Source organism: Tasmannia lanceolata, unplaced genomic scaffold, assembly GCF_043159265.1.
Source record: "Tasmannia lanceolata isolate RefF3 unplaced genomic scaffold, GAP_Taslan_0.1 ptg000007l, whole genome shotgun sequence".
NCBI lineage: Eukaryota > Viridiplantae > Streptophyta > Magnoliopsida > Canellales > Winteraceae > Tasmannia > Tasmannia lanceolata.
In genome coordinates, this window is record NW_027518684.1 from 7,645,535 (window position 1) to 7,788,714 (window position 143,180).

Genomic DNA, 143,180 nt, shown 5'->3' on the forward strand with positions numbered 1-143,180 from the left:
GTGCGCCTAAAAAAGTGCCAATAAAGCGCCGCTATGCGCCCTATAGCCCATTGCCCACGCCGCGCGCACGCGTGTGCGAACGGTGCGTTGCACCGTCCCGCGGGTCCAACCCAATGTGCAATCAACAAGTATTAGAAAAGATAGTGCTTTATAAGCCCTTCTCTTTCTTTTCTCTCATCTGGTACGGGACTATCTTTTCAACTACACTTCTACATCCTTTTGTAAAAGCAAATATTTCCAAGAAAACATTTTCCTTTTCCCAAACGCTTTTGATAAAACATTTTCCAAAACACTAAAACATGTAAAATACATGATTTTGAAAATGCAAAATCACTAACATAATTGGTGTATGTTGACTCTGATTCTCCGAGCCTTCTATTTCAAGATATCAAAAGTTCGTACCAAGTGATCTCAGTGAGGCTAGTTCAAGAGGTAAATGCTTTGGCTCTTTTCTTTTGTATTAATCTCTAGAAATTTATCTAAGCTTCTCAAGCTCCACTATGATTAAAATATCAGGAAGCCTCTAGACTTCTCACACTCCACTATGATTGAAATATCAGGAATCCTCAAGAAGCACTCTGATATGGATCGTGGTATTGAAGGGGATAGGTTGCCAAAGAAATCCGAAGAACAAATGAACTTGGAGTAAATTTCTTTGTGCTCATTTCCCTTCATGCTTTTACTTTCTACCTATATCTATGGCTCCCCATGTTTGTTAATTCTATGTTACAATGGAATTTTATAGAGAGGTAGATACCAGTACTCCAACATTGACAAACATAGAATTGCCTGCGGAGCTAAGGTGCTCTCTTTGCAACACAATCTTCAAAGAGGCTGTGATGATACCATGCTGCCAGCATAGCTTTTGCGACAAGTGTAAGCTCATTCACGAATATTCCCAAAGTTCCAAATATGATGAATTGTCCCTATCAACTTGCCCGTAGCTTTATTCATTGGCTTGTAAGACCTGTTAAGAATCCCAGATAAATCACAATAAGATAAAAATTATATCATCTCCCCAAGGGCTGTTTTTTGTCATTGGGAAGTGTTGGTAACTTTCTAGTTTCTACAAACATAAGCGGACTTCATTTTACGTACCTGCATTTATTAATTTTTACCTTAAACGTGCCATTTGGCTGCAGGTATACGTTTGGTATTGGTTGAGAAGGAAAGGTGTCCAAAGTGTTCTTCTACCAAATGTAGATTAGATGATTTGCTTCCAAACGTATCCCTCAGGCAGGCAATTGAACATTTTCTCGAGTCTCAAGTAATAATCAGTGGTTCAGACAATACTCTTCCCAAATATGCTCCAGGTGAGATAAATCAATAATTCTTGAAGTAAAACATACCAACCAAAGATCTAAGAATGGCCCGTGTACATTATTTTAACATTTTAAAATTCAGATGATGAGTCAGGGGTCCAAGTGAAAGAGGTATCATGCGCCATATCTATCCTCCAACGAGAGCCGCTATTACCCCATTCACCATCTGCAACAGGGAAAGAATCAAATCAAGTTATGGCAGAATCTGCATGTGAATCACGGACCACAAACAACGGAGCAGCTCTTGGAACTGGTTCACGTATCATTCGTCTAAATGTGGACAAATCTGTGAAATCAGCTTCTTCGCCGCACAATATAAAACAGATAAAAAATGGTGATGAAGCCTTAGAATCTATGACTGATTTTCGAGGAGATAGCCAGCCCTTCAAACTTTCTCATGCTCAACCCCAAAAGGATGAGGGTAGGATCGATTGACTAATTTGGATCTATATCCATTTGTTTTTTGTTTTTTTTTTTTGTTTTTTTGAAATTTTTTCCATTTGTTATTTGTTACTTGCATTTTATGTGATTAGTTGATGCATGTTGCTAATTTTGGCACCATTTTCATATGCCCTAAGTTGCTAGCATTTTATTTTATGGTTTCTTAAATTTGGTTGACTGCCTCATGAATTCAATGCGTTTCGGTAGATTATTATAGAATTTATTGAAACTTTGGCAGTAATAATTTGGATAAAAAAAATAATAGAAATGCACATGTTGTTGAAGTATCATCAACTAGCATAGTGTTCCATTAATATTTACTACTGCATGTTAATTCTAAAATGCTCGATGAAGCATGCCAGGTGTCTGATTATATGTATTCGACCACCTCGGTCTTATTTATAAGTAATAAATATTTTCACCATTTCAAAAAATAAAAAGTTGCCTATGTGTCATGTAACTGTAATTTTCTGAGCACCTTTGATGTCATCAGAATTTAGGTTGTCCTGGTAGCTTAACTATGGCTCTCAAAATAGTCCTGCAAGTTTTGTTGGTTAAGCAAAAGACAGGTTGCTGTATCTGTATAATTCATTTTGCTCTACTATATTTGGTAGTTCTTTCCAGCTTCTCTAACATATTGATAAGTGGCTCCTTGCCTTATTGTTTTCATTCACACCTCAACTATCTAATGTCACTTATCTAATCTAGCAAGCAAAAACAAGAAGGGCCTGTGGATTAATACTTCAGGTAAAGTCTTAACATGCCAAATTTTGTATTGTTTAGTATGTAAAATAACCGAGTTTCTCATTCTTTAGATATAACATTTGCTCATCTAATTTGAAAATTGCCGTTATGGATTTTCTAGATGGAAGCGGGAGCTTTATGCACAGGAGCAGAAGCAAAAAGGTAGCCCTTTTGGTCACAAAACATCTGCTTTTTTTTCTTCTGAAAATATTTAATCACCTCATTTTATTGGATGTAGAGTTTACTCAGCAAAAAAGTAGCCCGTTTGGGTTGCTAGAGCAGTTTCTTGCCTTTCTTTTTTTTGCTGCAGCTTTGGCTTTTTGTTTTAGTCTCTTAGTCTTTGGGCCTCCACCCTCCTATGGGAGTTGTTTATTTATCTTATTGTTTATGCTCTTATGATTTAAAAAATGCAATGGTGTTTTATTACTTCTGAATCTATAAAATGATCTTACACACGTTCAGCGTTTCTGAATATGTACAGCAGGTTCTGAATATGTAAAATGGTGTTTTATTACTTCTGAATATGTACAGCAGGTTCTGTATGTGTCACAGATATTCAGCGTGTATTTTGAAAAAAAAAATTCACACATTTACCAGCGGTTATAACCACTGGTATATATCTCCTATACACGCGTGAGAACATCGCCTATACCCGCGGTTATGACCGCTGGTATATATCTCAAGTTCACTAAATCACACCGATATACCAGCAGTTATACCCGCTGGTACTTATTACTGATATATACCAGCGGTTAAAACCGCTGGTATATATCTGTGGTTCCCTAACGACACTGAGCTCTACCACTGGTCCTAACCGCCGCTAATTATGACACTACAGCAGCGGTGTTAATAGCCACGGTCATAACCGCGGGTATATATCGATATATACCAGCGGTTATAACCGCTGCTAAAGTTTACAGATACACTAGCGGTTGTAATAGCTACGGTTATAACCGCGGGTATATATCGATATATACCCGCGGTTATAACCGCTGCTAAAGTTGACAGATACACTAGCGGTCGTAATAGCTACGGTTTTTACCGTTGGTAAAGGATGCACCGACGGGACATACACCAGCGGAAAGGAAACCGCGGCTAAATTGTATAACAACGGTGTTACCTAATATTAGCAGCGGTTGTGACCGCCGGTAAATATTGGTTTTGTTATAGTGAAGGTTTTCCGATTACCTATCTAAAGAGCCTAAAATTACGCTATTTGGACTTGATTTGGCTAAGTTAGAGGCAGTTTTAGGATATGGTAAGTGTCTAATACAGGATTACTATTTTAGGATTATTTTAGAGATATTTCTTCATTTTATTTACGTTGCTTTAGTTAGAAGATTGAGAATAATAGTTAGGTAAGAATTTAGGGTTGCTATTCTTAGATTTTGGCCTTTTTTATATAATGTAATAGCATGAGGAAATAAGGGAGATTTGAATAAAGTTTATTTTTGGGACATCTCTTGTGAAGAGAGCATTGGCTTGTTCACGTGGGTGAAGGAGCTTCGCTCCTTTCACGTTTTATATTGGAGTTTTTCTCCAAACTGTGGCATGGGTTTTCAAGCCCCCACGAGATTATTTTAGTCGCTTGTTGTGTTGATCTTTCATCTTGTGTTGCCGCTCTCATGCTCCCTGCGTCAAGGTAAGAGATGGCCGCCTCTCTTGAAGCCTCCCATAGTCTACTCCGCCGTCACCTATCCTCCAGCAAAGTTCCAGAGATATCATGAACATGTTAGTGATTGCTAACTCTTCATCAAAAACCATTCTTCTTATCTTATGAAGTACTAAATTCAGCACCATGATTTCCATGTAAAGACTCCTCTTCCTCCCCCCTGGACAAGAGGATAATTCCTGGGGCATAAACTCCTGACCCTCCCTCTTTAGTAACTTGGATACAGCCAAACCAAGTATCCCAAAGAAATTTTAACAGAGACTAGTAATAATTACATTTATTCGAGCCATCCCATCCAGGGAAACCTGCGATGGGAGTTAAAGGCAGGAACATCAAAAGAGGTAACATTTCCTTGACCTTTCACTTATGACCACGGAAGATTAATCGTGGGATGGGCCAATCCTACCCGATTTAGCAAAAGATCTTAGGATCTTAAGTAACCTATTCGTCCTTGATCCAGAGATCGAAGCCAGTGCATTCACCATGTGATTCATCTTTTTATTGTGATGGGACTGAGGCCACTTTGCCGCCGACTTTAAACCATTATAAACTCTAGCAGGCCTTTTATAGCCAAACATTTTCTTGGATCTTGGGTGCAGGTCAGTTGACTATGTAGACGTGCTCAACCAGGCTACTTGTCGCTTATGAGCAGAAATTCTGGGTTTAGGAGCTACCAGACAAAGCAACGACTTTTCGGGGCAGACGAAAAGGTCTTTCTCATGAACCCCACCCTGCAGATCTGGACATTTGAAATTTGAAATCCCAGTGTTCAACGGCTCGAAAGACAGGCAACCCCCAATCACCCGAGACTGTTGTTCCTCCTACAGATAACGATCTGACCCAGGGAAGATTGAATCAGGGACCGCTTTCGAAAGCTCGATCCCCACAGTGTAGATCTGATCTGAGACTTTAAGCTTAATACAGGAGGGAAGAAAATGCCAACGGGGGGCTATAATTTTAGTAGCCAAAACAAAACTCATACAGTTCTGATGGCTACCTTCCATTTTAATTTCTACAACTCTACCATAGAGAGCCCCTAGCGCCTCCACCGTTGAAACAGCCCAGATGTGCAGTGGGATTCCATGGAAGTGAACCCAAGAGGCCTCCTCTCCGTGGATGTAATCCTGTTTCCATGGTGAGAGGCAGAGCAAATGATTGCCCAGGGATACAGATCCCATAGCAAGAATATGTAGGGCTTGAGACTCAGATTCAAACATAAAAAGAACCTCAGTTGGCAACGAAATAGAAGGGCAATTTAAAGAGGGGATATCCCTAGACATTTGCGCCCAAGTCCAGAGATCCTGCAACGATTCGTTACGGTTCTTTTTTTCCCTAACAAGCAAGCCCTTAGGGAACCCATACGATTCTCCACTTCCTTGCCTGAAATAGATAAAGATTGAAACCCTAAGTTGTTGTTGCAAGATATTTTACCCGAGTCGGGCCAAAGATCGTTCTCATCATTAATGTAAACCTCCGAATGGAAACTGGACCTAGGAAGCCACTTCAGGGAGGATTTACACTGACGACACCAACGACATTCCTTCTGCCAACTGAAGTTAAGGTATTGACAGGGAGGGCAGAGCCAGTTTTGGTGTCTAAAATCCGAGACTTGTCCGGCAATCCCCCTGGAACTCCGCTCCCCAGGGGAACTAATCCCCACATTCCGGGATGTACTTAGTGAAGGGCACCGAGTCGATCTAAATAACGGGCATCTTCTGCATCTTTGCCTCCATTCAAAGTTGTTGTAATGGCAATGGAAACACTGCCAGTCTCCCAGAAATCTTCCGTTAGATCTGCTACTCCTCTCTCGTCTTCTCACTTTTGTGTTCAATGCTCATGTTTTTTTTTTTTTTTTTGCTCTCTTCTTCAACAAGAGAAGGGGAACCTATATTCCAAGGCTATAATCTATCACCTTTTTCAAGAACCACAGGCTACTGATTTTTGCAAATCATCTATCTTAAAAATAATTTAAGATCGGTGAGTTTTTTGCATTTTTTTTGTGTGTGGAAAATGCTATTAAAATAATAGCATGCATAGCAGGTGTTCTACACTGAGGCAATGAACGATCTTAACTCGCCGAATGTAGTTTTTGTTTGTGGCATGTTTTACTTTCTTTCAATGTTTTTATATCTTCCTTTTCAATTCTAGGTCATTTATCTAATTAATAAATAATATAGTCTGATCCCTTGCCTTTTTGGCCATCCATCTTGTGATCCATTGGTGTTATTAGGGGCGGAGACACAGGTAATGTTTTATTAGGGGCGGATACCATAGTGAAAATCGCAAAGAACGGTTCTAATTAAGAAGAAAAACAGGATAATTAAACGGATTGTATTCTAACAAAAAAATTGATCCCGTGGAATGGGTTTCCACAAAATTGCCTAGCGAATCCCTTGTAGTATATACAGGCTACTGATATTTGCACTGCTCTATTTCGATGATGATACAAACTCCCCTTGTCTTTTAGTATTTAACCAGCTCTAAAAAAGCTATTAAAATTACCAAAATGATATCATGCATCAAGATGAAAAAATCCTAGATAGTAAATTCTCCCGAAGACAAAAAAAAATCTGAACACAATTATAATACTTAGTTTGACTTTAATTGACTAACTAGAAATTCCTAAAAAAAAGAATGAACTCAAAAGCCTCAAAACATGTTTTAACCCTTTGCGCGGTTATGTCTTGAATGCCTTTTTTTTTGGAATGACAATAAATATATATCATAGCAAAAAAAAAGGAAGCCGAGATGGACCACCCATATATACAAAAAGAAGCAAGAAAGAAACAGGAATGAAGAAAAAACAAAATACAGAGAAGACCCCTCCTCAGGGAGGAAGGTGGTCGAACCACATAATAGAACCACCGGAATTGCCTAGCGAATCCCATGGAATGGGTTTCCATAAAATTGCCTAGCGAATCCCTTGTATTATATACAGGCTCCTGATATTTGCACTGCTCTATTTCGATGTTGATACAAACTCTCCTTGTCTTTTAGTATTTAAACAGCTCTAAAAAAGCTATTAAAATTACCAAAAAATATCATGCATCAAGATGAAAAAATCCTAGATAGTAAATTCTCCCGAAGACAAAAAAAATCTGAACACAATTATAATACTTAGAGCTGGTTAAATACTAAAAGCCGATAGCGGACCTCGCAGTTAGGTCCTCAATCTCATAAAAATGGAAAGAAATCTCCACGGATGAGCCACCCCACCTTTCAGCCAACAAATCACATTTAACGAATCTCCCTCAACAATTGTAGATCCATCAACCTTCTATCAATATTCAAAAGGTCAAAATGTGCCGCCCTCACTTCCGCTTCTGAAGAATCAGACACACCAATAGATCCGTAGTATGCCCACACAACATCCCCCTTATCATTGTGACAAACCCCTCCCACTCCTGCTGGACCCGGATTGCCGGAACTCGCACCATCAAAGTTAACCTTATACATGTTTTGAGCAGGGGGCTCCCATCTTTGCAAAATATGATATCTCCCTTCAACACTAAAGCACACCTCCCTCCATCCTTCCCAAAGACCAAAAGCCGATACAAACCGGAAGGAGGGGAGGCATCTCACCCAAGATATAACCAAGGTGATGGTCTTCAAGTAAATCCAATGAGGATTCATGGCTTTCCCCTCAAAGACTCTAGAGTTTCTCTCCTTCCATAGAGACCACCACGTGGCTAGTAAACAAAAATTCCACAAGGTTTTTCCTTTTTCCTTCCAAGGAACCCCTCCCCAATGGTGCAATAATGACGGAATAGATTTTGGAAAAACCCAACAAATCCCAAATCTCATGAAGATGAATCGCCATATGATCCTAGTGAACGAACAATGTATAAACAAATGATCCACAGATCCCCATCTTGCAGACATGTTTGACCAGCATGAAAAAAATATTCGCTAAAAGATTTTCTGGGCCAGGTGAGGAGTTGGGAGACTTTAGAGGGTGGGAGTGAGGAGGTCATGAAAAGCTCCTAAAAATTAGGAAAATAAGTAATCAATTCTAAGGCCATGTCTGGTAGGATTTTTTTCCCAATAGATTTGAGGGGCACGATTGAGATTAGGGGGAGAAGTAGCAAAAAATGAGGAAAAATTCAGATCCAATTTTGTGTAGAGTATTTTGTTTTCTGATTTTTAGCCAACTTAGAGGCACTATTTTCCTTATTTTTAGCCACTTCTCAACCTGGAGACACTATATTTAGCCACTTCACCTGCCATACCTCTCTCGAGACACTAGTTTATCATGAAAAACAATTCATGGTAGCCAAACGTGCCCTTAATAGGTAATGTTTCACTAGTTTTTAAGAATTCTTGACGCTGCCTACTTGTGCCAACTCAATTCTCTTCCTCTCCCTCCTTTGCCACTCTCTCACAATCGGGCCAACAAATGTTCCGTGACATAATTTTTCATGGTTTGCCAAACATGGCCTAAATGAATGTGTTTTTTACAATTTGTTAACATATTTTATGATTTGTGAATTACTTAAGTCAACTAATTCAAGTGAGAATGGTGATAATGTGCTATGAGCAGAGCTCCTCATAGTCATGTAAATAACGCTGAAGGATACAGCTCATTCCTTTATTAAGTGGTATTTACTGCTTCCCTGTGGGGGAAGGACACTCTTTTAAATCTTTTGCACGTTAAGGAACCTTTCTCTCCCCTAGACAGAATCAGTGAGTTCCTTTTTCATTTGGCTGCTCATTCTTTTCCTTCAATGTCTGTAATGCATGGTCGAGAATAAGTCTCAGTGTTCTTCAACCATTCTCAGCAATAACCTGTTCTGCCGGCCGTTTCTTGAAATATTCACTTTAAAACAGTAGAAATCAACGAATAGGAATTGATTCAAGAACACTTCCCATGTTTCTTTTGATGTAAGGGTCGTAAAATGGGTGCAAGACAAATTTTATGCCCGATTCTATGTGGCAAAAATGGGCGTAAAATTTGTTATGTGCCCATTTTATCTAGACCCGATTCTCAATAATCTTGGATTAGCATGCAATAAGCTCTAATGAGTTAACACAGAACACTCAAGGAGATAGATAATAATAAAATTTGAAAAAGATATAATCTGTCCTAAGTTCCTAACTACCAAATCAAATCTGGTTTACTAAACTACAAGCTAATCAATCAAATGATGATCTCATTTTATTCTCTTACAATAACCATATCACACCAACTAACGAATGGTCGATCTTCAATGATCCATGGATTTTCTCGCATACATTTTATTTAAGCATATAATGTAACATTAGAACGTTGGAATCAGGCAGGAGACACATTCTTTTGCCTGAGCCTGCGTTCGTTGGATAGAAGCTTTGCGAAACGAATCAAGGCGTTTCCGTTGGTTCCATCTCCAATCGGTCCTCCTGCTTCTTCGAAAAGGCCTGTCTCCAAGTTCACTCTAGACACTGGTTTCTGCAGAAGATTTTTGCCCACCTCCACCAAATTTAATAGATTCTCTTTCGTGGATATATCGACCGATGATGCATTGCCAACCAATGTGTCATCCTGGTATTCACGCAAAGATCTATTTAGTAAGTAAGCATGCATTAATTAGAAAATAAATAGCATCATTAGAGCAAAAGACAGCCTTCTATACCCAAATGATAGAAAGGGGATTTGCTAGGCAATTTCGTGGAAGCCATTTTGCACCGAGTTTTGCATGGGAGAACCCCCTCCTCAGATCAATTAAATGAATAAGAAAAAATATGCTAGAAGTGAGCCTGCGTGGCTTTTCTCTCCTGCAAAAGTCAGCTGCAAAATGTATTTTCTCTACTCTAGATTGCCGAAAAAATCCCTTCAAAAAGACTTTGAAAATAAAGCTTTGAAGCCTACATGTATAGTTGCATTATAGTATGCATATATAGAACTTTTTTGGGATTTGCTAAGCAATTTCGATGGAAAGCCATTTTGCGGCCAACTTTTTCACAAGAGATGAGCCACATTAGATTAAATTTAATGACTATGAAAAAAAATCGGCTGAAAGTCAGAGAGAGAGAGAGAGAGAGAGAGAGAGAGAGAGAGAGAGAGAGAGACCTGGATTCTAAGATAGTTGCACTCGGAGTGGAGAGCTTGGAAGAGAACAGAGTTATGAATGTCAACCATGTCTGCGCTTGCCTGTGAGAAAGAGTCAATCAAAGGAGTAGCCCCACTGTTATAAAGCCATCCCAAAACTCCCCATTTGGCCGCCATATTTGCACTATACTTCTCTTCCTGCTTTGCTGACCCCGTCCCCAAAGATATCACTAGCAACTTCCCATAATCCGTAGCCTTTATGTCTAAGAAATCTTGGTTTTCCATTAATATTTCTTTGGTTACTTCCGATATTGCCGTTAATGCCTACATAAACAGAAAAATATACATAAATTTCCATTGCAATGACTTAAAATGGGCGTAAAATTGTACGTCGAAAGAAAGAAAGCCATGATAACATAGCAAACATGATTTTAAGTACAGGATTATTTGCGGCGACTCCTCCATCAATTAGATTGAAATCCTTCACATTTCCTTTGGCATCATGGGTTTGGAAGTAGTGAGCTGGAAGATATGTTGGGGCCGCCGATGTACCGATGCATACGTCGGAGAGGTACGGGTCATTAGACACTTCATTTTTTGCCTGAAATTTAAATAACAAGCTAACATTAGAGTTGAACATATGTGGCATTGAGACAAAAAAAAAAAAAAATTCAACTGTGGGATAGCCAATAGAGAGAGTCTGTTATTGGTGAGGAAATAGGCCCCATGTGGTAGGGGTGCGCATTAATCGGTTAAAACCGAATTAACCGACCGAACCGAATTCGGTCGGTCAATTCGGTTTGGTTTCAGAGTGGTTCGGTTCAGTTTCAGTTATCAAAAATCCAAATTTCGGTTTTCGGTTTTCGGTTTCGGTTACCGGAGGAAAAAAATTCTGTTTAACCTAAAACCGAAATTAATGAGTTGCTTAACTTGATATCCACTAACCCCATTTTCACTTGGGACAGCCCCTGTTTATGATACAGTACATATCATTCAATGCAAGGAGGTTGTCCCTTGTAAAAATAACGATCCTAATTTTTAGTCTTTCAAAAATCAAAACCTAATTTCGATTTTCCCTTTTATCATCGTAGTGCAAAAGAGTCAAAAGACCAAACCCAAAAGCAGCTAGGGTTTTTTCTCCTCTCTGACTCTCCTCTCTACCGCCGGACGGCCTCATCTTCGACTCCGCCGGACCGCCGTCTCCACCAGTTCATCCATATGACAACCATCGGCAAGAAAAAGAAGAAGAAGAAGAGGAAAAAGAAGAAGTGTGGATCAACATCCCTCGACTCTCCCTGTCGCCTCTCTGTCTCTCTCTCATAGGTTAGTAGTGTTCATCTATTTTTCATCTGTTTAGGGTTTCATCTATTTTCATCTATTTGTGAAGCTATTTTTTTCGTTTTATGGTTTATAGGTTTAGGGGTTTAGGGTTTAGGGGCATGCATCTCATCTATTTTGGTTTAGGTTTTCAATCTATTATGGTTTTCATCTATTAGAGGTTAAGGCTTTCATATATTTTCTTTGAAACCTCTGACAAATGTTAATAACCATGCTTTAGGGTTTTATGTTTTTTTTTTTCATCTAGTTTTTTGCTTTTAATCGGTTACTCGGTTAAAACCGAAAACCGAAATCGGTTTTCGGTTTCAGTCCTGTTCGGTTCTCACAAATTCGGTTTCGGTTTCGGTTCCAAAATCCGAGTAACCGAAATATGTTCGGTTCCACCTTCTCGGTTATTTCGGTTCGGTTTTAACCGAATAACCACCCCTACCATGTGGGACACCGAAATGACTATTGGTTCTAGTGAATGACACCCAAAAGGTGGGCAAACAAGACCTTATATATCCTAAATACCAAAATCATAGAATTTTCAGACCCTTCCTATGGGGGCATAGGAATATACACGGGAGAGAATTTGAGATACAAATATAAGGTATATTCAAAGTATTGGAATTCAAAATCAGACACTGAAATATGAAGGTTGGAATGTATATTTGTACCTTGTAGGTGGAGAAGATGACTGGCTGAAGATACTTAATATCAAAAGCTGGAACTACAATATTTGCTAAGGTTTGGTGCAACTTAGTCTCCCCTAGAATCTCTCTAACCAAAGAGTGCAAGTACTTGCCGTCATATTTAGGTCCAGAGAGTGCACCCAACAAGTTTCTAGCTGAACTCAAGAAGCTGCACCCAAGATTTTCAATCAGAATCCTTATAAAACTAGGTAGAAATAAATACATGCAAATACGTGAATTAAAGGGAGGGAGTATTGATAAACGCACCCCTTCTGAGGAAATATCTTGGGGCAGTGTTCTAAGTAGAAGTTATTAATGTCTTTAGCTGCATAGAGCGGGCGGTTGTTTTTGTCCGGGGCAGTAAGCATGGCAGTCACCAAGCCGCCAGTGCTTGTTCCGGCAATCACGTCAAAGTAGTCGGCGAGCCGAACGTCCGGTCCATCAAGTTCCTATAAAAATAACAAATCATGCCATTTAATGAAACTTTAAATCACTTGAATCTAGATGTGGGAAAATGTATTATATTACCTTTATAGATACTTAAGTTTATCTACTTAGAACCAAAGATGAAACAGAACAAATCATCATCTTTGATCGTCGATCATCGAAAAAAAAAGAATAAGAGAAATATAGATTGCTAGTTACTTGTAATTTGGATTCGAGGAAAGCAAGGATGGTTCCAGGGATTATGCCTCTCACACCACCTCCGTCTATGCTAAGCACTGTCACCATCTCCCCGACAGCGGGTGGGGGATTCTCTATGGCCGGTGGGAGATTCGCTAAGCTGCCCATTCTCTCTCTCTCTCTCTCTCTCTCTCTCTCTCTCTCTCTCGACAAGCAAAACCTCTTAGAACTCTTTCTCTCTCTTACCACAAGAAAAAACTCTTACAACTCTCTCTCTCTCTCTCTCTCTCTCTCTCTCTCTCTCTCTCTCAAGATTGGTCTGTGTAAAATGGTGCATCAACCTACTCTTTATATAGAGAAGTATCTCAGCTAAAAATAAAATAGAACTTGTCATGTTGACCAATAAATCCATAATCTCATTTTTTCTTTTTTCTTTTGGTAGTACAAAGTGGGGATTTGCCCAAAAATGGGATAAGTTAAATGAATGGTCCATCGTGCTAGTTGCACTTCTTTTGATAATTTTTGGCTTAATGTTGTTGAGTCATTTTTTCTATGAACGCGTGTCAACGAGTGACATAGTCAATTTTATGTGTCAAAGGGACAAAACTTGGACACTCGAATGAGAACTCAGCCAAGGTAAACTAGAATCGACCCGGACGTGACTCGGGGCGGACGTTCCTCAACAGTATTTAAAATAGAAATATACAATAATTCACATTCAAAGAGCAAAGGCTCTATGAAAGCCACGTTTTCCAAGCGGAAGAAGAAAAGTCAGGCCAGAAAAAACAGGAGGAGAGTTTTTTAAAAGTGTAGTGTAAAACATGAATATAGATATTTCACATTTAAACTGCAAAGGCCCCATGAAAGCCACGTTTTCCAGGATAATTGCATGCATCCCACGTGTTCTACTTTTATTTAGTCCAATCCCTTGACTTTTTGGGCATCCATCTTGTGTCCTAGACAACTCTAAACAACATAGACATGGGTCATGTTTTATTAAGGGCAAGTTTTGTCCAACATAGTATTTAACCAGCTCTAAAGAAGCTATTAAAATTATCAAAAAGTTATCATGCATCAAGATGAAAAAATCCTAGATAATAAATTCTCCCGAAGACAAAAAACATCTGAACACAATTATAATACTTAGTTTGACTTTAATTGACTAACTAGAAATTCGTAAAAAAAAGAATGAAATCAAAAGCCTCAAAACATGTTTTAACCCCTTGTGCGTTTATATCTTGAATGCCTTTTTTTTGGAATGGCAATAAATATATATCATAGCAAAAAAATGGAGGCTGAGATGGGCCACCCATATATACAAAAAGAAGCAAGAAAGAAACAGGAATGAAGAAAAAACAAAATACAGAGAAAACCCCTCCTCATGGAGGAAGGTGGTTGAACCACATAATAGAACCACCGGAAACACAACGCCTAGCTAGCGCATCCGCCTTATCATTTGCCGATCTTCTAACATGCTAAAAGCTGGTAGTGGACCCCGCAGTTAGGTCCTCAATCTCATCAAAAATGGAAAGAAATCTCCACGGAGGAGCCACCCCACCTTTCAGCCAACGAATCTGTGGACACCCCATTTTGACCGAGCCCTAATTAACATTATTAAGCAAAAACCCTATCAAATCATGGAATTGGAACTCCAAATTGCACCCTAAGCTAGGTTAGGGTCCCACCCGAGTCCCTGCAAAATTTCGTCGAGATCCGAGCACGTTTTTCCAGTGAACAAACCTTGAGCGGCATCGCGGTGTAAATATATAAGGAGGGTGAATTATCCTGGAGCGGTGCAGAGCAAATTTGGAATAAGACGCGACTCGTTTGTGCGCCTATCACAATTTGCGTAATCATGCGCTCATAAATTTTGTGGTGAGCCTATTAAAAATGGTAGTGCTAATATCGGTCAGTGCCCCTCTTTATATAAAAGCAGAAAATAAAATAAAAATAAGAGGAGGAGCTCATTTTCTCATTTTTACAGAAAGAGAGAGAGAGAGAGCGAGAGAGAGAGAGAGAGAGGGAGAGAGAGATTTCTGATCTTCTTCTCCAAGGTGTTTGACCGGAGCTCCGGCCATGTTCCGATCATCTTCCTAGATCATTTACGCTGGAGTTTCTTCAATCCTATCACCTTAAATCTGTGTAAGTTTTTCTAGAAATAGCATTTTTCATTTTTCCCCTTTCATACCTTCTTCTCCGTTCGGATTTGGCTCAGATCTGGCCAAATTCATTACAAATCCGGTGACATTTGCCGGAATCTGGCCATTTTCCAGCTTATACTTTCATCCACCATCGTCTTCAACCTTCCTTAGCCACCATCTTAATTTCACAGCCATCCTATTCTTCTTTATTTCCTTCAAACCCTTGAACTCTCAAACCTTCAAATCCTTATCCATTAGAACCCTAGATCTGTCCCTCTGATAGCATCAAATTTCAGATCTAAATGCCCTTGAGTATCAATTTGTTTGTGATGGGCTAAATTTGCTATTCTCGGTCTAGATTGGAGCATTTCTTCATCGTTCAAACCAGCTCAACTCTGTTAAAATTGAACTTATTTTCTATTGGAGTTGAACATGACCTCTTCCAGATTCCAATAATTTCATTAGCATCTGATCATTTCAGCTGGTTTTAATTTTTGCTATATGCATATCTGGTTGTTCTACACTCAAATCTGCTTGTTGCCTAGATAGATTTGGTTTTAATTTGAGAATTTCTTCTGGATCTTATGATGTGTGACACCAAGCCCTAGATCATTACCTTCTCAAGCAAAGAGATCAGGAGTGTTCATCGGTTCTAAGAAAAGGTGAAGAAAAGGAGTCATTACATTTTCTTCTTCAGCTAGATTGATCAAATCTTCGGCTTCTTCATCGTCTGTAAGTCCAATTAATTTTTCATTTTTTTTTCTTTCTTTTCCTCTATTAAATAAATGTAGATCTAGTTTGTTCATAATAGGATTTGTTTTCTGTTACTTCCTGGGGATTTATGAATCTTCGAATTTGATCGTATTTGAGTAGATCTAGCTATGTCTCTGTAAGATCTTATCATTTCCTTTCGGGATTTATTTAATTTTTATTAAAAAAATTCCATGATTTAAACCTTTTCTGTTATCTCTATTTATTAAATCGTACAGATCTAATATAGCATTCAACGCATCATCAGATTACCTGGTGATCTACATTTAGCTTTCAAGGTGTACGAGACCGTGTGTAAGTACGTGTGTATATATCTGTGAGCCTGTGCTTATGTATGTATGTGTATGTAATGGTAATGTCCATGCCGAGTTCATTTGGTATGTGTTTATCCATAATATGTGTTGTTCTCATGTTTGCTCACATTTTTAATAAAGTTAATACGTGTGTCATATATTCATGATCTCATAGTCTGTTAAGAATGTAGTGGATGTCAGTTGTTTGTAGTCTAAATGTAGATTTTCAATTGGAAAGCTAATCCTTAGCAAGTCCAAGAATGGCATGTTTCTTTTAGCTGGTCTTTCTTATGTTATTTCAGTGATCTGTGGGTTTGTTCCTTAGAGTTTTTCCCTTGGAGACTAACACCCTTAATTGTCATTTATAATAATACTTTTGTGATTCCCCTTCATTTTTCTTGATTAATAGCCTGATGCAACTCTGTAAAAAACTAAATATGTGGTTATCAATTTAACTTTGTTGCAGCTATTACACAACCTGTTTGTATTTCTTTTTCAGAATGACTTCTGAGAAACTCTTGTGGAATGTGATAATGTATGAATGGTTCATAGAATATTAAAATGTGAGTGTTGGACCCATTCATTTCCTTATGAAATTTGTGAGAACTGTTAAGTCTTCTTGATAGCCTTGTGAATATCAAAGGTAATCATATGGAAATCATGTTTAGCTATCTTAAAATAAGAGCATAGAGGTATTGCAATTCATTTAAATAGAGAAGGCTTAATATTCTGTTTTGAAAAGGTTAATTAAGTTTGAACACTAATTTTAAATGAGAAATTCCCATAAAGGAAAGATGGAATATTTGCGTGAAAGTAGCATGAGTAGAGTGACAATCTCCTTCCCTATTCAGTTCATACATTTCAGCAGATATTGGCCTGCAATGTTTTGGCATATCCAGACAGTTCAGGAAAGTACTTCTTCTTGATTTTATATTGAATGATGAACTTATTGTTTTAGATTTCCGGAATCAAATCTGTGTGATTTTCTTTGATCACTACAAAAGTTTTACTAGTTTATGATGCATTTCGAAGGAAGGTTTTGCTTGAATGTGAACTTCTGAGATGTGAATGAGCACATATGAGCTTTGTGTGGAATTCTTGACCAATAATTCATTTCTTTTGCTCAAATGGCTAAGGGGTGGGAGTTTATGCTTTGGTTATTTCAAAATAAATTGCAAGGGCCGATTGTAGGGTCAGTGCTTCATAGGAGAAAATAAGGAGAAGTGGTTGGGATATTTCTGTTGTGGATGAATTTTGGTTTGAACTACAACCTTGCATAAATATATAATCCCCACCTCGTATGAATAAATAATTTTGTCATATGATTCATGATATGGACAATGGTTTGTTCGGGGATTCTTTGTGGTGTTGTCTTTGGTGCATAATGTGTGAGAATGCCTGAAAGGTTGATGATATATTACAATTGAATTGAAGTGTGGACATGATTTTTTTGTGCTGTAATTTTTCCTATATATTCTTCCTGCTTAAAGAAACAGGGCAGCAGTGATACTCTATGAGCATGTAAAATGCTTGTTTAGGTCTCAATTTTTGTTTATGATCTGTTGTTCCTCAAACTGATTCCAGTCACAAAGAATTTTAAGAATATTGAGTTGAATTTGAGGCATAAAATTTCAGTTTCTTATTGGTGATAGATGGTGTGCCATATTACAGCATGTATTGTAACCTGTTAAATTTTGTAATGCTTATTCAAGTGTTGAAATGTTAAGGGTTCTTAGAGTCCATTTTTTTAGCTTAAAGTCAATAGAAAATCTCAATTTCTGAGTTCACCTGTGTTTAATGGTTATGGTCGTATACATAATTTCTCTTATAATATGAATTACTATTTTCTTTCATCAAGATTTGTTGACATGTTGTGCATCAGATGTGTTTATTATATCATAATTATTAATGGGATTGCATTCATTGTCCTATTACCCTTTCATTTAATCCGTGGAATATAATGGCGATGAAGGCGTTAGCCCAAGCCCATTTTCTTAGGGGACTTGCTCAGTCCAAGTAGTGCTCCCCTCTTTATTTAGTAGACTAACACAGTCTTTTTAGATATCTTTTAGATAGAAGAGCCCTTCATTTAGGAGACCATTGTGGTCTCATAATGAGTTACACTAAGAGACATACATTGTCTCGGTAGCCCTATTTTGGTAGGATCATTAGAGAGTCTTTGACTGATTTATCGCTTTGGTAGTGTTATTAGAGAGTCCTTGACTCATTTACTTTCATTTCTAATAGTGCTATTAGAGTCTCTGACTCATTTGCCCCCTTCTTTAGTAGCATTAGTTAGGAGTTTCTCCTTGAAGCTGTTGTCACTCTTCTTTATTAGAAACTAGCATAGTCTCATTAGAGCTTTACCTCCTGAGATTCTATTAATTCCTTGTCTTTGGCATTAGTTTACCAGGTTTAGGGGTTTCCCCTGTTAGCCCTAGGGTTTGGCCCAGGGTGTTGTTTTGTGTATTCCCTTAGATTTTTTACCAAAAGGGTGAAAATACTTTAAAATCCAAAAACACTTAAAACATTTTAAAAATCCAAAACATCTGAAATTCGAAATCCAAAAATATTGAAAAAGCTTTAAAATCCAAAAACATTAGAATATTTGAAAACTCAAAAACATCATAAATTTAAAACATCAAAAACATTTGAAAACATCAAAAACCTTAAAAAAGTGTAATGTGTTATGTTTTGGAGTAGTTTAGGAAAGTTCGTTTCGAACTACGTTGGCTTAATCCTCTTTCACGAGGTACGTAGTGCAGCTTCAGATCTTCATCCCAAGTCTAACCAGACTTTTGTAAATAGTATCGAAAATCTTCTTTTTGAATAAAACTTTAAAACCTTGTTTTCAAGAAGCTCTTCCTCTAGAGTTAGGGATTTGTCCTAGATAGAGAGTTTTAGAGTTAAGGGTTTGTCCTTGGTGTTTGTTTGTTTGTTATGTGCTTGTTTTAGAGTTAGGGGTTTGTCCTAGAGTTATAGGAACGCCTCCATCCGGTCAGTTGGCGATTCACATCGCCGACTGATGACTAGAATAGGATGGGTTAGTCCGCCCTTTGTTTTTCGTAGGAAACACAACCTAGTTACACATAGGTTGTAGGAACCACCTGCATTAGCTTAGGGCTAACCTGCATTTAGTTAGGGCATATAGGGTGTCCTAAAATTCACAATCCATTAGAATTTAAATAATCACATAAGAAGCTTTAATAACTAGTTCGGTCTTTTAGATCGAGTCTAGGATAGAGGTCTAGATGTCTTAGGCATCATAGTTTAGAATAGGTGCGAAGAACTAAGTGACTCTGATTCTTGGGGAGGCAGGGATACGTAAGCTTCTTTGGATGAACATCAGACCATCCGAAGACTCGGGTTAAATCGTTTAGAGTCCTAGGATTTGTTGTTTTGTCATGTTGTGTATTTTGTTGTGTTTTCTTACTTTCCTGTGCAGACCTTATACCTTTAGCTGTAGCATGCATGTGTTTGTTCACCAGAACTTAAACACTCATTGGGCATGACACTCATAACCTAGCTATGCTTAGGTGACACTTCTTTCATTTATTTTGTGTATGCTTATTATTCCATCCCCAAGTCATGCATGATTAGGTAGACATTTTTTTTGGGATATTTGTTCCAATTTCACATGATTTTCGCCCAAAACTCTTCAAGGTTAATAATAAATGGCATAAGGGACCAAGTGCTTGCACTCGGACGAATTTGGGGTGCTCTTCGGACCTTCTCCATTCGTAATCAGGCATGGGCCCATATATATTTCCGGTTATCCATTACACAGAGGATTTATTTTTTGGGTTCCATGGCCTATCCATGGATGGCGACTCTGAGTTTATTTCAAGTACGTTTTGGTTTGAGGATTTATCTTTGGATCAAGAGGTATCTCATTCTTTTTATATCGTCACTCGTGCTATGCTATGAGGGTGGCATCCGTTTCGAGAGTTCCTTGGTAGAGATCTCCTCCACGCGTGGATGATCCAGAGGCCGCTGGGGGCTTGTCCCCCACCTCTCTCTCGGATCGGGGTCCACAGAATCACATTTAATGAATCTCCCTCAACAATTGTCAGATCCATTAACCTTCTATCAATATCCAAAATGCCAAAATGTGCCGCCCGACACACCAATAGATCCATAGTATGCCCACACAACATCCCCCTTATCATTGTGACAAACCCCTCCCACTCCTGGATTGCCGGAACTACCACCATCGAAATTAACCTCATACATGTTTTGAGCAGGGGCTCCCATCTTTGCAAAATAAGATCTCTCCCCTCAACACTAAAGCACACCTCCCTCCATCCTTCCCAAAGATCAAAAGCCGATACAAACCGGAAAGAGGGGAGGCATCTCACCCAAGATATAACCAAGGCGATGATCTTCAAGTCAATCCAATGAGGATTCATGGCTTTCCCCTCAAAGACTCTAGAGTTCCTCTCCTTCCATATAGACCACCACATGGCTAGTAAACAAAAATTCCACAAGGTTTTTCCTTTTTCCTTCCAAGGAACCCCTCCCCAAAGGTGCAATAGCGACGGAATAGATTTAGAAAAAACCCAACAAATCCCAAATCTCATGAAGATGAATCGTCATATGATCCTAGTGAACGAACAATGCATAAACAAATGATCCACATATCCCCATCTTGCAGACATAGTGGGCAATGATAATAAGCCACATACCACGGTTTCTCAGAAAATTAATGGTTTGTATTATATCACGACAAACCGCCCAACCAAAGATACAAACTCTAGGTGGGCAATGAAATTTTCATACCTTTGTCGAACATGAAGGGTTAGAAATTTGCATAATACTTTCATAGAAAGATTTAACCGAGAAAGTCCCAGAAAGTTCCTCAGTCCAAAGTCTTTTATCCTCCCCATTCATTTTAATATAACATCCCTCAAGAAGGGCCCGCAGGCTAGAGACCAATTCCACCTCCCACTCAAAAAATGATCTTCTAAACCCCGGGTTCCACACAAGAACACCCTCATTCAACTCAAAGCAATCGCTAACAAAGGCCTCGCTATTTGAAGCCATATTACACATCCCCACACCACACATCCTGCTAGAATGATATTCTATCACCTCTATACACTCTAAATCTAACCTTTGACTTGAAAAGAAAAGACATTTTTAGAATGTCTCTCCAAACCGACAACCCTTTTTTTGCAAACAAGTCCAAGGATTCCCATCTCCCCATATCGCATCCATACTTACTATTGATGACCTTGACCCACCAACAATCATGCTCCTCCCCAAATCTCCATAACCATTTACCCAAGAGCGCATGATTAAAATCTCTAACTCTCCTTAAACCCAAACCACCCAATTTAATGGGGACACAAACCTCCTCCCATTTGACCAAAGCAATACCTCTCTTATCCTCATTCCCACCCCACAAAAATCTCCTCTGGATCTATTCAATCCTAAGGGAGACACTCACAGGGCATTTAAATAAAGACATGAAGTATATAGGTATATTGGACAATACCGCCTTAACCAGCACAAGCCTACCACCACGAGAAACAAGATTCATTTTTCGTGAACCCAATCTTCTCTTAATCCTCTCAACTATAGGATCCCACAGATCTTTATTCGGTCTACGAACCCCTAACGGAAGGCCCAGATACAAGGAAGGCAACGAGTCCAACTGACCTCCCAGAATCACAGCAATTTCCTGAGCCCTCTCCTTAGGAATATTCAAAGCAAAAATTTTACACTTGTGGAAATTAGATTTTTGGCCCGAAATGAGCTCATAGCATCTCAAATGGCTTTAAAGTTTCTCACTTGCCCAGTCTCCTGCTCACAAAATAATAATGTATCATCAGCAAATTGCAAGTGGGAAACCTCCACCTCCTCCAAGCCGATCCTGAACCCTCTAAAAAGATCAAGGCCACTTCCCATCGCCAGTAACCTACTAAGGATTTCCGCCACAATGACAAACAAGAAAGGGGATAAAGGATCCCCTTGTCTAAGCTCTCTAGACGACTTGAAGAAACCCTTTGGAGATCCATTAATGAGAATAGAAAACCAAGCAAATGACACACAACTCTTCATCCACGAACGCCATAGACATCCGAAACCCATACGCTCAAGAGAGTAATCCAGACATCTCCAATCCACTCTATCATAAGCTGTCTCCATGTCCAACTTACACAGTATGCCTTTCTTACAAAGTTTGCAATACGAGTCAATAGCCTCATTTGCAATCAAGGAGCAATCCAAGATTTGTCTTTTTTCTATGAAAGTACATTGATAATCCGATATGATTGATGGAAGTACCCTCTTTAAGTGTTCCGCTAAAACTTTAGCCAAAACCTTATAAAGGCATCCCACAAGACTGATAGGCCTAAACTCCGCTATCATACTAGCACCTTCCACCATAAGAATTAGAGCTATGAAAGTAGCCCCCGTACCTCTATCCAACTCCATACCGTGATGGAACTCATGAAAAAACACCACAAGGTCGCCCTTGACATATTCCCAACAAGATTGGAAAAATGCCAAACAAAAGCCATCAGGCCCGGGAGCCTTATCTCTACCCAAAGAAAAAGCAGCCCTCTCAATCTCTTCGATCTCGAACGGATCCTCCAATTCCCTACTCTGGTCACATTCTAAATGGTTAAAATCCACACCCTTCAGAATAGGCTTCGATATACCATCTGATGTATATATGGCATTATAAAAGCTCAATATAGCACTCAAAATATCTTCCTTTCCGAAAACGACCTCCCCATCCACCATCAATGAGACAATCCTATTACCCCTTCTAGCACTTGCAATAGCATGAAAGTAAGCAGTATTTTTATCACCTTCCTTCAGCCACTTGACCCTCGACTTTTGCCTCCAGAATATCTCTTCATGTAGAAGAATACTTTTATGTTCTTCCCGAAAAAGCCCCAGCTCCTCCCTAGAAACCATGTTCCCCAATCCCTCTTCCTCTAAAGCGCCTAGATCTACAATCCTACTTTCCAACCAATTCTTTCTGCAAGAGTCAGACACTCTTTTCTCCTTAATCCATTCCTTCAACATCTTCTTAACAAATCTCAATTTTCTCCCTATTCTTACGTCTGCAGGCCCCTCAAAATTTTCAGAGGCCCACCATGTTCCCAACCTTTCTTCCATGTTCGGGTCCTGGAGCCATGCTATCTCAAATCGAAAAGGCGGGGTGCCATAAGATTCTAACCTCGGATCCATAAGAATAGGACAGTGATCCGAAACCGAATGAACCAAGGTTCTTTGTATCACCTCAGGAGCCAAGCTCATCCACAAGGAAGCGGTCAATCCTACTATGACTCTCCCCTCTATTCCACGTGAACCAAGCCCCAGATAATGGAAGGTCGATTAACTCATGCCTAGAAATGAAATCAGCGAACAAGACCATATTTCTATTGGACCTCGTGCAAGCCACCCTTTCACACACAAATATAATTTCATTAAAGTCTCCACCTAGACACCAAGGATGGGACCATCGCACCCTAATCCTATCTAACTCCCCCCATAACAACCTTTTTCTCCACCCTTAGAGAAGGCTCATAGACCCCAGAGAAAACAACCCTCACGGCGTCTTCCACCCTTTCCAGAACGACAGACAAGGAGAAACTACGCTTCCATTCCTCGACCACCTTCCAATAAGACTCCTCCCAAGCAACCAAAATCCCCCCAGAAAGGCCTCTTGATCCCACAAAAGAAAAGCTCCACTAACCTCTGAGACCAATACTCCGAACAGTAACCTTATCTATAACCTCTAATTTGGTTTCTTGTAGACGTACAAGACTCGGTTTACATCTTTTAACCATTTCCTTCACTTGAGCTCTCTTCTCCAAAGAGCCCAATCCATTTACATTCCATGATAACGTCTTCATAAGGAACCAATTTTCACGTACTTTCTCCCCTTTCTCCCTAACTTGACACTACTCAATGGAGAACCCTTCTTACCTCCCTCACTCTTCTTATCCCCATAGTTAGCCCCCGATTTCAATCTAGCCAACTCTCAGAATGACTTCTTCGAAGATTCACTCCTGTGAGACTCGTTAATCTCTCCCCCAACCATATCCCTTAATTCAATCGACCGTATCATACCACGAAACTCCGGTAATGGTCCGAGGTATCTTAGCCCCAACTTTTTATCTTGAATGCTTAGGAACTCTCCACCAACTCGTTCTATATACAGCAGTGGAGATGATTTTGAAGATATGACAGGGAGATGAATGTTGAGAAATATTGTAAAAGGATGAGCCCCATCTCAAACATCCTTCAATTAGGAGGATACCAAATGTTTGGTTAAAGCACTTAAGAACAAATGGGAGATATTAAAAACAGTATTTTAGTATGGGTTTTGCTAACGACTGCCCTTAGGGCACCAGTTAGGGTGCATTGGGAAAGAAATTTTACACATGTTTTATAAAGAAATCTCAAAATGGGTGTAAAAGTGTGAAAGTATGTGTAAAATGATTGGAAAAGTTCTTTTCCAATGCACCTTAACCGGTGCCCTTAGGGCACTCGTGAGTAAAACCCTTTTACTATTTGTCTTTCTTTTTTTTTTTCATAAGAACCTGACAAGATTTATGTGATTTTCCATTTACATTCACAAAGAAAATGAGAAGAATTTCATGCCCTTAGGGCACTCCTTAAGATGTGCATTGGAAACTTAATTTTGCAATAATTTTAGGGTTATGATCCCCTGGGATGATAGGCCCAACTTTTAACATGATTTGACGTCAAAAAATGTTAAAATCTGCCCACAATTCACGTTAACAGTGGGGTGTATCATTCAATAGGGGGCGAAAAAAACATCCCCTTAATTTTACACATGTTTTGAGACTTTTGCACATATTTTGATAAAAAAAAAGTCTCAAAAAACATGTGTATACCTCTCATTTCTTTTGTAGGCCACCTCCTTGCAAGCCACGTTTTCCAAGAAAAGAAGTAATTAGGCTAGAGCAACAGGCATTAGCTGCCTCTATTTGCTTTCATTTGAAATGATCAAAATGCCCCTATTTAACAAATTTCCAATGAATGACATGGCATTCTTTTGAAAATTGACCCTTCAAATAGGGATACTTTAGTTATTTTCTATAATATAGCTAGCTACCAAACCAGTCAGTCTTGCTTCGCGTTGCTTCTCTTCTATTAGACACATTGAGAGAATGAACCGGTCCTCTTGTTAATGCTGACAAAAAGGAATGGAGACCTCTCCCAAGCAGAGGAAAACTATTTACCATGTTTGGCCAGCATGAAAAAAAATATTCCCTAGAACATTTGTTGGGCCCGGTGAGGATGGGAGTGAAAAGCTCCTAAAAATTAGGAAAATAAGTAATCAATTCTAAGGCCATGTCTGGAGACACTAGTTTATCATGAAAAGCAATTCATGGTAGCCAAACGTGCCCTTAATAGGTAATGTTTCACTAGTTTTTAAGAATTCTTGACGCTGCCTACTTGTGCCAACTCAATTCTCTTCCTCTCCCTCCTTTGCCACTCTCACACAATCGGGCCAACAAATGTTCCGTGAAATAATTTTTCATGGTTTGCCAAACATGGCCTAAATGAATGTATTTTTGTCGAAAGGGAACTGTGTGTTTTTTACAATTTGTTAACATATTTTATGATTTGTGAATTACTTAAGTCAACTAATTCAAGTGAGAATGGTGATAATGTGCTTTTAGCAGAGCTCCTCATAGTCATGTAAATAACGATGAAGGATACAGCTCATTCCTTTATTAAGTGGTATTTACTGCTTCCCTGTGGGGGAAGGACACTCTTTTAAATCTTTTGCACGTTAAGGAACCTTTCTCTCCCCTAGACAGAATCAGTGAGTTCCTTTTTCATTTGGCTTCTCCTTCTTTTCCTTCAATGTCTGTAATGCATGGTCGAGAATAACTCAGTCTTCTTCAACCATTCTCAGCAATAACGTGTTCTGCCGGCAGTAAAATGGGTAAAATGGGTGCAAGACAAATTTTATGCCCGATTCTATGTGGCAAAAATGGGCGTAAAAATTGTTATGTGCCCATTTTATCTAGACCCGACACGAAGCTAAGGGAAATAAGTTTCTTCCCAAAATTCTTATAATCATTAACAAATCACACAAGACATGTGGCACAAGTATAGTGCTAAAAATCTGAGAATTGACTATAATTGTTAAGAAAATAATTGCTCAACAATCTTGGATTACCATGCAATTATCTCTTATGAGTTAATACAGAACAGAACACTCAAGGAGATAGATAAAAATAATAATATTTGAAAAAGATAACCTTGAACCTAACTACCAAACGAAAGCTGGTTTTATAAACTACAAGCTAATCAATCAAATGATGATCTGATTTTATTCTCTTACAATAATCATATCGCACCTACTAATGAATGGTCAATCTTCAATGATCCATGGATTTTCTCTCATACATTTTATTTAAGCATATAATGTAATCTTTAGAACGTTGGAATCAGGCAGGAGACACATTCTTTTGCCTGAGCCTGCGTTCTTTGGATAGAAGCTTTGCGAAATGAATCAAGGCCTTTTCGTTGGTTCCATTTCCAATCAGTCCTCCTGCTTCTTCGAAAAGGCCTGTCTCCAAGTTCACTCTAGACACTGGTTTCTTCAGAAGATTTTTGCCCACCTCCACCAAATTTAATAGGTTCTCTGTCGTGGATATATCGACCGATGATGCATTGCCAACCAATGTGTCATCCTGTTATTCGAGCAAAGATTCATTTACTAATTAAGTATGAATTAATTAGAAAATAAATAGCACCATTCGAGCTAAAGACAACGTTATATACCCAAATGATAGAACTTATGTCAGCAAAAATTTGCATTTTTTTTTCATGTTATACGTTTAATTTATTTCTTCTTGAAAACATACTATTGGCTTTTCTTCGATAAAGGCAATTTCGCCAAAAGCAATTCCGCAGCACCTCTTTTTAAGAAGAGAAGTGCTACTTCATTTGAATTAAACTTCTAAGACAAATTCAGCAAAAGAGGGGCCTCAAAATGGCTTAGACATTGCCATAAAGGTTTATAAAACTCAGAACTTTGAAACTTTGATTATTCAGAAAGGGGATTTGCTACGCAATTTCGTGGAAGCCATTTTGCACCTGACTTTTGCATGGGAGAACCCCCTCCTCAGATCAATTAAATGAATAAGACAAAGCTAGAAAGTGAGCCTGCGTGGCTTTTCTCTCCTGCAATAGTCCGAGCAAATCCCTTCAAAAAGACTTTGAAAATAAAGCTTTGAAGCCTACTTTGAAAATATGCATATATAAAACTTTTTTCGGATTTGCTAAGCAATTTCGATGGAAAGCCATTTCGCGGCCAACTTTTTCCCAAGAGAAGAGCCACATTAGATAAATTTAATGACTGTGGAAAAAAATTGGCTGAAAAGTCAGACACAAAACAAGAGAGAGAGAGAGAGAGAGAGAGAGAGAGAGAGAGAGAGAGAGAGAGAGAGAGAGAGAGAGAGAGAGAGAGAGAGAGAGAGAGACCTGGATTCTAAGATAGTTGCACTCGGAGTGGAGAGCTTGGATGAGAACAGAGATATGAATGTCAACCATGTCTCCGCTTGCCTGTGAGAAAGAGTCAATCAAAGGAGTAGCCCCAATGTTATAAAGCCATCCAAAAAATCCCCATTTGGCCGCCATATTTGCACTATACTTCTCTTCCTGCTTTGCTGACCCCGTCCCCAAAGATAACACTAGGAACTTCCCATAATCCGTAGCCTTTATGTCTAAGAAATCTTGGTTATTCATTAATATTTCTTTGCTTACTTCCGATATTGCCGTTAATGCCTACATAAACAGAAAAATATACATAAATTTCCATATTGTCTTTATTGCAATGACTTAAAATTGTACATCGAAAGAAAGAAAGCCATGATAACATAGCAAACATGATTTTAAGTACAGGATTATTTGCGGCGACTCCTCCATCAATTAGATTGAAATCCTTCACATTTCCTTTGGCATCATGGGTTTGGAAGAAGTAAGCTGGAAGATATGTTGGGGCCGCCGATGTACCGATGCATACGTCGGAGAGGTACAAGTCATTAGACACTTCATTTTTTGCCTGAAATTTATATAACAAGCTAACATTAGAGTTGAACATATGTGGCATTGAGACAAAAAAAAGAAAGAAATCAACTGTGGGATACCCAATAGAGAGAGTCTGTTATTGGTGAGGAAATAGGCCCCATGTGGGACACCGAAATGACTATTGGTTCTAGTGAATGACACCCAAAAGGTGGGCAAACAAGACCTTATATATCCTAAATACCAAAATCGTAGAATTTTCAGAGCCTTCCTATGGGGACATAGGAATAGACACGGGAGAGAATTTGAGATTCAAAATCAAACACTGAAATATGAAGGTTGGAATGTATATTAGTACCTTGTAGGTGGAGAAGATGACTGGCTGAAGATACTTAATATCAAAAGCTGGAACTACAATATTTGCTAAGGTTTGGTGCAACTTAGTCTCCCCTAGAATCTCTCTAACCAAAGAGTGCAAGTACTTGCAGTCATATTTAGGTCCAAAGACTGCACCCAACAAGTTTCTAGCTGAACTCAAGAAGCTGCACCCAAGATTTTCAATCAGAATCCTTATAAAACTAGGTAGAAATAAATACATGCAAATACGTGAATTAAAGGGAGGGAGTATTGATAAACGCACCCCTTCTGAGGAAATATCTTGGGGCAGTGTTCTAAGTAGAAGTTATTAATGTCTTTAGCTGCATAGAGCGGGCGGTTGTTTTTGTCCGGGGCGGTAAGCATGGCGGTCACCAAGCCGCCAGTGCTTGTTCCGGCAATCACGTCAAAGTAGTCGGCGAGCCGAACGCCCGGTCCATCAAGTTCCTATAAAAATAACAAATCATGCCATTTAATGAAACTTTAAATCACTTAGAACCAAAGATGAAACAGAACAAGCCTTTATAAAATACACGAATGAGACCGAACAAATCATCATCTTTGATCGTCGATCATTGAAAAAAAAAGAATAAGAGAAATATAGATTGCTAGTTACTTGTAATTTGGATTCGAGGAAAGCAAGGATGGTTCCAGGGATTATGCCTCTCACACCACCTCCGTCTATGCTAAGCACAGTCACCATCTCCCCGACAGCGGGTGGGGGATTCTCTACGGCCGGTGGGAGATTCGCTAAGCTGCCCATTCTCTCTCTCTCTCTCTCTCTCTAGATTGGTCTGTGTAAAATGGTGCATCAACCTACTCTTTATATAGAGAAGTATCTCAGCTAAAAATAAAATAGAACTTGTCATGATGACCTATAAATCCATAATCTCATTTTTTTTTCTTTTTTCTTTTGGTCCAAAAATGGGATAAGTTAAATGAATTGTACATCGTGCGAGTTCACTTCTTTTGATAATTTATGGCTAAATGTTGCTGAGTCAATTTTCTATTTTAATGTGTCAAAGGAGTTATGAAGGACTTGGAGGCAAAACTTGGACACTCGAATGAGAACTCAGCATCGACCCGGACGTGACTAGGGGCGTACGTAGGGCTGCAACTCGAGCCGGGTTTTACCCGACCCGCATCGACCCGACCCGAAAATAGCCTGGGTTGGGTTCAGGTTTCATGGGTTTCGGGTTGAGCCGGGTTGAGCATTCAAAAGCCCGCATGAATCTCGGGTCAAGCCGGGTTTGAAGGGGCGCGACCCGACCCGAGTTACATAAGTTATAGTATGTAGGGGTGGACATGGTTCGGTTCGGTTCGGTTTTGGGCTAAACCCAGAACCGAACCATGAATAATCGGTTCCCTGAAATTGGAACCAGAACCGAACCATATATGTGTGGAACCGAACCGAACCAGAACCATATATAATCGGTTCAGTTCGGTTCGGTTGGGAAGGACCATAAGAGATGGTTTGCATTGACTATGGATCCGTACAGGTAGAGGCTGTAGGGGCCATTTAAAATGATAGGTGATATCGATTGAAGATAAATGGTTCCCATTCCTTGTACCAATGAAAACAATCTGATCGGTTGATCCAAACACCTTAACTGGATGATTGTAGGCCCTTGATCAATCATGCCTTGCTTAAGGCTCCACCAACAAAATCTAGAACATTGATTTTCGTATACAAGGGGTGCTTACTTGGCATGAGAACAAGATCATGTGGGCACGATGTTCTACAAGATCAACGGTCTTGATTGCACATAAATGTATGGGACTTAAAAATTGATCGTTACCGTTGATCTCTTTTATAGGCGAATCCTAGGCGGACCCAATCGATTTCAATTAACGCTAAATGTCAAGTGGGCCACCCTTCACTAACCATCCAAGACGTACATTACTATTGGAGGGAGCAAGGTGACCCACCCTGCATTGGAATTGGTCCCATGTATTACACCAATCCACCAATGGGAGGAAACAAGACATAAAAAGAGACCCCTCTTTCTCAGAAGTTCCACCACCTTTTGTTTGTCTTTTCCTGAAAATCACTATTTTTCTCAGAAAAAGAGTAGCCCAGTGCCATGAACGTGTATTCATTTCTAGGGAAAAAAAGGAAAAACAAAAAGGGTTGGAAATATCATTTCCCTAGGAAGAACCGCCCTATTCAACTTTCCTGGTTAATCATTGTTGGATGATCCTTTATCCTTAAGCTGTTATCAGTATCTTGATAAAAAATAATGCTCTTTTATATGGTGTTTACGCTACATGCAAGAACACCTTAAAGAAAATACAGTGAGGCCCACACCAATTCGGTTCTCGGTTCCGGGATCCCAAACCCGGAACCGAACCGAATTTTCACCGGTTCCCGGATTTTTGAACCGGAACCGAACCATATAGAAATGGAACCGAACCAAACCGAACCAAATGTGCCGGTTCGGTTCGGTTCCTCGGTTCGAACCGGAACCATGTCCACCCCTAGTAGTATGTGCATTTTTTTCTATTATTAGTTAAAAGTTAAAAGTGAAAACCCACGCACCCACTGTTATTGTATGTGAGTGTAATTTCTGCTTCTATGAGTTGAGTTGATTCAAGTGTTTGATTCAGCATTGTTTGATTGTAATTACAACATTGTTTGATTACAGCATTGTTTGATTCGATCAAGTGTAATGTGAGTGTAATTACATCATTGTTTGATTCAAGTGTAATGTGAGTGTAATTTCTGCTTCTATTGCGGTTCCCAAAAAGCTTCTTCAATATGAATGGAGTGGAATCTAACTATTTAAACAAATACATTTTTCTTAAAAGTGGATGGCAAGTGGAATTTTATATATGGACTACTTGCTCATATATTTTATAATTTGTTAATTATGTATAGGGCTGGTCTTATCTCAATGGTTGAAGCTTAGTTTCTCAACCTTGAAGTCGCCCAGTTTACCTATAAAAAATATTGTTAATTATGTAAATCATGTATCTTAAAAACAATTTAAGATCGGTGAGCATTTTCGCATTATTTTTTGTGTGGAAAATGCTATTAAAATAATAGCATGCATCACACACGTTCTACTTTTATAATACTTAGGTTGACTTTAATTGACTAACTAGAAATTCATAAAAGGGTTTTGCTAACAAGTGCCCTAAGGGCACCGGTTAAGGTGCATTGGGAAAGAAATTTTACACATGTTTTATAAAGAAATCTCAAAACAGGTGTAAAAGTGTGAAAGTATGTGTAAAATGATTGGAAAATTTCTTTTCCAATGCACCTTAACCGGTGCCCTTAGGGCACTCGTTAGCAAAACCCTTTTACTATTTGTGTTTCTCACAAAGAAAATGAGAAGAATTTCATGCCCTTAAGGCACTCGTTAAGATGTATTGGAAACTTAATTTTGCAATAATTTTAGAGTGATGATGGTTGGGATGATAGGCCCCACTTTTAATGTGTTTTGACGTCAAAAAGTGTGGGAGTGAGGAGGTCATGAAAAGCTCCTAAAAATTAGGAAAATAAGAAATCAATTCCTAAGGCCATGTCCGGTAGGATTTTTCCCCCCCATAGATTTGAGGGGCACGATTGAGATTAGAGGGAGAAGTAGCAAAAAATGAGGAAAAATTCAGATCCAATTTTGTGTAGAGTTTTTTGTTTTCTGATTTTTAGCCACTTATCAACTTGGAGACACTATTTTCCTTATTTTTAGCCACTTCTCAACTAGAAGACACTATTTTTAGCCACTTCACCTGCCATACTCCTCTCGAGACACTAGTTTATCATGAAAAATAATTCATGATAGCCAAACGTGCCCTTAATAGGTAATGTTTCACTAGTTGTTAAGAATTCTTGACGCTGCCTACTTGTGCCAACTCAATTCTCTTCCTCTCCCTCCTCTGCCACTCTCACATAATCGGGCCAACAAATGCTCCGTGAAATAATTTTTCATGGTTGCCAAACATAGCCTAAATGAATGTATTTTTGTCGAAAACGAACGGTGTGTTTTTTACAATTTGTTAACATAATTTATGATTTGATAATTACTTAAGTCAAGTCATCTTAAAAATAATTTAAGATGGGTGTGTTTTTTTTTTTCCCCTTTTTTCGTGGAAAATGCTATTAAAATACTAGCATGTGTTGTTGCACGCAGGCGACATCCCACGACACCTGTGGCATGTTTTATATATTTTCATTCCAACTTGTCTTTTTAATTTTAGTCTCGTGATTGAATAAATAATAAATTCAATGCCCTTGATTTTTCGGCCTTCCATCTTGGTAGATTTTTTTTTTATGGGTAAGCTGGGATTGAACTTGTGACCTCAAGGTTGAGAAACAAAGCCTCAAAATCATTGAGCCACACATGCCTATCCCCAATCATTCATTTGTAGATTTGTGTGGCACTTAAGGTGGATAGCTTAGCAAAACTCTCAAAGAACCAATTTAAGGCTAACATATTTTTTCAATCAATCAAACCGAAATGCATAAGAAAATTAGGGTAAATGATTGTAAGAATAGAGATTATATGATGAAAGGCCCGAACTAACAGTACTCATCATCCCATCCTTGATATTGTATCCAACAACAGCTTCTTTCTAAGGGTGATACTTCCATTGTACCACCTTAACGTGTTCATACGGCCCTTCATCATATAAATTCTCTAAGGAAAGAGTTTCTGCCTCGAGCGCAGTTGGGTTGCCTGCGCTCGACTTAACGCATCCTCTCCTATTGGTTGGCCTTGCGCCCCGCTGTTCACGTGAAAATGTGGCAAACTTTATTGCTTTTTAACGTCAAACCACGTGAAACGGAGGGGGGGCGCATAATCCTAAACGGGGGTGAAAAAATTATAGTCGAATTCGACTTAACGCATCCTAGGTTTCTCTTCCAAGTCGAGGGTTTATGTTCGCACCAGCGAGCGCGTCTTCTTTATCATCATCGGGTTCGCGAAACCCTAGATCTTCTCCATCCTCTTCTCCTTTTGTTTTTCTTTGCTTTTTTGATTGAGATGTGAAACCCTAGATCTCTCTTCAAAGTGGTAATTGCTTCTCTGTTTATTTCATTTGTAGTCTGTTTTTTTCTTTTTTGGGTTATCTGGTTTTCTATTTTGAAACCCTAAGTTACAAACCCATTAAATACTAAGACGCCTATTGTATTCAAACACAAGTTGTGTCACGACTTGTTGGAGAAATGTGTAAAAAAATGTATATGACGAAACACGATAAAAAACAGGGCAAAAGCTAACATGGTTGCAGAAACATGATGAAAATGAGTAGGAACAACTGGTTTAATACAAACTGAAATCTGGGCCTACTTTAAAAAAGTGATATATGCATAGTTTTAAACCCCTAAACCCTAAAAACCAAGTGAAAATTGGGCAGTAACTGTGCTGAAATGTGTGTTGAAATCAAGCTAAAAACAGAGCAATAGCTCACCCAAAATCTGTGTCGAAATCAAGATAAACACAGAGCTCGAATTTGATCGAGCTCAAGCACGAAAAAATATGCATTCTGAATCTTGATTGCAAAATGAGAATCGAGTCTCTTGTATGATTTTTCTTATCTTAACGAAGACGGGATCCTGTGTCTTGAATTTGCATGAATGACCACCTTTTGGTTAGGGTTAGGGTTTTCAATTATTTGGTCTCTCTCTTTCTCAGGTAAGAAATGTTGGCAAAGGAAATTATGTCGATGAGGCTATTTCAGCAAACCTAGAAAGTTAGCACGTGGAGAGAAAGAAAAGCAAAATAATGGGGAAAATGGCAAGTTCAAAGCTAAAGATTGCTATCATCCATCCAGATCTGGGAATAGGTTTAATCTCCTTCCTATTCCTCTCTCTATGTTGGTCTTGTGATTTACTGATTTTGGATTATGGTATATTTGTATGATTGTACTTTGAAACATATCTGGTTCCAGAGTAAAATTAGACTTTTTAGATTACATTGATGGGTAAAATGCAATTTGAAGAGGCCCAAAGTGTAATTTGAGTGTACATTCAAACAAATGCTTAGCTATGACGCTTTAATTATTGATAAGACAGTCGTGACATGTGACCCTTCTAATTTAGAGATTGATAGGGATTAGATTATCTGAATTCAGATTGGAATTTTCATCTTTATATGCCTTGGATGCACCAAAAAGTGGTTTAATGGACACATTTTCCATTTCTTAGCATTTTTTGCTTGCCATTTAATATTCACATGCAAGGTTTTAAATTTCGGCCGAAATCTGAAATTTCGGATTTCGGTCTAGACCGAAACCGAAATGGCCGAAATCCGAAATTGGTGAAATGTACCAAATTTCAGTCGAATTTTCGGAAAAAATATTAATTTTTTAATCCTTTACCAAATTTCAGCCGAAATTACCTGAAATTTCGGCCCAAAAAACAGACATTTCAAGTCCCTTTACCAAATTTCGGGATTTCTGCTGAAATTTCGGTTTCGGTGGGGACCGAAATTAACCCCGAAACCAAAATTTAAAACCTTGTTCACGTGACAGTCCTTGTTGAGTGTATATTTTCCAAATCCAATCCGTTTTGCACGTTTTGACTTTCCTCTCTAATTAGGAGGAAGGAAAGTAAAGAAATGTGAATATATATTCCTTTCCCTTGTATATTGTGTGCATCCAAATGGACCCCTGGGGATTATGATAAGAAGGTAGTCATTTTGGATTTAGACAGGATACTTTTTTCGCTCTGATTAAATTTTGTTGTGAAAAGACTTGTCATTCTGGTGCTAAAATGTATGATGTTTATACATAGGCGGTGCTGAAAGGTTGATTGTCGATGCTGCAGTTCAACTTGCGTCCCATGGGCACAATGTTCATGTTTTCACTGCACATCACGACAAGAATCGATGTTTTGAGGAGACTCTTGTTGGTGAGTTTTAAATTTATTTCATCATTTTTTATGACTTGGGAGGTAGAGAATGGACAATTGGTGGACCTTGAGTGGAAGAACTTATTTACTTTGTGTATACTGAGGTACGTCATATCTAAGTTCTTTTCAGCAATTGATAATTTGCATTAAAAGGCAATTTGTGCATCTACATGACATAAATGGGCATGATAAATTTAATATGCTTTTTGGAGGATTATTTGTTTCTCCCGGGACATGTTTCTAAAATAAGAAACGATGCCCCCAAGAGCACCTGCCTTGTTTTGAAGAAAGGATAAAACGAGGTCTAGTTTTTTATTTTTTATTTTTGTAGAGATTTTCAGTTTTGACCAAATAATAATAAGAAATAGTAATAAGCAATAGTTTGCCGACCCCAACTAGTTTGGGACAAAGGCTTAGTTGAGTTGCGTAATAAGCAATCGTTTGTTACTGGCAAGGAGCTTGTGGCCGAATTTGATAAGTATCTGTCTAGAACTAATGATGCTGACGTGAGTTCTAAGTACTTGCATCGCTGTGTTATCTTGTGACCTTCACTGATTGGTCTCAATTTAGTATAATGGAAGTAACAAGAAATTCAGATCCATTTTCCATTCAAAAAAACAAAACAAAAAAGAAATTCAGATCCATTTTGGACCATTCACTTTCCAAAACCCAGGGCAGGATTTGTCTCATATAGCAAGAGAGATTTTGTGTTACTGGCAAGGAGCTTGTAACTGCATTTTTTAAGTATCTATCTAGAACTAATGATGCTGACTTGAGTTATAAGTTCTTTCATCGCTGTCTAATTATTATTGAAAATTTGTTTAATTAAATAATGTTAGTTACAAACTTAATTGGGGGTCAAACTGGATTCTTGGGTACTCTGGCAGGCTTAGTGCGTGCTTACAAAACCTGACTTAAAAAATTTTAAACTAGAAAGGAAACAAAAATCAAATTCTCAGATCGTCTATTTTGTCCTTGTTTTGGCCCTTTTGCACCTATGTTAATGGCCAAAATAGTTATTTAGTTTGCACGGCCAGCACTTAGCCATGTGTCATTTGAGTTGAGTCAAACCCTCATGAGAAACATGTGCTTGGTTCTCATGTCATCGAAAGCATGCTTGAATACATTGAGATGAGCAAGTTCATTTGCATCAAGATACGTAGATTGACATCATAATGATGAAACTAATAATGGTGCTCAACTCTTACTGAAAATAGTGAGGCGGATTAGGCCCCTATTTTTCTGCAGAGGAATTATTGAATGACTGATGATAACCATCTCTTCTACTGTCGAAAGAAGTTATGTGAATTTGTCACTATAAGATCCCTTGTGTATGCACCATGTCAACATATGTGTTATCTTTAACACTCCCCTTCACACGGTAACGTGTCTTTGAACATGTTCATCTTGTCAGATAAGTATACTGATATGATGATCACCTGTGAGTCCTTTGGGTCGTTGAGATTTACCCACTTGCAGTATGCTAATCACTCTCTTCTCTTAAGTAGCGTTGAGGAGAAAGTTTTTCACCTTAAGGCTATTATGAGGTATTACAAGGCAATATCAGGTCAGAGAATCAGCATTGGATCAAAGAATAAATTTCCCCGGGTCTTCTGTGATGAGCGTATGGTTGAGCAGTGGAGAGGTTGAAAAGTTTGCTCGAATCTTTGAATGCAAGGTTACTTCGATCCTTAACTCCTATATATGGTTGCCCCTTTGTCATTTACTTAAGGGTCTTTGGGTCCGATGATTGAGAGGGTTGAGAAGAAGCTCTCCCGTTGGAAGAAAAGTCGGCTACCTTTGTGGGGTGGATTATGCTTATCAAATCAATTTTAGCTAATATGCCCCTTATCTCTCTATTATAGCCTTGTGAGTAGTGAGTGTCATTAACAGACTGGATCAGCTTTAGAAGAACTTCCTTTGGAACACTAAGGAAGAGAGGGATCTCAATATCCGTAGTCTCAGTGATGTGAACATTGCCCTTTTTGGTAAGCGGATTTGGAGGTTTGAGGGAGAACATTGGAGGGAGATGATTGTTGGGAAGTTTGGTTCTGGATTTTACAGTTTGAGAGTCAGAGGACACTTTTAGGTCCCAAGGCATGACTCTGTGTAAAAAACGTTATGAGATCCATGGACTTAATTTTAAAAAAGTATAAGATTAGGGTGCGATTTGGCTCGCGCATTCGCTTTTGGCATGATCTTTGATGCGGGGATCGCCCATTGAAGGCTGAATTCCCTAGTCTCTTCAGAGTGGTCTTTGACTGTGAGGCTAGTGTTGGTAAGTCCTATGTTCGCTAGGAGGACATGGTGATCTGGAAAGGTTCTTTTTGCTGGAACTTGTTTGATCAGGAGCTCGACATGGCAGTTTCTGTCATAAGAGGCTGGGACTCGATTTTTATTAGGAGGCAAGGAGATCACAAGCGTGTCTGGTTTTGGGGTAAGGTCTTGGTCTGATCCCTTTCCCGGCAGTTACTCATTCCTTCTACCTCCTCACCTGCTAGGAGGGTGTGGAATTCTCCCCCTCCATATCGGGTTAGTTCTTTCTCTTAAACTACTTGCCTAGACAAGATTTTGATGATTGATCTCTATGACGGAGATCCGAGCTTTCATTTTTTGTCTCTTTTCCGTATTCGTGGCGATCGAAACTGAAATTTAGAACCTTTATCTTGACTCGTGATTGAACTATGGCAGCAGTCGGTGGTAGAACCGTAGGAGTGAGGGATGCTTGGAAAGGGGAGGAGTATCATTAGAAGAATATTTTCCCACTACCTCGTTAGCCGCAGTATCATTAGAAGAATATTTTCCCACTATTTAGCATACACGTTGGTCTTTGCTAATCATTATCAAATTTTGAATAGGTTCAAAATTTGCAGCGGACAAGGAGTGAGCATATATCAGAAAAGCTTAGATGGTTAGCTGGGGGGCCAGCGCCCGTCGCTAGGAAATACAAAGGGTTTATTAGTAAAGGTTTCCGCTTTCACACGAAGGCTCGCGAACAGAAAAGGAAAACACAGAATTGTGGAGCTGTTGTCACTGCAAATACAAAAAGTTTGTGCCAGGGATCAGAATCCAATAGCCGGAGATATTAGTTATTACGGTGTTTTAACAGATATTATTGAACTTAACTACTTTGGACGCCTGAAGGCGTTGCTTTTAAAATGTGATTGGTTTGATGTTGTAACGCCGAACAGGGGAATAAAAATAGATGCGTTCGGTTATACAGTTGTAAATATGACACGTCATATTTATAAAAATGAGCCTTTTGTCTTTGCATCTCAAGCTGAGCAAGTATTCTAAGTGCAAGATCACCCCGGTAACAAAGACTGGCATGTGGTTGTGAAGACAAAACCTAGGGACTTGTATGAGGTACATGGGAACAATGATGAGGGAGATGTCCAGACCGAGGCAGCAGAAATCCAAAATTTGGAAGACGTAAATAGCTGGGAACGAATAAATATAGTAAGGACAGAAATTGATGAACCGTTGGAACAATTGACCCAGGCAATACCAGATGATGAAGAATGTGATACAGATTCAGATGCTAGTGACGGCGATGAGAGTCCCTTTGCCAACGATAAATAAACGGGATCATATCTCTTTCTCTATTTGGTGTACTGCTTTGATGGTTGATTTGTTTGAATTTTGACAAAATGTCGCTCTTTTCTTAATGTTCTTACATTTGTAGACTTTGTGTAGTGGAACACTTGTACCTGTTCTTTTTCTAAGAAATGGTTGAGGGGGTATCATATTTGGGAGTTTTGAATCATTAAATGTTGCTCTATTCTTAATGTTCTTAAACTTATAGGCTTTGTTTACTAAAATACTTACACCTGCTATCTTTTGAAATTTGATGGATACATGATCATCTCCACTTAAATGTCAAATCGTTAAATTGTTATCAATTTGCAATAGTTGTATGCTTATTATTTAAGATATCAATCTCAATTGTTAATCATGTACAGGTGATCAGACATGAGGAAACGCAATCTCACTATGCCACCCTCACATTCTCAGGCCCAAGATACACATGATGATTCCCAGGTAGGACAGGGGGATGAGCAGACCGAGGATCTGGATGACCAGGTCGGGCACTTGCATACATAGCCCTCCTTTCGGGCACTTGCATACATAGCCCTCCTTTGTTCCTGAGATACAGGATGTTGCCTCCTCGTCGATGAGGTCTTGGAAGAGACGTGGTCCCACTTACTGCAAAGATACATGGGGATGCCCTAGGAGTCAAAGGAAGAGAGTAGTGTTTAATAAATTTGGCCAGCCCATAGGAAAAATAGGGAAAAAATTCACAAATTTCTTGGGCACTGTAGCAAGACTTGGTGCTGAGTTACCAATTGACCAATTCGACTGGAGGCAAGTGCCTAACGAAAAGAAAGAAGATGCGTGGGAAGTTGTTCAGGTACGATGAAAATAAATTGTATTATTAACTTCCTACAAGTTCTTTTAGGAAGCTAGTATTATTTTGATTTTAAATTTTGTTATAATTCCATGGTATTAAAGACTTCTTACATGTCAATTTAGGATTACTATGATGTTGATGAGATGCATAAGAGTTGGACATTGAGTAATATCGGTACAAAATGGAAAGATTGGAAGTGTTATTTGAGAAAAACTTACTTCGATCCTGGTTTCCCATGCACGGATGATAGAGTAATTGGTGACCAGTGGACGGGTCTCTACGCCCATTGGCAGTCATCGCTTGCTCAGGTAAAATGCAATCTTATTTTGGTTTTAACATTAATATTAAAAAATTAACATTATTATATTTGGTTGCTAATTTCAGAAGCACAGTATAACGAACAAGGCTAACCGATCCAAACAAGTGATGATGCACACAAATGGGACTCAGAGCTTCGCATGTAAACGCTATGATCTGGTAATTTCATGAACTTCTAATTTAATTCCTCATTTATATATTGGTTTTGACATGATAAAATTGTTTTCCTGTTGACAGGAGAAAGGAAGTGGCAAGGTTCTTAGCCGCCCTGAACTATTCAAGCTTACTCATACGAAGAAAAATGGGAAGATTGTTGATAAAGCTTAAATATAATGTGCCAATACTATATGCTATTTTTTTATTTATTTGGCCGGTTTTATGTTAAGCTTTATTTCTATTGTTTTTTTTTTCTTATTTTCAGAAAAAGTTTACACAGTACGAGATGGAGCATCCTGAGTCTTCCAGTAGCAACGTTGCAACGTTGCAATTTTCAGAGACGACGCCTTTGCCCATTTCATAGGATCAGAGAGACATGGCAGGGTGCGGATGATGGGGTTTGGTACGACCCCAACTGATTGTTTTGGGCCATCACCAAATCGCATGGATTATCAGAGAATGATTGAAGAAGAGCGCAATGACAAAGAACAAATTAGGGAGGATTGTCGCCAGTTTAAGGAGGAGGTGACCCAGCAGCTTCAGAATTTCATGTCAAATTTCAGTGGTAGCCAGGTAATGTTTGAAATTATGTTGCATACAAGTAAGATACAAAATTGTAAAATGAGTTTTTTTACATAACGTTTCTATTTTATAATAATTTTAGAATACTGCCGATGCGACTCCATCACGAGATGTGACTTCCCCCCTGCAAGTCACCCGCCTTGCTCCTCCACAGAGGTATAATTGATTTTACATTTTCATCCAGCTAATTCCAATACTTGACCGCTATCATTGACTGTGTAATTTGCAAGTTTTCATTTCCTTAATGTTGCTTAGGTTATTTTGATGAGCTTGGCACGACCGGGGATTGAATTGGCCAAAGGACTTCTTGTGAGCAAAGATCCGGCGACGATAGTTGATGGCACACCGATTGGGCCAGGATTTTCTCTTGTTAGTGTCAGGGTTATAATAGTGGGCGATGAACTTCTGATAAGACCATCAGGACGACGGAAAACTATTAGAGACGTGGCTGGAGGACATGTCGTTTGGCCATCTTTTTGTGTAAGTTTGTGATATAATTTTGGTTTTTAATATATATTTTTATCATATATTTACTAATCGTTTTCTTTATTTTTGTTTTTTTTACTTTCTTTGCAGGTTAAAGAAGCACCGAGCAATTAAGTTACTTTTATGTTTGTAGTACCTTTTTGTAGTTATGGACTTGGATGTTATCTGTTTTTTGTAGTTATGGATGATGAGTGACATCATCATTGGGGACATGCTAATCTATAGATAATCTTCATGTGAACAGTGGTTGGGGATATGCTAAACTCTTGTATCCGATTCCAAATTTTTTGTGTGGACGAGGTAGTAAAGGGATGATTTTGATGGTGGTCATATTATTTTTGCGTAATGATTTTTATATCTTATGTGTGCATAAATAAGGAGGTTGATATGAACAACTGATCAGGTAGCAAAGGGATAGGAATTGCATTCAGCATTGTTTATTCTTTACTTTCCATTCTGATGTAATTTTTCTTTACTTTCCTTGATGAAGTAACTTTTACTTTTAGTTTTCTTTAGGAATTCAGTGTAAATAAGAAGTTGTCAAGTTGTGGATGGGTCATGAGTCGAGAGTTGAGAAGTTGTTGCTCATTTTCCCTACAGACACGAGATCTACGATGAGAAAGGTAGTTCCCATCTATTAGCATTAGCATTTGATATAGAAATGCTGAGATAGATAGTTTTTAGTAATATTAGCATTTGCTCACTTTCCCTGAAATTCATGTCTCTAGCATGTGTAAATTTGGGAATTTGGCATATATTTTAGTATGCCTTCATGTGTTTATTGTATTTATGTTGAGTGTTCTTAGATTTCTCTTGCTTCTTAACATACTTACACTATGTAGGTAAGGTGGGGAAATGTAGATTTTCTGCTGCCTTTCGGTAGAGTCTAGAGTGCTACAGACGGCTTTATTCACGGATTGGATGAAAAGGTACCCTTTCTTTAATACTAGCTTATGCATATTTTAGTTGAGTTTTTGAACAACTGATCAGTCATTATACACTTGCTTATGGCCGTTGTTTATGAGTACATTTTGCTATTCGCTTGCATTGAAAATATCAAGGAAAGGTTTGAGTTTGATGCTAATACGAGCAGTGTCTTCTTCATTGAAAGCCCATTGAAAGGGTTTTTGGGTCAAAACCCATCTTCCGGTGACAGTGGGTATGCAAGCTATTGACGGGGGATTTGGAAATGGTTAAGAATTTTGATCAATGGGTAAGAGGAGTTGGGTTTTGAAAAAAAAAAACACTTTAAATCGGTATGCAAAGGGTTTTTTGTCTAAACCCAACAGCTTGCATAACCATTGACCTTAATTCTTAACCAAAATAGCACCCACTCAAAGGATTTTTTTTTACCAAAACCCATCTTGTTACATACAGAACCAGAATGTAACATGAAACTCTTCTATTTGATTTTTAATCATCTGTTGTTTTTCATTTTTTTCATACAAAACCCATTCAGATGCAATACATACATCCACCAGTGACCAGTCTCATGTGAAGAAGGAGGAGGAAAAGGCTCAGGAAGAGGTATGCATACATCCACCAGTGACCAGTCTCATGTCTTGATTGTACTTCTGTCATGTATGTGTGTACTGATACAAGTATTCAGATCTGATATGGACACCAAGCATTGAACTGAACAAACGCCATGAAATATGAGGATCTTCAATAGGTTCTTAATGTGTAATGTATTATTTAGATTCCATTCAAAATGTATTATTCACATTACAAAAAGATTTATGCTAGCTTGTATAGAACTCAAAATCTACATAAATGTAAGGCCTAACATTGTGATCTTTTGCTTCCTTCAGGGATCACACTTCGAGTCGATCAATTACACGCTATTGTTATTTAGAAAGTCATAAGCTTCGTTGGTTAGAAGATTGATAGTCTATGACCATGAGATCAAATCCCAAGTCATCGGTAGTGCAATTTCCTCTCATTGACCCTATCAATGTGTACAAGTCCCCCACACTCATGGATAGGGAGTTCTATGATCAAGAATCATCACCACCACCTCACATATGACACAGTGTATAAGTGAGATTTCCCGACTCCTCTTTCTGTTATAGTTTATGCACACAAAACATTGTGTTCTTTCTCTTCCTTTAGAGATCACTCTTCTAGTGAATCACACACTAGTGTTATTCAGAAAATTAGAAGCTTCTCTGTTCATGGGATTGATATAGTGTACGACCATGAGATCAAATCCCAAGTCATCTGTAGTGCAATTTCCTCTAATTGACCATGTCATTGTGTACAAGTACCCACTCTCATATTTGAATAGGGAGTCCTATCATCACCACCACCTCACACATGACAGCTGTATAAGTGAGATGTCCCGACACCCCCCCTGCTGTGATAGTTTGTTGATCTACACATATTCAGAGAATCTGTTTTTTTTAATCTACATCTATAACAATCTTTAACATCTGATTCTCTCATATTCCCAAGAGAAACAATCTATATCCAATGAGGGGACACTTGCAATCTAATTAATCGGGTGGAAGAGAGTCAATATTCTCATATCCATCGAAAGAGGTCAAGTGATCTCAAACCAATCAAAGGAGAAAAGAGACCCAACACCCAATATATTCACAATGTATTCCATAATATTATTATGATTATATGATTAACAATGCATGTAGTCAGGTACATCACATCAATTACCATCCAGGGAAACGATACTAACAACTACTCAAGGCCTTGTACCAAGAGGTGACGAAACCAAAATGACTCATTTGAGTTTTGAGTCGTGGTAGTGAGTTATAACTTGTTCAATAACCCGCATCTCCACAAACTTTATAACCATTCAAATAAAAAGAGTTTTAACTTGTTGAGGACATTTTTTGAATGATAAACTTTTTGAGTACATATGACCATGTACTTTGAGGTGTGGAAACTGAGATGATTCATACTTGTTTTGATTCGTGGTGGTGAATCTTATTTTATTTTTAAATGTGTGGAAAAATGGGAGGTGTCTTAACAAGTCAAAATGTTGTGATTATTCTGATTGCTCTAAACCATTAAGGATGGGCAATAGTATACATGACTATACCAAATTATGCCCAACTCAAGAGTAGAGTCCCCAGCTGGGCCGATCGTGCTATGGATGAATTATGTTCAAAACTTAGTGCTCACAAATGTGGTAGTGTCAAAGGCGATGAAGTAACTTAAAAAGGCTAAATTATCCTGGAAAACTCATTTTTCAGTGAAAAAGTTTACCAAGAAATTTTCCATGCATCTAAACGCCCAGCCAAGATTAGTTGTTTACTCCTTGAGCATTCACCTTTTGATCTAGGTGATCACATAGGCAACCTTTATTAGCTTAGGTTCAGGTGCCTAGGCAGGTCTCACGTAGGAAGTAGAACCTTGGATATAGGGGTGTAAACGAGCCGAGCCGAGCCGAGCTTGGCCAGGCTCGGCTCGGCTCGTTATGCTCAAAAGCTCGGCTCGGGCTCGAATCAGGCTCGGGCTCGGCTCGGCTCGGTCAGGCTCGGCCAGGCTCACGAGCGGCTCGCGAGCCTTACCGAGCTTTTTTTCACACCCCTCATCTTCCCTGGACAGCCCTAATCCACAACCTCAAAAATGTTACGATTCACAAGAGAAACTCCGTAATCAACAAGGTCCGTAATAGAAATCATGGAATACACAAATCAAAACTAATAAACGTCATACAGATCCCAAATAATAAAGTAAAACACGAAAATCCGAAGCTTACCGCCATAGTTAACGAGCCCAGGCATGAATATAGTTGAATAAAACCCTTGAATCTGAATTTACACAGTTTCCCGATGAAAAAACCCTCGTTCGAGAGTAAAAACCGCGAGAAGCAGCAAAAACACAAGAAACTGAATCAGATCCAAAAGTTCACAAGCTGATAGCATCACAGGTTTAGACCATCGGTGTTATTGGAAACCCTATAGAAGGGCAAAAAAAAATGGAACCCCAACGGGAGAAAAAAGGAGAGAATTCTGAACTTGCTTTCCAACCAATGCCCTAAATATTGTAATTTCACTACTTTTTTTACACTATGGGGGTGGTCCAAGTAACAAATGGGGTTCCTAAAATGAAGTGACATATTTTGCCTCCCCTTTTACTCCCTAGACAACCCTTTTAGTGTATATATTAATATATATATATATATATATATATATATATATATATATATATATTTAAATATATTAAATTCTTAACGAGCATTAACGAGCCGAGCCGAGCCGAGCCTGGCCTAAATCGGGCTCGGCTCGTTAAGGATTCGAGCCGAGCTCGAGCCGAGCTTTTTTCGAGCCGAGCTCGAGCGAGCTTCCGAGCCCGAGCCAAAATTGACACCAGTTGGATAGCCTTTAAAAGGCACAGTGCCATCCTTCATTAGCTTTAGTTAACCACACAAGAGTTGCACACAGACTTATTTTCCTTTCAATGGGTCCCTTTTCATCTTGCCACTTTGTGAGAGTGTTAATTTTCAGAGTTGACCTCACATTTATTTTGAAATCTGGTACAACATCTCTCTCTTTGACGATGGGCTGTTTTCGTATCATATACAGTAGTAGTACAGTACAAATTGATCTAACTATCGACTACAAAATCCATTTATGATATTTTGTATTTGTACTTTTAAATTTTCTGAATTTGGATTCGTAGTGTAGTACAGATTGATCTAATTATCAACTATGAAAATCCATTTATGATATTTTGTATTTGTGCATCTAATTTTCAGAATGTGGATATGGATAATTTTGATGACTTTGGCGTTGATTTATATCCTGTTCTTTGAGGCATCCTTATCCGACTCGGATCCTGATGCTGGCATGATGAATTGTATTAGGGATAAAAAAGCAGCTAACATTGTTCCAAGGTATGACTTTCTTAATAGTTTCAGATCTCTGTGTGTACCTCTTTCCTTCAACTTTTGTCCTTGTGCTACAGTTCTCAGTTCTCACTAATATGTCAAGTCTATAAATGGGATTTATTAGCGACTTTTGCAGAAAAGCATTTCGCGGCTGTCTGTTGCATGAGAGAGCAGCCACTCAGATGAATTAAATGAATAAGACAAAACCTGCTGAAAAGTGAGCCTATGTGGCTGCTCTATCATGCAACAGCCCGCTGTGAAATGCCTTTATTCAACAGCCACACACACACACACACACTTACTTCATGCATGAGCTATTACAATTTCATCCTCTATCATAGAAAGCTTTTTCAGTTCATATTAAGCCTTTATTAGTATTGTAAGAAGTCATGTTTGCTTTCTGAGAGTTAGTCTTTCAATCATCATTTCTATTTGCTCCTCAATGAATAGTTAAGACTTAAGAGAAGTAGTTATATGAATGGTTTTAAATTTCAGCCGAAACGAAACGAAATTACCAAAATATTTCGGTTATGGCCACGGCCGAATTGATGTTTACATGAAGTCGTTTCTTTACAAGATTTCGACGAAATTTCACCGAAATTCCGAATTTTAGTTGAAATTTCGTTTTAGCCATTTTTACTAAATTTCCACCGAAATTGTAAATATGTGCCGAAATAGCCGAAATTTCCACCGAAATCGCCGAAATTTTCACTGAAATTTTAGACATTTCGGTCGAAATTTAAGAAATAACGAAATCTTTGTCATAATTTTTAAGTGATTTCGGCCGAAACCGAAACTGAAATATTTCAGAGATTCAAGATTTTGATTGAGCGAATAAAATTGGCGCCTTTCATGCCATTTAAGATTTTTCTGGATAGGCGAAGATTCTAGATTTTGATTGAGCGAATAGAATTGGCATCTTTCATGCCATTGAAAAATAATAATAACAAAATTGGCATCTTTCCTATGGAAAGAACTGAGAGATGAGAATTAGAAGATTAGAAGCATTTTTTTGAAACCTTCTTTGGCTTTTAGTTATGCTATATGTTGAAAACATTGAAACATCTTTTTTCAAGTATACTAACAAATAATGAAAGAATGCTCTTGTAAATGATTACCAATTCTACCAGAAACAGTCAACGAGGGAATATTTCATAATTTTATTACTACAGTGTTGACTTTAGTTGGACATAGGAGCGTTTTATATTTCCAGCATAGGCTGTTGCTTGCAGATGTAAATGGGTGGATTGGAATGTTAGGAGTTTCTGAACCTCCTGTGCAATGTCGAAAATGTCATTTTTGTTTAAATAACAGAATGCTGAAATTACATGAATGATCATTGTTCTTTTGTTAAAAAAATAATGAAACATTCAAATTGTATGAATCAAATTTTTACTAAAGTATCATATAACGCATTTCCATGTTTTGCCTAGTCAGCCCTTTTGGGCGAAGGCTCAGTCCCAATTGGATTTCTTGTTGAGCTATCTAAGTTCCTCAACTGAATCCTCTTCTAGTGTGCGCCTTTGAACTGTGCTGCGAATTTGTAAGTATTTTGTGAATCGCTCATACATATTTTGTGAATATATGGTATGGGTACAGGCATGCATCACTTTCATCTTCTGTGGTATAAATTTTGCTCTCAATGTTACCATTCTTAAATATCCAGCTAGTACAGTGTAACTAGTATGATTGATTCCAGAGTTTAAGCAGATTCTAAACTTGCTACTTGCCCCTTCTTTTCTATCACAATGTATCTGTAAAACAGGTATAATTTGTTGGAAAATTTGAGGGCACTGTTGTTGATAAAAAAACAGAAACTTGTTGCTTCAAGGCGTGCTATCACTTTCCTTAAGACAAGATTCGCCCCCACTAGTAGTGTGCAAAGGGGATCCGCGAATTGCCTCCTTAGTATAAAATGAAGCCTAGTAGGGAAGCCCTACTAATGTTTGATGACGCGTAGCACTAGCGGAATCAAACCCGAAATGCCCTTCCGAAATTTCAAGCCTTAGAGAAATTTCTAGATAATGTTTCTGCAGAAAAACAGTATCTAGAACAGTAAACAAAAGAAAAACAGTATATAGAAATACTTGGGGATTTTGTAGGAGTGTAGAAGAGAGTGTAGAGTCTCTCAGAATTGCCAATTCATTTTTCTATATGAAATGACTGAATTCTGCGCATTTTGTAGACCACCTAGTGTCTTTTCAGTGTGAAAAACACCTCTACAGGGCACCTTTCCAGAATGTTTGAAATCTGACCGTTAGATCGCACCCATTGATATTGAACGGTCCTGATCGATTCTAGAGGTGACTGTTGGTAAGTGCAAAGTGCGCCTAAAAAGGCGCCAATAAAGCGCCACTATGCGCCCTATAGCCCATCGCACACGCACCGTGCGCGTGTGCGAACGGTGCGTTGCACCGTCCCGCGGGTCCAACCATGGGTTCAACCCAATGTGCAATCAACAAGTATTAGAAAAGGTAGTGCTTTATAAGCCATTCTCTTTCTTTTCTCTCATCCGGTACGGGACTATCTTTTCAACTACACTTCTACATCCTTTTGTAAGAGCAAATATTTCCAAGAAAACATTTTCCTTTTCCCAAACGCTTTTGATAAAACATTTTCCAAAACACTAAAACATGTAAAATACATGATTTTGAAAATGCAAAATCACTAACAATCCCCCACCATTTTCAAAATCAAAGAAAATTTTCTCATCGGGCTTGGAAATCTTATGCATAGATGAAGGTATCTCTCGATTTGAACCTTCACTTAGTGAGGACATATCAAAGTTAACCAGAATTGCATAGTAGACGTATCTTTGAACTAGCTATTCTATTTGGTTAACCGGATACATCTCACACACAAGATTTCACTTCTTTGGGCAATTTCTAAAACCGACACATGTACTGGCCTTGTGTCTATATCTTGGTTTCATGAGCGCTCTAGAGACTAGCCAGGTCTCATAGGAAGCGGCACCACTCCCACACTCATATAGGTAGGCTTATCAAGAGTGCCCCTGTAACTAAAACACTCCAACACTATGTTATAAGCCTATTAAGAGTTTAAATACTCAGCCTTCTCCTTTTAAACATTACAGGTACCAAGCACTTTACCTTGGGATGGCAAATAATACAGATTATAGTGCTTGCAATCACTCCATATGATGTACTTGGACTCATTGAACTCAAGACTTGATGTTTATTCAAGTGTTGAGTTGATGTTCCATCATTGATGACTATTGGTTAATGGCTTTAACCCCATCCCTAATGATGTTTTACACACCAGATCTCTTGCAAGAGCTTTAATGAATGGATCGCCCAAGTTTTGGCTCGATCTCACAAAATCAATAGTTACTACTCTATTAGTAAGTAACTCTCTTATAGCACTATGTCTAAGTCCTATATGTCTGGACTTACCATTATAAACATGATTATATGCCCTTGATAGTGTGGCTTGACTATCACAATGGACATAAATCGATGGCATTGGTTTAGACCATAACGAAATTTCCAATAACAAATTCCGAAGCCATTCCGCCTCTTTACAGCATGCTGCCAGAGCTATAAACTCTGCTTCCATAGTTGAAGTTGTTATGCATGTCTGTTCCTTAGAGGCCCAGGAGACTGCTCCCCCACCAAGGGTGAAATCCACCCACTGATTGATAAATAGTCTATACGCTCAGTTATCCAACTAGCATCAGAGTATCCTTCTATTACAGTTGGATACCCACTATAACATAAATCATAGTTTATAGTTTTCTTTAAATATTTTAAAATTCTATAGACTGCATTCTAATGAGAAAAACTAGGATTACTGATAAACCTATTAAGTTTACGTACAGCAAATTGTATGTCTGGCCTAGTACAAGTCATAGCATACATAAGACTACCAATTACACTAGCATACCCTAGTTGAGATTTCTTACTTGGTACCCTATTCAAAATGTGACAAGCTGTAAGTAAGGCTTCACCCCAAAACCTTTTATTTAAACCAGAATTAACAAGCATAGCATTAATCATTTCAGTAAGTGTCCTATTCTTCCTTTCTTCTACACCATTTTGTTGTGGTGTATAAGGGGCAGAAGTTTCATGGACTATGCCTACTGATTCACAGAAATGAGGAAAGTGATATTCACCACCTCTATCTGATCTGAGACATTTAATGCTTGTTATACATTGGTTTTCTACTTCAGTTTTATAAATTTTAAATTTTTCTAAAACCTCATCTTTATGACCAAGGAGATAAACATAACAGTACTTAGAATAATCATCAATAAATATAACAAAGTACTTTTTACCTCCCTTTGTGGGAACACTATGTATGTCACATACATCACTATGTATTAAATCTAACAAGTTAGAAGTTCTATCTACTTTAGGGAATGACTTAGTAATTATCTTAGTTTGCATGCATGTTTTACATCTATCTACTAAGTCATTTTCATATTAAGGTTAACTTAACCATATCATTCATTTTCCTAGTATTTACATGTCCTAAACAATTATGCCATAAAGATAAAGAAGAATCCAAAACATAAGCAACGACATTCACTTTATTGATATTAAGTTTGAACATCCCTTCATACATATATCCCTTCCCAACAAAAGTACCCCCCTTAGAAAGAATGAACTTGTCAGATTCAAATACAAGTTTGAAGCCATTCTTGTTGAGAATGCTTCCAGACACTAAGTTCTTTCTAACTTCTGGTATATGGTAGACATCGGTTAGAGTGAGTCGCTTGCCGGATGTGAACTCAAGTTCCATCTTGCCCTTCCCTTTGACTTCTGCTGTCGACGAATTTCTCATGTATAACATGCTTCCATCTTCAACTGTTTCATAAGTTGAAAACAGGTTCCTGTCTTTACAGACATGCTTCGTCGCACCAGAGTCAATCCACCAATCATTGCCATCTTCAAGCATATTTGCCTCTGAAATCATGGCGACAAACCTTTCTTTGTCTGTTGGTGCACCCGACTTCTTATCCTTAAGCAGTCGGCACTCACTCTTGTAATGGCCTGGTTTGCCACAGTTGAAACAAGCACCCTTTCTTTTCTTATTCTTATTAGTCTTCTTTTCAGGATGTTTGTTTCTCTTTCAATTGCCTTTTCCTTGTTGGTTCGAATTCTTGACATTTTCCACCAAATGGATCTTAGAGGATACAGTTTCATTTTCTTTCTTGTCTCTGATTCTTGACTCTTCCTCAATCCTGAGGCATTGAGCCAAGTCTTCAATAGACATTTCATCTTTCTTGTGTTTTAGACTTTTTCTAAAGTCTTTCCAAGTTGGTGGAAGTTTGTCAATAATTGAAGGGACAATGAAGGAATCATCAAGAATGATGCCTTGCAAATGAATTTGATTAATTAAATGTTGTATTTCATGTAATTGATCAATAACAGACTTATCATCTACCATTTTAAAATTTAAAAATTGACTCACAGTGAATTTCTTGCTACTGGCATCTTCCGCCAAGTATTTGGCTTCAAGTGCATTCCAGATTTCACTTGCTGATCCCATGCCTTGATATATGTCAAATAGTGTATCTGACATAGCATTTTGGATGTGCCCTTTGCAAATGCAGTCATCCTGTTCCCACTTCATCCTTGCACGACCTCCGCCAAAGTTTCATTTTCATTTGCTGCCGGCTTTAGAGTAGTGAGAACCCGGACCACTTTGAGTGATGTCAAAATGAAGTGCAACTTCTTCTGCCAGCGCTTGAAATTTCCTTTGTCGAAACGTTCGAGTTTGACAAAGTTTTGGGTCATTTGACGAACTGAATAAAGTGCCATTGAAACAACAGTAAATAATCTTGTCTTAAGATTGTTGGAAAATTTGAGGGCACTGTTGTTGATAAAAAAATAGAAACTTGTTGCTTCAAGGCGTGATATCACTTTCCTTAAGACAAGATTCGCCCCCACTAGTAGTGTGCAAAGGGGATCCACGAATTTCCTCCTTAGTATAAAATGAAGCCTAGTAGGGAAGCCCTACTAATGTTTGATGACGCATAGCACTAGCGGAATCAAACCCGAAATGCCCTTCCGAAATTTCAAGCCTTAGAGAAATTTCTAGATAATGTTTCTGCAGAAAAACAGTATCTAGAACAGTAAACAAAAGAAAAACAGTATATAGAAATACTTGGGGATTTTGTAGGAGTGTAGAAGAGAGTGTAAAGTCTGTCAGAATTGCCAATTCGTTTTTCTATATGAAATGACTGAATTCTGCACATTTTGTAGACCACCTGGTGTCTTTTCAGTGTGAAAAACACCTCTACAGGGCACCTTTCCAGAATGTTTGAAATCTGACCGTTAGATCGCACCCATTGATATTGAACGGTCCTGATCGATTCTAGAGGTGACTGTTGGTTTGAGTAAAACCTCACTCCAACCCAGTCATCGTTAGATCAACCATCTATGGTGTGGATCGCACCCACTTGGCACATGACCGTTGGGGGAAGGGACACAACCCATTTGATCACACTCTTTGACCGAAGTACAAAGTGCGCCTAAAAAAGTGCCAATAAAGCGCCGCTATGCGCCCTATAGCCCATTGCCCACGCCGCGCGCACGCGTGTGCGAACGGTGCGTTGCACCGTCCCGCGGGTCCAACCCAATGTGCAATCAACAAGTATTAGAAAAGATAGTGCTTTATAAGCCCTTCTCTTTCTTTTCTCTCATCTGGTACGGGACTATCTTTTCAACTACACTTCTACATCCTTTTGTAAAAGCAAATATTTCCAAGAAAACATTTTCCTTTTCCCAAACGCTTTTGATAAAACATTTTCCAAAACACTAAAACATGTAAAATACATGATTTTGAAAATGCAAAATCACTAACATAATTGGTGTATGTTGACTCTGATTCTCCGAGCCTTCTATTTCAAGATATCAAAAGTTCGTACCAAGTGATCTCAGTGAGGCTAGTTCAAGAGGTAAATGCTTTGGCTCTTTTCTTTTGTATTAATCTCTAGAAATTTATCTAAGCTTCTCAAGCTCCACTATGATTAAAATATCAGGAAGCCTCTAGACTTCTCACACTCCACTATGATTGAAATATCAGGAATCCTCAAGAAGCACTCTGATATGGATCGTGGTATTGAAGGGGATAGGTTGCCAAAGAAATCCGAAGAACAAATGAACTTGGAGTAAATTTCTTTGTGCTCATTTCCCTTCATGCTTTTACTTTCTACCTATATCTATGGCTCCCCATGTTTGTTAATTCTATGTTACAATGGAATTTTATAGAGAGGTAGATACCAGTACTCCAACATTGACAAACATAGAATTGCCTGCGGAGCTAAGGTGCTCTCTTTGCAACACAATCTTCAAAGAGGCTGTGATGATACCATGCTGCCAGCATAGCTTTTGCGACAAGTGTAAGCTCATTCACGAATATTCCCAAAGTTCCAAATATGATGAATTGTCCCTATCAACTTGCCCGTAGCTTTATTCATTGGCTTGTAAGACCTGTTAAGAATCCCAGATAAATCACAATAAGATAAAAATTATATCATCTCCCCAAGGGCTGTTTTTTGTCATTGGGAAGTGTTGGTAACTTTCTAGTTTCTACAAACATAAGCGGACTTCATTTTACGTACCTGCATTTATTAATTTTTACCTTAAACGTGCCATTTGGCTGCAGGTATACGTTTGGTATTGGTTGAGAAGGAAAGGTGTCCAAAGTGTTCTTCTACCAAATGTAGATTAGATGATTTGCTTCCAAACGTATCCCTCAGGCAGGCAATTGAACATTTTCTCGAGTCTCAAGTAATAATCAGTGGTTCAGACAATACTCTTCCCAAATATGCTCCAGGTGAGATAAATCAATAATTCTTGAAGTAAAACATACCAACCAAAGATCTAAGAATGGCCCGTGTACATTATTTTAACATTTTAAAATTCAGATGATGAGTCAGGGGTCCAAGTGAAAGAGGTATCATGCGCCATATCTATCCTCCAACGAGAGCCGCTATTACCCCATTCACCATCTGCAACAGGGAAAGAATCAAATCAAGTTATGGCAGAATCTGCATGTGAATCACGGACCACAAACAACGGAGCAGCTCTTGGAACTGGTTCACGTATCATTCGTCTAAATGTGGACAAATCTGTGAAATCAGCTTCTTCGCCGCACAATATAAAACAGATAAAAAATGGTGATGAAGCCTTAGAATCTATGACTGATTTTCGAGGAGATAGCCAGCCCTTCAAACTTTCTCATGCTCAACCCCAAAAGGATGAGGGTAGGATCGATTGACTAATTTGGATCTATATCCATTTGTTTTTTGTTTTTTTTTTTTGTTTTTTTGAAATTTTTTCCATTTGTTATTTGTTACTTGCATTTTATGTGATTAGTTGATGCATGTTGCTAATTTTGGCACCATTTTCATATGCCCTAAGTTGCTAGCATTTTATTTTATGGTTTCTTAAATTTGGTTGACTGCCTCATGAATTCAATGCGTTTCGGTAGATTATTATAGAATTTATTGAAACTTTGGCAGTAATAATTTGGATAAAAAAAATAATAGAAATGCACATGTTGTTGAAGTATCATCAACTAGCATAGTGTTCCATTAATATTTACTACTGCATGTTAATTCTAAAATGCTCGATGAAGCATGCCAGGTGTCTGATTATATGTATTCGACCACCTCGGTCTTATTTATAAGTAATAAATATTTTCACCATTTCAAAAAATAAAAAGTTGCCTATGTGTCATGTAACTGTAATTTTCTGAGCACCTTTGATGGCATCAGAATTTAGGTTGTCCTGGTAGCTTAACTATGGCTCTCAAAATAGTCCTGCAAGTTTTGTTGGTTAAGCAAAAGACAGGTTGCTGTATCTGTATAATTCATTTTGCTCTACTATATTTGGTAGTTCTTTCCAGCTTCTCTAACATATTGATAAGTGGCTCCTTGCCTTATTGTTTTCATTCACACCTCAACTATCTAATGTCACTTATCTAATCTAGCAAGCAAAAACAAGAAGGGCCTGTGGATTAATACTTCAGGTAAAGTCTTAACATGCCAAATTTTGTATTGTTTAGTATGTAAAATAACCGAGTTTCTCATTCTTTAGATATAACATTTGCTCATCTAATTTGAAAATTGCCGTTATGGATTTTCTAGATGGAAGCGGGAGCTTTATGCACAGGAGCAGAAGCAAAAAGGTAGCCCTTTTGGTCACAAAACATCTGCTTTTTTTTCTTCTGAAAATATTTAATCACCTCATTTTATTGGATGTAGAGTTTACTCAGCAAAAAAGTAGCCCGTTTGGGTTGCTAGAGCAGTTTCTTGCCTTTCTTTTTTTTGCTGCAGCTTTGGCTTTTTGTTTTAGTCTCTTAGTCTTTGGGCCTCCACCCTCCTATGGGAGTTGTTTATTTATCTTATTGTTTATGCTCTTATGATTTAAAAAATGCAATGGTGTTTTATTACTTCTGAATCTATAAAATGATCTTACACACGTTCAGCGTTTCTGAATATGTACAGCAGGTTCTGAATATGTAAAATGGTGTTTTATTACTTCTGAATATGTACAGCAGGTTCTGTATGTGTCACAGATATTCAGCGTGTATTTTGAAAAAAAAAATTCACACATTTACCAGCGGTTATAACCACTGGTATATATCTCCTATACACGCGTGAGAACATCGCCTATACCCGCGGTTATGACCGCTGGTATATATCTCAAGTTCACTAAATCACACCGATATACCAGCAGTTATACTCGCTGGTACTTATTACTGATATATACCAGCGGTTAAAACCGCTGGTATATATCTGTGGTTCCCTAACGACACTGAGCTCTACCACTGGTCCTAACCGCCGCTAATTATGACACTACAGCAGCGGTGTTAATAGCCACGGTCATAACCGCGGGTATATATCGATATATACCAGCGGTTATAACCGCTGCTAAAGTTTACAGATACACTAGCGGTTGTAATAGCTACGGTTATAACCGCGGGTATATATCGATATATACCCGCGGTTATAACCGCTGCTAAAGTTGACAGATACACTAGCGGTCGTAATAGCTACGGTTTTTACCGTTGGTAAAGGATGCACCGACGGGACATACACCAGCGGAAAGGAAACCGCGGCTAAATTGTATAACAACGGTGTTACCTAATATTAGCAGCGGTTGTGACCGCCGGTAAATATTGGTTTTGTTATAGTGAAGGTTTTCCGATTACCTATCTAAAGAGCCTAAAATTACGCTATTTGGACTTGATTTGGCTAAGTTAGAGGCAGTTTTAGGATATGGTAAGTGTCTAATACAGGATTACTATTTTAGGATTATTTTAGAGATATTTCTTCATTTTATTTACGTTGCTTTAGTTAGAAGATTGAGAATAATAGTTAGGTAAGAATTTAGGGTTGCTATTCTTAGATTTTGGCCTTTTTTATATAATGTAATAGCATGAGGAAATAAGGGAGATTTGAATAAAGTTTATTTTTGGGACATCTCTTGTGAAGAGAGCATTGGCTTGTTCACGTGGGTGAAGGAGCTTCGCTCCTTTCACGTTTTATATTGGAGTTTTTCTCCAAACTGTGGCATGGGTTTTCAAGCCCCCACGAGATTATTTTAGTCGCTTGTTGTGTTGATCTTTCATCTTGTGTTGCCGCTCTCATGCTCCCTGCGTCAAGGTAAGAGATGGCCGCCTCTCTTGAAGCCTCCCATAGTCTACTCCGCCGTCACCTATCCTCCAGCAAAGTTCCAGAGATATCATGAACATGTTAGTGATTGCTAACTCTTCATCAAAAACCATTCTTCTTATCTTATGAAGTACTAAATTCAGCACCATGATTTCCATGTAAAGACTCCTCTTCCTCCCCCCTGGACAAGAGGATAATTCCTGGGGCATAAACTCCTGACCCTCCCTCTTTAGTAACTTGGATACAGCCAAACCAAGTATCCCAAAGAAATTTTAACAGAGACTAGTAATAATTACATTTATTCGAGCCATCCCATCCAGGGAAACCTGCGATGGGAGTTAAAGGCAGGAACATCAAAAGAGGTAACATTTCCTTGACCTTTCACTTATGACCACGGAAGATTAATCGTGGGATGGGCCAATCCTACCCGATTTAGCAAAAGATCTTAGGATCTTAAGTAACCTATTCGTCCTTGATCCAGAGATCGAAGCCAGTGCATTCACCATGTGATTCATCTTTTTATTGTGATGGGACTGAGGCCACTTTGCCGCCGACTTTAAACCATTATAAACTCTAGCAGGCCTTTTATAGCCAAACATTTTCTTGGATCTTGGGTGCAGGTCAGTTGACTATGTAGACGTGCTCAACCAGGCTACTTGTCGCTTATGAGCAGAAATTCTGGGTTTAGGAGCTACCAGACAAAGCAACGACTTTTCGGGGCAGACGAAAAGGTCTTTCTCATGAACCCCACCCTGCAGATCTGGACATTTGAAATTTGAAATCCCAGTGTTCAACGGCTCGAAAGACAGGCAACCCCCAATCACCCGAGACTGTTGTTCCTCCTACAGATAACGATCTGACCCAGGGAAGATTGAATCAGGGACCGCTTTCGAAAGCTCGATCCCCACAGTGTAGATCTGATCTGAGACTTTAAGCTTAATACAGGAGGGAAGAAAATGCCAACGGGGGGCTATAATTTTAGTAGCCAAAACAAAACTCATACAGTTCTGATGGCTACCTTCCATTTTAATTTCTACAACTCTACCATAGAGAGCCCCTAGCGCCTCCACCGTTGAAACAGCCCAGATGTGCAGTGGGATTCCATGGAAGTGAACCCAAGAGGCCTCCTCTCCGTGGATGTAATCCTGTTTCCATGGTGAGAGGCAGAGCAAATGATTGCCCAGGGATACAGATCCCATAGCAAGAATATGTAGGGCTTGAGACTCAGATTCAAACATAAAAAGAACCTCAGTTGGCAACGAAATAGAAGGGCAATTTAAAGAGGGGATATCCCTAGACATTTGCGCCCAAGTCCAGAGATCCTGCAACGATTCGTTACGGTTCTTTTTTTCCCTAACAAGCAAGCCCTTAGGGAACCCATACGATTCTCCACTTCCTTGCCTGAAATAGATAAAGATTGAAACCCTAAGTTGTTGTTGCAAGATATTTTACCCGAGTCGGGCCAAAGATCGTTCTCATCATTAATGTAAACCTCCGAATGGAAACTGGACCTAGGAAGCCACTTCAGGGAGGATTTACACTGACGACACCAACGACATTCCTTCTGCCAACTGAAGTTAAGGTATTGACAGGGAGGGCAGAGCCAGTTTTGGTGTCTAAAATCCGAGACTTGTCCGGCAATCCCCCTGGAACTCCGCTCCCCAGGGGAACTAATCCCCACATTCCGGGATGTACTTAGTGAAGGGCACCGAGTCGATCTAAATAACGGGCATCTTCTGCATCTTTGCCTCCATTCAAAGTTGTTGTAATGGCAATGGAAACACTGCCAGTCTCCCAGAAATCTTCCGTTAGATCTGCTACTCCTCTCTCGTCTTCTCACTTTTGTGTTCAATGCTCATGTTTTTTTTTTTTTTTTTGCTCTCTTCTTCAACAAGAGAAGGGGAACCTATATTCCAAGGCTATAATCTATCACCTTTTTCAAGAACCACAGGCTACTGATTTTTGCAAATCATCTATCTTAAAAATAATTTAAGATCGGTGAGTTTTTTGCATTTTTTTTGTGTGTGGAAAATGCTATTAAAATAATAGCATGCATAGCAGGTGTTCTACACTGAGGCAATGAACGATCTTAACTCGCCGAATGTAGTTTTTGTTTGTGGCATGTTTTACTTTCTTTCAATGTTTTTATATCTTCCTTTTCAATTCTAGGTCATTTATCTAATTAATAAATAATATAGTCTGATCCCTTGCCTTTTTGGCCATCCATCTTGTGATCCATTGGTGTTATTAGGGGCGGAGACACAGGTAATGTTTTATTAGGGGCGGATACCATAGTGAAAATCGCAAAGAACGGTTCTAATTAAGAAGAAAAACAGGATAATTAAACGGATTGTATTCTAACAAAAAAATTGATCCCGTGGAATGGGTTTCCACAAAATTGCCTAGCGAATCCCTTGTAGTATATACAGGCTACTGATATTTGCACTGCTCTATTTCGATGATGATACAAACTCCCCTTGTCTTTTAGTATTTAACCAGCTCTAAAAAAGCTATTAAAATTACCAAAATGATATCATGCATCAAGATGAAAAAATCCTAGATAGTAAATTCTCCCGAAGACAAAAAAAAATCTGAACACAATTATAATACTTAGTTTGACTTTAATTGACTAACTAGAAATTCCTAAAAAAAAGAATGAACTCAAAAGCCTCAAAACATGTTTTAACCCTTTGCGCGGTTATGTCTTGAATGCCTTTTTTTTTGGAATGACAATAAATATATATCATAGCAAAAAAAAAGGAAGCCGAGATGGACCACCCATATATACAAAAAGAAGCAAGAAAGAAACAGGAATGAAGAAAAAACAAAATACAGAGAAGACCCCTCCTCAGGGAGGAAGGTGGTCGAACCACATAATAGAACCACCGGAATTGCCTAGCGAATCCCATGGAATGGGTTTCCATAAAATTGCCTAGCGAATCCCTTGTATTATATACAGGCTCCTGATATTTGCACTGCTCTATTTCGATGTTGATACAAACTCTCCTTGTCTTTTAGTATTTAAACAGCTCTAAAAAAGCTATTAAAATTACCAAAAAATATCATGCATCAAGATGAAAAAATCCTAGATAGTAAATTCTCCCGAAGACAAAAAAAATCTGAACACAATTATAATACTTAGAGCTGGTTAAATACTAAAAGCCGATAGCGGACCTCGCAGTTAGGTCCTCAATCTCATAAAAATGGAAAGAAATCTCCACGGATGAGCCACCCCACCTTTCAGCCAACAAATCACATTTAACGAATCTCCCTCAACAATTGTAGATCCATCAACCTTCTATCAATATTCAAAAGGTCAAAATGTGCCGCCCTCACTTCCGCTTCTGAAGAATCAGACACACCAATAGATCCGTAGTATGCCCACACAACATCCCCCTTATCATTGTGACAAACCCCTCCCACTCCTGCTGGACCCGGATTGCCGGAACTCGCACCATCAAAGTTAACCTTATACATGTTTTGAGCAGGGGGCTCCCATCTTTGCAAAATATGATATCTCCCTTCAACACTAAAGCACACCTCCCTCCATCCTTCCCAAAGACCAAAAGCCGATACAAACCGGAAGGAGGGGAGGCATCTCACCCAAGATATAACCAAGGCGATGGTCTTCAAGTAAATCCAATGAGGATTCATGGCTTTCCCCTCAAAGACTCTAGAGTTTCTCTCCTTCCATAGAGACCACCACGTGGCTAGTAAACAAAAATTCCACAAGGTTTTTCCTTTTTCCTTCCAAGGAACCCCTCCCCAATGGTGCAATAATGACGGAATAGATTTTGGAAAAACCCAACAAATCCCAAATCTCATGAAGATGAATCGCCATATGATCCTAGTGAACGAACAATGTATAAACAAATGATCCACAGATCCCCATCTTGCAGACATGTTTGACCAGCATGAAAAAAATATTCGCTAAAAGATTTTCTGGGCCAGGTGAGGAGTTGGGAGACTTTAGAGGGTGGGAGTGAGGAGGTCATGAAAAGCTCCTAAAAATTAGGAAAATAAGTAATCAATTCTAAGGCCATGTCTGGTAGGATTTTTTTCCCAATAGATTTGAGGGGCACGATTGAGATTAGGGGGAGAAGTAGCAAAAAATGAGGAAAAATTCAGATCCAATTTTGTGTAGAGTATTTTGTTTTCTGATTTTTAGCCAACTTAGAGGCACTATTTTCCTTATTTTTAGCCACTTCTCAACCTGGAGACACTATATTTAGCCACTTCACCTGCCATACCTCTCTCGAGACACTAGTTTATCATGAAAAACAATTCATGGTAGCCAAACGTGCCCTTAATAGGTAATGTTTCACTAGTTTTTAAGAATTCTTGACGCTGCCTACTTGTGCCAACTCAATTCTCTTCCTCTCCCTCCTTTGCCACTCTCTCACAATCGGGCCAACAAATGTTCCGTGACATAATTTTTCATGGTTTGCCAAACATGGCCTAAATGAATGTGTTTTTTACAATTTGTTAACATATTTTATGATTTGTGAATTACTTAAGTCAACTAATTCAAGTGAGAATGGTGATAATGTGCTATGAGCAGAGCTCCTCATAGTCATGTAAATAACGCTGAAGGATACAGCTCATTCCTTTATTAAGTGGTATTTACTGCTTCCCTGTGGGGGAAGGACACTCTTTTAAATCTTTTGCACGTTAAGGAACCTTTCTCTCCCCTAGACAGAATCAGTGAGTTCCTTTTTCATTTGGCTGCTCATTCTTTTCCTTCAATGTCTGTAATGCATGGTCGAGAATAAGTCTCAGTGTTCTTCAACCATTCTCAGCAATAACCTGTTCTGCCGGCCGTTTCTTGAAATATTCACTTTAAAACAGTAGAAATCAACGAATAGGAATTGATTCAAGAACACTTCCCATGTTTCTTTTGATGTAAGGGTCGTAAAATGGGTGCAAGACAAATTTTATGCCCGATTCTATGTGGCAAAAATGGGCGTAAAATTTGTTATGTGCCCATTTTATCTAGACCCGATTCTCAATAATCTTGGATTAGCATGCAATAAGCTCTAATGAGTTAACACAGAACACTCAAGGAGATAGATAATAATAAAATTTGAAAAAGATATAATCTGTCCTAAGTTCCTAACTACCAAATCAAATCTGGTTTACTAAACTACAAGCTAATCAATCAAATGATGATCTCATTTTATTCTCTTACAATAACCATATCACACCAACTAACGAATGGTCGATCTTCAATGATCCATGGATTTTCTCGCGTACATTTTATTTAAGCATATAATGTAACATTAGAACGTTGGAATCAGGCAGGAGACACATTCTTTTGCCTGAGCCTGCGTTCGTTGGATAGAAGCTTTGCGAAACGAATCAAGGCGTTTCCGTTGGTTCCATCTCCAATCGGTCCTCCTGCTTCTTCGAAAAGGCCTGTCTCCAAGTTCACTCTAGACACTGGTTTCTGCAGAAGATTTTTGCCCACCTCCACCAAATTTAATAGATTCTCTTTCGTGGATATATCGACCGATGATGCATTGCCAACCAATGTGTCATCCTGGTATTCACGCAAAGATCTATTTAGTAAGTAAGCATGCATTAATTAGAAAATAAATAGCATCATTAGAGCAAAAGACAGCCTTCTATACCCAAATGATAGAAAGGGGATTTGCTAGGCAATTTCGTGGAAGCCATTTTGCACCGAGTTTTGCATGGGAGAACCCCCTCCTCAGATCAATTAAATGAATAAGAAAAAATATGCTAGAAGTGAGCCTGCGTGGCTTTTCTCTCCTGCAAAAGTCAGCTGCAAAATGTATTTTCTCTACTCTAGATTGCCGAAAAAATCCCTTCAAAAAGACTTTGAAAATAAAGCTTTGAAGCCTACATGTATAGTTGCATTATAGTATGCATATATAGAACTTTTTTGGGATTTGCTAAGCAATTTCGATGGAAAGCCATTTTGCGGCCAACTTTTTCACAAGAGATGAGCCACATTAGATTAAATTTAATGACTATGAAAAAAAATCGGCTGAAAGTCAGAGAGAGAGAGAGAGAGAGAGAGAGAGAGAGAGAGACCTGGATTCTAAGATAGTTGCACTCGGAGTGGAGAGCTTGGAAGAGAACAGAGTTATGAATGTCAACCATGTCTGCGCTTGCCTGTGAGAAAGAGTCAATCAAAGGAGTAGCCCCACTGTTATAAAGCCATCCCAAAACTCCCCATTTGGCCGCCATATTTGCACTATACTTCTCTTCCTGCTTTGCTGACCCCGTCCCCAAAGATATCACTAGCAACTTCCCATAATCCGTAGCCTTTATGTCTAAGAAATCTTGGTTTTCCATTAATATTTCTTTGGTTACTTCCGATATTGCCGTTAATGCCTACATAAACAGAAAAATATACATAAATTTCCATATTGTCTTTATTGCAATGACTTAAAATGGGCGTAAAATTGTACGTCGAAAGAAAGAAAGCCATGATAACATAGCAAACATGATTTTAAGTACAGGATTATTTGCGGCGACTCCTCCATCAATTAGATTGAAATCCTTCACATTTCCTTTGGCATCATGGGTTTGGAAGTAGTGAGCTGGAAGATATGTTGGGGCCGCCGATGTACCGATGCATACGTCGGAGAGGTACGGGTCATTAGACACTTCATTTTTTGCCTGAAATTTAAATAACAAGCTAACATTAGAGTTGAACATATGTGGCATTGAGACAAAAAAAAAAAAAATTCAACTGTGGGATAGCCAATAGAGAGAGTCTGTTATTGGTGAGGAAATAGGCCCCATGTGGTAGGGGTGCGCATTAATCGGTTAAAACCGAATTAACCGACCGAACCGAATTCGGTCGGTCAATTCGGTTTGGTTTCAGAGTGGTTCGGTTCAGTTTCAGTTATAAAAAATCCAAATTTCGGTTTTCGGTTTTCGGTTTCGGTTACCGGAGGAAAAAAATTCTGTTTAACCTAAAACCGAAATTAATGAGTTGCTTAACTTGATATCCACTAACCCCATTTTCACTTGGGACAGCCCCTGTTTATGATACAGTACATATCATTCAATGCAAGGAGGTTGTCCCTTGTAAAAATAACGATCCTAATTTTTAGTCTTTCAAAAATCAAAACCTAATTTCGATTTTCCCTTTTATCATCGTAGTGCAAAAGAGTCAAAAGACCAAACCCAAAAGCAGCTAGGGTTTTTTCTCCTCTCTGACTCTCCTCTCTACCGCCGGACGGCCTCATCTTCGACTCCGCCGGACCGCCGTCTCCACCAGTTCATCCATATGACAACCATCGGCAAGAAAAAGAAGAAGAAGAAGAGGAAAAAGAAGAAGTGTGGATCAACATCCCTCGACTCTCCCTGTCGCCTCTCTGTCTCTCTCTCATAGGTTAGTAGTGTTCATCTATTTTTCATCTGTTTAGGGTTTCATCTATTTTCATCTATTTGTGAAGCTATTTTTTTCGTTTTATGGTTTATAGGTTTAGGGGTTTAGGGTTTAGGGGCATGCATCTCATCTATTTTGGTTTAGGTTTTCAATCTATTATGGTTTTCATCTATTAGAGGTTAAGGCTTTCATATATTTTCTTTGAAACCTCTGACAAATGTTAATAACCATGCTTTAGGGTTTTATGTTTTTTTTTTTCATCTAATTTTTTGCTTTTAATCGGTTACTCGGTTAAAACCGAAAACCGAAATCGGTTTTCGGTTTCAGTCCTGTTCGGTTCTCACAAATTCGGTTTCGGTTTCGGTTCCAAAATCCGAGTAACCGAAATATGTTCGGTTCCACCTTCTCGGTTATTTCGGTTCGGTTTTAACCGAATAACCACCCCTACCATGTGGGACACCGAAATGACTATTGGTTCTAGTGAATGACACCCAAAAGGTGGGCAAACAAGACCTTATATATCCTAAATACCAAAATCATAGAATTTTCAGACCCTTCCTATGGGGGCATAGGAATATACACGGGAGAGAATTTGAGATACAAATATAAGGTATATTCAAAGTATTGGAATTCAAAATCAGACACTGAAATATGAAGGTTGGAATGTATATTTGTACCTTGTAGGTGGAGAAGATGACTGGCTGAAGATACTTAATATCAAAAGCTGGAACTACAATATTTGCTAAGGTTTGGTGCAACTTAGTCTCCCCTAGAATCTCTCTAACCAAAGAGTGCAAGTACTTGCCGTCATATTTAGGTCCAGAGAGTGCACCCAACAAGTTTCTAGCTGAACTCAAGAAGCTGCACCCAAGATTTTCAATCAGAATCCTTATAAAACTAGGTAGAAATAAATACATGCAAATACGTGAATTAAAGGGAGGGAGTATTGATAAACGCACCCCTTCTGAGGAAATATCTTGGGGCAGTGTTCTAAGTAGAAGTTATTAATGTCTTTAGCTGCATAGAGCGGGCGGTTGTTTTTGTCCGGGGCAGTAAGCATGGCAGTCACCAAGCCGCCAGTGCTTGTTCCGGCAATCACGTCAAAGTAGTCGGCGAGCCGAACGTCCGGTCCATCAAGTTCCTATAAAAATAACAAATCATGCCATTTAATGAAACTTTAAATCACTTGAATCTAGATGTGGGAAAATGTATTATATTACCTTTATAGATACTTAAGTTTATCTACTTAGAACCAAAGATGAAACAGAACAAATCATCATCTTTGATCGTCGATCATCGAAAAAAAAAGAATAAGAGAAATATAGATTGCTAGTTACTTGTAATTTGGATTCGAGGAAAGCAAGGATGGTTCCAGGGATTATGCCTCTCACACCACCTCCGTCTATGCTAAGCACTGTCACCATCTCCCCGACAGCGGGTGGGGGATTCTCTATGGCCGGTGGGAGATTCGCTAAGCTGCCCATTCTCTCTCTCTCTCTCTCTCTCTCTCTCTCTCTCTCTCTCTCTCTCTCTCTCTCTCGACAAGCAAAACCTCTTAGAACATTATTAAGCAAAAACCCTATCAAATCATGGAATTGGAACTCCAAATTGCACCCTAAGCTAGGTTAGGGTCCCACCCGAGTCCCTGCAAAATTTCGTCGAGATCCGAGCACGTTTTTCCAGTGAACAAACCTTGAGCGGCATCGCGGTGTAAATATATAAGGAGGGTGAATTATCCTGGAGCGGTGCAGAGCAAATTTGGAATAAGACGCGACTCGTTTGTGCGCCTATCACAATTTGCGTAATCATGCGCTCATAAATTTTGTGGTGAGCCTATTAAAAATGGTAGTGCTAATATCGGTCAGTGCCCCTCTTTATATAAAAGCAGAAAATAAAATAAAAATAAGAGGAGGAGCTCATTTTCTCATTTTTACAGAAAGAGAGAGAGAGAGAGCGAGAGAGAGAGAGAGAGAGAGAGAGAGAGAGGGAGAGAGAGATTTCTGATCTTCTTCTCCAAGGTGTTTGACCGGAGCTCCGGCCATGTTCCGATCATCTTCCTAGATCATTTACGCTGGAGTTTCTTCAATCCTATCACCTTAAATCTGTGTAAGTTTTTCTAGAAATAGCATTTTTCATTTTTCCCCTTTCATACCTTCTTCTCCGTTCGGATTTGGCTCAGATCTGGCCAAATTCATTACAAATCCGGTGACATTTGCCGGAATCTGGCCATTTTCCAGCTTATACTTTCATCCACCATCGTCTTCAACCTTCCTTAGCCACCATCTTAATTTCACAGCCATCCTATTCTTCTTTATTTCCTTCAAACCCTCGAACTCTCAAACCTTCAAATCCTTATCCATTAGAACCCTAGATCTGTCCCTATGATAGCATCAAATTTCAGATCTAAATGCCCTTGAGTATCAATTTGTTTGTGATGGGCTAAATTTGCTATTCTCGGTCTAGATTGGAGCATTTCTTCATCGTTCAAACCAGCTCAACTCTGTTAAAATTGAACTTATTTTCTATTGGAGTTGAACATGACCTCTTCCAGATTCCAATAATTTCATTAGCATCTGATCATTTCAGCTGGTTTTAATTTTTGCTATATGCATATCTGGTTGTTCTACACTCAAATCTGCTTGTTGCCTAGATAGATTTGGTTTTAATTTGAGAATTTCTTCTGGATCTTATGATGTGTGACACCAAACCCTAGATCATTACCTTCTCAAGCAAAGAGATCAGGAGTGTTCATCGGTTCTAAGAAAAGGTGAAGAAAAGGAGTCATTACATTTTCTTCTTCAGCTAGATTGATCAAATCTTCGGCTTCTTCATCGTCTGTAAGTCCAATTAATTTTTCATTTTTTTTTCTTTCTTTTCCTCTATTAAATAAATGTAGATCTAGTTTGTTCATAATAGGATTTGTTTTCTGTTACTTCCTGGGGATTTATGAATCTTCGAATTTGATCGTATTTGAGTAGATCTAGCTATGTCTCTGTAAGATCTTATCATTTCCTTTCGGGATTTATTTAATTTTTATTAAAAAAATTCCATGATTTAAACCTTTTCTGTTATCTCTATTTATTAAATCGTACAGATCTAATATAGCATTCAACGCATCATCAGATTACCTGGTGATCTACATTTAGCTTTCAAGGTGTACGAGACCGTGTGTAAGTACGTGTGTATATATCTGTGAGCCTGTGCTTATGTATGTATGTGTATGTAATGGTAATGTCCATGCCGAGTTCATTTGGTATGTGTTTATCCATAATATGTGTTGTTCTCATGTTTGCTCACATTTTTAATAAAGTTAATACGTGTGTCATATATTCATGATCTCATAGTCTGTTAAGAATGTAGTGGATGTCAGTTGTTTGTAGTCTAAATGTAGATTTTCAATTGGAAAGCTAATCCTTAGCAAGTCCAAGAATGGCATGTTTCTTTTAGCTGGTCTTTCTTATGTTATTTCAGTGATCTGTGGGTTTGTTCCTTAGAGTTTTTCCCTTGGAGACTAACACCCTTAATTGTCATTTATAATAATACTTTTGTGATTCCCCTTCATTTTTCTTGATTAATAGCCTGATGCAACTCTGTAAAAAACTAAATATGTGGTTATCAATTTAACTTTGTTGCAGCTATTACACAACCTGTTTGTATTTCTTTTTCAGAATGACTTCTGAGAAACTCTTGTGGAATGTGATAATGTATGAATGGTTCATAGAATATTAAAATGTGAGTGTTGGACCCATTCATTTCCTTATGAAATTTGTGAGAACTGTTAAGTCTTCTTGATAGCCTTGTGAATATCAAAGGTAATCATATGGAAATCATGTTTAGCTATCTTAAAATAAGAGCATAGAGGTATTGCAATTCATTTAAATAGAGAAGGCTTAATATTCTGTTTTGAAAAGGTTAATTAAGTTTGAACACTAATTTTAAATGAGAAATTCCCATAAAGGAAAGATGGAATATTTGCGTGAAAGTAGCATGAGTAGAGTGACAATCTCCTTCCCTATTCAGTTCATACATTTCAGCAGATATTGGCCTGCAATGTTTTGGCATATCCAGACAGTTCAGGAAAGTACTTCTTCTTGATTTTATATTGAATGATGAACTTATTGTTTTAGATTTCCGGAATCAAATCTGTGTGATTTTCTTTGATCACTACAAAAGTTTTACTAGTTTATGATGCATTTCGAAGGAAGGTTTTGCTTGAATGTGAACTTCTGAGATGTGAATGAGCACATATGAGCTTTGTGTGGAATTCTTGACCAATAATTCATTTCTTTTGCTCAAATGGCTAAGGGGTGGGAGTTTATGCTTTGGTTATTTCAAAATAAATTGCAAGGGCCGATTGTAGGGTCAGTGCTTCATAGGAGAAAATAAGGAGAAGTGGTTGGGATATTTCTGTTGTGGATGAATTTTGGTTTGAACTACAACCTTGCATAAATATATAATCCCCACCTCGTATGAATAAATAATTTTGTCATATGATTCATGATATGGACAATGGTTTGTTCGGGGATTCTTTGTGGTGTTGTCTTTGGTGCATAATGTGTGAGAATGCCTGAAAGGTTGATGATATATTACAATTGAATTGAAGTGTGGACATGATTTTTTTGTGCTGTAATTTTTCCTATATATTCTTCCTGCTTAAAGAAACAGGGCAGCAGTGATACTCTATGAGCATGTAAAATGCTTGTTTAGGTCTCAATTTTTGTTTATGATCTGTTGTTCCTCAAACTGATTCCAGTCACAAAGAATTTTAAGAATATTGAGTTGAATTTGAGGCATAAAATTTCAGTTTCTTGTTGGTGATAGATGGTGTGCCATATTACAGCATGTATTGTAACCTGTTAAATTTTGTAATGCTTATTCAAGTGTTGAAATGTTAAGGGTTCTTAGAGTCCATTTTTTTAGCTTAAAGTCAATAGAAAATCTCAATTTCTGAGTTCACCTGTGTTTAATGGTTATGGTCGTATACATAATTTCTCTTATAATATGAATTACTATTTTCTTTCATCAAGATTTGTTGACATGTTGTGCATCAGATGTGTTTATTATATCATAATTATTAATGGGATTGCATTCATTGTCCTATTACCCTTTCATTTAATCCGTGGAATATAATGGCGATGAAGGCGTTAGCCCAAGCCCATTTTCTTAGGGGACTTGCTCAGTCCAAGTAGTGCTCCCCTCTTTATTTAGTAGACTAACACAGTCTTTTTAGATATCTTTTAGATAGAAGAGCCCTTCATTTAGGAGACCATTGTGGTCTCATAATGAGTTACACTAAGAGACATACATTGTCTCGGTAGCCCTATTTTGGTAGGATCATTAGAGAGTCTTTGACTGATTTATCGCTTTGGTAGTGTTATTAGAGAGTCCTTGACTCATTTACTTTCATTTCTAATAGTGCTATTAGAGTCTCTGACTCATTTGCCCCCTTCTTTAGTAGCATTAGTTAGGAGTTTCTCCTTGAAGCTGTTGTCACTCTTCTTTATTAGAAACTAGCATAGTCTCATTAGAGCTTTGCCTCCTGAGATTCTATTAATTCCTTGTCTTTGGCATTAGTTTACCAGGTTTAGGGGTTTCCCCTGTTAGCCCTAGGGTTTGGCCCAGGGTGTTATTTTGTGTATTCCCTTAGATTTTTGATCAAAAGGGTGAAAATACTTTAAAATCCAAAAACACTTAAAACATTTTAAAAATCCAAAACATCTGAAATTCGAAATCCAAAAATATTGAAAAAGCTTTAAAATCCAAAAACATTAGAATATTTGAAAACTCAAAAACATCATAAATTTAAAACATCAAAAACATTTGAAAACATCAAAAACCTTAAAAAAGTGTAATGTGTTATGTTTTGGAGTAGTTTAGGAAAGTTCGTTTCGAACTACGTTGGCTTAATCCTCTTTCACGAGGTACGTAGTGCAGCTTCAGATCTTCATCCCAAGTCTAACCAGACTTTTGTAAATAGTATCGAAAATCTTCTTTTTGAATAAAACTTTAAAACCTTGTTTTCAAGAAGCTCTTCCTCTAGAGTTAGGGATTTGTCCTAGATAGAGAGTTTTAGAGTTAAGGGTTTGTCCTTGGTGTTTGTTTGTTTGTTATGTGCTTGTTTTAGAGTTAGGGGTTTGTCCTAGAGTTATAGGAACGCCTCCATCCGGTCAGTTGGCGATTCACATCGCCGACTGATGACTAGAATAGGATGGGTTAGTCCGCCCTTTGTTTTTCGTAGGAAACACAACCTAGTTACACATAGGTTGTAGGAACCACCTGCATTAGCTTAGGGCTAACCTGCATTTAGTTAGGGCATATAGGGTGTCCTAAAATTCACAATCCATTAGAATTTAAATAATCACATAAGAAGCTTTAATAACTAGTTCGGTCTTTTAGATCGAGTCTAGGATAGAGGTCTAGATGTCTTAGGCATCATAGTTTAGAATAGGTGCGAAGAACTAAGTGACTCTGATTCTTGGGGAGGCGGGGATACGTAAGCTTCTTTGGATGAACATCAGACCATCCGAAGACTCGGGTTAAATCGTTTAGAGTCCTAGGATTTGTTGTTTTGTCATGTTGTGTATTTTGTTGTGTTTTCTTACTTTCCTGTGCAGACCTTATACCTTTAGCTGTAGCATGCATGTGTTTGTTCACCAGAACTTAAACACTCATTGGGCATGACACTCATAACCTAGCTATGCTTAGGTGACACTTCTTTCATTTATTTTGTGTATGCTTATTATTCCATCCCCAAGTCATGCATGATTAGGTAGACATTTTTTTGGGGATATTTGTTCCAATTTCACATGATTTTCGCCCAAAACTCTTCAAGGTTAATAATAAATGGCATAAGGGACCAAGTGCTTGCACTCGGACGAATTTGGGGTGCTCTTCGGACCTTCTCCATTCGTAATCAGGCATGGGCCCATATATATTTCCGGTTATCCATTACACAGAGGATTTATTTTTTGGGTTCCATGGCCTATCCATGGATGGCGACTCTGAGTTTATTTCAAGTACGTTTTGGTTTGAGGATTTATCTTTGGATCAAGAGGTATCTCATTCTTTTTATATCGTCACTCGTGCTATGCTATGAGGGTGGCATCCGTTTCGAGAGTTCCTTGGTAGAGATCTCCTCCACGCGTGGATGATCCAGAGGCCGCTGGGGGCTTGTCCCCCACCTCTCTCTCGGATCGGGGTCCACAGAATCACATTTAATGAATCTCCCTCAACAATTGTCAGATCCATTAACCTTCTATCAATATCCAAAATGCCAAAATGTGCCGCCCGACACACCAATAGATCCATAGTATGCCCACACAACATCCCCCTTATCATTGTGACAAACCCCTCCCACTCCTGGATTGCCGGAACTACCACCATCGAAATTAACCTCATACATGTTTTGAGCAGGGGCTCCCATCTTTGCAAAATAAGATCTCTCCCCTCAACACTAAAGCACACCTCCCTCCATCCTTCCCAAAGATCAAAAGCCAATACAAACCGGAAAGAGGGGAGGCATCTCACCCAAGATATAACCAAGGCGATGATCTTCAAGTCAATCCAATGAGGATTCATGGCTTTCCCCTCAAAGACTCTAGAGTTCCTCTCCTTCCATATAGACCACCACATGGCTAGTAAACAAAAATTCCACAAGGTTTTTCCTTTTTCCTTCCAAGGAACCCCTCCCCAAAGGTGCAATAGCGACGGAATAGATTTAGAAAAAACCCAACAAATCCCAAATCTCATGAAGATGAATCGTCATATGATCCTAGTGAACGAACAATGCATAAACAAATGATCCACATATCCCCATCTTGCAGACATAGTGGGCAATGATAATAAGCCACATACCACGGTTTCTCAGAAAATTAATGGTTTGTATTATATCACGACAAACCGCCCAACCAAAGATACAAACTCTAGGTGGGCAATGAAATTTTCATACCTTTGTCGAACATGAAGGGTTAGAAATTTGCATCATAATACTTTCATAGAAAGATTTAACCGAGAAAGTCCCAGAAAGTTCCTCAGTCCAAAGTCTTTTATCCTCCCCATTCATTTTAATATAACATCCCTCAAGAAGGGCCCGCAGGCTAGAGACCAATTCCACCTCCCACTCAAAAAATGATCTTCTAAACCCCGGGTTCCACACAAGAACACCCTCATTCAACTCAAAGCAATCGCTAACAAAGGCCTCGCTATTTGAAGCCATATTACACATCCCCACACCACACATCCTGCTAGAATGATATTCTATCACCTCTATACACTCTAAATCTAACCTTTGACTTGAAAAGAAAAGACATTTTTAGAATGTCTCTCCAAACCGACAACCCTTTTTTTGCAAACAAGTCCAAGGATTCCCATCTCCCCATATCGCATCCATACTTACTATTGATGACCTTGACCCACCAACAATCATGCTCCTCCCCAAATCTCCATAACCATTTACCCAAGAGCGCATGATTAAAATCTCTAACTCTCCTTAAACCCAAACCACCCAATTTAATGGGGACACAAACCTCCTCCCATTTGACCAAAGCAATACCTCTCTTATCCTCATTCCCACCCCACAAAAATCTCCTCTGGATCTATTCAATCCTAAGGGAGACACTCACAGGGCATTTAAATAAAGACATGAAGTATATAGGTATATTGGACAATACCGCCTTAACCAGCACAAGCCTACCACCACGAGAAACAAGATTCATTTTTCGTGAACCCAATCTTCTCTTAATCCTCTCAACTATAGGATCCCACAGATCTTTATTCGGTCTACGAACCCCTAACGGAAGGCCCAGATACAAGGAAGGCAACGAGTCCAACTGACCTCCCAGAATCACAGCAATTTCCTGAGCCCTCTCCTTAGGAATATTCAAAGCAAAAATTTTACACTTGTGGAAATTAGATTTTTGGCCCGAAATGAGCTCATAGCATCTCAAATGGCTTTAAAGTTTCTCACTTGCCCAGTCTCCTGCTCACAAAATAATAATGTATCATCAGCAAATTGCAAGTGGGAAACCTCCACCTCCTCCAAGCCGATCCTGAACCCTCTAAAAAGATCAAGGCCACTTCCCATCGCCAGTAACCTACTAAGGATTTCCGCCACAATGACAAACAAGAAAGGGGATAAAGGATCCCCTTGTCTAAGCTCTCTAGACGACTTGAAGAAACCCTTTGGAGATCCATTAATGAGAATAGAAAACCAAGCAAATGACACACAACTCTTCATCCACGAACGCCATAGACATCCGAAACCCATACGCTCAAGAGAGTAATCCAGACATCTCCAATCCACTCTATCATAAGCTGTCTCCATGTCCAACTTACACAGTATGCCTTTCTTACAAAGTTTGCAATACGAGTCAATAGCCTCATTTGCAATCAAGGAGCAATCCAAGATTTGTCTTTTTTCTATGAAAGTACATTGATAATCCGATATGATTGATGGAAGTACCCTCTTTAAGTGTTCCGCTAAAACTTTAGCCAAAACCTTATAAAGGCATCCCACAAGACTGATAGGCCTAAACTCCGCTATCATACTAGCACCTTCCACCATAAGAATTAGAGCTATGAAAGTAGCCCCCGTACCTCTATCCAACTCCATACCGTGATGGAACTCATGAAAAAACACCACAAGGTCGCCCTTGACATATTCCCAACAAGATTGGAAAAATGCCAAACAAAAGCCATCAGGCCCGGGAGCCTTATCTCTACCCAAAGAAAAAGCAGCCCTCTCAATCTCTTCGATCTCGAACGGATCCTCCAATTCCCTACTCTGGTCACATTCTAAATGGTTAAAATCCACACCCTTCAGAATAGGCTTCGATATACCATCTGATGTATATATGGCATTATAAAAGCTCAATATAGCACTCAAAATATCTTCCTTTCCGAAAACGACCTCCCCATCCACCATCAATGAGACAATCCTATTACCCCTTCTAGCACTTGCAATAGCATGAAAGTAAGCAGTATTTTTATCACCTTCCTTCAGCCACTTGACCCTCGACTTTTGCCTCCAGAATATCTCTTCATGTAGAAGAATACTTTTATGTTCTTCCCGAAAAAGCCCCAGCTCCTCCCTAGAAACCATGTTCCCCAATCCCTCTTCCTCTAAAGCGCCTAGATCTACAATCCTACTTTCCAACCAATTCTTTCTGCAAGAGTCAGACACTCTTTTCTCCTTAATCCATTCCTTCAACATCTTCTTAACAAATCTCAATTTTCTCCCTATTCTTACGTCTGCAGGCCCCTCAAAATTTTCAGAGGCCCACCATGTTCCCAACCTTTCTTCCATGTTCGGGTCCTGGAGCCATGCTATCTCAAATCGAAAAGGCGGGGCGCCCTAAGATTCTAACCTCGGATCCATAAGAATAGGACAGTGATCCGAAACCGAATGAACCAAGGTTCTTTGTATCACCTCAGGAGCCAAGCTCATCCACAAGGAAGCGGTCAATCCTACTATGACTCTCCCCTCTATTCCACGTGAACCAAGCCCCAGATAATGGAAGGTCGATTAACTCATGCCTAGAAATGAAATCAGCGAACAAGACCATATTTCTATTGGACCTCGTGCAAGCCACCCTTTCACACACAAATATAATTTCATTAAAGTCTCCACCTAGACACCAAGGATGGGACCATCGCACCCTAATCCTATCTAACTCCCCCCATAACAACCTTTTTCTCCACCCTTAGAGAAGGCTCATAGACCCCAGAGAAAACAACCCTCACGGCGTCTTCCACCCTTTCCAGAACGACAGACAAGGAGAAACTACGCTTCCATTCCTCGACCACCTTCCAATAAGACTCCTCCCAAGCAACCAAAATCCCCCCAGAAAGGCCTCTTGATCCCACAAAAGAAAAGCTCCACTAACCTCTGAGACCAATACTCCGAACAGTAACCTTATCTATAACCTCTAATTTGGTTTCTTGTAGACGTACAAGACTCGGTTTACATCTTTTAACCATTTCCTTCACTTGAGCTCTCTTCTCCAAAGAGCCCAATCCATTTACATTCCATGATAACGTCTTCATAAGGAACCAATTTTCACGTACTTTCTCCCCTTTCTCCCTAACTTGACACTACTCAATGGAGAACCCTTCTTACCTCCCTCACTCTTCTTATCCCCATAGTTAGCCCCCGATTTCAATCTAGCCAACTCTCAGAATGACTTCTTCGAAGATTCACTCCTGTGAGACTCGTTAATCTCTCCCCCAACCATATCCCTTAATTCAATCGACCGTATCATACCACGAAACTCCGGTAATGGTCCGAGGTATCTTACCCCCAACTTTTTATCTTGAATGCTTAGGAACTCTCCACCAACTCGTTCTATATACAGCAGTGGAGATGATTTTGAAGATATGACAGGGAGATGAATGTTGAGAAATATTGTAAAAGGATGAGCCCCATCTCAAACATCCTTCAATTAGGAGGATACCAAATGTTTGGTTAAAGCACTTAAGAACAAATGGGAGATATTAAAAACAGTATTTTAGTATGGGTTTTGCTAACGACTGCCCTTAGGGCACCAGTTAGGGTGCATTGGGAAAGAAATTTTACACATGTTTTATAAAGAAATCTCAAAATGGGTGTAAAAGTGTGAAAGTATGTGTAAAATGATTGGAAAAGTTCTTTTCCAATGCACCTTAACCGGTGCCCTTAGGGCACTCGTGAGTAAAACCCTTTTACTATTTGTCTTTCTTTTTTTTTTTCATAAGAACCCGGATAGAAAAGAATAAAGCATAAACACAGAACATGACAAGATTTATGTGATTTTCCATTTACATTCACAAAGAAAATGAGAAGAATTTCATGCCCTTAGGGCACTCCTTAAGATGTGCATTGGAAACTTAATTTTGCAATAATTTTAGGGTTATGATCCCCTGGGATGATAGGCCCAACTTTTAACATGATTTGACGTCAAAAAATGTTAAAATCTGCCCACAATTCACGTTAACAGTGGGGTGTATCATTCAATAGGGGGCGAAAAAAACATCCCCTTAATTTTACACATGTTTTGAGACTTTTGCACATATTTTGATAAAAAAAAAGGGGCAATGATATTTTCACTCCCCCTGCAGTACGCATTCGCTCCCCTTTTAACTTGATGTGACGTCAAAAAGCATTGATAAGGGGAGCGAATGCGTACTGCAGGGGGAGTGAAAATATCATCGCCCAAAAAAAGTCTCAAAAAACATGTGTATACCTCTCATTTCTTTTGTAGGCCACCTCCTTGCAAGCCACGTTTTCCAAGAAAAGAAGTAATTAGGCTAGAGCAACAGGCATTAGCTGCCTCTATTTGCTTTCATTTGAAATGATCAAAATGCCCCTATTTCACAAATTTCCAATGAATGACATGGCATTCTTTTGAAAATTGACCCTTCAAATAGGGATACTTTAGTTATTTTCTATAATATAGCTAGCTACCAAACCAGTCAGTCTTGCTTCGCGTTGCTTCTCTTCTATTAGACACATTGAGAGAATGAACCGGTCCTCTTGTTAATGCTGACAAAAAGGAATGGAGACCTCTCCCAAGCAGAGGAAAACTATTTACCATGTTTGGCCAGCATGAAAAAAAATATTCCCTAGAACATTTGTTGGGCCCGGTGAGGATGGGAGTGAAAAGCTCCTAAAAATAAGGAAAATAAGTAATCAATTCTAAGGCCATGTCTGGAGACACTAGTTTATCATGAAAAACAATTCATGGTAGCCAAACGTGCCCTTAATAGGTAATGTTTCACTAGTTTTTAAGAATTCTTGACGCTGCCTACTTGTGCCAACTCAATTCTCTTCCTCTCCCTCCTTTGCCACTCTCACACAATCGGGCCAACAAATGTTCCGTGAAATAATTTTTCATGGTTTGCCAAACATGGCCTAAATGAATGTATTTTTGTCGAAAGGGAACTGTGTGTTTTTTACAATTTGTTAACATATTTTATGATTTGTGAATTACTTAAGTCAACTAATTCAAGTGAGAATGGTGATAATGTGCTTTTAGCAGAGCTCCTCATAGTCATGTAAATAACGATGAAGGATACAGCTCATTCCTTTATTAAGTGGTATTTACTGCTTCCCTGTGGGGGAAGGACACTCTTTTAAATCTTTTGCACGTTAAGGAACCTTTCTCTCCCCTAGACAGAATCAGTGAGTTCCTTTTTCATTTGGCTTCTCCTTCTTTTCCTTCAATGTCTGTAATGCATGGTCGAGAATAACTCAGTCTTCTTCAACCATTCTCAGCAATAACGTGTTCTGCCGGCAGTAAAATGGGTAAAATGGGTGCAAGACAAATTTTATGCCCGATTCTATGTGGCAAAAATGGGCGTAAAAATTGTTATGTGCCCATTTTATCTAGACCCGACACGAAGCTAAGGGAAATAAGTTTCTTCCCAAAATTCTTATAATCATTAACAAATCACACAAGACATGTGGCACAAGTATAGTGCTAAAAAACTGAGAATTGACTATAATTGTTAAGAAAATAATTGCTCAACAATCTTGGATTACCATGCAATTATCTCTTATGAGTTAATACAGAACAGAACACTCAAGGAGATAGATAAAAATAATAATATTTGAAAAAGATAACCTTGAACCTAACTACCAAACGAAAGCTGGTTTTATAAACTACAAGCTAATCAATCAAATGATGATCTGATTTTATTCTCTTACAATAATCATATCGCACCTACTAATGAATGGTCAATCTTCAATGATCCATGGATTTTCTCTCATACATTTTATTTAAGCATATAATGTAATCTTTAGAACGTTGGAATCAGGCAGGAGACACATTCTTTTGCCTGAGCCTGCGTTCTTTGGATAGAAGCTTTGCGAAATGAATCAAGGCCTTTTCGTTGGTTCCATTTCCAATCAGTCCTCCTGCTTCTTCGAAAAGGCCTGTCTCCAAGTTCACTCTAGACACTGGTTTCTTCAGAAGATTTTTGCCCACCTCCACCAAATTTAATAGGTTCTCTGTCGTGGATATATCGACCGATGATGCATTGCCAACCAATGTGTCATCCTGTTATTCGAGCAAAGATTCATTTACTAATTAAGTATGAATTAATTAGAAAATAAATAGCATCATTCGAGCTAAAGACAGCGTTATATACCCAAATGATAGAACTTATGTCAGCAAAAATTTGCATTTTTTTTTCATGTTATACGTTTAATTTATTTCTTCTTGAAAACATACTATTGGCTTTTCTTCGATAAAGGCAATTTCGCCAAAAGCAATTCCGCAGCACCTCTTTTTAAGAAGAGAAGTGCTACTTCATTTGAATTAAACTTCTAAGACAAATTCAGCAAAAGAGGGGCCTCAAAATGGCTTAGACATTGCCATAAAGGTTTATAAAACTCAGAACTTTGAAACTTTGATTATTCAGAAAGGGGATTTGCTACGCAATTTCGTGGAAGCCATTTTGCACCTGACTTTTGCATGGGAGAACCCCCTCCTCAGATCAATTAAATGAATAAGACAAAGCTAGAAAGTGAGCCTGCGTGGCTTTTCTCTCCTGCAATAGTCCGAGCAAATCCCTTCAAAAAGACTTTGAAAATAAAGCTTTGAAGCCTACTTTGAAAATATGCATATATAAAACTTTTTTGGGATTTGCTAAGCAATTTCGATGGAAAGCCATTTCGCGGCCAACTTTTTCCCAAGAGAAGAGCCACATTAGATAAATTTAATGACTGTGGAAAAAAATTGGCTGAAAAGTCAGACACAAAACAAGAGAGAGAGAGAGAGAGAGAGAGAGAGAGAGACCTGGATTCTAAGATAGTTGCACTCGGAGTGGAGAGCTTGGATGAGAACAGAGATATGAATGTCAACCATGTCTCCGCTTGCCTGTGAGAAAGAGTCAATCAAAGGAGTAGCCCCAATGTTATAAAGCCATCCAAAAAATCCCCATTTGGCCGCCATATTTGCACTATACTTCTCTTCCTGCTTTGCTGACCCCGTCCCCAAAGATAACACTAGGAACTTCCCATAATCCGTAGCCTTTATGTCTAAGAAATCTTGGTTATTCATTAATATTTCTTTGCTTACTTCCGATATTGCCGTTAATGCCTACATAAACAGAAAAATATACATAAATTTCCATATTGTCTTTATTGCAATGACTTAAAATTGTACATCGAAAGAAAGAAAGCCATGATAACATAGCAAACATGATTTTAAGTACAGGATTATTTGCGGCGACTCCTCCATCAATTAGATTGAAATCCTTCACATTTCCTTTGGCATCATGGGTTTGGAAGAAGTAAGCTGGAAGATATGTTGGGGCCGCCGATGTACCGATGCATACGTCGGAGAGGTACAAGTCATTAGACACTTCATTTTTTGCCTGAAATTTATATAACAAGCTAACATTAGAGTTGAACATATGTGGCATTGAGACAAAAAAAAGAAAGAAATCAACTGTGGGATACCCAATAGAGAGAGTCTGTTATTGGTGAGGAAATAGGCCCCATGTGGGACACCGAAATGACTATTGGTTCTAGTGAATGACACCCAAAAGGTGGGCAAACAAGACCTTATATATCCTAAATACCAAAATCGTAGAATTTTCAGAGCCTTCCTATGGGGACATAGGAATAGACACGGGAGAGAATTTGAGATTCAAAATCAAACACTGAAATATGAAGGTTGGAATGTATATTAGTACCTTGTAGGTGGAGAAGATGACTGGCTGAAGATACTTAATATCAAAAGCTGGAACTACAATATTTGCTAAGGTTTGGTGCAACTTAGTCTCCCCTAGAATCTCTCTAACCAAAGAGTGCAAGTACTTGCCGTCATATTTAGGTCCAAAGACTGCACCCAACAAGTTTCTAGCTGAACTCAAGAAGCTGCACCCAAGATTTTCAATCAGAATCCTTATAAAACTAGGTAGAAATAAATACATGCAAATACGTGAATTCAAGGGAGGGAGTATTGATAAACGCACCCCTTCTGAGGAAATATCTTGGGGCAGTGTTCTAAGTAGAAGTTATTAATGTCTTTAGCTGCATAGAGCGGGCGGTTGTTTTTGTCCGGGGCGGTAAGCATGGCGGTCACCAAGCCGCCAGTGCTTGTTCCGGCAATCACGTCAAAGTAGTCGGCGAGCCGAACGTCCGGTCCATCAAGTTCCTATAAAAATAACAAATCATGCCATTTAATGAAACTTTAAATCACTTAGAACCAAAGATGAAACAGAACAAGCCTTTATAAAATACACGAATGAGACCGAACAAATCATCATCTTTGATCGTCGATCATTGAAAAAAAAAGAATAAGAGAAATATAGATTGCTAGTTACTTGTAATTTGGATTCGAGGAAAGCAAGGATGGTTCCAGGGATTATGCCTCTCACACCACCTCCGTCTATGCTAAGCACAGTCACCATCTCCCCGACAGCGGGTGGGGGATTCTCTACGGCCGGTGGGAGATTCGCTAAGCTGCCCATTCTCTCTCTCTCTCTCTCTCTCTAGATTGGTCTGTGTAAAATGGTGCATCAACCTACTCTTTATATAGAGAAGTATCTCAGCTAAAAATAAAATAGAACTTGTCATGATGACCTATAAATCCATAATCTCATTTTTTTTTCTTTTTTCTTTTGGTCCAAAAATGGGATAAGTTAAATGAATTGTACATCGTGCGAGTTCACTTCTTTTGATAATTTATGGCTAAATGTTGCTGAGTCAATTTTCTATTTTAATGTGTCAAAGGAGTTATGAAGGACTTGGAGGCAAAACTTGGACACTCGAATGAGAACTCAGCATCGACCCGGACGTGACTAGGGGCGTACGTAGGGCTGCAACTCGAGCCGGGTTTTACCCGACCCGCATCGACCCGACCCGAAAATAGCCTGGGTTGGGTTCAGGTTTCATGGGTTTCGGGTTGAGCCGGGTTGAGCATTCAAAAGCCCGCATGAATCTCGGGTCAAGCCGGGTTTGAAGGGGCGCGACCCGACCCGAGTTACATAAGTTATAGTATGTAGGGGTGGACATGGTTCGGTTCGGTTCGGTTTTGGGCTAAACCCAGAACCGAACCATGAATAATCGGTTCCCTGAAATTGGAACCAGAACCGAACCATATATGTGTGGAACCGAACCGAACCAGAACCATATATAATCGGTTCAGTTCGGTTCGGTTGGGAAGGACCATAAGAGATGGTTTGCATTGACTATGGATCCGTACAGGTAGAGGCTGTAGGGGCCATTTAAAATGATAGGTGATATCGATTGAAGATAAATGGTTCCCATTCCTTGTACCAATGAAAACAATCTGATCCGTTGATCCAAACACCTTAACTGGATGATTGTAGGCCCTTGATCAATCATGCCTTGCTTAAGGCTCCACCAACAAAATCTAGAACATTGATTTTCGTATACAAGGGGTGCTTACTTGGCATGAGAACAAGATCATGTGGGCACGATGTTCTACAAGATCAACGGTCTTGATTGCACATAAATGTATGCGACTTAAAAATTGATCGTTACCGTTGATCTCTTTTATAGGCGAATCCTATCAGCGTGGGCGGACCCAATCGATTTCAATTAACGCTAAATGTCAAGTGGGCCACCCTTCACTAACCATCCAAGACGTACATTACTATTGGAGGGAGCAAGGTGACCCACCCTGCATTGGAATTGGTCCCATGTATTACACCCATCCACCAATGGGAGGAAACAAGACATAAAAAGAGACCCCTCTTTCTCAGAAGTTCCACCACCTTTTGTTTGTCTTTTCCTGAAAATCACTATTTTTCTCAGAAAAAGAGTAGCCCAATGCCATGAGCGTGTATTCATTTCTAGGGAAAAAAAGGAAAAACAAAAAGGGTTGGAAATATCATTTCCCTAGAAAGAACCGCCCTATTCAACTTTCCTGGTTAATCATTGTTGGATGATCCTTTATCCTTAAGCTGTTATCAGTATCTTGATAAAAAATAATGCTCTTTTATATGGTGTTTACGCTACATGCAAGAACACCTTAAAAAAAATACAGTGAGGCCCACACCTATTCGATTCTCGGTTCTGGGATCCCAAATCCGGAACCGAACCGAATTTTCACCGGTTCCCGGATTTTTGAACCAGAACCGAATCATATAGAAATGGAACCGAACCGAACCGAACCAAATGTGCCGGTTCAGTTCGGTTCCTCGGTTCGAACCGGAACCATGTCCACCCCTAATAGTATGTACATTTTTTTCTATTATTAGTTAAAAGTAAAAAGTGAAAACCCACGCACCCACTGTTATTGTATGTGAGTGTAGTTTCTGCTTCTATGAGTTGAGTTGATTCAAGTGTTTGATTCAGCATTGTTTGATTGTAATTACAACATTGTTTGATTACAGCATTGTTTGATTCGATCAAGTGTAATGTGAGTGTAATTACATCATTGCTGGATTCAAGTGTAATGTGAGTGTAATTTCTGCTTCTATGAGTTGAGTTGCCTTGCGAAACAAGAATTTTCCTTAAAAAATTGTGTCAACGTGAAAAAACCCGACCTGACCCGAACCGACCCGAGATTTATCATGGGTAGGGCCAGGTTTGGGAATCGGAAAAAAAACCGGACCCGACCCGACCCGAGTTGCAGCCCTAGGCGTACGTTCCTTAACAGTTGTTAAAATAGAAATATACAATAGTTCACATTCAAAGAGCACAGGCTCTACGAAGGCCACGTTTTCCAAGCGGTAGAAGAAAAGTCAGGCCAGAAAAAAGAGGAGGTGAGTTTTTTAAAAGTGTAGTGTAAAGTGAAAAGGCCCCGTTTTCCGGGAGAAGAAAAGTTTCGCTAAAAAAAGGCCATGGGGCAGAATTTGCCGATGTAATCAGGTCAACTGCCAGCCTAACTATGACATTCTTCTGAAAATTAATCCTTGAATGCATCCCTTGTTTTGTTAGTGAACATAAGCATCTATTTATGATTTGATAATTGCACTAGATTATATTGACTTTTATTATTTAAGCAGCGGTCAAAGGCTATTGCGGTTCCCAAAAAGCTCCTTCAATATGAATGGAGTGGAATCTAACTATTTAAACAAATACAGTTTTCTTAAAAGTGGATGGCAAGTGGAATTTTATATATAGACTACTTGCTCATATATTTTATAATTTGTTAATTATGCATAGGGCTGGTCTTATCTCAATGGTTGAAGCTTAGTTTCTCAACCTTGAAGTCGCCCAGTTTACCTATAAAAAAATTGTTAATTATGTAAATCATGTATCTTAAAAAAAATTTAAGATCGGCGAGCATTTTCGCATTATTTTTTGTGTGGAAAATGCTATTAAAATAATAGCATGCATCACACACGTTCTACTTTTATAATACTGAGGTTGACTTTAATTGACTAACTAGAAATTCCTAAAAGGGTTTTGCTAACAAGTGCCCTAAGGGCACCGGTTAAGGTGCATTGGTGTTAGGTCTAAAATTGGTAACAGGTGATGGTAGGGCCAGAAGGGCTGATTTGACAAGCCACAGCCGAAGGGGTGAGGGAGTCCTGCGCTGCAGAAGGGCACAGACAAGGAAACAAAGGGTCAGAAGACCGACCCGGAGTGGTGCTCCGGACAGGTGCTTCGACACTCAAGTCAGTATGAGCAGGAGTGCAGAGCAATGTCAGAGCAAAAAGCTTAGAGTTTAGATCTCAGATCCCTCACCTTAGCACATATGAGGGCTATTTATAGTGGTTCTGAGCCACCTGTCCAGGACAGGTGGTGGCTTCTGTAAGGACCATGTCTCATACCTAGGGGGGGCAGGTGGAAGTCCCTGATTGCCCCAGGTGTTGTGCCTAGTAGGGACAGGTGTTGGCTTTGCAGTGGTCCTTGTGAGGGCCACGTGTCAGCAGCCGATTGGTTGCAGATTTTGGACCCCATCAATTGGGAAAGAAATTGTACACATGTTTTATAAAGAAATTTCAAAACAGGTGTAAAAGTGTGAAAGTATGTGTAAAATGATTGGAAAATTTCTTGTCCAATGCACCTTAACCGGTGCCCTTAGGGCACTCGTTAGCAAAACCCTTTTACTATTTGTGTTTCTCACAAAGAAAATGAGAAGAATTTCATGCCCTTAAGGCACTCGTTAAGATGTATTGGAAACTTAATTTTGCAATAATTTTAGAGTGATGATGGTTGGGATGATAGGCCCCACTTTTAATGTGTTTTGACGTCAAAAAGTGTGGGAGTGAGGAGGTCATGAAAAGCTCCTAAAAATTAGGAAAATAAGAAATCAATTCCTAAGGCCATGTCCGGTAGGATTTTTCCCCCCCATAGATTTGAGGGGCACGATTGAGATTAGAGGGAGAAGTAGCAAAAAATGAGGAAAAATTCAGATCCAATTTTGTGTAGAGTTTTTTGTTTTCTGATTTTTAGCCACTTATCAACTTGGAGACACTATTTTCCTTATTTTTAGCCACTTCTCAACTAGAAGACACTATTTTTAGCCACTTCACCTGCCATACTCCTCTCGAGACACTAGTTTATCATGAAAAATAATTCATGATAGCCAAACGTGCCCTTAATAGGTAATGTTTCACTAGTTGTTAAGAATTCTTGACGCTGCCTACTTGTGCCAACTCAATTCTCTTCCTCTCCCTCCTCTGCCACTCTCACATAATCGGGCCAACAAATGCTCCGTGAAATAATTTTTCATGGTTGCCAAACATAGCCTAAATGAATGTATTTTTGTCGAAAACGAACGGTGTGTTTTTTACAATTTGTTAACATAATTTATGATTTGATAATTACTTAAGTCAAGTCATCTTAAAAATAATTTAAGATGGGTGTGTTTTTTTTTTTCCCCTTTTTTCGTGGAAAATGCTATTAAAATACTAGCATGTGTTGTTGCACGCAGGCGACATCCCACGACACCTGTGGCATGTTTTATATATTTTCATTCCAACTTGTCTTTTTAATTTTAGTCTCGTGATTGAATAAATAATAAATTCAATGCCCTTGATTTTTCGGCCTTCCATCTTGGTAGATTTTTTTTTTATGGGTAAGCTGGGATTGAACTTGTGACCTCAAGGTTGAGAAACAAAGCCTCAAAATCATTGAGCCACACATGCCTATCCCCAATCATTCATTTGTAGATTTGTGTGGCACTTAAGGTGGATAGCTTAGCAAAACTCTCAAAGAACCAATTTAAGGCTAACATATTTTTTCAATCAATCAAACCGAAATGCATAAGAAAATTAGGGTAAATGATTGTAAGAATAGAGATTATATGATGAAAGGCCCGAACTAACAGTACTCATCATCCCATCCTTGATATTGTATCCAACAACAGCTTCTTTCTAAGGGTGATACTTCCATTGTACCACCTTAACGTGTTCATACGGCCCTTCATCATATAAATTCTCTAAGGAAAGAGTTTCTGCCTCGAGCGCAGTTGGGTTGCCTGCGCTCGACTTAACGCATCCTCTCCTATTGGTTGGCCTTGCGCCCCGCTGTTCACGTGAAAATGTGGCAAACTTTATTGCTTTTTAACGTCAAACCACGTGAAACGGAGGGGGGGCGCATAATCCTAAACGGGGGTGAAAAAATTATAGTCGAATTCGACTTAACGCATCCTAGGTTTCTCTTCCAAGTCGAGGGTTTATGTTCGCACCAGCGAGCGCGTCTTCTTTATCATCATCGGGTTCGCGAAACCCTAGATCTTCTCCATCCTCTTCTCCTTTTGTTTTTCTTTGCTTTTTTGATTGAGATGTGAAACCCTAGATCTCTCTTCAAAGTGGTAATTGCTTCTCTGTTTATTTCATTTGTAGTCTGTTTTTTTCTTTTTTGGGTTATCTGGTTTTCTATTTTGAAACCCTAAGTTACAAACCCATTAAATACTAAGACGCCTATTGTATTCAAACACAAGTTGTGTCACGACTTGTTGGAGAAATGTGTAAAAAAATGTATATGACGAAACACGATAAAAAACAGGGCAAAAGCTAACATGGTTGCAGAAACATGATGAAAATGAGTAGGAACAACTGGTTTAATACAAACTGAAATCTGGGCCTACTTTAAAAAAGTGATATATGCATAGTTTTAAACCCCTAAACCCTAAAAACCAAGTGAAAATTGGGCAGTAACTGTGCTGAAATGTGTGTTGAAATCAAGCTAAAAACAGAGCAATAGCTCACCCAAAATCTGTGTCGAAATCAAGATAAACACAGAGCTCGAATTTGATCGAGCTCAAGCACGAAAAAATATGCATTCTGAATCTTGATTGCAAAATGAGAATCGAGTCTCTTGTATGATTTTTCTTATCTTAACGAAGACGGGATCCTGTGTCTTGAATTTGCATGAATGACCACCTTTTGGTTAGGGTTAGGGTTTTCAATTATTTGGTCTCTCTCTTTCTCAGGTAAGAAATGTTGGCAAAGGAAATTATGTCGATGAGGCTATTTCAGCAAACCTAGAAAGTTAGCACGTGGAGAGAAAGAAAAGCAAAATAATGGGGAAAATGGCAAGTTCAAAGCTAAAGATTGCTATCATCCATCCAGATCTGGGAATAGGTTTAATCTCCTTCCTATTCCTCTCTCTATGTTGGTCTTGTGATTTACTGATTTTGGATTATGGTATATTTGTATGATTGTACTTTGAAACATATCTGGTTCCAGAGTAAAATTAGACTTTTTAGATTACATTGATGGGTAAAATGCAATTTGAAGAGGCCCAAAGTGTAATTTGAGTGTACATTCAAACAAATGCTTAGCTATGACGCTTTAATTATTGATAAGACAGTCGTGACATGTGACCCTTCTAATTTAGAGATTGATAGGGATTAGATTATCTGAATTCAGATTGGAATTTTCATCTTTATATGCCTTGGATGCACCAAAAAGTGGTTTAATGGACACATTTTCCATTTCTTAGCATTTTTTGCTTGCCATTTAATATTCACATGCAAGGTTTTAAATTTCGGCCGAAATCTGAAATTTCGGATTTCGGTCTAGACCGAAACCGAAATGGCCGAAATCCGAAATTGGTGAAATGTACCAAATTTCAGTCGAATTTTCGGAAAAAATATTAATTTTTTAATCCTTTACCAAATTTCAGCCGAAATTACCTGAAATTTCGGCCCAAAAAACAGACATTTCAAGTCCCTTTACCAAATTTCGGGATTTCTGCTGAAATTTCGGTTTCGGTGGGGACCGAAATTAACCCCGAAACCAAAATTTAAAACCTTGTTCACGTGACAGTCCTTGTTGAGTGTATATTTTCCAAATCCAATCCGTTTTGCACGTTTTGACTTTCCTCTCTAATTAGGAGGAAGGAAAGTAAAGAAATGTGAATATATATTCCTTTCCCTTGTATATTGTGTGCATCCAAATGGACCCCTGGGGATTATGATAAGAAGGTAGTCATTTTGGATTTAGACAGGATACTTTTTTCGCTCTGATTAAATTTTGTTGTGAAAAGACTTGTCATTCTGGTGCTAAAATGTATGATGTTTATACATAGGCGGTGCTGAAAGGTTGATTGTCGATGCTGCAGTTCAACTTGCGTCCCATGGGCACAATGTTCATGTTTTCACTGCACATCACGACAAGAATCGATGTTTTGAGGAGACTCTTGTTGGTGAGTTTTAAATTTATTTCATCATTTTTTATGACTTGGGAGGTAGAGAATGGACAATTGGTGGACCTTGAGTGGAAGAACTTATTTACTTTGTGTATACTGAGGTACGTCATATCTAAGTTCTTTTCAGCAATTGATAATTTGCATTAAAAGGCAATTTGTGCATCTACATGACATAAATGGGCATGATAAATTTAATATGCTTTTTGGAGGATTATTTGTTTCTCCCGGGACATGTTTCTAAAATAAGAAACGATGCCCCCAAGAGCACCTGCCTTGTTTTGAAGAAAGGATAAAACGAGGTCTAGTTTTTTATTTTTTATTTTTGTAGAGATTTTCAGTTTTGACCAAATAATAATAAGAAATAGTAATAAGCAATAGTTTGCCGACCCCAACTAGTTTGGGACAAAGGCTTAGTTGAGTTGCGTAATAAGCAATCGTTTGTTACTGGCAAGGAGCTTGTGGCCGAATTTGATAAGTATCTGTCTAGAACTAATGATGCTGACGTGAGTTCTAAGTACTTGCATCGCTGTGTTATCTTGTGACCTTCACTGATTGGTCTCAATTTAGTATAATGGAAGTAACAAGAAATTCAGATCCATTTTCCATTCAAAAAAACAAAACAAAAAAGAAATTCAGATCCATTTTGGACCATTCACTTTCCAAAACCCAGGGCAGGATTTGTCTCATATAGCAAGAGAGATTTTGTGTTACTGGCAAGGAGCTTGTAACTGCATTTTTTAAGTATCTATCTAGAACTAATGATGCTGACTTGAGTTATAAGTTCTTTCATCGCTGTCTAATTATTATTGAAAATTTGTTTAATTAAATAATGTTAGTTACAAACTTAATTGGGGGTCAAACTGGATTCTTGGGTACTCTGGCAGGCTTAGTGCGTGCTTACAAAACCTGACTTAAAAAATTTTAAACTAGAAAGGAAACAAAAATCAAATTCTCAGATCGTCTATTTTGTCCTTGTTTTGGCCCTTTTGCACCTATGTTAATGGCCAAAATAGTTATTTAGTTTGCACGGCCAGCACTTAGCCATGTGTCATTTGAGTTGAGTCAAACCCTCATGAGAAACATGTGCTTGGTTCTCATGTCATCGAAAGCATGCTTGAATACATTGAGATGAGCAAGTTCATTTGCATCAAGATACGTAGATTGACATCATAATGATGAAACTAATAATGGTGCTCAACTCTTACTGAAAATAGTGAGGCGGATTAGGCCCCTATTTTTCTGCAGAGGAATTATTGAATGACTGATGATAACCATCTCTTCTACTGTCGAAAGAAGTTATGTGAATTTGTCACTATAAGATCCCTTGTGTATGCACCATGTCAACATATGTGTTATCTTTAACACTCCCCTTCACACGGTAACGTGTCTTTGAACATGTTCATCTTGTCAGATAAGTATACTGATATGATGATCACCTGTGAGTCCTTTGGGTCGTTGAGATTTACCCACTTGCAGTATGCTAATCACTCTCTTCTCTTAAGTAGCGTTGAGGAGAAAGTTTTTCACCTTAAGGCTATTATGAGGTATTACAAGGCAATATCAGGTCAGAGAATCAGCATTGGATCAAAGAATAAATTTCCCCGGGTCTTCTGTGATGAGCGTATGGTTGAGCAGTGGAGAGGTTGAAAAGTTTGCTCGAATCTTTGAATGCAAGGTTACTTCGATCCTTAACTCCTATATATGGTTGCCCCTTTGTCATTTACTTAAGGGTCTTTGGGTCCGATGATTGAGAGGGTTGAGAAGAAGCTCTCCCGTTGGAAGAAAAGTCGGCTACCTTTGTGGGGTGGATTATGCTTATCAAATCAATTTTAGCTAATATGCCCCTTATCTCTCTATTATAGCCTTGTGAGTAGTGAGTGTCATTAACAGACTGGATCAGCTTTAGAAGAACTTCCTTTGGAACACTAAGGAAGAGAGGGATCTCAATATCCGTAGTCTCAGTGATGTGAACATTGCCCTTTTTGGTAAGCGGATTTGGAGGTTTGAGGGAGAACATTGGAGGGAGATGATTGTTGGGAAGTTTGGTTCTGGATTTTACAGTTTGAGAGTCAGAGGACACTTTTAGGTCCCAAGGCATGACTCTGTGTAAAAAACGTTATGAGATCCATGGACTTAATTTTAAAAAAGTATAAGATTAGGGTGCGATTTGGCTCGCGCATTCGCTTTTGGCATGATCTTTGATGCGGGGATCGCCCATTGAAGGCTGAATTCCCTAGTCTCTTCAGAGTGGTCTTTGACTGTGAGGCTAGTGTTGGTAAGTCCTATGTTCGCTAGGAGGACATGGTGATCTGGAAAGGTTCTTTTTGCTGGAACTTGTTTGATCAGGAGCTCGACATGGCAGTTTCTGTCATAAGAGGCTGGGACTCGATTTTTATTAGGAGGCAAGGAGATCACAAGCGTGTCTGGTTTTGGGGTAAGGTCTTGGTCTGATCCCTTTCCCGGCAGTTACTCATTCCTTCTACCTCCTCACCTGCTAGGAGGGTGTGGAATTCTCCCCCTCCATATCGGGTTAGTTCTTTCTCTTAAACTACTTGCCTAGACAAGATTTTGATGATTGATCTCTATGACGGAGATCCGAGCTTTCATTTTTTGTCTCTTTTCCGTATTCGTGGCGATCGAAACTGAAATTTAGAACCTTTATCTTGACTCGTGATTGAACTATGGCAGCAGTCGGTGGTAGAACCGTAGGAGTGAGGGATGCTTGGAAAGGGGAGGAGTATCATTAGAAGAATATTTTCCCACTACCTCGTTAGCCGCAGTATCATTAGAAGAATATTTTCCCACTATTTAGCATACACGTTGGTCTTTGCTAATCATTATCAAATTTTGAATAGGTTCAAAATTTGCAGCGGACAAGGAGTGAGCATATATCAGAAAAGCTTAGATGGTTAGCTGGGGGGCCAGCGCCCGTCGCTAGGAAATACAAAGGGTTTATTAGTAAAGGTTTCCGCTTTCACACGAAGGCTCGCGAACAGAAAAGGAAAACACAGAATTGTGGAGCTGTTGTCACTGCAAATACAAAAAGTTTGTGCCAGGGATCAGAATCCAATAGCCGGAGATATTAGTTATTACGGTGTTTTAACAGATATTATTGAACTTAACTACTTTGGACGCCTGAAGGCGTTGCTTTTAAAATGTGATTGGTTTGATGTTGTAACGCCGAACAGGGGAATAAAAATAGATGCGTTCGGTTATACAGTTGTAAATATGACACGTCATATTTATAAAAATGAGCCTTTTGTCTTTGCATCTCAAGCTGAGCAAGTATTCTAAGTGCAAGATCACCCCGGTAACAAAGACTGGCATGTGGTTGTGAAGACAAAACCTAGGGACTTGTATGAGGTACATGGGAACAATGATGAGGGAGATGTCCAGACCGAGGCAGCAGAAATCCAAAATTTGGAAGACGTAAATAGCTGGGAACGAATAAATATAGTAAGGACAGAAATTGATGAACCGTTGGAACAATTGACCCAGGCAATACCAGATGATGAAGAATGTGATACAGATTCAGATGCTAGTGACGGCGATGAGAGTCCCTTTGCCAACGATAAATAAACGGGATCATATCTCTTTCTCTATTTGGTGTACTGCTTTGATGGTTGATTTGTTTGAATTTTGACAAAATGTCGCTCTTTTCTTAATGTTCTTACATTTGTAGACTTTGTGTAGTGGAACACTTGTACCTGTTCTTTTTCTAAGAAATGGTTGAGGGGGTATCATATTTGGGAGTTTTGAATCATTAAATGTTGCTCTATTCGTAATGTTCTTAAACTTATAGGCTTTGTTTACTAAAATACTTACACCTGCTATCTTTTGAAATTTGATGGATACATGATCATCTCCACTTAAATGTCAAATCGTTAAATTGTTATCAATTTGCAATAGTTGTATGCTTATTATTTAAGATATCAATCTCAATTGTTAATCATGTACAGGTGATCAGACATGAGGAAACGCAATCTCACTATGCCACCCTCACATTCTCAGGCCCAAGATACACATGATGATTCCCAGGTAGGACAGGGGGATGAGCAGACCGAGGATCTGGATGACCAGGTCGGGCACTTGCATACATAGCCCTCCTTTGTTCCTGAGATACAGGATGTTGCCTCCTCGTCGATGAGGTCTTGGAAGAGACGTGGTCCCACTTACTGCAAAGATACATGGGGATGCCCTAGGAGTCAAAGGAAGAGAGTAGTGTTTAATAAATTTGGCCAGCCCATAGGAAAAATAGGGAAAAAATTCACAAATTTCTTGGGCACTGTAGCAAGACTTGGTGCTGAGTTACCAATTGACCAATTCGACTGGAGGCAAGTGCCTAACGAAAAGAAAGAAGATGCGTGGGAAGTTGTTCAGGTACGATGAAAATAAATTGTATTATTAACTTCCTACAAGTTCTTTTAGGAAGCTAGTATTATTTTGATTTTAAATTTTGTTATAATTCCATGGTATTAAAGACTTCTTACATGTCAATTTAGGATTACTATGATGTTGATGAGATGCATAAGAGTTGGACATTGAGTAATATCGGTACAAAATGGAAAGATTGGAAGTGTTATTTGAGAAAAACTTACTTCGATCCTGGTTTCCCATGCACGGATGATAGAGTAATTGGTGACCAGTGGACGGGTCTCTACGCCCATTGGCAGTCATCGCTTGCTCAGGTAAAATGCAATCTTATTTTGGTTTTAACATTAATATTAAAAAATTAACATTATTATATTTGGTTGCTAATTTCAGAAGCACAGTATAACGAACAAGGCTAACCGATCCAAACAAGTGATGATGCACACAAATGGGACTCAGAGCTTCGCATGTAAACGCTATGATCTGGTAATTTCATGAACTTCTAATTTAATTCCTCATTTATATATTGGTTTTGACATGATAAAATTGTTTTCCTGTTGACAGGAGAAAGGAAGTGGCAAGGTTCTTAGCCGCCCTGAACTATTCAAGCTTACTCATACGAAGAAAAATGGGAAGATTGTTGATAAAGCTTAAATATAATGTGCCAATACTATATGCTATTTTTTTATTTATTTGGCCGGTTTTATGTTAAGCTTTATTTCTATTGTTTTTTTTTTCTTATTTTCAGAAAAAGTTTACACAGTACGAGATGGAGCATCCTGAGTCTTCCAGTAGCAACGTTGCAACGTTGCAATTTTCAGAGACGACGCCTTTGCCCATTTCATAGGATCAGAGAGACATGGCAGGGTGCGGATGATGGGGTTTGGTACGACCCCAACTGATTGTTTTGGGCCATCACCAAATCGCATGGATTATCAGAGAATGATTGAAGAAGAGCGCAATGACAAAGAACAAATTAGGGAGGATTGTCGCCAGTTTAAGGAGGAGGTGACCCAGCAGCTTCAGAATTTCATGTCAAATTTCAGTGGTAGCCAGGTAATGTTTGAAATTATGTTGCATACAAGTAAGATACAAAATTGTAAAATGAGTTTTTTTACATAACGTTTCTATTTTATAATAATTTTAGAATACTGCCGATGCGACTCCATCACGAGATGTGACTTCCCCCCTGCAAGTCACCCGCCTTGCTCCTCCACAGAGGTATAATTGATTTTACATTTTCATCCAGCTAATTCCAATACTTGACCGCTATCATTGACTGTGTAATTTGCAAGTTTTCATTTCCTTAATGTTGCTTAGGTTATTTTGATGAGCTTGGCACGACCGGGGATTGAATTGGCCAAAGGACTTCTTGTGAGCAAAGATCCGGCGACGATAGTTGATGGATGGCACACCGATTGGGCCAGGATTTTCTCTTGTTAGTGTCAGGGTTATAATAGTGGGCGATGAACTTCTGATAAGACCATCAGGACGACGGAAAACTATTAGAGACGTGGCTGGAGGACATGTCGTTTGGCCATCTTTTTGTGTAAGTTTGTGATATAATTTTGGTTTTTAATATATATTTTTATCATATATTTACTAATCGTTTTCTTTATTTTTGTTTTTTTTACTTTCTTTGCAGGTTAAAGAAGCACCGAGCAATTAAGTTACTTTTATGTTTGTAGTACCTTTTTGTAGTTATGGACTTGGATGTTATCTGTTTTTTGTAGTTATGGATGATGAGTGACATCATCATTGGGGACATGCTAATCTATAGATAATCTTCATGTGAACAGTGGTTGGGGATATGCTAAACTCTTGTATCCGATTCCAAATTTTTTGTGTGGACGAGGTAGTAAAGGGATGATTTTGATGGTGGTCATATTATTTTTGCGTAATGATTTTTATATCTTATGTGTGCATAAATAAGGAGGTTGATATGAACAACTGATCAGGTAGCAAAGGGATAGGAATTGCATTCAGCATTGTTTATTCTTTACTTTCCATTCTGATGTAATTTTTCTTTACTTTCCTTGATGAAGTAACTTTTACTTTTAGTTTTCTTTAGGAATTCAGTGTAAATAAGAAGTTGTCAAGTTGTGGATGGGTCATGAGTCGAGAGTTGAGAAGTTGTTGCTCATTTTCCCTACAGACACGAGATCTACGATGAGAAAGGTAGTTCCCATCTATTAGCATTAGCATTTGATATAGAAATGCTGAGATAGATAGTTTTTAGTAATATTAGCATTTGCTCACTTTCCCTGAAATTCATGTCTCTAGCATGTGTAAATTTGGGAATTTGGCATATATTTTAGTATGCCTTCATGTGTTTATTGTATTTATGTTGAGTGTTCTTAGATTTCTCTTGCTTCTTAACATACTTACACTATGTAGGTAAGGTGGGGAAATGTAGATTTTCTGCTGCCTTTCGGTAGAGTCTAGAGTGCTACAGACGGCTTTATTCACGGATTGGATGAAAAGGTACCCTTTCTTTAATACTAGCTTATGCATATTTTAGTTGAGTTTTTGAACAACTGATCAGTCATTATACACTTGCTTATGGCCGTTGTTTATGAGTACATTTTGCTATTCGCTTGCATTGAAAATATCAAGGAAAGGTTTGAGTTTGATGCTAATACGAGCAGTGTCTTCTTCATTGAAAGCCCATTGAAAGGGTTTTTGGGTCAAAACCCATCTTCCGGTGACAGTGGGTATGCAAGCTATTGACGGGGGATTTGGAAATGGTTAAGAATTTTGATCAATGGGTAAGAGGAGTTGGGTTTTGAAAAAAAAAAACACTTTAAATCGGTATGCAAAGGGTTTTTTGTCTAAACCCAACAGCTTGCATAACCATTGACCTTAATTCTTAACCAAAATAGCACCCACTCAAAGGATTTTTTTTTACCAAAACCCATCTTGTTACATACAGAACCAGAATGTAACATGAAACTCTTCTATTTGATTTTTAATCATCTGTTGTTTTTCATTTTTTTCATACAAAACCCATTCAGATGCAATACATACATCCACCAGTGACCAGTCTCATGTGAAGAAGGAGGAGGAAAAGGCTCAGGAAGAGGTATGCATACATCCACCAGTGACCAGTCTCATGTCTTGATTGTACTTCTGTCATGTATGTGTGTACTGATACAAGTATTCAGATCTGATATGGACACCAAGCATTGAACTGAACAAACGCCATGAAATATGAGGATCTTCAATAGGTTCTTAATGTGTAATGTATTATTTAGATTCCATTCAAAATGTATTATTCACATTACAAAAAGATTTATGCTAGCTTGTATAGAACTCAAAATCTACATAAATGTAAGGCCTAACATTGTGATCTTTTGCTTCCTTCAGGGATCACACTTCGAGTCGATCAATTACACGCTATTGTTATTTAGAAAGTCATAAGCTTCGTTGGTTAGAAGATTGATAGTCTATGACCATGAGATCAAATCCCAAGTCATCGGTAGTGCAATTTCCTCTCATTGACCCTATCAATGTGTACAAGTCCCCCACACTCATGGATAGGGAGTTCTATGATCAAGAATCATCACCACCACCTCACATATGACACAGTGTATAAGTGAGATTTCCCGACTCCTCTTTCTGTTATAGTTTATGCACACAAAACATTGTGTTCTTTCTCTTCCTTTAGAGATCACTCTTCTAGTGAATCACACACTAGTGTTATTCAGAAAATTAGAAGCTTCTCTGTTCATGGGATTGATATAGTGTACGACCATGAGATCAAATCCCAAGTCATCTGTAGTGCAATTTCCTCTAATTGACCATGTCATTGTGTACAAGTACCCACTCTCATATTTGAATAGGGAGTCCTATCATCACCACCACCTCACACATGACAGCTGTATAAGTGAGATGTCCCGACACCCCCCCTGCTGTGATAGTTTGTTGATCTACACATATTCAGAGAATCTGTTTTTTTTAATCTACATCTATAACAATCTTTAACATCTGATTCTCTCATATTCCCAAGAGAAACAATCTATATCCAATGAGGGGACACTTGCAATCTAATTAATCGGGTGGAAGAGAGTCAATATTCTCATATCCATCGAAAGAGGTCAAGTGATCTCAAACCAATCAAAGGAGAAAAGAGACCCAACACCCAATATATTCACAATGTATTCCATAATATTATTATGATTATATGATTAACAATGCATGTAGTCAGGTACATCACATCAATTACCATCCAGGGAAACGATACTAACAACTACTCAAGGCCTTGTACCAAGAGGTGACGAAACCAAAATGACTCATTTGAGTTTTGAGTCGTGGTAGTGAGTTATAACTTGTTCAATAACCCGCATCTCCACAAACTTTATAACCATTCAAATAAAAAGAGTTTTAACTTGTTGAGGACATTTTTTGAATGATAAACTTTTTGAGTACATATGACCATGTACTTTGAGGTGTGGAAACTGAGATGATTCATACTTGTTTTGATTCGTGGTGGTGAATCTTATTTTATTTTTAAATGTGTGGAAAAATGGGAGGTGTCTTAACAAGTCAAAATGTTGTGATTATTCTGATTGCTCTAAACCATTAAGGATGGGCAATAGTATACATGACTATACCAAATTATGCCCAACTCAAGAGTAGAGTCCCCAGCTGGGCCGATCGTGCTATGGATGAATTATGTTCAAAACTTAGTGCTCACAAATGTGGTAGTGTCAAAGGCGATGAAGTAACTTAAAAAGGCTAAATTATCCTGGAAAACTCATTTTTCAGTGAAAAAGTTTACCAAGAAATTTTCCATGCATCTAAACGCCCAGCCAAGATTAGTTGTTTACTCCTTGAGCATTCACCTTTTGATCTAGGTGATCACATAGGCAACCTTTATTAGCTTAGGTTCAGGTGCCTAGGCAGGTCTCACGTAGGAAGTAGAACCTTGGATATAGGGGTGTAAACGAGCCGAGCCGAGCCGAGCTTGGCCAGGCTCGGCTCGGCTCGTTATGCTCAAAAGCTCGGCTCGGGCTCGAATCAGGCTCGGGCTCGGCTCGGCTCGGTCAGGCTCGGCCAGGCTCACGAGCGGCTCGCGAGCCTTACCGAGCTTTTTTTCACACCCCTCATCTTCCCTGGACAGCCCTAATCCACAACCTCAAAAATGTTACGATTCACAAGAGAAACTCCGTAATCAACAAGGTCCGTAATAGAAATCATGGAATACACAAATCAAAACTAATAAACGTCATACAGATCCCAAATAATAAAGTAAAACACGAAAATCCGAAGCTTACCGCCATAGTTAACGAGCCCAGGCATGAATATAGTTGAATAAAACCCTTGAATCTGAATTTACACAGTTTCCCGATGAAAAAACCCTCGTTCGAGAGTAAAAACCGCGAGAAGCAGCAAAAACACAAGAAACTGAATCAGATCCAAAAGTTCACAAGCTGATAGCATCACAGGTTTAGACCATCGGTGTTATTGGAAACCCTATAGAAGGGCAAAAAAAAATGGAACCCCAACGGGAGAAAAAAGGAGAGAATTCTGAACTTGCTTTCCAACCAATGCCCTAAATATTGTAATTTCACTACTTTTTTTACACTATGGGGGTGGTCCAAGTAACAAATGGGGTTCCTAAAATGAAGTGACATATTTTGCCTCCCCTTTTACTCCCTAGACAACCCTTTTAGTGTATATATTAATATATATATATATATATATATATATATATTTAAATATATTAAATTCTTAACGAGCATTAACGAGCCGAGCCGAGCCGAGCCTGGCCTAAATCGGGCTCGGCTCGTTAAGGATTCGAGCCGAGCTCGACCCGAGCTTTTTTCGAGCCGAGCTCGAGCGAGCTTCCGAGCCCGAGCCAAAATTGACACCAGTTGGATAGCCTTTAAAAGGCACAGTGCCATCCTTCATTAGCTTTAGTTAACCACACAAGAGTTGCACACAGACTTATTTTCCTTTCAATGGGTCCCTTTTCATCTTGCCACTTTGTGAGAGTGTTAATTTTCAGAGTTGACCTCACATTTATTTTGAAATCTGGTACAACATCTCTCTCTTTGACGATGGGCTGTTTTCGTATCATATACAGTAGTAGTACAGTACAGATTGATCTAACTATCGACTACAAAATCCATTTATGATATTTTGTATTTGTACTTTTAAATTTTCTGAATTTGGATTCGTAGTGTAGTACAGATTGATCTAATTATCAACTATGAAAATCCATTTATGATATTTTGTATTTGTGCATCTAATTTTCAGAATGTGGATATGGATAATTTTGATGACTTTGGCGTTGATTTATATCCTGTTCTTTGAGGCATCCTTATCCGACTCGGATCCTGATGCTGGCATGATGAATTGTATTAGGGATAAAAAAGCAGCTAACATTGTTCCAAGGTATGACTTTCTTAATAGTTTCAGATCTCTGTGTGTACCTCTTTCCTTCAACTTTTGTCCTTGTGCTACAGTTCTCAGTTCTCACTAATATGTCAAGTCTATAAATGGGATTTATTAGCGACTTTTGCAGAAAAGCATTTCGCGGCTGTCTGTTGCATGAGAGAGCAGCCACTCAGATGAATTAAATGAATAAGACAAAACCTGCTGAAAAGTGAGCCTATGTGGCTGCTCTATCATGCAACAGCCCGCTGTGAAATGCCTTTATTCAACAGCCACACACACACACACACACTTACTTCATGCATGAGCTATTACAATTTCATCCTCTATCATAGAAAGCTTTTTCAGTTCATATTAAGCCTTTATTAGTATTGTAAGAAGTCATGTTTGCTTTCTGAGAGTTAGTCTTTCAATCATCATTTCTATTTGCTCCTCAATGAATAGTTAAGACTTAAGAGAAGTAGTTATATGAATGGTTTTAAATTTCAGCCGAAACGAAACGAAATTACCAAAATATTTCGGTTATGGCCACGGCCGAATTGATGTTTACATGAAGTCGTTTCTTTACAAGATTTCGACGAAATTTCACCGAAATTCCGAATTTTAGTTGAAATTTCGTTTTAGCCATTTTTACTAAATTTCCACCGAAATTGTAAATATGTGCCGAAATAGCCGAAATTTCCACCGAAATCGCCGAAATTTTCACTGAAATTTTAGACATTTCGGTCGAAATTTAAGAAATAACGAAATCTTTGTCATAATTTTTAAGTGATTTCGGCCGAAACCGAAACTGAAATATTTCAGAGATTCAAGATTTTGATTGAGCGAATAAAATTGGCGCCTTTCATGCCATTTAAGATTTTTCTGGATAGGCGAAGATTCTAGATTTTGATTGAGCGAATAGAATTGGCATCTTTCATGCCATTGAAAAATAATAATAACAAAATTGGCATCTTTCCTATGGAAAGAACTGAGAGATGAGAATTAGAAGATTAGAAGCATTTTTTTGAAACCTTCTTTGGCTTTTAGTTATGCTATATGTTGAAAACATTGAAACATCTTTTTTCAAGTATACTAACAAATAATGAAAGAATGCTCTTGTAAATGATTACCAATTCTACCAGAAACAGTCAACGAGGGAATATTTCATAATTTTATTACTACAGTGTTGACTTTAGTTGGACATAGGAGCGTTTTATATTTCCAGCATAGGCTGTTGCTTGCAGATGTAAATGGGTGGATTGGAATGTTAGGAGTTTCTGAACCTCCTGTGCAATGTCGAAAATGTCATTTTTGTTTAAATAACAGAATGCTGAAATTACATGAATGATCATTGTTCTTTTGTTAAAAAAATAATGAAACATTCAAATTGTATGAATCAAATTTTTACTAAAGTATCATATAACGCATTTCCATGTTTTGCCTAGTCAGCCCTTTTGGGCGAAGGCTCAGTCCCAATTGGATTTCTTGTTGAGCTATCTAAGTTCCTCAACTGAATCCTCTTCTAGTGTGCGCCTTTGAACTGTGCTGCGAATTTGTAAGTATTTTGTGAATCGCTCATACATATTTTGTGAATATATGGTATGGGTACAGGCATGCATCACTTTCATCTTCTGTGGTATAAATTTTGCTCTCAATGTTACCATTCTTAAATATCCAGCTAGTACAGTGTAACTAGTATGATTGATTCCAGAGTTTAAGCAGATTCTAAACTTGCTACTTGCCCCTTCTTTTCTATCACAATGTATCTGTAAAACAGGTATAATTTGTTGGAAAATTTGAGGGCACTGTTGTTGATAAAAAAACAGAAACTTGTTGCTTCAAGGCGTGCTATCACTTTCCTTAAGACAAGATTCGCCCCCACTAGTAGTGTGCAAAGGGGATCCGCGAATTGCCTCCTTAGTATAAAATGAAGCCTAGTAGGGAAGCCCTACTAATGTTTGATGACGCGTAGCACTAGCGGAATCAAACCCGAAATGCCCTTCCGAAATTTCAAGCCTTAGAGAAATTTCTAGATAATGTTTCTGCAGAAAAACAGTATCTAGAACAGTAAACAAAAGAAAAACAGTATATAGAAATACTTGGGGATTTTGTAGGAGTGTAGAAGAGAGTGTAGAGTCTGTCAGAATTGCCAATTCATTTTTCTATATGAAATGACTGAATTCTGCGCATTTTGTAGACCACCTAGTGTCTTTTCAGTGTGAAAAACACCTCTACAGGGCACCTTTCCAGAATGTTTGAAATCTGACCGTTAGATCGCACCCATTGATATTGAACGGTCCTGATCGATTCTAGAGGTGACTGTTGGTAAGTGCAAAGTGCGCCTAAAAAGGCGCCAATAAAGCGCCACTATGCGCCCTATAGCCCATCGCACACGCACCGTGCGCGTGTGCGAACGGTGCGTTGCACCGTCCCGCGGGTCCAACCATGGGTTCAACCCAATGTGCAATCAACAAGTATTAGAAAAGGTAGTGCTTTATAAGCCATTCTCTTTCTTTTCTCTCATCCGGTACGGGACTATCTTTTCAACTACACTTCTACATCCTTTTGTAAGAGCAAATATTTCCAAGAAAACATTTTCCTTTTCCCAAACGCTTTTGATAAAACATTTTCCAAAACACTAAAACATGTAAAATACATGATTTTGAAAATGCAAAATCACTAACAATCCCCCACCATTTTCAAAATCAAAGAAAATTTTCTCATCGGGCTTGGAAATCTTATGCATAGATGAAGGTATCTCTCGATTTGAACCTTCACTTAGTGAGGACATATCAAAGTTAACCAGAATTGCATAGTAGACGTATCTTTGAACTAGCTATTCTATTTGGTTAACCGGATACATCTCACACACAAGATTTCACTTCTTGGGCAATTTCTAAAACCGACACATGTACTGGCCTTGTGTCTATATCTTGGTTTCATGAGCGCTCTAGAGACTAGCCAGGTCTCATAGGAAGCGGCACCACTCCCACACTCATATAGGTAGGCTTATCAAGAGTGCCCCTGTAACTAAAATACTCCAACACTATGTTATAAGCCTATTAAGAGTTTAAATACTCAGCCTTCTCCTTTTAAACATTACAGGTACCAAGCACTTTACCTTGGGATGGCAAATAATACAGATTATAGTGCTTGCAATCACTCCATATGATGTACTTGGACTCATTGAACTCAAGACTTGATGTTTATTCAAGTGTTGAGTTGATGTTCCATCATTGGTGACTATTGGTTAATGGCTTTAACCCCATCCCTAATGATGTTTTACACACCAGATCTCTTGCAAGAGCTTTAATGAATGGATCGCCCAAGTTTTGGCTCGATCTCACAAAATCAATAGTTACTACTCTATTAGTAAGTAACTCTCTTATAGCACTATGTCTAAGTCCTATATGTCTGGACTTACCATTATAAACATGATTATATGCCCTTGATAGTGTGGCTTGACTATCACAATGGACATAAATCGATGGCATTGGTTTAGACCATAACGAAATTTCCAATAACAAATTCCGAAGCCATTCCGCCTCTTTACAGCATGCTGCCAGAGCTATAAACTCTGCTTCCATAGTTGAAGTTGTTATGCATGTCTGTTCCTTAGAGGCCCAGGAGACTGCTCCCCCACCAAGGGTGAAATCCACCCACTGATTGATAAATAGTCTATACGCTCAGTTATCCAACTAGCATCAGAGTATCCTTCTATTACAGTTGGATACCCACTATAACATAAACCATAGTTTATAGTTTTCTTTAAATATTTTAAAATTCTATAAACTGCATTCTAATGAGAAAAACTAGGATTACTGATAAACCTATTAAGTTTACGTACAGCAAATTGTATGTCTGGCCTAGTACAAGTCATAGCATACATAAGACTACCAATTACACTAGCATACCCTAGTTGAGATTTCTTACTTGGTACCCTATTCAAAATGTGACAAGCTGTAAGTAAGGCTTCACCCCAAAACCTTTTATTTAAACCAGAATTAACAAGCATAGCATTAATCATTTCAGTAAGTGTCCTATTCTTCCTTTCTTCTACACCATTTTGTTGTGGTGTATAAGGGGCAGAAGTTTCATGGACTATGCCTACTGATTCACAGAAATGAGGAAAGTGATATTCACCACCTCTATCTGATCTGAGACATTTAATGCTTGTTATACATTGGTTTTCTACTTCAGTTTTATAAATTTTAAATTTTTCTAAAACCTCATCTTTATGACCAAGGAGATAAACATAACAGTACTTAGAATAATCATCAATAAATATAACAAAGTACTTTTTACCTCCCTTTGTGGGAACACTATGTATGTCACATACATCACTATGTATTAAATCTAACAAGTTAGAAGTTCTATCTACTTTAGGGAATGACTTAGTAATTATCTTAGTTTGCATGCATGTTTTACATCTATCTACTAAGTCATTTTCATATTAAGGTTAACTTAACCATATCATTCATTTTCCTAGTATTTACATGTCCTAAACAATTATGCCATAAAGATAAAGAAGAATCCAAAACATAAGCAACGACATTCACTTTATTGATATTAAGTTTGAACATCCCTTCATACATATATCCCTTCCCAACAAAAGTACCCCCCTTAGAAAGAATGAACTTGTCAGATTCAAATACAAGTTTGAAGCCATTCTTGTTGAGAATGCTTCCAGACACTAAGTTCTTTCTAACTTCTGGTATATGGTAGACATCGGTTAGAGTGAGTCGCTTGCCGGATGTGAACTCAAGTTCCATCTTGCCCTTCCCTTTGACTTCTGCTGTCGACGAATTTCTCATGTATAACATGCTTCCATCTTCAACTGTTTCATAAGTTGAAAACAGGTTCCTGTCTTTACAGACATGCTTCGTCGCACCAGAGTCAATCCACCAATCATTGCCATCTTCAAGCATATTTGCCTCTGAAATCATGGCGACAAACCTTTCTTTGTCTGTTGGTGCACCCGACTTCTTATCCTTAAGCAGTCGGCACTCACTCTTGTAATGGCCTGGTTTGCCACAGTTGAAACAAGCACCCTTTCTTTTCTTATTCTTATTAGTCTTCTTTTCAGGATGTTTGTTTCTCTTTCAATTGCCTTTTCCTTGTTGGTTCGAATTCTTGACATTTTCCACCAAATGGATCTTAGAGGATACAGTTTCATTTTCTTTCTTGTCTCTGATTCTTGACTCTTCCTCAATCCTGAGGCATTGAGCCAAGTCTTCAATAGACATTTCATCTTTCTTGTGTTTTAGACTTTTTCTAAAGTCTTTCCAAGTTGGTGGAAGTTTGTCAATAATTGAAGGGACAATGAAGGAATCATCAAGAATGATGCCTTGCAAATGAATTTGATTAATTAAATGTTGTATTTCATGTAATTGATCAATAACAGACTTATCATCTACCATTTTAAAATTTAAAAATTGACTCACAGTGAATTTCTTGCTACTGGCATCTTCCGCCAAGTATTTGGCTTCAAGTGCATTCCAGATTTCACTTGCTGATCCCATGCCTTGATATATGTCAAATAGTGTATCTGACATAGCATTTTGGATGTGCCCTTTGCAAATGCAGTCATCCTGTTCCCACTTCATCCTTGCACGACCTCCGCCAAAGTTTCATTTTCATTTGCTGCCGGCTTTAGAGTAGTGAGAACCCGGACCACTTTGAGTGATGTCAAAATGAAGTGCAACTTCTTCTGCCAGCGCTTGAAATTTCCTTTGTCGAAACGTTCGAGTTTGACAAAGTTTTGGGTCATTTGACGAACTGAATAAAGTGCCATTGAAACAACAGTAAATAATCTTGTCTTAAGATTGTTGGAAAATTTGAGGGCACTGTTGTTGATAAAAAAATAGAAACTTGTTGCTTCAAGGCGTGATATCACTTTCCTTAAGACAAGATTCGCCCCCACTAGTAGTGTGCAAAGGGGATCCACGAATTTCCTCCTTAGTATAAAATGAAGCCTAGTAGGGAAGCCCTACTAATGTTTGATGACGCATAGCACTAGCGGAATCAAACCCGAAATGCCCTTCCGAAATTTCAAGCCTTAGAGAAATTTCTAGATAATGTTTCTGCAGAAAAACAGTATCTAGAACAGTAAACAAAAGAAAAACAGTATATAGAAATACTTGGGGATTTTGTAGGAGTGTAGAAGAGAGTGTAAAGTCTGTCAGAATTGCCAATTCGTTTTTCTATATGAAATGACTGAATTCTGCACATTTTGTAGACCACCTGGTGTCTTTTCAGTGTGAAAAACACCTCTACAGGGCACCTTTCCAGAATGTTTGAAATCTGACCGTTAGATCGCACCCATTGATATTGAACGGTCCTGATCGATTCTAGAGGTGACTGTTGGTTTGAGTAAAACCTCACTCCAACCCAGTCATCGTTAGATCAACCATCTATGGTGTGGATCGCACCCACTTGGCACATGACCGTTGGGGGAAGGGACACAACCCATTTGATCACACTCTTTGACCGAAGTACAAAGTGCGCCTAAAAAAGTGCCAATAAAGCGCCGCTATGCGCCCTATAGCCCATTGCCCACGCCGCGCGCACGCGTGTGCGAACGGTGCGTTGCACCGTCCCGCGGGTCCAACCCAATGTGCAATCAACAAGTATTAGAAAAGATAGTGCTTTATAAGCCCTTCTCTTTCTTTTCTCTCATCTGGTACGGGACTATCTTTTCAACTACACTTCTACATCCTTTTGTAAAAGCAAATATTTCCAAGAAAACATTTTCCTTTTCCCAAACGCTTTTGATAAAACATTTTCCAAAACACTAAAACATGTAAAATACATGATTTTGAAAATGCAAAATCACTAACATAATTGGTGTATGTTGACTCTGATTCTCCGAGCCTTCTATTTCAAGATATCAAAAGTTCGTACCAAGTGATCTCAGTGAGGCTAGTTCAAGAGGTAAATGCTTTGGCTCTTTTCTTTTGTATTAATCTCTAGAAATTTATCTAAGCTTCTCAAGCTCCACTATGATTAAAATATCAGGAAGCCTCTAGACTTCTCACACTCCACTATGATTGAAATATCAGGAATCCTCAAGAAGCACTCTGATATGGATCGTGGTATTGAAGGGGATAGGTTGCCAAAGAAATCCGAAGAACAAATGAACTTGGAGTAAATTTCTTTGTGCTCATTTCCCTTCATGCTTTTACTTTCTACCTATATCTATGGCTCCCCATGTTTGTTAATTCTATGTTACAATGGAATTTTATAGAGAGGTAGATACCAGTACTCCAACATTGACAAACATAGAATTGCCTGCGGAGCTAAGGTGCTCTCTTTGCAACACAATCTTCAAAGAGGCTGTGATGATACCATGCTGCCAGCATAGCTTTTGCGACAAGTGTAAGCTCATTCACGAATATTCCCAAAGTTCCAAATATGATGAATTGTCCCTATCAACTTGCCCGTAGCTTTATTCATTGGCTTGTAAGACCTGTTAAGAATCCCAGATAAATCACAATAAGATAAAAATTATATCATCTCCCCAAGGGCTGTTTTTTGTCATTGGGAAGTGTTGGTAACTTTCTAGTTTCTACAAACATAAGCGGACTTCATTTTACGTACCTGCATTTATTAATTTTTACCTTAAACGTGCCATTTGGCTGCAGGTATACGTTTGGTATTGGTTGAGAAGGAAAGGTGTCCAAAGTGTTCTTCTACCAAATGTAGATTAGATGATTTGCTTCCAAACGTATCCCTCAGGCAGGCAATTGAACATTTTCTCGAGTCTCAAGTAATAATCAGTGGTTCAGACAATACTCTTCCCAAATATGCTCCAGGTGAGATAAATCAATAATTCTTGAAGTAAAACATACCAACCTGTAGACACCCCATTTTGTTTTGTTTTAATCAACAAATAAATTAGTGTGTTAAATCCATGTGAGAACCCCCTCTATCATTGATTTATATGTTTTAGGTCATTAATATCTTGATCTGACTTTACGGATCATCAATCGGGACAAAATAAGCTAGGGTCACTTCATAGCCCGGACCCTGATTCCATTCCGAGACCCGATTTCCGTAAATCGTTAGATCAATGGCAGATCATGACCTGGGTCTAACCATCCAAAACCACCTAACCTCTCCTCTCATCCTAACCATTCAAACCTCACCTAACCTCACCTAACCTCTCCTCCCATCATAACCATCCAAACCTCACCTAACCTCACCTAACCTCACCTAACATCACCTAACCTCACCTAACCTTACCTAACCTCACCTAACCTCACCTAACCTCCTATCCCATTCTCCTATAAATACCCTCTCATCTCACCAAAGAAAAGAAGAAAAAAAAAAGAAAAGAGGAGAGAACCCCTCTCTTAGAAAAATTCAAGCCCTCTCTCTAGACCAAATCCCTCTTCTCCATAAGTTTGCATGGAATATCGTCTACAAAAAGGTATGTCTTTTGGAATTTTATTTTCTTTTCTATATTTGTAGGATTGAGTGTTGTTTTGCGTATATTTTGGTTGATGTCATGTTTAATTTTGTACTAGTTTGGCCTTGGTCATGTTCTCACTTATGCTAAATATAATTAATGTGTTAGGGTCATTAGAACCTATTTGCGATGGGATGTTGAAATCATTGGCTTGTTAGGGAATTTAGATTTCTTTTGGGAAAACAATTCATTAAAAATTTTGAACATTTACAAGAAAGAAAACTTGAATTTTACATGAATTATCAAAACCCATTTAATTTGGCTTACAAAACCTCCATCTTTCAATTGATAACAACAGCCCCCACTCCAATTTGATAACAACAGCCCCCACTCAATCTCAAGAACCCAATATCCATACCCCACCTTGCCAAGTAGATAAAAACAACCCCTTTTTCAAACATCCCATTTGAATCTAATCTCAGGCCCATTCAAGCCATTTTTCATATTCACCGTCTTTTAATCACTAAAAAAATAAGAACTATCAAAAGAAAACATGGGGGTGCCAATATCATTCCCGTCATAGTGCTAGCTGTTAGACTTTAAACAGATTTTTCGACCTCCAAAAACAACAGAATCGTGGGAAATGGTTAACTACAAAGTAGTAGATATTTTCGTGCCGTTTCCAACGAGTATTCGTGCTAGATCAGACAGCGAGCGGTTAAAAAGTTAAGTCCAAAATGGTTGCGGCACACCTTTAGGCATTTCCAGTTTAATGTTGCTGTCCTTTTGTTTGCAACACAAATTCGAACCTCTAAATCACAGATTTACAAACAATGGAGAACTACAAAGTTGTAGCCCTATAAAAGATCTTTCCAACGCATGTTTGTACGTTGAATTTGGCCAAGCGGTTAAAGAGTTACGACAGTTTTAGTGGGCTGCATTTGTCAGATCTTTTAATGGTCAATGGTTTGTCGAATTTGTGCAATTGTCAAAACTTGGTTGTGTTAACGTCATTTTCCAAACCAAAATCGAAAGACATTAATCTAAAGTACATCCAACCTAAAATTAACAAAACTAAAATTCACCCATTTAAAATCCACTGATAAAAATCCGTTAAAAGCCATTAACCAAAAGACCACTAAAAATTTCAAATGAAACTAAAACCTTCTAAATAAACAACTTTAAAAGCTACCAAACACACTAAATACCTTCAGATAATAAAAGCTTCAAGAAAACTCTAAAAGTTTCCACAAACCCAAAAGAATTCGAGATTCCCAAGAGCCGGTGGATTCAAAATTCCTTTAGGAACCCTTAGAGCCCAATTTAGGAACACTGGTGTCGTGTCGTGTCGTGTCCTAAGTTTTAGGGAGTCCTAGGTTTTAGGGAGTCCTAGAGTCAGGAGTCCAGCCTCATCACGGACGTTTGCTATGTATAGCAACCGTGCCATAGGTTTAGTTACACTAGTCACCCGATCTTTTCCATAGGACAAGCCTAGTAAACTAGGATGTAGGCTAACCTGCATTAGTCTAAGGGACAACTTGCATTTAGATAAGAATCATATAGCATCTTCGATGAAATCCTAAGATAATAAAATCCTCAACTTGAATTAAATAACTTCTCTTAAAACTGTTGAAACAGTCAATCCCGTCTAGGTCGGTGTCTTAGTTGAGTTAGGCATATGTAACTTAGCTTAGGTGCACCGAACTACGTCGACTCTGATCCCAGTGAGGCTTGGGTACGTAGGCAGCTTGGATGTCTGATGGCATACCACCCGCGAGTCGGCACCACAACAAATTGTGGTGTTTTATATATTAATTTTCTTGTAAATGCTTAATTAAATCACTTAGGATTTTCCATGAAATTAGAATTCTAGGAGAACTGTCACTTAGATTGAATCCAGACAAATTAATAAATCAAGATACACATCTAGGATTCACATTGAAATTAGATTCTAGGATGCATGTCACTTAGTTCGCACATTAACATAGAGTTGAATGAGCCATTTAACATAAATTTAAAAGAGTTAGCTTTTGGAATCGAAGACCGATTATCGGGCAGGAATGGTGCATGTGGCGGATAACTCCCCATACCTTCCATTCTCGTAACCAGGTAGCGAGTCTAGATTTCTGGTTAATTACGGGTCCTAGATCCCACATCTAGGTGGCGACTCTGTCAGTCTCTTTCGTGTGGAATTCGGATTGCCTTAGTGATCCCAAGTTCACAGGAAAGATTAATTCAAATCAACATTAAAATGCACACGCCAATCGCGTGGGTACGAGAGACCAAAAGAGAGAGCGCGCGTGTAGACACCCCATTTTGCTCTACCTTAATCGATAAAGAAATTAGGGTTTGTTTTCCGTCGGTTTTCCAATGTCTTTCTTTCCCGCATCCGTTTGTTACATTTCTAAATATTTTTGGTCGTTTCCGTCGTGTTTCGTATTTTCCCGCTAAATGTTGAGAAGGATTATTCAGAAAATTCTAAACCAGAGAGAATTGGGACCCGTTTGGTGGGCCCGCATTGGGTGCTTCGATTAAATTTGGATCGAGAAAGTTGGACCCATTTGGTGGGGCCGCATGATGCATTTTGATTAAATTCGGACTCGTTTGGTGGGCCCGCATTGAACATTTGTTTAAAATCGAATCAACCGAGGGCCCACATTGTGGGGCCCGCGTTGTGGGGCCTCAGTGGGGCCTCTTGTGAGGCCTCTTATGAAGAGCAATGATGGTAGCTCTCCACTAAGACAACATGATGGGCCCTCCACTAAGAGCAATAATGATGGACTCTCCACTAAGAAACATGATGGGCCCTCCACTAAGAGCAATAATGATGGACTCTCCACTAAGAAACATGATGGGCCCTCCACTAAGAACAATAATGATGGATTCTCCACTAAGAAACATGATGGGCCCTCCACTAAGAACAATAATGATGGATTCTCCACTAAGAAACATGATGGGCCCTCCACTAAGAACAATAATGATGGATTCTCCACTAAGAGGGACAACATGATGAGCTCTCCACCAACATATCTCTCTCTCTCTCTTTCTCTCCCTATATATATCTTCCTTCCCATCCATAAAAAAAAAGAAAAAGAAATTTATCTTCCATTATCTCTTTCTCTTCCATTATCTCTTCTAATCACTCCCTCCAATCCCTTTCCTCAATATATTCTTCCATCCCTCTCCCTAATATTCTTCTTCCATTATCTCTTCACTCCCTCAATCACTCCCTCTAAACACTCCAGAGAAAGCGAAAGACGGCGGAGCGGATCGGCGGCGGCAGAATTTTTTTATATTTTTTGGATTGGGCGGAGATCTTCATCACAGGTAGGTGCATTGTTCTCAAAATATTTCTGTATTTTTCCGAATTTTTCTGATTTTTTTCCGCAAATTGTGTTTTAAAAATGGAAAACTCTTCAAAAAACATCTTTTGACGAAGAAAAATTAAATTATATACCAAACAGATTCTAAAATTAATGAAATTTCGTGGGAAAATAATATGTTACTGATTCATTTTACCATGAATTTGTAAAGATTTTTGGAGTTTATTTGGTATATTATTTAATATTTTCTTTGAAACTTATCAGATTTTAGGAGAATTTTTACTAACATCAGATAATCATTAAAATTCATAAAATTTTTACAGTAGTCTTATCTTCCATATTACTTGTTACTGTAAAATTTTCGTGTGATTTGGATCTGTTTTAATATGGGATGTAGTGTTAATTTATAATCTGGTCTGGAAATTGTAAAATCCGAAATTGGTAGTAAATAATTTCTAAAATTCATGCAAATCTCACTGCATGCTATTTTGATTCATATAGTATTTCTGTAGAAATTTCATAGAATTTAGAGTTATATTTCTACTAGTTTATGTGTTAATTGTGCAATCTGGACATTTAATGGTTTAATCAAGATTAAATGTGAATTTAATGTAAAAATATGCAAAACTCATCCTGTAAGCTACATACATTTTCATCTTGCTGCTGTAGAAATTTCAAATCATTTCGAATTTATTTACAACAATTTCACTTGTAAAACCGCTCATATGCTTAAAATTGATAAAATCCATGGAAAATTCGAAATTAATTGAAAATCATATAAAAATTCCTAAAGAACTTTAAAATTCTGTCACATGTTCACTCCTTAATCCATTGAAACAGAAATTTTAGGATCTTTAGATTTTCCTGGAAAAATGGCCCGTGCATCCATAATCGTATCCCAATTGCAACTTGATCTTTGACAATTTGAATATTTAAGTTATAGCATGTTGTTGGCTCCGAGGTTAGTGTCCACGGAAATCCTGAGATTCTGCCAGGCAATAAGATGCTATAACCTAAGTATTAAATTGCACAAGGAAAGAGCGCACGATTCCCTCCTTTGGATGCCATTCAAGGCCGAAATTGGTGAACCCTAGAACCATTGGTAATCCTTAAATGTCTAGAAACTGAAAATCTTCGAAATCTGAAACTCATTAACCTCGAGAACTTAAATCGATTTATCTTGTGTCTTTCGGAACCATTGGATTATGGTTTCCAATCTAAGAACCATTAGAGCCCAATTTAGGAACACTGGTGTCGTGCCGTGTCCTAGGTTTTAGGGAGTCCTAGAGTTAGGATTCCAGCCTCATCACGGACGCTTGCTATGAATAGCAACCGTACCATAGGTCTAGTTACACTAGTCACCCGATCTTTCCCTAGGACAAGCCTAGTAAACTAGGATGTAGGCAAAACCTGCATTAGTCTAAGGGACAACTTGCATTCAGATAAGAATCATATAGCATCTTAGATGAAATCCTAAGATAATAAAATCCTCAACTTGAATTAAATAATTCCTCTTAAAACTGTTGAAACAGTCAAATCCGTCTAAGTCGGTGTCCTAGTTGAGTTAGGCATATGTAGCTTAGCTTAGGTGCACCGAACTACGTCGACTCTGATCCCAGTGAGGCTTGGGTACGTAGGCAGCTTGGATGTCTGACGGCATACCACCCGCGAGTCGGCACCACAACAAATTGTGGTGTTTTGTATATTAATTTTCTTGTAAATACTTAATCAAATCAGTTAGGGTTTTCCATGAAATTAGAATTCTAGGAGAACTTTCACTTAGAATGAATCCAGACAAATTAATAAATCAAGATACACATCTAGGATTCACATTGAAATTAGATTCTAGGATGCATGTCACTTAGTTCGCACATTAACATAGAGTTGAATGAGCCATTTAAAATAAATTTAAAAGAGTTAGCTTTTGGAATCGAAGACCGATTATCGGACAAGAATGGTGCATGTGGTGGATAACTCCCCATACCTTCCATTCTCGTAACCAGGTAGCGAGTCTAGATTTCTGGTTAATTATGGGTCCTAGATCCCACATCTAGGTGGCGACTCTGTCAGTCTCTTTCGTGTGGAATTCGGATTGCCTTAGTGATCCCAAGTCCACAGGAAAGACGAATTACAATCAACAATTAAAAACACACGCCAATCGCGTGGGAACGAGAGACCAAGAGAGAAGGCGCGGCGGCTCGCGCCCCACGCCCCTCTCGCGGGATCATGTCCCACAGTCTGGCGACTCTGCTGGGGACCACCTAACTTCATTAAAATTTCAAAAGATAATTCATTTGAATTTAATTTAACTGGCTCATAAAAACTCTATACTTGTTAGATTAGTTTGTCTCGTTTTATTTTCTCATCACATTTTACTCGAACTTAATTTAACAAAACCTGAAGGCATCATTGATTGCGCGAACTTATTGCACACACTTACATCACTTTCATCTAAACCCCTGCATCTCACATGCACACACGTCCTATTTTAGGAACCCGGAGTGTTATCTAGCATGGTTGACTGGGATTTCATCACCTGGTGCCTCTGTGCTAGAGAAGCATTCCACCCTTAGCCTAGTACCTTTATGGTACGTAAACGGATCTCTTGTTCACGTACTGATACGCCGGACACTGGTACAGTATATCGAACAGGGATTCGCGCTAAGGGAACTCTTGGCCTTACCCCTAGATTAACCCACACATGCATGTAGTATACGAACACATGTGCATCACGTGTGTGAGCCTAGTTTAGGATATCTTACCCATTTGTGTCTAGATTAGGCCGTAGTCCATTTTCCAATGGCTACGATCGGTCCTTAGATACACGAACAAAGTCATGAGTCGAGATCCTCTCTCCACTCCGCTAGATTAGGAGTAGGGTTGATGCCTTCAGGTAACACTGATAAAATGTGCGAAGACTAAAAACTTTTCCTTTGGGGTTAGGATATAAATCCCATCATTTCCAAAGATCTCATAGGATTAGTTATTCTTGATCTACCCGTTGAAAGTAATCCTATGCAATCTCACATTTTGATCATGTGTCTATCATTCGTCTCTTGTGGGATTCGATTGTGTCTTCATTGGCGGAAATTGTGTCTCAATCATTTGATCGTGCAATCTTGATGATCCAATCTTGCCTGTACCCTTGATCTCTTCCTCCTCTAGGGGCTACCTTTTTCAAGAATATTTCTGCTAAATCCTTCAGAGTTTACTCTCATAATCCTTGAACTAAGGGCATTCCCCTCATCATTTGGATTCATTCTATTGTCCCAATTACTTGCTTAAATGTGTAATATTTTTCAGTCATTGAGAAGAAACACTCCATGAATGTCAAGCTCATATACCTCGTGTTCATTATTTCCATGACAGGGCACTAAACACCATAGCTAACCCTACTATTCCTTGGGTTCGGATCTCTTCTCGATTGCAGAGGAAATCTGTCTCCCCGCCACCTTCTCTGAGGACCCCAGCATCTCCTTCTTTCCCATCCTCATCCTCCCCAATGGCAGAAAACCAGAACAGTAGTCTTCCACCCGCTGCTATTACCGATACTCTCACCTTGATTCTCCGGCAGCTTCAAGAACTCAAAGAAGAGAACCAAGTTATCAAGGCCCAGCTTTCTGAAAAGTTGGGGCCATCGTTGTCCAAAGATAAAGGGTCCATGCACCATACAGTTACTTCAGCCGCACCTGCCCAGCCAGTGTTCATTCCTATCCCTGACAAAACTGAAGAAGATTTTGAAAAAGAGCAATACAGCGAAGATCGCAGCAGGCCTTCTCAGTCCATGGTTGATAAAGTAGTTATGGAGAAATTAGAAAGTCTTACCAGGAAGGTTCAGGACATTCAGTTTCAGGACCAGGGTGGTTTCAATCCAAGTGACCTCACACTGTTCCCAGAAATCCGTCTCCCAGCCAATTTTCAAATGCCGGACTTTGATAAATATGATGGTGTGGGTTGTCCAATCACACATTTGCAAATGTTCACCATCATGTGTCAGCCTCAAGGCTTATCTTCTGAGCAAATGGCTCAATTGTTCCCGGTTTCCCTAACCAAGGTTGCCAGGAGGTGGTTCATGGTCTTGGACAAGACTCGTTACAGGACATGGAAGGATATCGGCGAGCAGTTCATCAGGCAATTCAAATATGATGACGGGACAGAAATCACCAGAAAGGATTTGGAAAGGACAAAGCAAAACTTGAGGGAATCCTTTCTGACCTTTGTGAAAAGATGGAGGAGAATAGCAGCTCAGATGATGGAGCGCCCTTCTGAGGAAGAGCAGGTCCAAATAATCATGAAAAATATTTCCCCCCAGCTCCAGTATCACATGTCGTTGCAGTATTATCCGGACTTCAAACACTTTATCGTGGCAGGCACCCAAATAGAGGAGGCTATGGCTCAAGGTGTGTTCAACCGAAGTAACCCGAATACCAAAGAATTCAGGAAGCCTCCATCAGCTGAAATTAATAACCTTTCCCGCTCCAAGCCTCAGCCTTCAAAACCTCAGAACCCCATGGTGATGGATTATACCCAACCTGCTGTCGCACCTCGGCCACAGGCCCAGACAGAATTTACCCCTCTCCCTCTTCCACCATCTGTGATACTCAAGGAGTGTCTAGCCTCAGGTCGCATAATCCTGCCCGACATTAGGGCTCTTCCTAATCCTTTACCAGCAAATTGGCGAACAGATCAACACTGCGAATACCATAGAAATTCTGGCCATCTCACTGATAATTGCATTGCCCTAAAATTCAGAATCCAGAGGTTGCTCGACAATAAAAGCCTTGTGTTTGAGCCAAGTCCCGTTGCTACCAATAACCCATTATCAAATCATGCAGTACTGCCGCCAGCCGTTCGCAATGCTTAAATAACTGAAGGTTCAAAGGGGCACAGGTCCGGTTGCAATGAAAAGAATCAGAAGTTGAAAGTACCATTTATGAGCCAGCTTTCGCCGAGCCTCCGAAGCTAGACAGTTGCGGCAGTTAAAGTTTTAGTCGTTTATTATTTTATTTTGAGTCAGCCATCATGGTCAGTACAATTGTTGAGTCCGGTTCTACAGTTCAAGGTTAATGCCTAGTCCAGGCAAGTTATCGTTTGCTTTTCTCTTTATTCAGAGTTGTGAATCCTGAGCATGTTCAGGATAGGTCGTCAGATGTAACAGCCTTTCCTTTAAATAAAATTTCAAGTTTCAATAGTTCACTTGTGTCTGTTTCTTAAGTATGCTTCTGATCTTAAAGTAAGACTCCCTCCTCAAATGAGGACAAAATTGACGAAACTCCACTTGAGTCACAGCAATTACTTGAACAAGAGGAGGAGCGCCAATCTCAGCCTTTCAAAGATGAAATTGAAGTGGTAAACACTGGCACTAAAACCTTGATCCAGTAAATACCGATTGAAAATACATTACCCTCTGAAGAGTGTGAAGAATTGGTAAACCCATTTTGAGGATAAAAAGATGGTCCGGTAAGCGTTACCATTAATGCCAAGAGAAAGACCCAGATAGAAGGTTCAAGAAAGAATGAAGTGAATATCATATGCTATGCAAGGGGCATGGAGTGGAAACAACTTTCATATTTCCAATCGATGACCTTGGTTCTCAAATTCATAACATGAAGCCATCAAATTCGAGATAAGAAGTTCAAGAGCAAGCATTGAAAAGTGATCATCAGATATCAAGAGTTACAAATCCATAGATGGAGGATGTCGAAGAACAAGTTTTGCTCTATGAAAGTCGAAGGCGCGTATTAGAATCTTGAAAGAAGAAGATATATTATCTCTTACCTGGAAATGCCGTCAAACTCCGTAAAAAAAAAAGAAAAAGAAAATAAAAAAATAAATAATCAGTACCAGAGGGACTCTAGTAAACTAGATCGACTCCCAATCTGAACATCGGAAGGCCTCCTTTGGCCGAATAAATCCCAAAATCAGAACCCAACGTCAAAAGAATACTGGTTTGCAAACCCTTCGAGCCTAAATGAAATTTTCTTGAAAACCCATCAAACTAGGGGCATTCGCCCCGAACTACGCGAGACCTGATCCCTACACTGGGGTACGTAGGCAGCTCGGTTAAACTGAGTTCGGTCAATTCAAAAAAGAAAAGCAATTCAATCAATCCAAAAAAAAAAAAAAAAGAAATTCAATCCTTTCAGAAAAAAAAGGGGACAAGTTCCTAAAGAAGAGAAGTCAATTATTCCAGAAAGAAGAAAAAAAAAGAAAAATCAATAAACTTTCGAACAATTTATCTTCAAACTAGGGGCATTCGCCCTGAACTATACACGACCTGATTCCTACCTTGGGATATGTAGGCAACCTATTCACAGGTTCGGTCGAAATCTTTGTTGAACCTTAAGCCATTTTTTGAAAAGCCCTATCCTACCTATAAAGTCCTTCCGGTGTTCAGAACTAATGATCTAGGTCCCGAAACAAAAAAAAAATGATGATGAATAAAAAAATGGAGTTTGAAGATCTGCTAGACTGAAAACCTGAAAGGGCGGTTTAGGCAAAATTTAAGATCATTCCCCTGTTAAGTTGAAAACCCGAAAGGGCGGCTTAGGCAAAAGCTAAGGGGATAGCCTGCTGAATCGAAAACCTAGAAAGACGGTTCAGGCAAAAGTTAAGGCTACCACGGTCCGCCAAGTTAAAAACCCTGAAGAGGTGACTTGGTCACGGTAAGAGAATCATTATAAGAAGGCTACAGCCAGTATCAAGACTGAAGATCAACTGAAGTTCAAGCAAATTTATAAGAAGGTTACAGCCGGTATCAGGACTGAAGATCAATTGAAGTTCAAACAAATTCAAGTGACATCCTCAAAACTGGGGGCATTGGAGCTAAGCAATCCTAGGAGTTGTAATTAAATCATTGAGGCATTACTGTTTTAAGGAAAAAGTCCAGTGTTTACCAATTGAAAAAAATATTCCTTGAAAGGATAGACTTACCAAATAAAACGTTAACTAAGTCAGAAGCATTACTGTGTCTGTCAGTGTAGTTAATCAATCGTTGTTATTCTATGTTCACTCCTTTAGAGCTCCTCAATCCTTTGAGTAGTGCCTTTTATCTAAGTTTTCTATTTAAAAAGAGTCAATCGTCATCCATATGTCCAAATGATGCAACTGTCTCGGTGAAGGAGGCCCGGCCTCGTCAGCTCCCTGCGATTGTACCTGAAAAAGTTCGAGAATCTAGTCAAACAGCTATATTTCAAAGATGATCAACCCAGAAGAATTCAGAAGTAGAAACATCAGAAAGCCCAGCTTCCGTAAAAAGATCATACCCCAGGAAGGCATCTTAAGCTTGGAAGAGCCTCAGATGCAATGATGGTCGAGCCAATTTCTCAGAAAGATGAACCGTTAAAATTCAGAATTTCCTTCCAGTTAGTTAAATACTTTCCTGGTCAAGAAATGTTTATCTAAACACCTATCAAGAGGCAAGTCCCACTTTTCCATGATTATATCCAAGAGAGCCGTTGTTCTAGATTACCAATTTCAAGTGTCTTGTTCAAGGTTTCAGTCATCCAAATCCCCAAAGACAAGACCAGCAGTCTCTTTGAGAAAAATCTTGTTGAAGTTTCATAAAAGTGTTTCTAATCCATTCTTGTTAGTAATGGTTCTTCGGTTTGCCGTTTCATCATTCGTCAAAGTCCTAGTTTCCGATATCTTTGTCAGGCACGATCTATAACATCCTCGATTTCATTAAGTTCAAAAAAATCAAAAATTCATCAAATCCAATCCTATGTCAAATTCAAGTTCATGAAAAATCTCTAAATTCTTCGTTATTGAATTCATCAATCAAAGCTATCTTGTTTCTTTGAGCCTGTTTGTGAACGGTGCCTCTTTTCTCGAGTCCATTTGTAAATGGTCTCGTCTTCTCCTTGAACCCGTTTGTGAACGATGTCTCATTTTTCTGAGTCCATTTACGGTCTCATGTCCTCCTTGAGCCCGTTTGTGGACGGTGCCTTATTTCTGAAAAATCAAAAATTCATCAAATCCAATCCTATGTCAAATTCAAGTTCATGAAAAATCTCTAAATTCTTCGTTATTGAATTCATCAATCAAAGCTATCTTGTTTCTTTGAGCCTGTTTGTGAACGGTGCCTCTTTTCTCGAGTCCATTTGTAAATGGTCTCGTCTTCTCCTTGAACCCGTTTGTGAACGGCGTCTCATTTTTCTGAGTCCATTTACGGTCTCATGTCCTCCTTGAGCCCGTTTGTGGACGGTGCCTTATTTCTGAAAAATCAAAAATTCATCAAATCCAATCCTATGTCAAATTCAAGTTCATGAAAAAACTCTAAATTCTTCGTTGTTGAATTCATCAATCAAAGCTATCTTGTTTCTTTGAGCCTGTTTGTGAACGGTGCCTCTTTTCTCGAGTCCATTTGTAAATGGTCTCGTCTTCTCCTTGAACCCGTTTGTGAACGGTGTCTCATTTTTCTGAGTCCATTTACGGTCTCATGTCCTCCTTGAGCCCGTTTGTGGACGGTGCCTTATTTCTGAAAAATCAAAAATTCATCAAATCCAATCCTATGTCAAATTCAAGTTCATGAAAAAACTCTAAATTCTTCGTTGTTGAGTTCATCAATCAAAGCTATCTTGTTTCTTTGAGCCCGTTTGTGAACGGTGCCTCATTTCTCGAGTCCATTTGTAAATGGTCCCGTCTTCTCCTTAAGCCCGTTTGTGAACAGTACTTCATTTTCTGAGTCTATTTGTGAATGGTCTCATGTCCTCCTTGAGCCCGTTTGTGGACGCTGCCTTATTTCTGAAAAATCAAAAATTCATCAAATCCAATCCTACGTCAAATTCAAGTTTATGAAAAATCTCTAAATTCTTCGTGGTTGAAGCTATCTTGTTTCTTTGAGCCCATTTGTGAACGGTGCCTCATTTCTCGAGTCCATTTATGAATGGTCTCATGTTCTCCTAGAGCCCGTTTGTGAACGGTGCCTCGTTTCTCGAGTCCATTTGTAAATGGTCTCGTCTTCTCCTTGAACCCGTTTGTGAACGGTGTCTCATTTTTCTGAGTCCATTTACGGTCTCATGTCCTCCTTGAGCCCGTTTGTGGACGGTGCCTTATTTCTGAAAAATCAAAAATTCATCAAATCCAATCCTATGTCAAATTCAAGTTCATGAAAAAACTCTAAATTCTTCGTTGTTGAGTTCATCAATCAAAGCTATCTTGTTTCTTTGAGCCCGTTTGTGAACGGTGCCTCATTTCTCGAGTCCATTTGTAAATGGTCCCGTCTTCTCCTTAAGCCCGTTTGTGAACGGTACTTCATTTTCTGAGTCTATTTGTGAATGGTCTCATGTCCTCCTTGAGCCCGTTTGTGGACGCTGCCTTATTTCTGAAAAATTAAAAATTCATCAAATCCAATCCTACGTCAAATTCAAGTTTATGAAAAATCTCTAAATTCTTCGTGGTTGAAGCTATCTTGTTTCTTTGAGCCCATTTGTGAACGGTGCCTCATTTCTCGAGTCCATTTATGAATGGTCTCATGTTCTCCTAGAGCCCGCTTGTGAACGGTGCCTCGTTTCTCGAGTCCATTTGTGAATGGTCTCGTCTTCTCCTTAAGCCCGTTTGTGAACGGTACCTCATTTTCTGAGTCTATTTGTGAATGGTCTCATGTTTTCCTTGAGCCCGTTTGTGAACAGTGCCTCATTTCTCGAGTCCATTTGTGAATGGTCTCGTCTTCTCCTTAAGCCCGTTTGTGAACGGTGCCTCGTTTCTCGAGTCCATTTGTGAATGGTCTCGTCTTCTCCTTGAGCCCGTTTGTGAACGGTACCTCATTTTCTGAGTCCATTTGTGAATGGTCTCTTATTCTCCTTGAGCCCGTTTGTGAACGGTGCCTCGTTTCTCGAGTCCATTTGTGAATGGTCTCGTCTTCTCCTTAAGCCCGTTTGTGAACAGTACCTCATTTTCTGAGTCTATTTGTGAATGGTCTCATGTTCTCCTTGAGCACGTTTGTGAACGGTGCCTCGTTTCTCGAGTCCATTTGTGAATGGTCTCATCTTCTCCTTGAGCCCGTTTGTGAACGGTACCTCATTTTCTGTGTCCATTTGTGAATGGTCTCGTCCTCTCCTTAAGCCTGTTTGTGAACGGTACCTCATTTTCTGAGTCCATTTGTGAATGGTCTCATATCCTCCTTGAGGCCGTTTGTGAATGGTACCTCATTGTCTGAGTCCATTTGTGAATGGTCTCTTATCCTCCTTGAGCCCGCTTGTGAAAGATGTCTCATTTTCTTTTTTTAAAAAAAAAAAAAAAAAAAAAAAAAACCGCTTGAGAACGATCTTTGTTCTTTCTGTTCGGAATCCATTCGAAAGTGGTATCTCATTCTCTCGTTGCCCGTTTGTGAACGGCACCGCATCAGGATTTCTTATTATGTTCTAATTCTAGGATTTCATTTAGGGCCTTGCATTAGGTAGTAAATGTTTGCGTCTAAGTTCCGTTTGTGTAGAGTCTTTTGTCGATTAAAGCTACGCAAAATGGCTCTGTCATTTTGACTTTGGTATTCGATGACTACGTCATCTCTACCAAAGAGGGGCATCTGTAGACACCCCATTTTGCTCTACCTTAATCGATAAAGAAATTAGGGTTTGTTTTCCGTCGGTTTTCCAATGTCTTTCTTTCCCGCATCCGTTTGTTACATTTCTAAATATTTTTGGTCGTTTCCGTCGTGTTTCGTATTTTCCCGCTAAATGTTGAGAAGGATTATTCAGAAAATTCTAAACCAGAGAGAATTGGGACCCGTTTGGTGGGCCCGCATTGGGTGCTTCGATTAAATTTGGATCGAGAAAGTTGGACCCATTTGGTGGGGCCGCATGATGCATTTTGATTAAATTCGGACTCGTTTGGTGGGCCCGCATTGAACATTTGTTTAAAATCGAATCAACCGAGGGCCCACATTGTGGGGCCCGCGTTGTGGGGCCTCAGTGGGGCCTCTTGTGAGGCCTCTTATGAAGAGCAATGATGGTAGCTCTCCACTAAGACAACATGATGGGCCCTCCACTAAGAGCAATAATGATGGACTCTCCACTAAGAAACATGATGGGCCCTCCACTAAGAGCAATAATGATGGACTCTCCACTAAGAAACATGATGGGCCCTCCACTAAGAACAATAATGATGGATTCTCCACTAAGAAACATGATGGGCCCTCCACTAAGAACAATAATGATGGATTCTCCACTAAGAAACATGATGGGCCCTCCACTAAGAACAATAATGATGGATTCTCCACTAAGAGGGACAACATGATGAGCTCTCCACCAACATATCTCTCTCTCTCTCTTTCTCTCCCTATATATATCTTCCTTCCCATCCATAAAAAAAAAGAAAAAGAAATTTATCTTCCATTATCTCTTTCTCTTCCATTATCTCTTCTAATCACTCCCTCCAATCCCTTTCCTCAATATATTCTTCCATCCCTCTCCCTAATATTCTTCTTCCATTATCTCTTCACTCCCTCAATCACTCCCTCTAAACACTCCAGAGAAAGCGAAAGACGGCGGAGCGGATCGGCGGCGGCAGAATTTTTTTATATTTTTTGGATTGGGCGGAGATCTTCATCACAGGTAGGTGCATTGTTCTCAAAATATTTCTGTATTTTTCCGAATTTTTCTGATTTTTTTCCGCAAATTGTGTTTTAAAAATGGAAAACTCTTCAAAAAACATCTTTTGACGAAGAAAAATTAAATTATATACCAAACAGATTCTAAAATTAATGAAATTTCGTGGGAAAATAATATGTTACTGATTCATTTTACCATGAATTTGTAAAGATTTTTGGAGTTTATTTGGTATATTATTTAATATTTTCTTTGAAACTTATCAGATTTTAGGAGAATTTTTACTAACATCAGATAATCATTAAAATTCATAAAATTTTTACAGTAGTCTTATCTTCCATATTACTTGTTACTGTAAAATTTTCGTGTGATTTGGATCTGTTTTAATATGGGATGTAGTGTTAATTTATAATCTGGTCTGGAAATTGTAAAATCCGAAATTGGTAGTAAATAATTTCTAAAATTCATGCAAATCTCACTGCATGCTATTTTGATTCATATAGTATTTCTGTAGAAATTTCATAGAATTTAGAGTTATATTTCTACTAGTTTATGTGTTAATTGTGCAATCTGGACATTTAATGGTTTAATCAAGATTAAATGTGAATTTAATGTAAAAATATGCAAAACTCATCCTGTAAGCTACATACATTTTCATCTTGCTGCTGTAGAAATTTCAAATCATTTCGAATTTATTTACAACAATTTCACTTGTAAAACCGCTCATATGCTTAAAATTGATAAAATCCATGGAAAATTCGAAATTAATTGAAAATCATATAAAAATTCCTAAAGAACTTTAAAATTCTGTCACATGTTCACTCCTTAATCCATTGAAACAGAAATTTTAGGATCTTTAGATTTTCCTGGAAAAATGGCCCGTGCATCCATAATCGTATCCCAATTGCAACTTGATCTTTGACAATTTGAATATTTAAGTTATAGCATGTTGTTGGCTCCGAGGTTAGTGTCCACGGAAATCCTGAGATTCTGCCAGGCAATAAGATGCTATAACCTAAGTATTAAATTGCACAAGGAAAGAGCGCACGATTCCCTCCTTTGGATGCCATTCAAGGCCGAAATTGGTGAACCCTAGAACCATTGGTAATCCTTAAATGTCTAGAAACTGAAAATCTTCGAAATCTGAAACTCATTAACCTCGAGAACTTAAATCGATTTATCTTGTGTCTTTCGGAACCATTGGATTATGGTTTCCAATCTAAGAACCATTAGAGCCCAATTTAGGAACACTGGTGTCGTGCCGTGTCCTAGGTTTTAGGGAGTCCTAGAGTTAGGATTCCAGCCTCATCACGGACGCTTGCTATGAATAGCAACCGTACCATAGGTCTAGTTACACTAGTCACCCGATCTTTCCCTAGGACAAGCCTAGTAAACTAGGATGTAGGCAAAACCTGCATTAGTCTAAGGGACAACTTGCATTCAGATAAGAATCATATAGCATCTTAGATGAAATCCTAAGATAATAAAATCCTCAACTTGAATTAAATAATTCCTCTTAAAACTGTTGAAACAGTCAAATCCGTCTAAGTCGGTGTCCTAGTTGAGTTAGGCATATGTAGCTTAGCTTAGGTGCACCGAACTACGTCGACTCTGATCCCAGTGAGGCTTGGGTACGTAGGCAGCTTGGATGTCTGACGGCATACCACCCGCGAGTCGGCACCACAACAAATTGTGGTGTTTTGTATATTAATTTTCTTGTAAATACTTAATCAAATCAGTTAGGGTTTTCCATGAAATTAGAATTCTAGGAGAACTTTCACTTAGAATGAATCCAGACAAATTAATAAATCAAGATACACATCTAGGATTCACATTGAAATTAGATTCTAGGATGCATGTCACTTAGTTCGCACATTAACATAGAGTTGAATGAGCCATTTAAAATAAATTTAAAAGAGTTAGCTTTTGGAATCGAAGACCGATTATCGGACAAGAATGGTGCATGTGGTGGATAACTCCCCATACCTTCCATTCTCGTAACCAGGTAGCGAGTCTAGATTTCTGGTTAATTATGGGTCCTAGATCCCACATCTAGGTGGCGACTCTGTCAGTCTCTTTCGTGTGGAATTCGGATTGCCTTAGTGATCCCAAGTCCACAGGAAAGACGAATTACAATCAACAATTAAAAACACACGCCAATCGCGTGGGAACGAGAGACCAAGAGAGAAGGCGCGGCGGCTCGCGCCCCACGCCCCTCTCGCGGGATCATGTCCCACAGCGCGGCGGCTCGCGCCCCACCCCTCTCGCGGATTCGGGTACCACAGTCTGGCGACTCTGCTGGGGATCACCTAACTTCATTAAAATTCCAAAAGATAATTCATTTGAATTTAATTTAACTGGCTCATAAGAACTCTATCTCTTGTATACTTGTCAGATTAGTTTGTCTTGTTTTATTTTCTCATCACATTTTACTCAAACTTAATCTAACAAAACCTGAAGGCATCATAGATCGCGCGAACTTATTGCACACACTTACATCACTTGCATCTAAACCCTTGCATCTCACGTGCACACACGTCCTATTTTAGGAACCCGGAGTGTTATCTAGCATGGTTGACTGGGATTTCATCACCTGGTGCCTCTGTGCTAGAGAAGCATTCCACCCTTAGCCTAGTACCTTTATGGTACGTAAACGGATCCCTTGTTCACGTACTGATACGCCGGACACTGGTACAGTATATCGAACATGGATTCGCGCTAAGGGAACTCTTGGCCTTACCCCTAGATTAACCCACACATGCATGTAATATACGAACACATGTGCATCACGTGTGTGAGCCTAGTTTAGGATATTCTACCTATTTGTGTCTAGATTAGGCCGTAGTCCATCTTCCAATGGCTACGATCGGTCCTTAGATACACGAACAAAGGCATGAGTCGAGATTCTCTCTCCACTCTGATAGATTAGGATTAGGGTTGATGCCTTCAGGTAACACTGATAAAATGTGAAAAAAAAAAAAAAAAATTTCCCTTTGGGTTAGGATATAAATCCCATCATTTCCAAAAATCTCATAGGATTAGTCATTCATGATCTATCCGTTGAAAGCAATCTTATGCTATCTCATCTAATCTTTTGATCGTGCGTCTTTCGTTCTTCTGTCATACGATTCGATCGTATCTTCATGCCATCCCCTAACTGGCAGATGCAGAATCTCACAATCTTTCTATTATGCATTCTCATGATCTGATCATGCCTGGTCCAGATAATCCAATCTTGCTTGTACCCCTGGTCTGTTCCTCCTCTAGGGGCTACCTTTTTCAAGATTATTTTGCTAAGTCCTTCAGAGTTCACTCTCAGAATCATTGAGCTAGGGGCATTCCCCTATGCGAATCAGTCATCATGGTCAGTACAATTGTTGAGTCCGGTCTTACATTTCAAGGTCAATGCCTAGTCCAGGCAAATCATCTCTCTTTTTTATTTAGAGTTGTGAATCCTGAGCATGTTCAGGATAGATCGTGTCCAATAATTCACTTGTGTTTGTTTCTTAAGTGTGCTTCTGATCTTAAAATAAGACTCCCTCCTCAAATGAGGACAAAATTGACGAAACTCCACTTGAGTCACAGCAATTACTTGAACGAGAGGAGGAGCGCCAATCCCAACCTTTCAAAGATGAAATTGAAATGATAAACACTGGCACTGAAACTTTGATTCAGTGAATGCCGATTGAAAATACATTACCCTCTAAAGAGTGTGAAGAATTGATAAAATTATTTCAAGAATAAGAAGATTGTCTAGAAAAGCTACAACCGATACCAGGGGCAAGACATAGATGGAAAGCTCAAAGAAAATGAAGAAAGTGAGAAGATATATGCTATACAAGGGGCATAGAGTGGAAACAACTTTCATATTTCCAATCAATGACCTTGGTTCTCAAATTCATAAAGCCAACAAATTCAAGATGAAAAGTTCAAAAGCAAACAATGAAAAGTAATCATCAGATATCGAGAGTACGAATCCATAGATGGAGGATGTCAAAGAACAAGTTTCGCTCTATGAAAGTCAAAAGCACGTATTAGAATCTTGAAAGAAGAAGATCCATTATCTCTTACCTGGAAATGCCGTCAAACTCCGCGAAAAAAAAAAACAAAAGAGAAAAAAAAAATAATCAGTACCAGAGGGACTCTAGTAACCTAGATCGATTCCCAATCTGAACATCGAAAGGCCTCCTTTGGCCGATTAAATCCCAAAATCAAAACCCAATGTCAAAAGAATACCGATTTGCAAACCCTTCGAGCCTAAATCAAATTTTCTTGAAAACCCATCAAACTTGGGGCATTCCCCTGAACTACGCGAGACCTGATCCCTATACTGGGGTACGTAGGCAACTCGGTTGAACCGAGTTCGGTCGATTCAAAAAGGAAAAGAAATTCAATCCTTTCAAAAAAAAAAGAGAGGGACAAGTTCCAAAAGAAGAGAAGTTAATTGTTCCAGAAAGAAAAGAAAAAAGGAAAAAAAAATCAAACAATTTATCTTCAAACTAGGGGCATTCGCCCTGAACTACACACGACCTGATTCCTACCTTGGGATATGTAGGCGACCTGTTCACAGGTTCGGTCGAAATCTTTGTTGAGCCTTAAGCCATTCTTTGAAAAGCCCTATCCTACCTATAAAGTCCCTCCGGTGTTCAGATTTAATGATCTAGGTCCCGAAACACAAAAAGAAAAAAAAGAACGGAGTTTGAAGATCTGCTAGACTGAAAACCTGAAAGGGCGGTCTAGGCAAAATTTAAGATCATTTCCCTGCTAAGTTGAAAACCCGAAAGGGCGGCTTAGGCAAAAGCTAAGGGGATAGCCTGCTGGATCGAAAACCTAGAAAGGTGGTTCAGGCAAAAGTTAAGGCTAGCGCGGTCCGCCAAGTTAAAAACCCTGAAGAGGTGACTTGGTCACGGTAAGAGAATCAGTATAAGAAGGCAACAGCCGGTATCAAGACTGAAGATCAACTGAAGTTCAAGCAAATTCAAGTGATATCCTCAAAACTGGGGGCATTGAAGCTAAGCAATCTTAGAGGTCGTAATTAAATTCTTGAGGCATTACTGTTTCGAGGAAGAAGTCCGGTGTTTACCAATTGAAAAACTATTCCTTGAAAGGATAGACTTACCAAACAAAACATTAACTAAGTCAGAAGCATCACTATGTTTGTCAGTATAGTCAGTCAATCTTTATTATTCTAAGTTCACTCCTTCAGGGCTGCTCAATCCTTTGAGTAGTGCCTTTCATCTAAGTTTTCTCTTTAGAAAGAGTCAATTGTCGTTCCTATGTCCAAATGATGTAACTGTCTTGGTGAAGGAGGCCAGGCCTAGGCAGCTCCCTGCAATTATACCTGAAAGAGCTCGAGAATTTAGTCAAACAACTTCATTTCAAAGAAGATCAGCTCAGAAAAATTCAGAAGTAGAAACATCAGAAAGCCCAGCTTCCGTAAAAAGATCATACCCCGGGAAGGCACCTTAAGCTTGGAAGAACCTCAGATGCAATGGTGGTTGAGCCAATTTCTCAGAAAGATGAACCATTCAAATTCATAATTCCCTTCCGGTTAGTTATCCTGGTCAAGAAATGTTTATCTAAACACCTGTCAAGAAGCAGATCCCGCTTTTCCATGTTAATATCCAAGAGAGTCGTTGTTCTAAATTACCAATCTCAAATGTCTTGTTCAAGGTTTCAGTTATCAAAATCCCCAGAAGACAAGACCAGCAGTCTCTTTGAGAAAAATCTTGTTGAAGTTTCATAAAAATGTTCCTAATCCATTCTTGCTAGTAATGGTTCTTCGTTCCAAAGGTTTGCCGTTTCATCATTCGTCAAAGTCCTAGTTTCCAACATCTTTGTCGGGCACGATCCATAATATCCCCGATTTCATTGAGTTCAAAAAAATAAAAAAAAACAAATCCAATCTTACGTCAAATTCAAATCCTACGAAAAATCTCATGTCCTCTTTGAGCCCGTTTGTGAACGGCGCCTCTTTTCTCGAGGCCATTTGTGAATGGTCTCGTCTTCTCCGTGAGCCCGTTTGCGGACGGTACCTCATCTCCCAAAAATAAAAAATTTATCAAATCCAAATCCTTAACTAAAAAAAAAAATCCAATCCTACGAAAAATCTCATGTCCTCTTTGAGTCCGTTTGTGAACGGTGCCTCTTTTCTCGAGGCCATTTGTGAATGGTCTCGTCTTCTCCGTGAGCCCGTTTGCGGACGGTACCTCATTTTCCAAAAATAAAAAAATTTATCAAATCCAAATCCTTAATTAAAAAATAAAAATAAAAATCCATTCCTACGTCAAATTCAAGTTCATAAAAAAATCCCTAAATTCTTCGAGCCCGTTTGTGAACGGTGCCTCATTTCTCGAGTCCATTTGTGAATGGTCTCGTCTTCTCTTCGAACCCGTTTGTGAACAGGTGTCTCATTCTCTGAGTCCATTTGTGAATGGTATCATCTTCTCCTTGAGCCCGTTTGTGAACGGTGCCTCATTTTCTGAGTCCATTTGTGAATGGTCTCGTGTCCTCTTTGAGCCCGTTTGTGAACGGTGCCTCATTTCTCGAGTCCATTTGTGAATGGTCTTGTCTTCTCCTTGAGCCCGTTTGTGAACGGTGCCTCATTTCTCGAATCCATTTGTGAATGGTCTTGTCTTCTCCTTGAGCCCGTTTGTGAACGGTGCCTCATTTCTCGAATCCATTTGTGAATGGTCTCGTCTTCTCCTTGAGCCCGTTTGTGAACGGTGCCTCATTTCTCGAGTCCATTTGTGAATGGTCTCGTCTTCTCCTTGAGCCTGTTTGTGAATGGTGCCTCATTTCTCGAGTCCATTTGTGAATGGTCTTGTCTTATCCTTGAGCCCGTTTGTGAATGGTGCCTCTTTTCTCGAATCCATTTGTGAATGGTATCGTCCTCCTTGAGCCCGTTTGTGAACGGTGCCTCATTTCTCGAGTCCATTTGTGAATGGTCTTGTCTTCTCCTTGAGCCCGTTTGTGAACGGTGCCTCTTTTCTCGAATCCATTTGTGAATGGTATCTTCCTCCTTGAGCCCGTTTGTGAACGGTGCCTCATTTCTCGAGTCCATTTGTGAATGGTCTTGTCTTCTCCTTGAGCCCGTTTGTGAACGGTGCCTCTTTTCTCGAGTCCATTTGTGAATGGTTTTCTATCCTCCTTGAGGCCGTTTGTGAACGGTGCCTCATTATCCAAGTCCATTTGGGAATGCTTCTTATCCTCGTTGAACCCGCTTGTGAGCGGCGTCTCATCTCCTTCTAAAAACTGTTTGAGAGCGATCTTTGTCCTTTCCCTTCAGAATCCATTCGAAAATGATATCTCATTCTCTAATTGCCCGTTTGTGAACGGCGCCGCATCGAGTTTTTATTATTATTCAAGTTCTAGGGTTTCATCTAAGGTTTTGCATTATGTTAAGGTGCGTTGTATCTAGAGAGTCCTTTGTCGATTAAAACTACGCAAAATGGTTCTGTCATTTTTAACTTTGGTATTCAATGACTACGTCATCTCTACCAAAGAGGGGCATCTGTAGACACCCCATTTTGTTTTGTTTTAATCAACAAATAAATTAGTGTGTTAAATCCATGTGAGAACCCCCTCTATCATTGATTTATATGTTTTAGGTCATTAATATCTTGATCTGACTTTACGGATCATCAATCGGGACAAAATAAGCTAGGGTCACTTCATAGCCCGGACCCTGATTCCATTCCGAGACCCGATTTCCGTAAATCGTTAGATCAATGGCAGATCATGACCTGGGTCTAACCATCCAAAACCACCTAACCTCTCCTCTCATCCTAACCATTCAAACCTCACCTAACCTCACCTAACCTCTCCTCCCATCATAACCATCCAAACCTCACCTAACCTCACCTAACCTCACCTAACATCACCTAACCTCACCTAACCTTACCTAACCTCACCTAACCTCACCTAACCTCCTATCCCATTCTCCTATAAATACCCTCTCATCTCACCAAAGAAAAGAAGAAAAAAAAAGAAAAGAGGAGAGAACCCCTCTCTTAGAAAAATTCAAGCCCTCTCTCTAGACCAAATCCCTCTTCTCCATAAGTTTGCATGGAATATCGTCTACAAAAAGGTATGTCTTTTGGAATTTTATTTTCTTTTCTATATTTGTAGGATTGAGTGTTGTTTTGCGTATATTTTGGTTGATGTCATGTTTAATTTTGTACTAGTTTGGCCTTGGTCATGTTCTCACTTATGCTAAATATAATTAATGTGTTAGGGTCATTAGAACCTATTTGCGATGGGATGTTGAAATCATTGGCTTGTTAGGGAATTTAGATTTCTTTTGGGAAAACAATTCATTAAAAATTTTGAACATTTACAAGAAAGAAAACTTGAATTTTACATGAATTATCAAAACCCATTTAATTTGGCTTACAAAACCTCCATCTTTCAATTGATAACAACAGCCCCCACTCCAATTTGATAACAACAGCCCCCACTCAATCTCAAGAACCCAATATCCATACCCCACCTTGCCAAGTAGATAAAAACAACCCCTTTTTCAAACATCCCATTTGAATCTAATCTCAGGCCCATTCAAGCCATTTTTCATATTCACCGTCTTTTAATCACTAAAAAAATAAGAACTATCAAAAGAAAACATGGGGGTGCCAATATCATTCCCGTCATAGTGCTAGCTGTTAGACTTTAAACAGATTTTTCGACCTCCAAAAACAACAGAATCGTGGGAAATGGTTAACTACAAAGTAGTAGATATTTTCGTGCCGTTTCCAACGAGTATTCGTGCTAGATCAGACAGCGAGCGGTTAAAAAGTTAAGTCCAAAATGGTTGCGGCACACCTTTAGGCATTTCCAGTTTAATGTTGCTGTCCTTTTGTTTGCAACACAAATTCGAACCTCTAAATCACAGATTTACAAACAATGGAGAACTACAAAGTTGTAGCCCTATAAAAGATCTTTCCAACGCATGTTTGTACGTTGAATTTGGCCAAGCGGTTAAAGAGTTACGACAGTTTTAGTGGGCTGCATTTGTCAGATCTTTTAATGGTCAATGGTTTGTCGAATTTGTGCAATTGTCAAAACTTGGTTGTGTTAACGTCATTTTCCAAACCAAAATCGAAAGACATTAATCTAAAGTACATCCAACCTAAAATTAACAAAACTAAAATTCACCCATTTAAAATCCACTGATAAAAATCCGTTAAAAGCCATTAACCAAAAGACCACTAAAAATTTCAAATGAAACTAAAACCTTCTAAATAAACAACTTTAAAAGCTACCAAACACACTAAATACCTTCAGATAATAAAAGCTTCAAGAAAACTCTAAAAGTTTCCACAAACCCAAAAGAATTCGAGATTCCCAAGAGCCGGTGGATTCAAAATTCCTTTAGGAACCCTTAGAGCCCAATTTAGGAACACTGGTGTCGTGTCGTGTCGTGTCCTAAGTTTTAGGGAGTCCTAGGTTTTAGGGAGTCCTAGAGTCAGGAGTCCAGCCTCATCACGGACGTTTGCTATGTATAGCAACCGTGCCATAGGTTTAGTTACACTAGTCACCCGATCTTTTCCATAGGACAAGCCTAGTAAACTAGGATGTAGGCTAACCTGCATTAGTCTAAGGGACAACTTGCATTTAGATAAGAATCATATAGCATCTTCGATGAAATCCTAAGATAATAAAATCCTCAACTTGAATTAAATAACTTCTCTTAAAACTGTTGAAACAGTCAATCCCGTCTAGGTCGGTGTCTTAGTTGAGTTAGGCATATGTAACTTAGCTTAGGTGCACCGAACTACGTCGACTCTGATCCCAGTGAGGCTTGGGTACGTAGGCAGCTTGGATGTCTGATGGCATACCACCCGCGAGTCGGCACCACAACAAATTGTGGTGTTTTATATATTAATTTTCTTGTAAATGCTTAATTAAATCACTTAGGATTTTCCATGAAATTAGAATTCTAGGAGAACTGTCACTTAGATTGAATCCAGACAAATTAATAAATCAAGATACACATCTAGGATTCACATTGAAATTAGATTCTAGGATGCATGTCACTTAGTTCGCACATTAACATAGAGTTGAATGAGCCATTTAACATAAATTTAAAAGAGTTAGCTTTTGGAATCGAAGACCGATTATCGGGCAGGAATGGTGCATGTGGCGGATAACTCCCCATACCTTCCATTCTCGTAACCAGGTAGCGAGTCTAGATTTCTGGTTAATTACGGGTCCTAGATCCCACATCTAGGTGGCGACTCTGTCAGTCTCTTTCGTGTGGAATTCGGATTGCCTTAGTGATCCCAAGTTCACAGGAAAGATTAATTCAAATCAACATTAAAATGCACACGCCAATCGCGTGGGTACGAGAGACCAAAAGAGAGAGCGCGCGGCGGCTCGCGCCCCACCCCTCTCGCGGATTCGGGTACCACAGTCTGGCGACTCTGCTGGGGATCACCTAACTTCATTAAAATTCCAAAAGATAATTCATTTGAATTTAATTTAACTGGCTCATAAGAACTCTATCTCTTGTATACTTGTCAGATTAGTTTGTCTTGTTTTATTTTCTCATCACATTTTACTCAAACTTAATCTAACAAAACCTGAAGGCATCATAGATCGCGCGAACTTATTGCACACACTTACATCACTTGCATCTAAACCCTTGCATCTCACGTGCACACACGTCCTATTTTAGGAACCCGGAGTGTTATCTAGCATGGTTGACTGGGATTTCATCACCTGGTGCCTCTGTGCTAGAGAAGCATTCCACCCTTAGCCTAGTACCTTTATGGTACGTAAACGGATCCCTTGTTCACGTACTGATACGCCGGACACTGGTACAGTATATCGAACATGGATTCGCGCTAAGGGAACTCTTGGCCTTACCCCTAGATTAACCCACACATGCATGTAATATACGAACACATGTGCATCACGTGTGTGAGCCTAGTTTAGGATATTCTACCTATTTGTGTCTAGATTAGGCCGTAGTCCATCTTCCAATGGCTACGATCGGTCCTTAGATACACGAACAAAGGCATGAGTCGAGATTCTCTCTCCACTCCGATAGATTAGGATTAGGGTTGATGCCTTCAGGTAACACTGATAAAATGTGAAAAAAAAAAAAAAAAATTTCCCTTTGGGTTAGGATATAAATCCCATCATTTCCAAAAATCTCATAGGATTAGTCATTCATGATCTATCCGTTGAAAGCAATCTTATGCTATCTCATCTAATCTTTTGATCGTGCGTCTTTCGTTCTTCTGTCATACGATTCGATCGTATCTTCATGCCATCCCCTAACTGGCAGATGCAGAATCTCACAATCTTTCTATTATGCATTCTCATGATCTGATCATGCCTGGTCCAGATAATCCAATCTTGCTTGTACCCCTGGTCTGTTCCTCCTCTAGGGGCTACCTTTTTCAAGATTATTTTGCTAAGTCCTTCAGAGTTCACTCTCAGAATCATTGAGCTAGGGGCATTCCCCTATGCGAATCAGTCATCATGGTCAGTACAATTGTTGAGTCCGGTCTTACATTTCAAGGTCAATGCCTAGTCCAGGCAAATCATCTCTCTTTTTTATTTAGAGTTGTGAATCCTGAGCATGTTCAGGATAGATCGTGTCCAATAATTCACTTGTGTTTGTTTCTTAAGTGTGCTTCTGATCTTAAAATAAGACTCCCTCCTCAAATGAGGACAAAATTGACGAAACTCCACTTGAGTCACAGCAATTACTTGAACGAGAGGAGGAGCGCCAATCCCAACCTTTCAAAGATGAAATTGAAATGATAAACACTGGCACTGAAACTTTGATTCAGTGAATGCCGATTGAAAATACATTACCCTCTAAAGAGTGTGAAGAATTGATAAAATTATTTCAAGAATAAGAAGATTGTCTAGAAAAGCTACAACCGATACCAGGGGCAAGACATAGATGGAAAGCTCAAAGAAAATGAAGAAAGTGAGAAGATATATGCTATACAAGGGGCATAGAGTGGAAACAACTTTCATATTTCCAATCAATGACCTTGGTTCTCAAATTCATAAAGCCAACAAATTCAAGATGAAAAGTTCAAAAGCAAACAATGAAAAGTAATCATCAGATATCGAGAGTACGAATCCATAGATGGAGGATGTCAAAGAACAAGTTTCGCTCTATGAAAGTCAAAAGCACGTATTAGAATCTTGAAAGAAGAAGATCCATTATCTCTTACCTGGAAATGCCGTCAAACTCCGCGAAAAAAAAAAACAAAAGAGAAAAAAAAAATAATCAGTACCAGAGGGACTCTAGTAACCTAGATCGATTCCCAATCTGAACATCGAAAGGCCTCCTTTGGCCGATTAAATCCCAAAATCAAAACCCAATGTCAAAAGAATACCGATTTGCAAACCCTTCGAGCCTAAATCAAATTTTCTTGAAAACCCATCAAACTTGGGGCATTCCCCTGAACTACGCGAGACCTGATCCCTATACTGGGGTACGTAGGCAACTCGGTTGAACCGAGTTCGGTCGATTCAAAAAGGAAAAGAAATTCAATCCTTTCAAAAAAAAAGAGAGGGACAAGTTCCAAAAGAAGAGAAGTTAATTGTTCCAGAAAGAAAAGAAAAAAGGAAAAAAAAATCAAACAATTTATCTTCAAACTAGGGGCATTCGCCCTGAACTACACACGACCTGATTCCTACCTTGGGATATGTAGGCGACCTGTTCACAGGTTCGGTCGAAATCTTTGTTGAGCCTTAAGCCATTCTTTGAAAAGCCCTATCCTACCTATAAAGTCCCTCCGGTGTTCAGATTTAATGATCTAGGTCCCGAAACACAAAAAGAAAAAAAAGAACGGAGTTTGAAGATCTGCTAGACTGAAAACCTGAAAGGGCGGTCTAGGCAAAATTTAAGATCATTTCCCTGCTAAGTTGAAAACCCGAAAGGGCGGCTTAGGCAAAAGCTAAGGGGATAGCCTGCTGGATCGAAAACCTAGAAAGGTGGTTCAGGCAAAAGTTAAGGCTAGCGCGGTCCGCCAAGTTAAAAACCCTGAAGAGGTGACTTGGTCACGGTAAGAGAATCAGTATAAGAAGGCAACAGCCGGTATCAAGACTGAAGATCAACTGAAGTTCAAGCAAATTCAAGTGATATCCTCAAAACTGGGGGCATTGAAGCTAAGCAATCTTAGGGGTCGTAATTAAATTCTTGAGGCATTACTGTTTCGAGGAAGAAGTCCGGTGTTTACCAATTGAAAAACTATTCCTTGAAAGGATAGACTTACCAAACAAAACATTAACTAAGTCAGAAGCATCACTATGTTTGTCAGTATAGTCAGTCAATCTTTATTATTCTAAGTTCACTCCTTCAGGGCTGCTCAATCCTTTGAGTAGTGCCTTTCATCTAAGTTTTCTCTTTAGAAAGAGTCAATTGTCGTTCCTATGTCCAAATGATGTAACTGTCTTGGTGAAGGAGGCCAGGCCTAGGCAGCTCCCTGCAATTATACCTGAAAGAGCTCGAGAATTTAGTCAAACAACTTCATTTCAAAGAAGATCAGCTCAGAAAAATTCAGAAGTAGAAACATCAGAAAGCCCAGCTTCCGTAAAAAGATCATACCCCGGGAAGGCACCTTAAGCTTGGAAGAACCTCAGATGCAATGGTGGTTGAGCCAATTTCTCAGAAAGATGAACCATTCAAATTCATAATTCCCTTCCGGTTAGTTATCCTGGTCAAGAAATGTTTATCTAAACACCTGTCAAGAAGCAGATCCCGCTTTTCCATGTTAATATCCAAGAGAGTCGTTGTTCTAAATTACCAATCTCAAATGTCTTGTTCAAGGTTTCAGTTATCAAAATCCCCAGAAGACAAGACCAGCAGTCTCTTTGAGAAAAATCTTGTTGAAGTTTCATAAAAATGTTCCTAATCCATTCTTGCTAGTAATGGTTCTTCGTTCCAAAGGTTTGCCGTTTCATCATTCGTCAAAGTCCTAGTTTCCAACATCTTTGTCGGGCACGATCCATAATATCCCCGATTTCATTGAGTTCAAAAAAATAAAAAAAAACAAATCCAATCTTACGTCAAATTCAAATCCTACGAAAAATCTCATGTCCTCTTTGAGCCCGTTTGTGAACGGCGCCTCTTTTCTCGAGGCCATTTGTGAATGGTCTCGTCTTCTCCGTGAGCCCGTTTGCGGACGGTACCTCATCTCCCAAAAATAAAAAATTTATCAAATCCAAATCCTTAACTAAAAAAAAAAATCCAATCCTACGAAAAATCTCATGTCCTCTTTGAGTCCGTTTGTGAACGGTGCCTCTTTTCTCGAGGCCATTTGTGAATGGTCTCGTCTTCTCCGTGAGCCCGTTTGCGGACGGTACCTCATTTTCCAAAAATAAAAAAATTTATCAAATCCAAATCCTTAATTAAAAAATAAAAATAAAAATCCATTCCTACGTCAAATTCAAGTTCATAAAAAAATCCCTAAATTCTTCGAGCCCGTTTGTGAACGGTGCCTCATTTCTCGAGTCCATTTGTGAATGGTCTCGTCTTCTCTTCGAACCCGTTTGTGAACAGGTGTCTCATTCTCTGAGTCCATTTGTGAATGGTATCATCTTCTCCTTGAGCCCGTTTGTGAACGGTGCCTCATTTTCTGAGTCCATTTGTGAATGGTCTCGTGTCCTCTTTGAGCCCGTTTGTGAACGGTGCCTCATTTCTCGAGTCCATTTGTGAATGGTCTTGTCTTCTCCTTGAGCCCGTTTGTGAACGGTGCCTCATTTCTCGAATCCATTTGTGAATGGTCTTGTCTTCTCCTTGAGCCCGTTTGTGAACGGTGCCTCATTTCTCGAATCCATTTGTGAATGGTCTCGTCTTCTCCTTGAGCCCGTTTGTGAACGGTGCCTCATTTCTCGAGTCCATTTGTGAATGGTCTCGTCTTCTCCTTGAGCCTGTTTGTGAATGGTGCCTCATTTCTCGAGTCCATTTGTGAATGGTCTTGTCTTATCCTTGAGCCCGTTTGTGAATGGTGCCTCTTTTCTCGAATCCATTTGTGAATGGTATCGTCCTCCTTGAGCCCGTTTGTGAACGGTGCCTCATTTCTCGAGTCCATTTGTGAATGGTCTTGTCTTCTCCTTGAGCCCGTTTGTGAACGGTGCCTCTTTTCTCGAATCCATTTGTGAATGGTATCTTCCTCCTTGAGCCCGTTTGTGAACGGTGCCTCATTTCTCGAGTCCATTTGTGAATGGTCTTGTCTTCTCCTTGAGCCCGTTTGTGAACGGTGCCTCTTTTCTCGAGTCCATTTGTGAATGGTTTTCTATCCTCCTTGAGGCCGTTTGTGAACGGTGCCTCATTATCCAAGTCCATTTGGGAATGCTTCTTATCCTCGTTGAACCCGCTTGTGAGCGGCGTCTCATCTCCTTCTAAAAACTGTTTGAGAGCGATCTTTGTCCTTTCCCTTCAGAATCCATTCGAAAATGATATCTCATTCTCTAATTGCCCGTTTGTGAACGGCGCCGCATCGAGTTTTTATTATTATTCAAGTTCTAGGGTTTCATCTAAGGTTTTGCATTATGTTAAGGTGCGTTGTATCTAGAGAGTCCTTTGTCGATTAAAACTACGCAAAATGGTTCTGTCATTTTTAACTTTGGTATTCAATGACTACGTCATCTCTACCAAAGAGGGGCATCTGTAGACACCCCATTTTGTTTTGTTTTAATCAACAAATAAATTAGTGTGTTAAATCCATGTGAGAACCCCCTCTATCATTGATTTATATGTTTTAGGTCATTAATATCTTGATCTGACTTTACGGATCATCAATCGGGACAAAATAAGCTAGGGTCACTTCATAGCCCGGACCCTGATTCCATTCCGAGACCCGATTTCCGTAAATCGTTAGATCAATGGCAGATCATGACCTGGGTCTAACCATCCAAAACCACCTAACCTCTCCTCTCATCCTAACCATTCAAACCTCACCTAACCTCACCTAACCTCTCCTCCCATCATAACCATCCAAACCTCACCTAACCTCACCTAACCTCACCTAACATCACCTAACCTCACCTAACCTTACCTAACCTCACCTAACCTCACCTAACCTCCTATCCCATTCTCCTATAAATACCCTCTCATCTCACCAAAGAAAAGAAGAAAAAAAAAGAAAAGAGGAGAGAACCCCTCTCTTAGAAAAATTCAAGCCCTCTCTCTAGACCAAATCCCTCTTCTCCATAAGTTTGCATGGAATATCGTCTACAAAAAGGTATGTCTTTTGGAATTTTATTTTCTTTTCTATATTTGTAGGATTGAGTGTTGTTTTGCGTATATTTTGGTTGATGTCATGTTTAATTTTGTACTAGTTTGGCCTTGGTCATGTTCTCACTTATGCTAAATATAATTAATGTGTTAGGGTCATTAGAACCTATTTGCGATGGGATGTTGAAATCATTGGCTTGTTAGGGAATTTAGATTTCTTTTGGGAAAACAATTCATTAAAATTTTTGAACATTTACAAGAAAGAAAACTTGAATTTTACATGAATTATCAAAACCCATTTAATTTGGCTTACAAAACCTCCATCTTTCAATTGATAACAACAGCCCCCACTCCAATTTGATAACAACAGCCCCCACTCAATCTCAAGAACCCAATATCCATACCCCACCTTGCCAAGTAGATAAAAACAACCCCTTTTTCAAACATCCCATTTGAATCTAATCTCAGGCCCATTCAAGCCATTTTTCATATTCACCGTCTTTTAATCACTAAAAAAATAAGAACTATCAAAAGAAAACATGGGGGTGCCAATATCATTCCCGTCATAGTGCTAGCTGTTAGACTTTAAACAGATTTTTCGACCTCCAAAAACAACAGAATCGTGGGAAATGGTTAACTACAAAGTAGTAGATATTTTCGTGCCGTTTCCAACGAGTATTCGTGCTAGATCAGACAGCGAGCGGTTAAAAAGTTAAGTCCAAAATGGTTGCGGCACACCTTTAGGCATTTCCAGTTTAATGTTGCTGTCCTTTTGTTTGCAACACAAATTCGAACCTCTAAATCACAGATTTACAAACAATGGAGAACTACAAAGTTGTAGCCCTATAAAAGATCTTTCCAACGCATGTTTGTACGTTGAATTTGGCCAAGCGGTTAAAGAGTTACGACAGTTTTAGTGGGCTGCATTTGTCAGATCTTTTAATGGTCAATGGTTTGTCGAATTTGTGCAATTGTCAAAACTTGGTTGTGTTAACGTCATTTTCCAAACCAAAATCGAAAGACATTAATCTAAAGTACATCCAACCTAAAATTAACAAAACTAAAATTCACCCATTTAAAATCCACTGATAAAAATCCGTTAAAAGCCATTAACCAAAAGACCACTAAAAATTTCAAATGAAACTAAAACCTTCTAAATAAACAACTTTAAAAGCTACCAAACACACTAAATACCTTCAGATAATAAAAGCTTCAAGAAAACTCTAAAAGTTTCCACAAACCCAAAAGAATTCGAGATTCCCAAGAGCCGGTGGATTCAAAATTCCTTTAGGAACCCTTAGAGCCCAATTTAGGAACACTGGTGTCGTGTCGTGTCGTGTCCTAAGTTTTAGGGAGTCCTAGGTTTTAGGGAGTCCTAGAGTCAGGAGTCCAGCCTCATCACGGACGTTTGCTATGTATAGCAACCGTGCCATAGGTTTAGTTACACTAGTCACCCGATCTTTTCCATAGGACAAGCCTAGTAAACTAGGATGTAGGCTAACCTGCATTAGTCTAAGGGACAACTTGCATTTAGATAAGAATCATATAGCATCTTCGATGAAATCCTAAGATAATAAAATCCTCAACTTGAATTAAATAACTTCTCTTAAAACTGTTGAAACAGTCAATCCCGTCTAGGTCGGTGTCTTAGTTGAGTTAGGCATATGTAACTTAGCTTAGGTGCACCGAACTACGTCGACTCTGATCCCAGTGAGGCTTGGGTACGTAGGCAGCTTGGATGTCTGATGGCATACCACCCGCGAGTCGGCACCACAACAAATTGTGGTGTTTTATATATTAATTTTCTTGTAAATGCTTAATTAAATCACTTAGGATTTTCCATGAAATTAGAATTCTAGGAGAACTGTCACTTAGATTGAATCCAGACAAATTAATAAATCAAGATACACATCTAGGATTCACATTGAAATTAGATTCTAGGATGCATGTCACTTAGTTCGCACATTAACATAGAGTTGAATGAGCCATTTAACATAAATTTAAAAGAGTTAGCTTTTGGAATCGAAGACCGATTATCGGGCAGGAATGGTGCATGTGGCGGATAACTCCCCATACCTTCCATTCTCGTAACCAGGTAGCGAGTCTAGATTTCTGGTTAATTACGGGTCCTAGATCCCACATCTAGGTGGCGACTCTGTCAGTCTCTTTCGTGTGGAATTCGGATTGCCTTAGTGATCCCAAGTTCACAGGAAAGATTAATTCAAATCAACATTAAAATGCACACGCCAATCGCGTGGGTACGAGAGACCAAAAGAGAGAGCGCGCGGCGGCTCGCGCCCCACCCCTCTCGCGGATTCGGGTACCACAGTCTGGCGACTCTGCTGGGGATCACCTAACTTCATTAAAATTCCAAAAGATAATTCATTTGAATTTAATTTAACTGGCTCATAAGAACTCTATCTCTTGTATACTTGTCAGATTAGTTTGTCTTGTTTTATTTTCTCATCACATTTTACTCAAACTTAATCTAACAAAACCTGAAGGCATCATAGATCGCGCGAACTTATTGCACACACTTACATCACTTGCATCTAAACCCTTGCATCTCACGTGCACACACGTCCTATTTTAGGAACCCGGAGTGTTATCTAGCATGGTTGACTGGGATTTCATCACCTGGTGCCTCTGTGCTAGAGAAGCATTCCACCCTTAGCCTAGTACCTTTATGGTACGTAAACGGATCCCTTGTTCACGTACTGATACGCCGGACACTGGTACAGTATATCGAACATGGATTCGCGCTAAGGGAACTCTTGGCCTTACCCCTAGATTAACCCACACATGCATGTAATATACGAACACATGTGCATCACGTGTGTGAGCCTAGTTTAGGATATTCTACCTATTTGTGTCTAGATTAGGCCGTAGTCCATCTTCCAATGGCTACGATCGGTCCTTAGATACACGAACAAAGGCATGAGTCGAGATTCTCTCTCCACTCCGATAGATTAGGATTAGGGTTGATGCCTTCAGGTAACACTGATAAAATGTGAAAAAAAAAAAAAAAAATTTCCCTTTGGGTTAGGATATAAATCCCATCATTTCCAAAAATCTCATAGGATTAGTCATTCATGATCTATCCGTTGAAAGCAATCTTATGCTATCTCATCTAATCTTTTGATCGTGCGTCTTTCGTTCTTCTGTCATACGATTCGATCGTATCTTCATGCCATCCCCTAACTGGCAGATGCAGAATCTCACAATCTTTCTATTATGCATTCTCATGATCTGATCATGCCTGGTCCAGATAATCCAATCTTGCTTGTACCCCTGGTCTGTTCCTCCTCTAGGGGCTACCTTTTTCAAGATTATTTTGCTAAGTCCTTCAGAGTTCACTCTCAGAATCATTGAGCTAGGGGCATTCCCCTATGCGAATCAGTCATCATGGTCAGTACAATTGTTGAGTCCGGTCTTACATTTCAAGGTCAATGCCTAGTCCAGGCAAATCATCTCTCTTTTTTATTTAGAGTTGTGAATCCTGAGCATGTTCAGGATAGATCGTGTCCAATAATTCACTTGTGTTTGTTTCTTAAGTGTGCTTCTGATCTTAAAATAAGACTCCCTCCTCAAATGAGGACAAAATTGACGAAACTCCACTTGAGTCACAGCAATTACTTGAACGAGAGGAGGAGCGCCAATCCCAACCTTTCAAAGATGAAATTGAAATGATAAACACTGGCACTGAAACTTTGATTCAGTGAATGCCGATTGAAAATACATTACCCTCTAAAGAGTGTGAAGAATTGATAAAATTATTTCAAGAATAAGAAGATTGTCTAGAAAAGCTACAACCGATACCAGGGGCAAGACATAGATGGAAAGCTCAAAGAAAATGAAGAAAGTGAGAAGATATATGCTATACAAGGGGCATAGAGTGGAAACAACTTTCATATTTCCAATCAATGACCTTGGTTCTCAAATTCATAAAGCCAACAAATTCAAGATGAAAAGTTCAAAAGCAAACAATGAAAAGTAATCATCAGATATCGAGAGTACGAATCCATAGATGGAGGATGTCAAAGAACAAGTTTCGCTCTATGAAAGTCAAAAGCACGTATTAGAATCTTGAAAGAAGAAGATCCATTATCTCTTACCTGGAAATGCCGTCAAACTCCGCGAAAAAAAAAAACAAAAGAGAAAAAAAAAATAATCAGTACCAGAGGGACTCTAGTAACCTAGATCGATTCCCAATCTGAACATCGAAAGGCCTCCTTTGGCCGATTAAATCCCAAAATCAAAACCCAATGTCAAAAGAATACCGATTTGCAAACCCTTCGAGCCTAAATCAAATTTTCTTGAAAACCCATCAAACTTGGGGCATTCCCCTGAACTACGCGAGACCTGATCCCTATACTGGGGTACGTAGGCAACTCGGTTGAACCGAGTTCGGTCGATTCAAAAAGGAAAAGAAATTCAATCCTTTCAAAAAAAAAAGAGAGGGACAAGTTCCAAAAGAAGAGAAGTTAATTGTTCCAGAAAGAAAAGAAAAAAGGAAAAAAAAATCAAACAATTTATCTTCAAACTAGGGGCATTCGCCCTGAACTACACACGACCTGATTCCTACCTTGGGATATGTAGGCGACCTGTTCACAGGTTCGGTCGAAATCTTTGTTGAGCCTTAAGCCATTCTTTGAAAAGCCCTATCCTACCTATAAAGTCCCTCCGGTGTTCAGATTTAATGATCTAGGTCCCGAAACACAAAAAGAAAAAAAAGAACGGAGTTTGAAGATCTGCTAGACTGAAAACCTGAAAGGGCGGTCTAGGCAAAATTTAAGATCATTTCCCTGCTAAGTTGAAAACCCGAAAGGGCGGCTTAGGCAAAAGCTAAGGGGATAGCCTGCTGGATCGAAAACCTAGAAAGGTGGTTCAGGCAAAAGTTAAGGCTAGCGCGGTCCGCCAAGTTAAAAACCCTGAAGAGGTGACTTGGTCACGGTAAGAGAATCAGTATAAGAAGGCAACAGCCGGTATCAAGACTGAAGATCAACTGAAGTTCAAGCAAATTCAAGTGATATCCTCAAAACTGGGGGCATTGAAGCTAAGCAATCTTAGGGGTCGTAATTAAATTCTTGAGGCATTACTGTTTCGAGGAAGAAGTCCGGTGTTTACCAATTGAAAAACTATTCCTTGAAAGGATAGACTTACCAAACAAAACATTAACTAAGTCAGAAGCATCACTATGTTTGTCAGTATAGTCAGTCAATCTTTATTATTCTAAGTTCACTCCTTCAGGGCTGCTCAA

At 38.9% G+C, this 143,180-nt stretch overlaps 8 protein-coding genes and 3 long non-coding RNA genes across 13 annotated transcripts in view; 8 read left to right on the forward strand and 3 right to left on the reverse strand.

Moving 5' to 3' along the window:
• The first annotated feature begins 339 nt into the window (after positions 1-339).
• Positions 340-2,906, forward strand: LOC143881288 (uncharacterized). Its single transcript, XM_077384273.1, has 7 exons — positions 340-432; positions 561-645; positions 746-876; positions 1,143-1,313; positions 1,405-1,743; positions 2,472-2,510; positions 2,629-2,906. Exons 2-7 carry the CDS (start codon positions 584-586, stop codon positions 2,904-2,906), a joined length of 1,020 nt encoding a protein of 339 aa, XP_077240388.1. The 5' UTR covers positions 340-432; positions 561-583.
• A 23,437-nt stretch (positions 2,907-26,343) lies between these two features.
• LOC143880898 (patatin-like protein 2) lies at positions 26,344-29,224 on the reverse strand. The gene is made up of 6 exons (XM_077383880.1): positions 29,067-29,224; positions 28,716-28,897; positions 28,434-28,617; positions 27,951-28,112; positions 27,533-27,835; positions 26,344-26,739 (listed from the first exon to the last, which is right to left on the reverse strand). The coding sequence occupies exons 1-6, from the start codon at positions 29,211-29,213 to the stop codon at positions 26,494-26,496; spliced, it is 1,224 nt and encodes a 407-aa protein (XP_077239995.1). The 5' UTR covers positions 29,214-29,224; the 3' UTR covers positions 26,344-26,493.
• Positions 29,225-33,227: 4,003 nt separating this feature from the next.
• Positions 33,228-41,588, forward strand: LOC143881691 (uncharacterized). The gene is made up of 10 exons (XM_077384940.1): positions 33,228-33,465; positions 34,087-34,237; positions 35,187-35,303; positions 39,266-39,714; positions 39,837-40,022; positions 40,099-40,191; positions 40,270-40,761; positions 40,853-40,926; positions 41,026-41,250; positions 41,347-41,588. Exons 4-7 carry the CDS (start codon positions 39,478-39,480, stop codon positions 40,357-40,359), a joined length of 606 nt encoding a protein of 201 aa, XP_077241055.1. The 5' UTR covers positions 33,228-33,465; positions 34,087-34,237; positions 35,187-35,303; positions 39,266-39,477; the 3' UTR covers positions 40,360-40,761; positions 40,853-40,926; positions 41,026-41,250; positions 41,347-41,588.
• Positions 41,589-52,937: 11,349 nt separating this feature from the next.
• Positions 52,938-55,504, forward strand: LOC143881289 (uncharacterized). Its single transcript, XM_077384275.1, has 7 exons — positions 52,938-53,030; positions 53,159-53,243; positions 53,344-53,474; positions 53,741-53,911; positions 54,003-54,341; positions 55,070-55,108; positions 55,227-55,504. The coding sequence occupies exons 2-7, from the start codon at positions 53,182-53,184 to the stop codon at positions 55,502-55,504; spliced, it is 1,020 nt and encodes a 339-aa protein (XP_077240390.1). The 5' UTR covers positions 52,938-53,030; positions 53,159-53,181.
• A 6,408-nt stretch (positions 55,505-61,912) lies between these two features.
• LOC143881290 (patatin-like protein 2) lies at positions 61,913-65,546 on the reverse strand. Its single transcript, XM_077384276.1, has 6 exons — positions 65,460-65,546; positions 65,082-65,263; positions 64,800-64,983; positions 63,243-63,404; positions 62,814-63,116; positions 61,913-62,295 (listed from the first exon to the last, which is right to left on the reverse strand). Exons 1-6 carry the CDS (start codon positions 65,544-65,546, stop codon positions 62,050-62,052), a joined length of 1,164 nt encoding a protein of 387 aa, XP_077240391.1. The 3' UTR covers positions 61,913-62,049.
• A 12,213-nt stretch (positions 65,547-77,759) lies between these two features.
• On the reverse strand, positions 77,760-80,588 carry LOC143880900 (patatin-like protein 2). The gene is made up of 6 exons (XM_077383881.1): positions 80,431-80,588; positions 80,080-80,261; positions 79,798-79,981; positions 79,315-79,476; positions 78,897-79,199; positions 77,760-78,155 (listed from the first exon to the last, which is right to left on the reverse strand). The coding sequence occupies exons 1-6, from the start codon at positions 80,575-80,577 to the stop codon at positions 77,910-77,912; spliced, it is 1,224 nt and encodes a 407-aa protein (XP_077239996.1). The 5' UTR covers positions 80,578-80,588; the 3' UTR covers positions 77,760-77,909.
• Positions 80,589-85,604: 5,016 nt separating this feature from the next.
• Positions 85,605-93,929, forward strand: LOC143881692 (uncharacterized). Its single transcript, XM_077384941.1, has 10 exons — positions 85,605-85,841; positions 86,463-86,613; positions 87,563-87,679; positions 91,642-92,062; positions 92,185-92,370; positions 92,447-92,539; positions 92,618-93,109; positions 93,201-93,274; positions 93,374-93,602; positions 93,699-93,929. The coding sequence occupies exons 4-7, from the start codon at positions 91,826-91,828 to the stop codon at positions 92,705-92,707; spliced, it is 606 nt and encodes a 201-aa protein (XP_077241056.1). The 5' UTR covers positions 85,605-85,841; positions 86,463-86,613; positions 87,563-87,679; positions 91,642-91,825; the 3' UTR covers positions 92,708-93,109; positions 93,201-93,274; positions 93,374-93,602; positions 93,699-93,929.
• An 11,345-nt stretch (positions 93,930-105,274) lies between these two features.
• LOC143880901 (uncharacterized) lies at positions 105,275-106,245 on the forward strand. Its single transcript, XR_013251813.1, has 4 exons — positions 105,275-105,367; positions 105,496-105,580; positions 105,681-105,811; positions 106,078-106,245. It is a non-coding gene; the product is annotated as an uncharacterized LOC143880901 (long non-coding RNA).
• Positions 106,246-106,397: 152 nt separating this feature from the next.
• Positions 106,398-115,358, forward strand: LOC143880902 (uncharacterized). Its single transcript, XM_077383882.1, has 2 exons — positions 106,398-106,865; positions 113,537-115,358. The coding sequence occupies exon 2, from the start codon at positions 113,670-113,672 to the stop codon at positions 115,029-115,031; it is 1,362 nt and encodes a 453-aa protein (XP_077239997.1). The 5' UTR covers positions 106,398-106,865; positions 113,537-113,669; the 3' UTR covers positions 115,032-115,358.
• Positions 115,359-129,275: 13,917 nt separating this feature from the next.
• On the forward strand, positions 129,276-136,112 carry LOC143881693 (uncharacterized). 2 transcript variants are annotated; one of them, XR_013251986.1, is made up of 2 exons: positions 129,276-129,802; positions 133,004-136,112. It is a non-coding gene; the product is annotated as an uncharacterized LOC143881693 (long non-coding RNA). The 2 variants fall into 2 exon arrangements; XR_013251985.1 differs by having other exon boundaries at positions 133,064-136,112.
• A 1,288-nt stretch (positions 136,113-137,400) lies between these two features.
• Positions 137,401-143,180, forward strand: part of LOC143881694 (uncharacterized) — a 6,838-nt gene continuing 1,058 nt past the window's right edge. Inside the window, exons 1-2 of one of the 2 annotated variants that reach the window (XR_013251988.1) lie at positions 137,401-137,927; positions 141,129-143,180. The exon at positions 141,129-143,180 is cut by the window's right edge and continues 1,058 nt beyond it. This is a non-coding gene — a long non-coding RNA (uncharacterized LOC143881694). The remainder of the gene's footprint in view (positions 137,928-141,128) is intronic. The other variant, XR_013251987.1, reaches the window with a different exon arrangement.

Bases quoted from the DNA above. Each gene is read 5' to 3' on its own strand.
- LOC143880900 (XM_077383881.1), bottom strand. From the start codon at position 80,577: ATGGGCAGCTTAGCGAATCTCCCACCGGCCGTAGAGAATCCCCCACCC. The intron at 79,982-80,079 runs GTGCGTTTATCA...TCTTGGGTGCAG, and splicing joins AAGATATTTCCTCAGAAGGG to CTTCTTGAGTTCAGCTAGAA. The intron at 78,156-78,896 runs GTCTCTCTCTCT...CTCGAATAACAG, and splicing joins GCAACTATCTTAGAATCCAG to GATGACACATTGGTTGGCAA.
- LOC143881290 (XM_077384276.1), bottom strand. From the start codon at position 65,546: ATGGTGACAGTGCTTAGCATAGACGGAGGTGGTGTGAGAGGCATAATC. The intron at 65,264-65,459 runs GTAACTAGCAAT...TTATTTTTATAG, and splicing joins TCCTCGAATCCAAATTACAA to GAACTTGATGGACCGGACGT. The intron at 63,405-64,799 runs GTACAAATATAC...TTTAAATTTCAG, and splicing joins TCATCTTCTCCACCTACAAG to GCAAAAAATGAAGTGTCTAA.
- LOC143880898 (XM_077383880.1), bottom strand. From the start codon at position 29,213: ATGGGCAGCTTAGCGAATCTCCCACCGGCCGTAGAGAATCCCCCACCC. The intron at 28,113-28,433 runs GTACTAATATAC...TATAAATTTCAG, and splicing joins TCATCTTCTCCACCTACAAG to GCAAAAAATGAAGTGTCTAA. The intron at 27,836-27,950 runs GTACTTAAAATC...CTGTTTATGTAG, and splicing joins GAGTCGCCGCAAATAATCCT to GCATTAACGGCAATATCGGA.
- LOC143880902 (XM_077383882.1), top strand. From the start codon at position 113,670: ATGGCAGAAAACCAGAACAGTAGTCTTCCACCCGCTGCTATTACCGAT.
- LOC143881691 (XM_077384940.1), top strand. From the start codon at position 39,478: ATGAGGTCTTGGAAGAGACGTGGTCCCACTTACTGCAAAGATACATGG. The intron at 39,715-39,836 runs GTACGATGAAAA...ATGTCAATTTAG, and splicing joins ATGCGTGGGAAGTTGTTCAG to GATTACTATGATGTTGATGA. The intron at 40,192-40,269 runs GTAATTTCATGA...TCCTGTTGACAG, and splicing joins CATGTAAACGCTATGATCTG to GAGAAAGGAAGTGGCAAGGT.
- LOC143881692 (XM_077384941.1), top strand. From the start codon at position 91,826: ATGAGGTCTTGGAAGAGACGTGGTCCCACTTACTGCAAAGATACATGG. The intron at 92,371-92,446 runs GTAAAATGCAAT...TGCTAATTTCAG, and splicing joins GGCAGTCATCGCTTGCTCAG to AAGCACAGTATAACGAACAA. The intron at 92,540-92,617 runs GTAATTTCATGA...TCCTGTTGACAG, and splicing joins CATGTAAACGCTATGATCTG to GAGAAAGGAAGTGGCAAGGT.
- LOC143881288 (XM_077384273.1), top strand. From the start codon at position 584: ATGGATCGTGGTATTGAAGGGGATAGGTTGCCAAAGAAATCCGAAGAA. The intron at 1,314-1,404 runs GTGAGATAAATC...TTTAAAATTCAG, and splicing joins TCTTCCCAAATATGCTCCAG to ATGATGAGTCAGGGGTCCAA. The intron at 1,744-2,471 runs GTAGGATCGATT...TATCTAATCTAG, and splicing joins TCAACCCCAAAAGGATGAGG to CAAGCAAAAACAAGAAGGGC.
- LOC143881289 (XM_077384275.1), top strand. From the start codon at position 53,182: ATGGATCGTGGTATTGAAGGGGATAGGTTGCCAAAGAAATCCGAAGAA. The intron at 53,244-53,343 runs GTAAATTTCTTT...GGAATTTTATAG, and splicing joins GAAGAACAAATGAACTTGGA to AGAGGTAGATACCAGTACTC. The intron at 55,109-55,226 runs GTAAAGTCTTAA...TGGATTTTCTAG, and splicing joins CCTGTGGATTAATACTTCAG to ATGGAAGCGGGAGCTTTATG.